At 39.1% G+C, this 134403-nt stretch overlaps 1 protein-coding gene across 1 annotated transcript; it reads right to left on the bottom strand.

The window, feature by feature from the left end:
- Positions 1–14533: 14533 nt before the first annotated feature.
- Positions 14534–102972, bottom strand: SMTNL2 (smoothelin like 2). The gene is made up of 9 exons (XM_075196667.1): positions 102127–102972; positions 55951–56038; positions 55475–55696; positions 53389–53448; positions 52668–52734; positions 46166–46333; positions 40698–40815; positions 38077–38228; positions 14534–19679 (listed from the first exon to the last, which is right to left on the bottom strand). Exons 1-9 carry the CDS (start codon positions 102451–102453, stop codon positions 19553–19555), a joined length of 1329 nt encoding a protein of 442 aa, XP_075052768.1. The 5' UTR covers positions 102454–102972; the 3' UTR covers positions 14534–19552.
- Between the last annotated feature and the right edge of the window lie 31431 nt (positions 102973–134403).

Here is a 134403-nt window from a genome sequence, read left to right on the forward strand (position 1 = left end):
GCCTCCCTGAAATTCCGGGAGACTTGGAAAGTATGTTATTATTTATATTATTAATGCACACATTAAAATAGTACAGTTCAATAATACAAAAACTACATTATCATAGTTACGAATGTAATAGGGTCTTCTCATGAAGACACCCATATTATCCTAAATTTAATGTATGAACTAAATTTGCTGAAACTGAACACAGAATCAGGAAAGCTATTCTAAGTGTTTAATAATTTTTCTTAGTATGTCTGTCACCTACACACAGTGGAGGCAGCGATTTTGTGGTTTGAACCAAAATTTAAATGAATGAAGTGCATCAGTTCACTAGAAACTAGTGACATCATTTGATCTTCAGTGGTGTCACTGGTTCCTATTGAATTGATAATATCTATTTGGGTTCAGTCCAAAATATTGCTGATTCCACTGTGTAGGCAACAGGTAAAATTTAACATTTTGCTGTCAGAACCTCAGATTCCTCTACCCAGTGCAACATGTTCCGGAGACCAGGAATGCAGTTATACATTGTGTTCTTGCATGTGTCAAATATGTTACCACAGATTTTAAAACTGGGTGTTAAATAAATTGTGTAAAACTGATATTTCAGTACCGCAAAGCTTTCAATTCCCTTGTTAACAGTACTAAGATAGTATGACATGTCACATGTACAAATTTCAATATTTGTGTACACTGCATAAAACTACAGATTCGAAGGATATTAGAATAAATGTAGTAGTTTTAGTTTCTGTTTTTAAAATTTTAGAACCTAAAGCAATATCTGTATAATCCATGAAGCATTAATGGAGCCTATGTTTATAATGGTCACGTCAGAGGTTGTGGGTTCTTATTGTCCCCAGCAATAAATAAAAATATTTATTGTGAAGGAAAACATAATTGTTTGGGGAGAAGAGAGTAAATAGTGCTAATCATTTCTCCATAAAATGACAATTTGCCAAAATGAATCACAATTCTTTGTTCATTGTAAAGGCCACTAGGTGGCAGTCTCTTCCCAAATACACACTTCATGTTCACTACTAGAAGCATAATCAAGCCACATTATTAGTATTATTATTATTACAGTTTATATAGTGCTGCTATATTACACAGAATATTTAATCATTCACATCCTGTCCCATTGAAGCTCGCAGTGTAAGTTCTCCATGACACGAATGCTATGGTCCATTTTGTTAGCAGCCAATTTACCCACCAGTATGTTTTTAGAGTGTGGGGGGGGGGGGGGGGAACCGGAGCAACCGGAGAAATCCCACACAAACATGGAGGGAACATACAACATCCACGCTGGCTTATAGCTATCCCCAGCGTCTTTGTACAGGAGGCTATGCTGGCATTTGGTTAGTCCAGCTGTATACCGTTAATGCCTACCAGTGGTTTATCAGCATTACCATGTATGGTAAGTTTACTATGTAGTGCACATTATGGTAAGAATGTGAACACTATAAATTGCATTTGAAATACAATTTGTCTTATTTAAAATAGATACTATTAAGAGCCACAAATTTACATGTAAAAAGTTTCTATACCATCTGTGCCATAATTTGATATATTTACCATTGTGTTTACATTTGCTAAGTGCAGGCTATTATTTCCAGCTACCAGCAATATTCTGATAACGCTAAAAGTGTATGGATGCAAAAAAAAGTTACAGGAAGTCCTCTATGTGTAGGAAAATATCTACAGTCACAAACTTATATGCAATATATCTAGTTCTAAAAAAAAAATATTTAAGTGAATATATTAAACGCCAAATGGCTGATACCCCCACACTGCCCACCTTCAAGTACCTTAAGATATGATTTACATACAAAACCTGAAAAAATTACATGGACACGTGAGTGAATTTGGCGAGCTAAGGTCACAGTTTATTCATTGATACAACTGATGGCAACGAAAGCGGAGACAGACAAGGTACCAGTCAATACCAAATTACCTCATCAAAATACAGCCGGTTGTCAGAGAGACTCCGCCCCCTCTGGCCTCACGAGGACGCTTCCGAAAAGTATACCCAGGGCACCTGCACAGGTGACCCCCTAAAGGAGCAGGATCGACGGAAGACTCCTGCGGCCAACATCAGCACTGGCGCCCTGTATTAGCTGCTGCCTGCACTGGTTTCCCACCAACTGCGCCCAGTGCCGTAACTAGACATTTCGGTGCCCTGGGCGAGACAGGGCACCGGCGCCCCCCTTTGAAGTGGGAGTGACATTTGCCAAGTGGGTGTGGCCAACCTAATGTGGGGGTGTGGCTAGAACTTTACTGAAAGAATTCTGTTACACATATTTGCAAATGCATGATATATATATCTATCAGAGCCAGATTTACACCTCATGGGGCCCTAGGGAAGATATTGGTTTGGGCCTCCCCCTTCACACACACAGTGGCCCCTCACATACACATAATACACACACGCATACAGAGCTGGATTAAGGCTTTGGGGGGCCCGGGGCACTTAAGGCAGGGGGGCTTCTATGATGTAACATGGTTATCATTTTACACAAATAAACAGGCAATACTGTGTGCACTACTGTTAGTTGCACACAGCTCTGCCTGCACAAGCAGTACGTGGTGAAGCGGGACATACCTCCCAACTGTCATTGCAGTCGAACCAAATCCTGACTAAGCGAGACAACCACCCAAATTCAGGGCCGTCCCATCAGATTCAGGACAGTTGTCAGACTGTCCTGCTCTCTCCTACCTGTCTTGGTCACTTTCATCACTTGTAGCAGCTGGTTTCTTTAGCTCAGTTCCTTCTTGTCTTAAACCTGTGATGTTGGATCCCTATTTTGAAAAAAATGGGTACATGAGATTTAGAAAACTCCAACCAGCCCCGTTGTTAAATCAATAGCACTCACGCTTTATAATTAGGCCTCCCCCCATTCCCAACAATAATATTCACATTTAATAAGTAGACCTATTTCCCTCCAACCAGCCCCAACATTAAATTAACAGTATACCCATTTACTCAAAACTTATTTCCCTCCCTCCAAACAGTCCCAGCAATAAATAGCATTTACATTTAATAAATATAACCATTTTCCACAACCATCCCCGGCAATGAATAATTCATATTCACATTTAATAAATAGCCCTCCTCCCCAAAATCAGCCCCATGTTCAATTAATAGCCCCAAACCACCCCAGCATTAAATTAAATATTCTGTCACCTCACCTTAAATAATTAGCCCCCACCTTCACTCCACCATTAAATAGCCCACCTTTCACACTATATTAAGATCCTCCTTTCCCTCACACACCTAATTAAAATACTGCAGCCACACACACTATATTAACAAACTTTCACTCCCCCCCCCCCAGCAGCCATGGTCACTCACTCAGCCCCCCCCCCAGCCGCCATGTTCACTCACTCAGCCCCCCCCCCAGCCGCCATGTTCACTCACTCAGCCCCCTCCCCCCCAGCAGCCATGTTCACTCACTCAGCCCCCCCAGCAGGCAGCCATCTTCACTCACTCAGCCCCCCCCCCCAGCCGCCATGTTCACTCACTCAGCTCCCCCCCAGCAGCCATGTTCACTCACTCAGCCCCCTCCCCCCCAGCAGCCATGTTCACTCACTCAGCCCCCCCCAGCAGGCAGCCATCTTCACTCACTCAGCCCCCCCCAGCAGCCATGTTCACTCACTCAGCACCCCCCCCCCCACAGCCATGTTCACTCACTCAGCCCCCCCCACAGCCATGTTCACTCACTCAGCCCCCCCCATGTTCACTCACTCAGCCCCTCCCCCCACAGCAGCCATGTTCACTCACAAATGTCTTGCTATTGCCTTGATGAAGTAAAATAACTCTGCATCCATTTTATTTTTTTGCCATGCAATACAATACAAAGTTGATCTCTGGATAGGTTTGTGCCCATTGCAGAGAGCCCAGAGGTTGGAGATAACTAAAAGAAGCTACACACACCCCCCCTCCCCTGTACACATGTTCACTTATTCCCCGCGGTGAAGTCTTCTTTACTTAATCCTCCCCCTCCAGTACCTGTCCCTATCCCCCGAACGGAATAAAGACTCTAAGAATAAAGACAATCAAAAACACTCACCTCATCAGCCTGCAGGAATTCACTCTGCGCCGTACTCAACACATTGCGAGTGCACGTCAGCCAGCCACCACACTAGCCCCTCCCCCCTATCGCGGGGAAGGTAGCGGGCGGCTGCTGCGCCCCCCTCGGGCTTGCGCCCTGGGCAACGGCACCGCCCGCACCACCCTAGTTACGGCTCTGACTGCGCCTCTTCTGAATGTGGAATAAAAATTGGTTAGTGAGCAAAAAACCCATCACAAACATTCATGCAGCAAATCACAATCTCAGGGAGGGAGGATGAGGGTCCCAAAGAAAATGGAGGACAGTTAACTGTCACATCAGCTTATCAGTGCTATTAAACCCTGCCCCCTGGACTCCTATTGTCTAGCAGAATTCAAGTTTAGCCCCTCAAAATAACAGTGTAGCTGCAACAACCCAGCGTTTAAATCCCCTCATCCCTATATAGGCCTTTGTTTTCCATCATAAACGTTTTCACAGCTATATATATATATATATATATATATATATATATATATATACGCTCACTATATATGGACAAAAGTATTAAGTATTTGGCCGCACCTGTTAATTATGGAATTGAGGTGTATCAATCAGACCTGTTGCCAGGTGTCTATAAAATCACCTAGCCATGATTTGTAAACATTGGAAATGGGTCATTCTGAAGAGCTAAATGATTTCAAGCGTGGTACTGTGACAGGATGCCACCTTTGCAATAAGACGGTTTGGAAATTTTCATCCTTGCTGGATATTCAACGGCCCACCGTAAGTGATATTATTAGAAAGTGGAAGCGTTTAGGAACAACAGCAACTCAGCCACAAAGTGGAAGAGCACGCAAAATCACAGAGTGGGGTCAACGACTGCTAAGGCACATGGTGTATAAAAGTCGCCAATGCTCTGCTGATTTTATAGCTGAAGAGTTCCTGACTTCCACTGGCATTAATGTAAGCACAAAAACTGTGTGGCGGGAGGTTAATGGAATGGCCGAGCAGCTGCATGGAAGCCTTACATCACCAAGACCAATGCCAATGATAGAGTGGTGTAAAGCACACCGACACTGGACTGTGGAGTAGTGGAAACGTGTTATGTGGAGGGACAAATCACGCTTCTCTGGCAGTCAGATAGGCAAGTCTGGGTTTGGCGGATGCCGGGAGAACGTTACCTGCCTGACTGCATTATGCCAACTGTGAAGTTTGGTGGAGAAGGGATAATGGTATGGGCCTGTTTTTCAGAGTTTGGGCTAGGCCCCTTATCTCTAGTGAAGGGCAATCATAATGCTTCAGCATACCAAGTCATTTTGGACAATGCTATGCTTACAACTTTGTGGAAACAGTGTGGGGAAGGCCCTTTTCTATTCCAACATGACTGTGCCCCAGTGCACAAAGCAAGGTCTACAAAGACATGGTTTGATGAGTTCGGTGTGGAAGAACTTGACTGGCCTGCAAAGAGTCCTGACCTCAACCCTATCGAACACCTTTGGGATAAACTGGAATGGAGATTGCGAGCCAGGCCTTCTCGTCCATCATCAGTGCCTGACCTCATAAATGCTCTACAGAATGAATGGGCACAAATTCCCACAGAAACACTCCAACATTTTGTGGAAAGCCTTCCAAGAAGAATGGAAGCTGTTATCAATGCAAAAGGAGGGACCAACTTCATATTAAAATATATGTGTTTGAGTACAATGTCACTACAGTCCCTATTGTTGTAATGGTCAAGTGTCCGAATACTTTTGTCCATATAGTGTATAAGTAGCATTGTTATATAACCGACTAGTATTTTATTTTTAGTGGCTCCACTAGTTTTTATTGTGCTAATGTTTACACAAATAATGAAACAATATTGCTGACAGGAAAAGTGACTAGATAGAAATAGAAGGGAAACTGCTTACTTTGATAATACTCATAACTACAATAATACCTGTTGGCTTACTATTGTTAAAGAATTAGCACAGGCACAATTTGCATATAATGAGTCGTCATAACGTATGACCTTTCACAGTTAGAAGATGCTGTTCCTGCATAGATGAGTGAAAACTTAATCCTCACAGATGATTTGTGTTTTGCGGTTGTGTTATTTGACCTGAGCTAATTGTTTAACACCATTTCTGTGCAGTGAGTTACAGTCGCAACTGTTTGTTTACTTAACCACAGTGATTACTGATCACTGGTGACTAAACCCTCTCACACAACATTACCCTTTATAAACCTAGAATATGAAACTTTAGTTTCTTGGCTGTACATCACTTTCATGACAACACATGGTTTGGTTTAACAAAAAAACGTTGTATGCGGTGTACAAGGGTTTTAGAAAAGGCAGAGAAGCTAGAATGTTTTAAAGGATAACTCCAACCTCCTGGATTTTTTTTTTTTGGGGGGGCGGTTAAAGGTGAAAATATAACCTATGTCTTACATCTAACAGTTTGCCAGGTAAGTGCTTGATACACTTTCTAGCAGAGTGTATCTAGCACTTGCCTTTCCTGCAGTTTCTCCATCTTTGGTGAGTCAGACATGCTGAATTCTGTGCACTCCTGTCCCCCAATGCTGCGCCACAAACCCAACGTCATTGCATTTGATCTGAGTAGCGAGAATAGCTTTGCACATTACTCATGTTGAACAGATTATCATAAGATGATGCAGCGGTGTGGGCCCATGTGCTTAGAGGACTTCATACGACTGGCCCACCAAAGATGGAGAAGCAACAGGAAAAGTTAGTCCTAGAGTGTTCCTAGCAAACAATTAGACCAAAGGTAGAGGTTATATTTGGAAAACAGATCCATCAGGGTCACATTTAACCAAGGCTGTGGAGTCGAACGCAATAGAAATGTACCGACTCCAGCTAAAAATAAAAACGTATAATATTACATATCAATGATGTCATTAATGCATATACAGACATCTATGACTTATTTTTCTCAGGCACCCCTCCAGGTCAGTCTTTGAACACATGAGCCTGATCATTATCTTGCAGAAACGATGAATGGCAGTTAGAAGGAAACCAATAACATTTGTTGAAACCAAGAAAGAAATAACAATGACCAGCACAGCAGAGGTTGTTCTCTAGTTGGAGAACAATAAAGTTATGTTCAAAAAAAGAGGAGAAAAACTGTAACCACATGGTGAAGCGGGATTGAAGTGTCCATTGTCCAGAGAGTGATCTGTGAGTCTAAGTAACATATAATATGATACTGTCGGTAGTGGCACAGTGGATACTGTAATAAGTTGGTACAGCAGGCAGGGCTGGGGCAAGGTTTCTCTGCACCCTAGGAGTAGCTTTAACCTACTGCCCCTCCTACCCCCAATATCCACTTCCAGCCCTCTCACACGCTTGACTTACTCTTACCCCCCTCTTGGTTGGCTGATTGGAAAGGCTGCAGCCCAGATGCACTGATGTCTGATGCAGAACACTGTCCAGTCTCCACTGTTGCCAAGGGGCAAATGCAGAATTTCTAGGTGGAGTTATCAAGATTAGATTTTGGAACAAAGAAAAAAATATATATATTGTGACAACAAGCCAGCAACAGACACTTTTTTAATGATTTTTTTGTTACCTTGTCATTATGACACCACCATATCCAAACATGCCACCAGTGTACCTGCATATGCCCTTCACTATGTCATGCCCCCCACCCACATGCCATCTACTGTACCAGTCCCCCCACTTACATTTCACTGTACCAGGTGTCCCCACATGCCACCAGGTGTCCCAGAAAATGTTCCCTACGGCTCCACAACCCACCCATGTAGCTTTATAATGCCCCCACATTTTTCCATAATCCCCCATAAATCTATGCCCCAATATAGTTCTATAATAACCCCTATGACTGAAATAGCTGTATAATGTACATAATGCAGTTATATTTTACCCTAATAAACGAACAAATAGATGGACTGTGTTCAATCGGTGGAAATAATAAATGAATTAGAAGAAAAGTACCATATCTGTAGTTAATCAAAATTCTCTATTTATTAAACATTAAAAATCACACTCTTAAAATAAGTTAAACTGCAAGAATAAAATATTATATGACCGCATATGACAATGCCAGTATATTCATTTTTCCAGGGCTTAAATCAGGTTGGACCTTCTGTTTTATTTTATATACATTCTGTAACAAGAGAAACAGCGATGCCCCTTGCTCAATATCTAGAATAATTAAAACTAATCCAACGGGGTGGGTAATTATCCACACCTACCCATAATTTAAATATATATAATATTGTACCCTGGTGCAGAAGATGTTATTTATGTAATATAATTCTCTACAAGTGAGCTATGTGGTTTGTTTAATGTCAATATCAGTGGAACAAAAAGTTATCAGTCTAAACACAATTGAATGTTTCCTGCTTTCTAACATAAAAGTAAAGATAAATAAATAAATAGAGGTATTTACCAAGACTAGGTCAATCTATTAACCCTATTAACCCTAGCATTAATCTGTACTAGTTTACCTATGCACGCTAATGGACATGATTCATGTCTGCATTTGCGATCAGATTCATTTGTCATATACTTGCCACTATTTATAGATTTTATTTTAGTCTCTGATCAACTAGGTTTATTTGAATATTTTTCTTTCCCTTTAGTGAATTATTGATTTTAGGCTTCTATGGGCAACTACACACAATTAATCTCAGACTTTGACACTGACTGTTAGTGATCTATTTGCAGGATTCCACAATAGTTATCTCATAGATAAATGACTCCATTGGACCTTAGATGGCATTTGCTGAAGTTCCTGTTAGTTTCAAATAATGATTAAGTACTATCAATTTTTCTATGTTTATTTTGTGCATGTTCCATTATAATTGCTCAGATCATTTGTTGGATATTGGTTCATGCCAATTCATATGCTGTACATTAGCATTTACAGCAAAATGTTTATTTTCATTTGGGTTTGCTGTAATTGTTTAAGGGTCAGTATACAATAGACAATACATTATCACGATAAGGTTGAGGATTTTGTGTACTTAGAGCTATTTGGTTTATTTAGCTTGTTTACTTTGTTCATTTAAGATTTTTATAATACAATTGTTTTATTTTAGTTTATCTTTTATCTGTATAGAAATTTGAGCATTATTGGGGCATTTTTGGATGTTATTGACTTTAAATATCAACTATGGAAGTCTTCTCTCTCCCCCTATAAAGACACTTCGGTATTGAAATACGTTGGTAATTTGGGGGTATTAGGCAGATACCTCCCAGCTGGATATTTCCCTGCACACAATCATTGTGGACACCAATGGCGGAACTCCCCTTGGTGCAGCAGGTGCGGTGCACCAGGGCCCATGGAGATAAAGGGGCCCGCTACATGGTGAACTAGTGAGCCGAGGTCACCGGTTCCTTCCTCCCCACTTCCCTGCACCGGGACTGATGGAGAGAAAGGGGCCTGCTACACAGTGAACTAGCGAGCGGAGGGCCCGGGTTCTCTCCTCCCCACTTCCCTGCACTGGGGCTGATGTAGACAAAGGGGCCTGCTGCATGGCGAACTAGCTAGCTGAGGGCCACGATTCCCTCCTCCCCACTTCCCTGCACCGGGGCCGGTGACCTCAGTCTTCTGCGTTTTATCCAATACTAGGACTCAATAGCCAAAAAGACATGCCATATCCATTCATGACAATAAAATGCCCTTGAGAAAGTCATTGAGGACGAAAACGCGTCAAGGGAGTACTGACTGTTTGGCTGGTGATCGTGAAGGAGGTTCTATTTCCAGAGGAGCTAAGGAACTAATTACTTGTGGTAATCTCCTGTCCTGGTGGAAGGAACTGACATCACCTGTGGGCCTTTAGGATCTCTGGATGAGTCCTGGTTACAGATAAGCTTGACTTATTTTTATATAATGTACGGGCAATTTATTGTCATGAATGGATATGGCATGTCTTTTGATTAAAAATCTTTTATAGAAGGATACTTTTTGTATGTTATGAACACACTACACTATTATTTGCTATTTCCTATTGAGTCCTAGTATTGGATAAAACACAGAAGACTGAGGTCACTTGAGAAGAATCTTGTGGAAAATCTAAGGGATATTATTATCCAGATAAGCGATTTTATCTTCTGTTTTTGGTACGAGACCAATTTGGAATATATGGTCACTGTGTTGTTAATTGACGTTATCACACTATGTTTGGCGCTCCTTTTTTTGTATTTATTTATATAACTATACCTCTATTCTTCCTGGCTGGAGTTTTGAAGTCACTTCTTAATGTTTATTTGTCATCCAGGTTGATTTCAGTATTAGTTCACTGTTCATATGTATTTCGAAGTATAAGTTAATTGTCTCACTTATACATCTTTTAAACTTGAATTACCCAGAACCTCATAACTCCTTTTTCAATATTTATAAGGTTTTTTTTAAAATATTTTTTTAGATGATTAGACTACCTCATTTTAAGAGGTTTGTACTCATTATATAGATTATATATATATATATATATATATATATATATATATATATAGTTAATATTGTTAATATGTCTTCACTGCTGTTACCTCAGTAATTTGTATCTTATTGTGTCCTTGTGCTATGCTTGTGCAATGAGTCTCTCCTTTCTTTTGTTTGCATTTGGTTACTAGTCTTGAAACATTGCCATGTTCCATCCACACCTTGACAAACACATATTGATTTATTTTATAAACAATAACATATTTCTGTCTGTCCTGAACCAAGAATGTTTCCAAAACTATGCCCTGAAAAGCATTCAGTTGTGTTCCTGGATGTTCCAGAATATCTCCTTTAACTGCTGCTTCAAATCATATGTATTATTGGAATAATGAGCTAATATTTACTGATATCACAAAGCGAAGAGTATACATGTTGCCTCTTTGATTGTGCTGTGCACCTACATCCTGGGACTTCAGAAGCCTGGACTGTGATGTGCCATAGGAGGCTGTACCAGGTGTAGTGTTTGGCAACGTCTTCCCTGAAGATACTTGTTTTACAGCAAGATGAAGTTTCTTTACTAGACAAATGATGGCTTAGATTAATCCAAATTGGCATTTTCCTGTTGCTGCCAAAAGAGATAAGAGACTTTAATCTGAAAAACAACTTATGTTTAAACCACAAGGGTGCCAAAATATTTCAGTTAATTGCTTAGAAAAAGGGAAGCATTATACTATAGTTTATGATTATGTAGCTATTATTTGTAGTAGGTGGTCAGGATCCATGATTTAGGTGTAGAAGAGGAATCTTGTCCTGTAATCATCAATTCATATTTGAGATATAGGAGGGATTGTTGTACACAGCCAGGCCTTGTCGAGAGGGGTAGTGACAGTTGTGGATTATAAGGGGGGTGTTTCACGCAGTAGCCTGGGACAAGGCTATAAGGAGTCACATTACTTTCCTTTACAAATTAGTGCTGCAGGTATGCCCTTGATAAATATTAAGGGGTATATTTACTAAACTGCGGCTTTGAAAAAGTGGAGAGATGTTGCCTATAGAAACCAATCAGATTCTAGCTGTCATTTTGTAGAATACACTAAAAAAATGACAGCTATAATCTGATTGGTTGCTATAGGCAACATCTGTACTTTTTTCAAACCCGCAACTAAGTATATCTAGCCCTAAGTGTGTTTGGGGGGAAAGTAAAATGATCTTGGTGTGGTGATGTTGCAGTTTGGGTTGCTGGGTATATGAACAGAATTGGGACTTGCTGTGTGTTCTAATGAAAATTAAACTCAAAAATCTCAGTGGGGAGCATTTAAATATGGTTAATAGGTACAGAAATATAGAATAAGGGACCAATGGTTTGCCACCTCCCAGGGTTCATGTGAGTTTTATTCTACACAGAGTAATACTCTTTAATCCAAACAATGAATATCTTTGTTGTGGCTAGTGTCCTGGGGTTACTTACCAGGAACAGACATAAATACTAAGTTGCCTAGTCAGATAATGTGAACTTCATATCACTCAAATAGAGAACCAGATACCCTTCTGGATGAGGTTGTTGCAAACATATTGCAGATATTATAATTAAATGAGAAGCAAAAGGATACATTAAACAGTGACAGCACCGGATTGGTAGGGTCCACCAGTAAACACAGTTATGAAGGACCACTATAGAGTTGAAAATAGGGGACATTTATGAAAAATGGGCCAAAAGTAATTGTGAAAACAGCTGCTGTAACCCAATGCAACCATTTTTCTAATGAAGTTGTGGGTTATAGCACCTTTCTCAGTTAAAACATTTTTTATATAGCAGACATATCTTGTATCATAAATACCCGATGTACAGTACGAACACATATTACTGTATTTGCAAGGTCAAGAAGCTATAAAAGCACATATCCCTGGTATGAGATATTCTGTAAAAGGCCCTCTGGCCACTTTAATAGCTTCTGACCATTGGAACTGACAATTAAACAAAATGAAAAAACCAAAAGCTGCCCATTGGATATGTGAAAGCTCTACTTTAGATACCCATATCTAGGTAGAGAAAAGTCATTTCTAAAATATGACTCATGCAAAAAGAACCTGTTCCTATGTAAGCAAGTCTGTATTTATCTAAGACAGACGCTTGCTGCTTAGTGGCAATACAGCACAAAGTTCATGTTTTTTCTTTTAGAGGTGATGTCATATACTGTACCCGGCTGTTGGATGCAGTGAAAGAATAAACCAGGGATTATATAGAGACATAATTTAGCTGCCTTAATACAAGATATTAAACTCCTCTTTAATGTGACTAATAAACATTTTTTGTAAATTATTGATAGTACCTCACTGGAGTGGGAAGATGTATCACAGATCATACGAACAGAATAATAAATGGGGTAGTTTGGGATGTTGCTCCCCTGGGGACACCGTTTATGCCATGACCCCCTCTCTATAACATGTGGTACTGCAGCGGAGAAGACTCATCTTATACACCCCAACAATCACTTCCTGTACTAGCTTTAGAGATCTATACAAATTCAACCTTAGATTTAAAATCTTGAAATGTAACAAAACAATATATTTATATTATATGTGGCAAATGTGCCCCTAGTGAGCAGGATTGTCAGGAGAAGCGAACAGCCCATATGAATGGAAAACAGCAACAACATTAAATAGTAAGAGGAATAGCAGAAAGCATTCAGCTAAAATACATGATGGTGGTGGTGTGAAGAGGGATCACGTAAAATATACATCTAACATCTTCACACATCCAAAGAACATAACAGATTCATGTGCGGTAATATAATAGTGATATTTATAAGGAACTATAACCCTACTTTTTATTTGTTTAATTTAAATATTAAGGTGATGAATGTATAAAATATTCTTGTTACCGGACTTTACTTACTTTCTACAATGATGCTATTAGTGGTCATTCTTTGTCTTCTCTCCCCTTTATCCAGAACATTCCAGTCAATATTATGGAGGTGTGAAAATTCCAAACAATACAATAGCTTGGGATGGTGTGTAGGGTTGTCCAGCATCAAGGCATGTGTGCGAGTGGGGTAGGACATAAATGTGGTTATTGTCAAGACCGAAAATATGAGCGTAGCAAAGCAGTAGGAGACAAATTCCCCAACTTTGTTCACAGTCCGCACAGAGCGATAACAACACTATGTACTAACATGAACATTTTCAGGCTACAGACCATTTAAATCCGCATTAGGGAGCTGTGAATGCTCAGCAGTAAAGCCATCTTATCACACAAATATACTGTTATATACATTTGCAAATCCTGCACAAATTCTGACTGCAGACTTTTTTTGTTTAAGAAACTTTAATACTGCTGTACAAGCAGGTCTACACATCTAGAAAATCTCAGTATAACAGCAGACATTTTAAAGTGTAACAAATTACATAAAACAATAATATTGACAATTAGTTGAATACATTTCTTGCAATGCACTGTGGGTTACATCTCGGTATTAACACTCTACTAGCTGTAGAGAAATCCATTACAGTTGCTTTCTACTGGCGTCTTTGGTCTTAAGTCCTCTGATACAAGACTGTACCTTATCACCACCAGGGAGTCCCACCGTGCACTGCGAAACGCATAAGGCACCAATTTAAAAAGTAAGTATATTTGTGTTTCTTTCCCAAAATCTATTTGTGTAGCAGAAATCTCAGCCATGGCCTTTGAAACGTGTAGTGTTCAAAAGAATTTAACTTACTGACATTTTAGAATTCACTATTTATTTATTTTTATATTTTTAACTCTGTAAGACCAACCTTACAGTGGTGGCATTTATAATGGGGTATGCTGCTTGGGAGGACAAATGAACTGTAAACTGCAACTGAAATAAACATATTTCTACATCTACTGGCATGGGCTAAGGACAAGTATCAGAGCTCTTTTAGATACGTGTTACTCCAGAAAACTCCACGGAAAGGCAAGAAGCTCACAGACACATTTATATTTTCAATAAAGAATTATTACAATTGTTACTGTACTGCTTACAATTGAAAATATTTTCACGACAGATATTTCACAAATTTATGTTACTGTGAATAGTTCAAAAAAAAGTTATACGTTTTATTTTCAAAAAAAAATAAAATAAATCACTCTGCTTAGGTATCTCTAGCAAAAGGCAACATGTGAGATAAATAAAGAACCAACGTGGGACCTAATATATTACTAAACAAGCTCTTCTTTTAGTGGCGGAACATTTAAAGTGGTTCAGTGTACTCTTAAAACTTAATGCTTAGACATATATTTATAATGTTACATTACAAGTCACAAATTGGATTTGATGCCCCGGCAGATAAAATAAAATAATACATGGTGTGTTATCACATATAATATTTTTTATTAACAATGAACATTAAAAATGAAAGAAAAAAATAAAACCTTATAGCCAAGTCCAGTAAACCTTGTGTGATGATTGCCGTGTACATGTACATACATGAAATGCTTACATTCACCTGCTCAGAAGAAAATTATTTTAAAAGTATTGGCAACTATGAATATGTTGAACAAAACCTTGCCTGACACTCTGCCTGAAATACGATTACTGCAACTGCTGTGTGCGCTCTCAACCACAGGAAGTACGATGTATCACGGGTAGACTAGTTCTTTTGTATAGTCTGATACACCACAGCTATTCTGTATTGTGCAGAGTTCAATGCAAACTTCAATAAAGACAGCAGTATTGCCACTGCCATGCTTAGAGAGTACAAGTGATTTCCTTATGATATTCCACTGCTGATTACTGTATCGCCGCCATAGGCAATGAACATGTGTACAATACTGCAATGATGTAAATAGTACTTAATAAACACAACTACCACAAGATGGCTCCAGAACTCAGCTATTACTCTCATTGAAAATCCAATTTTCTAGTACAAGTATTGAAGTGTACAACTGAGATCACACTCCCTTCCATGTAGATGTATAATGGAGTACACACTCCCTTTCATGTAAATGTATTATGGAGTACACACTCCCTTTTCTGTGGGCGCTCACCCCAGAGCTTCATCACCCTTTTCTGCTCCGTGTAAATTCACATTTCATATGAAAAAAAAAAGGTAAAAAATACAAAATGATATTGAACTTAAGAGCAGATAATAAAATCAAGTAGGTTTGTTCCTCAGCAATAATCAACATCTATTTGATTGTTGTTTCCCATTCACAGTTACATGTTATGTTACACTAACCCAAACAATGGTTGTGGACTCCAATTACATATTAGAAACTTGCTTCTTTCAGGTTTGGCATGATATAATTACCTTATTATATATCTCTAAAAGCTACAGTGGTAGCAGCCATTATTCTTTTGAAACTACCAGAATAGTTTTGCAATTTCCTCCTCAAGATATTCCATATTTTCAGGATTCCCTTAAGCAGGCAGAGGTGAATTATTCACTTAGGGGGAATAAGTGAATTATGTTTAAAGAGAAGGTAATAAAGTAGTATAATGCCTGATATATCTTACTTTGCACAGTATTACAGAGATGTTAATAAAAAGTGGTTCTGTGTTAGCTGTAAGATGTGAGGATAAAGCGCTTTTAGAATTGAAAAAAAACAAAACAAAAAAAATAGTGAAGAAAAGGCGTTACCTTTATAGCGGACTGTAGAGGCAATTATTGCAAGCTTCCAAGGCACTTAGTTAGCTGCTTCTGGCAGATTAAAGGTACTCTATATTTTATTCACTTTTTGTTTTTTTGTTTTGTGTTTTACGCTCTCACACATGATACAGAGAATAAAACCGAGACCACTAAATGTTTAAGAACCACAAATCTAAGATACTTTTGTTTTTTTCTGAAGCACTAGTGACTGTTTGTTCATAGGGACAGGTACGCCTGTAATTGAATAAAGCAGGACTAGATCATTATCTTGCTGGTAACCTGGGTTTATGATATGAGCAGATCCCACCAACCAGAGCAACAAGACTCCTAAGAAACAAACAGGAGGCTGCTTCTAGTCACTTGACTCCCCACAATCACAGCCGCTGACAGATGTATATCTAAGCCATTCTATTAATATCCACCAAACTCTTGGTGTCCTGTTTCCAAGGGATTGCCTTTCTCTCTAGAATTTAGCAAGTTAAAAGCTACAGGGACCATTTAACCCATTACAGGATAGGTCTTAATTTACGGACTAGCCCAAGGCCACATCCCCTGAGGGTGCCTGCAGTGCTGTGTTACAGTGATATTTACATAGCAAAGGTGACAGGGACTGTCAATTATCTGAAGAGCCTTCAAAGTCACAGCCTAACACTTCTCCTTTTGGTGGTAATCTATTAATAACCAGGATTTGGTACTTAGAAGATACAAGGGATAACATCAACATTTGACAAGTCAGCAATCTTGCTACTAGCATACTATGTGTCTGCAGGGCTTGGTGCTGAATGGTTCATCTGCAGCTGTAAACTATTTTAGAGCTTTACGTATATGGTTTGTAGGAAAATATAACTATTAATGGATTTTCTTGTTAATGGATTTTCTTGGATATTCATTTTAGTATTTTAAGTAAGAAAACAAAAGAAAGAAAAGATGTAGTGTTTCAGAGACCGAGTCCATATGCTAAATAAGGTGATTCTTTACAAATGTTTGCGTGGGTTTCCTCCGGGTGCTCCAGTTTCCTCCCACACTCCAAAAACATACTGGTAGGTTAATTGGCTTCTATCAAAATTGACCGTAGTCTGTCTTTCTCTGTCTGTGTGTATGTTATTTAATTTAGAATGTAAGCTCCAATGGGGCAGGGACTGATGTGAGTGAGTTCTCTGTACAGCGCTGCAGAATCAGTGGTGCTATATAAATAAATGATGATACATCTGTTTATCTTAGACATTACAGTGCTTGCTGCGCTATAGTTACATTGTGTACAGTCTGCATAGCTAATAGCAGTAGGATTATTTTGCAAGTGATTGCAAATTTGTCATTTATTAGGAATACTTCCCATAATGAGAAAAACAGGCCAATGTGCGAAATATAACCACATAACCAATAACTCATTGCACTTTATAATGGGGGGTGTTCTTTTTTGGGAGATTCATGGTATCTTTACCACTGAACACCCCACCCCTGCTCTAGGTACATATTTACTGCATGACATGTACACCTGGTCATATACTCCTGATAATTGCACACAATTACTCTTCTGGTTTTCATAACCACAAAAGCATCTGACTGCCAAGGTTTTGTTTTTTTTATTAGCCGCCAAATAAAAACTAGCTGTCTCCATCTCTTTACCACTAGCGCATCACAGCAAATGTTACCAGACACTGTTCACTAAACAAACTTTTCCTAACCTACATTGTTGCTTGCCAAAACAGTAATAAAATATATAGCACATTAAAAACAATACATGTACAACTCCAAGAGCGTGACTTCATCGCTGATGTATTAACTTGGGAGTAGGTAAATATATAAGTAATACCTAATCTGTAATTAATATTTGTAATTACAGATCCATATCAGCAAAGCCAAGCTCACCCACAGCCATAATATCACTGCGAAGACTTACATGAGTTAGACAGATTGGAGAAGTGGATATAATTACTTTCAGGATGGAAGGGCGGTCATTTTTAAAATAAAAAAAAATAAAAATAAAAAGGAACATTTATTACTTAAACCTGGAAGGACATAACTGTATTCTAAAATAATTGTCTATAATGTGTACCTATGACCTTTCTTAAGCTGGGTACACACTACAGAAATTTCGACCAACTTTTTATGCCAAGCGATTTTACATGCGATCGATGGTCCGATCGCTCGGTCCATGGACTGCATACACACTAGCCTTGTTTAGGACGATAAAGGGAAGAGCAGACGTACTTTTAGCGACTTTTTACAGCCATGTTGTCGTGAGCAATGACTGTAATTTCGTACTCACTGTTGTGGATCGGTCGGAAGTTTATACACACTGCACAGCGGAAATGAGATTGGACCGAAAATATTAAACGGTACGACCAACCAAATGAGGCGACAATCGTCCATTTGGGCAGACTTTCGACCATCGTGTCACTGCACACACTGACCCGACTTTTGAACGAGCGGTCGTATGTCGGCTGTTTGAGCCGATTATTGTACGAAAATAGTGTAGTGTGTACCCAGCTTAACATTGCAGGACAGAACAATAATATAGGAGTGTGATTAAAGTGTAAAGCTTTACATAATTTAGTTAAGGCTCCCATATGACAGTCATGTGACAACACATTTGCTCAGATCAGTAAAGCCACCATTTATTTCCTTCTGGGTGACAAGTGGACAGATCTTTAAAGAAATGTTCTTATTAACCCTTTTATTTTAGGATTCGGAGTTGTAGATTCCAAGTGGCAGAAACCAGGAGCCCTATACTCTTATCACCAATAACAATTTAGAACATTTTGGTTTTCTTTGGATGTTGTTTGAGACATATTTTATCCTAGAGTGTATCCTCTACTGTACAGACTAAAGGCGAATAACTAAAAGGTCAAAGACAGACATTATTTCCTTTGCAAGAACCAAAATGAACAAGTCTTTAGTGACCCAACTGGGAAGAGGCATGTACAGTCCATACTCCCAGGGCAGAATGTAAAAGAACAAAAAAAACAGCACTAAGACCTATTAAGCTAAAACTTCAGTATGTATGTAATAAAATAAAAAATACAGCCGCAGTGCATTAACTTTCACAAGGACAAGTGGCCATGTCTGTTAGCACCATAATGACCATCACACCAATGTCTCTCTTGTTTTGTACTTCTACATTTCCTTGTCCGCTCCCTGCGGCTCTGGCTCCTTGTCTTTCAGATGGCCAGACAATGAGCCACCAGTGTATCACTGCAAACGGTGTCAAAACAATTCCGGAGGTGATAAAACCAACACACCCACCTCCTTTGCTGTGAAGCATTAACTGTAAAATGGTTTTGTAAAAATAGAGCGTCCCAAGCACCTTGTGGACATTCCTGTGTTATCTGTCTCTCAGTTGTCATGCTGCCTGAGGCAGGCCACAGTGTCAACAGGGAGAGATGGACGGGAACACATGTGAGTCTTCTGCTGCTGTGATAAGGAGGGGCTGGCTGTGCGAGCAGTCACCATACTGCTGATGGGGAAGCTGGACAAGAGCAAGTAGTGTTAGCGGGGAGATCACTCAAAACGTCGCAGGTGGTTGTAGAGAGACTGCACATAGGTGAACACACACATGGGGTCCGGCTTCCTGCCCATCATCAGCATGTCCTCCACTTCAATCAGTCGGTCACAGTGGGCCATTTTCCTGAAATATAGAGTAACAAAAAAAACTCATAAATAACTCACGCAATTCTGTATAGTAACGTCAGAGAAAAGCTAATATAAGAGCTGAAAATCAAACGTCAGAAATCAGCCTCAGCCAATTGTGTCATTATATATAAGAATGAAGTCATTTTAGTTATCAGGAAAATTGAAATGCTCTTTGTTAACACAGCTGTTAAATAAAAATAAAAAAAATGACTCCTTTCAAAAAAATACAAGATATACAATAATATAGTGATAAAAAAGAAAAGCCTAGTAAACGTGTAGAACTTATAAACAGTGTCATGCTGCAGATGTCCTGTTACTCTTTCATTATAATAGCACAGTATACTGCTCATTGGATGTCATTTTGTTGGCATATATAGGTACAGCATATGCCTTTCTGTACTTCACTAGGGCACCTTTTCATATATACATATTTGTTGACTTGCATCTCCTTGTGTTTGGATTGGTGTGACCGGAGCATGCAAAGCACAGCAGAGTATATTAAGGTTATGATCATGTCTAATTGTGACACAACCACACATCTGCATATAAGCTTTGTAGAAGGTGTGTATTACATGTGCTGAAGAGCTGGTGCAACAGTACACAATGACTATCAGCAGCACTAGCTAGTCGCTTCTGATTGGCCGATTACATTTTAACCCCTCCTACTGACACTACTTAAATCATTAGCATCAAGGCTGTGTCATATGAAGTCGCACCTGTCTATTTTACATTACTTAATTGAAAATTGGACGACTACAGGAAAGAAAATTTCCATTTGATTTGTAAAGGGGAAAGCAAAAGAGGTTTGCAGTTGATTTAATGTTTGTATTTAATAAATTTTATATTGATAATGTGACTTTTACCTTTATTAATTACTGCCAAGACAATATTTTCTCTTGTGTATGACAGTTTGTTATACTATATGGTACATAAGTAGGGTAATGCGACTTTAGCATTTACTGCTAACATTGTCATGTCACATCTCTACGTTATCGTGGGGTGCAAGTATAGAGACTTGTACACAAATGAATGCTTTGGTTTTGCCAAAACCGCCCTTGTTTTTGCTTTGGATCCCTTTATTTTTTTCTAAAATTCCTATTTTTTTTTTGCTAAAATCACATAATTTGACTCTTTTTTTGTTTCTACATTATTATTAACCTCAATAACATTAATTTCCAGTCATTTCCAGTCTATTTTTGTCAAGTGACAAGAACACTGCTACCCCTGTTTCTGTGTGAGCAATGGAGCTGGATCTCCTGGGGAGGGAGGTACTTATGGAATCCAAAACTCGCGAGATTTGACAACGCAACAATGATGTTTTGCCTCGATTCAGATCTAAGGACGCGCAAAAGTACTGAGCCTGCTTGCGAGCCTACTCGGATCGCCTAAGTTCGGGTGGGTTCGGTTTTCAGAAAACCAAACCCGAGCATCTCTAATCTATACACACTGCAAGATGTTGGGAGTGGTATGGTCACAATAATTAGAACATAAGTGAATAAAAAAAGTCGCCTCATTCTTGACCATTACTTAACCCTGTCACGATCGTTCATCCTCAGTCTGAAGTAAAACTTTGTTACTGCCAAGTTATGGAAACAAATGCAGATAATATATGCATAAAACACATTCTCTGTGGGATAACTTTACCATAACTGCCTACATAACATTCTCATTATTAGACAATTAGCATGAGTTAGGAAACAGGGTCCCTCTGTACTGAGGACTTTTTATTCCACTTCTCACAGCTTAGTGTACTTTTTAATCCTTGGCCCAGTCTAAGTATATACACCAGAGCATCGGTGTATGATGTGTATTGTTATTTCATGTTATCAGGTACATTTTACGCTTGCTATTACCTGCAATATTGTATGTATTAGAAATATAAAGAATATTGCCATTTGTCTAAAATGCCCATTGTTATGAGGTGTGGCTCAGATCTGTTTTGTAATCAGAACAATGTCTGAGTGACTGTTAACATAGCTAGCTGGCAGCCCACAGATAATTTGGTAGGTCAACAGGTAATCTGACAGGTAATTACTGTATATACTCGAGTATAAGCCGACCCAAATATAAGCCAAGGCACCTAATTTTAAAAAAAAAAAAAAAAACTGGGAAAACTTATTGACTCAATTATAAGCCTAGGGTGGGAAATGCAGCAGCTATTTCCATGTGCTGAACAGGTATTGTACTATAAATAATAGGCTGTCTGCAGTAAGTGTCTTTCAGCTGTCACTTTGTGTTTGCAGGATTTTATGGAGTTCATTGTGAAATTGTTCTCCCCTGTTACTTGAGAGGTTGTCATGTGAAATGATAGAAGGGAGATTAAGCTGATAAAATACATTGTGTCCTTGTCAATACCATACATTATAAAGGTATTCACCTGGTTATTAAAGGAGCGTTTCATTTAATGTGTTATCTTTCTTAACCTCCATTATTAAACTAGATTATTTTAATAGGAGATATTAGCTATACTGTGTTCCAGCGCTGACCACTGCCACTAAATGCTTTGCTCCTCAGTACAGCCTTTGATGGAGTCCCAAGTTCCGCTTACCTGCGACACCCTGCCAGCTAGAACTGATTAGAACGAGCTGGAACCTTGTATGTAGTACAGCTCTATTTAGATAATAAGCTCTAAAAGTTAGGTGAGCATAGGGAATCCCCGAGAGGCATAACAGCTAACAGCTCTCCGGAGTAGCCCAAGACTTACATTGGCAGCAATCACAGTTGTACGGCGGCTTTCTCAGACCGAAAATCATTTTTTAAAGGGGCGGGACAACCCTCACTTGAGTATAAGCCGAGGGGGGCCTTTTCAGCATAAAAAATATGCTGAAAAAGTCGGCTTATACACGAGTATATACGATAGGTTAGAACTACTAGATGGTATACAATGTGCCTTCACAGTAATATACTGGCAGAAATAGAATTGGGAAATGTATCAATATAAATGTAATTGTATCAAAATGTATCACAGACTCAGATTGTGTAATGCTGCAGATACAATTTGTCAAATGCCTTAATGTTTCACACAAGCGTGAAGTGTCATTCCCTAATGTAATATTGTAACCCTTTCTTTAGTGTACACAGCCAAATAGCTAATTCAGTGTAGAAAAAGAATAATTGTGATCTCCCCAGCACTCTACAATTTAGTGCAGCTTAAATGATCCTCCCACAAACATACACCAATTGAAAAAATCTGAAAAACAAATAATGAGGTGATTCAAGCACTCTAAATATTCCCCATATAAGGGGCATATTCAATTGTTGGCGGTTTCTGCTGCGGAAAAACTATTACCGTTATTACGGTAATGCTAGCCAGATTTCAACTCGCAGCTCCCTGAACCGCGAGCTGAAATCCAGCGTGAAAAGTACCGTAATAACGGTATTGACGCGCACTATTACCGTAATGACGGCAATAGTGCACGGGGCGCGTTAATTTTGGCTGCAACGCCAACAAATGAATATGCCCATAAGAATGTTATTGACACACATAAATTGAGTAAACATAATACTTAAATTCAATGTATACTTCTAAGTTTCTTCTTATGTTGATAGTGAACATCCAATACAGATCATATAAACTTAAATAAGTAATATAGTGTAATAACATCAAAATAACAGTAATTAAAAAATACAATGTGAATATTAAATTATTTCAATGCTGCTCTTCAATTTTTTCGGGGTAATAGGTGCAAAATTCCCAATGGTATTGCACTCACAAAAAAAAGGAAGAAATTGTGCCTCAAACATATATCTTGAACTCCTCTCTTATGTGGACCTTGAAGATGAATAGTGTTTATCCCCTCATTAATCGATCATAATAGATAGGAAAAGAAGAAAAAATGGGGGAAAGAGCCTCGTGTGATATTGTATGACAAATTGAATTTTAATAAAAATACATATAAAACACACCTAAGAGGCATAATATAGAACATAATATAATATCCTGAAATAAATGTGCAGAATACTCGTACCGAAAACTAGGATTTATTCAAGCGGAAAAAGATCTTCTGTCCTTCCCGAGATAGGACCAATGGCAAGGAAAAGTCCCAGTAGGCGATAGTATGTTTTTCAAATAGCTAATTCAGTCAGACCATTCCATTGTATAATCAAGGTATCAGAGAGAGTTTGTCTAATGGTTAAATAATTTAAGTGTCCACTAACAGGCCCCTGCTGAAAGGGGGAGGATTGAGACATTTGACCCTACTCCCTGTGTATACAGCCAGGAGTATAAGGAGAGCAGAATGCAAATAGAGGCTATTCTAGCTTGGAGGATCCTGGTGTACAAGACATGAAACAGGACTCTGTGCCAGGCATCACAGTGTCACTGGAGGAAACTCTACCAGGAGAGGGTCTGTGCAAGCCAGTAGCCCAGGCTGGGGGATACAGGACTGTCTAGGGAAACAGTAGTAGTAATACTGCGGGAGGGTACGATTCGGAAAGAGATTATTACTTTGGAGTGCTGACTGCAAGAGGCTGCTGGAGGATACACTCTACCATTTACCCTGTACTTTATGAACATCTTATGGAGTTGTTCTATCGTAATAAAGCCTTATTTTGGATATATTCTGGTCTACCCCAGTGAGTTGAATCCAACGGAGGGTAACTAGTGTCCCAGCTAAGGGTGGTTTCCTCACAGCTTGCAATTGAATTTCAGTGTCATTTGAATAATAAGTTGTCACTTTATAAATCAAATACTGTAATGGCCAAAGCTATAATATGTCAGTATGCGCCACTGCAGCACATGCGGATCTCAGCACATAGTGACCCAGTATGATCTGAAAGCAGTGGAAACTCATTGAATGAGCTAACCTACTTTTTAACAGTCGGCTGATGACCACGTACAAATACAGATGGGATCTGTCAGCCCTTTTGCTTTTCCATCCTGCGTGGTCAAATCCAATCCAATTTAGTCTGATCAGTTTTTTTTGTCTAGGATGGGATCAGACACTAGACCACACTGACTCACCATTGTACAAAATGGTCACCCACAATTTTTATTGTGTGTGTCTATAATATGACAACTGGAGCAGTAAACTGAGGAAAAAAGTTTTACTCAGCCGGAATTAGTCATATTTACCTTTTTGGTAGATTTAATAATTACGAAATGGTACAATATTTTTGCTTTAAAGTACACACAACATTCAAAAGTTTAGGATTTTGTAAGTGGAATAAAATTTCAGGTGCCGAATGGTCAGGCATACCCCTGTGTAGACTTAGGTTCATCTTCCACAAAATAAATGATTATTATATTTATTTATATATCGCCACTAATTCCGCAGCGCTTTACAGAAAACTCTGTACCGCTACCGTGGAAATCCAGCCCAGTCCCAAACCTCAGTCTACAACCCCGAAAAAAAAAAAAATGTAAACCACTTGGCAGTCTCCATGATCTGTTCTTATTTTCTTATTACCTGGTTGCCTGTTTAGATTACTAGACATTTTGTGCGTTTTAGTTATCTTCTTATGCTTCAGCCATTCTGTCCTTGTCTGCTGCCATCTGGCTATTTATATAACTTGCACAGATTTTGCCAGGACTAAATCATCATAATATATATATATAATAAGGCAGTGATGGGCAAACTACGGCCCGTGGGCCAGATCCGGCCCACTTAGAGGTTCTATCCGGCCCGCCAATATTTTAAAAAAAAGTCATTAAAATATGCATAAAATTATTAGGGCCGACCCTGTGTGTCAGAACCTTCATTTTTATGCCTTCCAAGCTATTTCCTCCATTACACTTCATCCTTCTTCTTAAAAGGACACTTCGTATGTCAATCACGCAAACACCTGCCCGTCCCCTAATGGCTGAAAGTCATGTGAGAAGAGATGGGCCATATACTAAGGCGGATTTCGATTGGCTGCTGTGTTGTCAGTTAATGGCTCACCAGAAAGACGGATCTGCAACAACCTGCTGAAATAAGTTCTGTCTGTACGATCGCTGCTCTTATAGAGGTAACACTGCTTATAACACCCTCCCGTCCCATTCAAAAAATTTGTATTATATTTTTAGATATTTGAGTTTTTTAATAAATTATATTTGTATTATATATTTAAATATTTGAGTTTTTCTTTTTTATTTGGCCCGCTCCTGAAAAAGTTTGCCCATCACTGGAATAAGGTATAGGTATATGCATTTATATATACTTAGATATTTAGTATATTCATGAATATAGCCAAATGTACCAAAAACATATAATACTGTGTCACCATTGTATCTTGCTTGTTTTATCAGTTTTATAAACATCTTACAATATATTGCATCATGAATGTCTTATTTTTAAATATGAATCAAAGCATTCAATGACAGAATAAAAGGCAGTAAGATTACGCGTATAGCTGGCCTAATGATGCACAAAATCTAAAACAAACATATAGCAGAAAATAAAGCTCATTCCAGGATATATTTTTTATTAAATCAATAGTTGTATATTCTTCTACATAGGGATACAGTGGGTGTACTGATACCGATTGTGAACCATCATTCTGATTTACTTAATGTAGCCAAAGTAATCGCCACGGGGCCAATAGGTAAAGAGCTGTACAGCTATGCACTTTCCTATAGTTAGAATGACACCGATTAATTCAATTAACCCACTTTATCTTTATGCATTCTGCTTTCCTTTTAATGCCAGCTTTGATAAAGATCTTGTTCACCTGATTCCTTAATGTAACTGCAGTTAATCAAATCATGGGATTTTTGTTCTTTCTGGGAAGAAGACATTGTTGATGACTTTGGATCGCGTTGAGAGCACAGTCCATCACTAAGCAGATGACCTGCGGTATTAGTGCCAATGCACTTTGGGGATTGTTTTATCCTGTGCCACATTCTTCAAACTTCATTAAAAGCACAGTGACATAAGTGCACTCCTGACTTGAGCTGCGGATTAGCATTCAAAACCACAGGATTTCTGACACAGGGTTCACCCAAATCTCTGATTACACGCAAAGGATTAATATGGGGTTTGATGAAGCGTTGGTAACAATGCAGCCTGCATCCACCTGCTCTTCATGTGCTTGGATTTAGGCAGTGCGGACATGGCTCAAACCAAATGATATTATAATACACCCACTAAATCTTTTTACCATCTATATGCAAGTAACTTCAGATCAAAATGTAACTCTCCTCTACATCATTCATATTACATTAGCTGAAACAGGTATAATACGTCAATAAAGAAAACAGCTAATTTGGTTATAATATAATGAATAATCAAGTAGCACAGAATAAATTTGTTAAAAACATCACCTATTACTTTTCTGCTATTTCCCACCCTGTATAAAAATCTTTGGGACTCTGCTACTCCCCTTTCCCTACTAACCCATACTGTTGGTAATTGCAAGCTATTATAGTGATAGTGATAAGGAACAATGACCAGGGGCCGGGCAGTAGTCACACTGGGACTAAACTGCAGACACCTACTATAATAAGTAATGCAGTCCATATTCATGTACATGAAGGCACAAATAATGGTTCTCAGCCTAATTATGTGACAGAGGGAGTTATCATTTATTATGGTGTGTGTCCATCGGTGCTATGGTAGACAGAATTACAGTAACGGGGCCCAGAAGCAGAACACTCTGTGGCTGTGGCCTGTGGGTAGTTTATTAAAAGTAGTAGTGGGAAGATGATTGGGTTCCCAAATCAGCCCACTAATTCTCTCAAACATCATTGCAAGCCTGGGCCATTAGGGCAGAATGCTCTGGGAATGCATAATTATTCATTACCTGTCCAGCTACACAACTCACATGGAGCTACTCATTATTTGAACATGGTTTGCCCTTTAAAAAATACAGAAGTTGCTTAAGTTAGCATGTTGCTTTTACACCATTCCATGAAGAACTCCACCTAAAACTTGAAATCTAGCATTGGGTGCAGTTCACCAATTAAATTACTAACCCCTCGTGCGGTTCTTTGCTGTCTCCCACTGTGCAGGTTATGTGACAGCATCCTACACTCTGATTGGTGGATAGTTCCAGTCATTCGCCAATCTGAAAGTGGAGAACTCCTACTACCCTAATTGGTGAAAGGCCAGTGTCTGGCTGCTGAGAAGCAAGCAGTGGATGCTGCTGCCTGCTATGACTGTATTTAAACACAATAAGAGCGGTTGGACAGCATCACTGCCTGCCTCTCGAATGCCAGGCATATCTATATAAAATATATGGCAGCAGTCAGTCAGCCCAAACATATGCACCTCTGATGTGCCATACTTAGACTGCACCAAGTCCTCTGAAGCCTACAACTATCCTGTAACTCAATAAATGAAGGGGAGCAAAAGCAGCTTGGAGAGCGTAGTGTGAAACGGGAGACATATGAAGGGGAGCAAGAGCAGTATGGAGGGCACAGTGTCAAGCATCGGGAAGAAAACATTAAACTTAATTTTTTCTTAATAATAAACCTTTCAAAATTGCATATGAGAGTTTTTCTTTTTCTTGCGGCCGACATAATCTTAGACTTTGATTATTTGGCTCAATTGGGGTTTTGAGTTTGACATGTCTGCTGTAACTGATCCACTGGGGTTTCCACTGCATCAAGAATTAATGTTGACCTTATGAAACCACCCAATACTAAATTTTAAGTTTTGGGTGAAGTACTTCTTTACAGCATATCTATAATCTATATATATGGTGGAGGCATCCGTTTTATGGGCTGAACTAGTGTGCGGCCTATATGCTAGGAATTATTGACATTACTGAGACGCTGCCTGGCTGATATTCATGGTTCCTAGTAAATTCAGCTATTCATCTTACATTCTATTGAATATTAGTTCAACTTACTAAAGAGATACCACCGCTCTTTGCAGGGAACACGTCCACTTTAAGGTTTAGTTTAGTTTCCAATTAACGTTTGTCCGTTAACATTGTTCACTACATAACTTGCATTTTGAGATAATAGCCATATTGTATCATGAGAGCTACTGTAAAATGTAATGCAGGTAGAGTGTGTGTCCTTAAGGTACAAATACTCTGTCTGTTCCTCTGGCTAACACAGCACCAATGACTTACAATAGAACAGTGCTTTCCCTTGTGAATGAGGGTTTGTGACAGGTGCTTTTACTCAGACAGTTTGTGTCCTAATGCACAAGCATAAAACACCTTGATTTTCTCAGTTCTACGTATGACTAGCTTTAGAAGTGCAGGCAGAATTAAGATAATTAAGGAGGTGTGGGGCTTGCGTACAACTTAGACACATTAGATACTTTCAGAAAACTCAGACCGCTAACCCTGTCTGTGTAGAAGCAATGCACCAAATGTGTTCTATCCAACTGTCACAAACCTTTTATACATTACGGACAGCCTTGTTCTGCATATCACTCAGAGACCAGGCAGAACCTTAAACTTAACTGTTTGTATGATAAATGTCGGTAGATATATGTACATTTTCTATAGAGCAAGTCCATTACTTCTGGAAAAGGCCTCATCACCTGATATATTTTAGCCTATGTCTTGCTAATGAAGCCAGTGCCGTCTGGTTACATTGACACTTTGGGCTAGATTTACTAAGCTACGGGTTTGAAAAAGTGGGGATGTTGCCTATAGCAACCAATCAGATCTAGCTGTCATTTTGCAGAAAGTACTAACTAAATGAAAGCTAGAATCTGATTGGTTGCTATAGGCAACATCCCCACTTTTTCAAACCCGCAGCTTAGTAAATCTAGCCCCTTGTGTCTTTTGGCTCTAGAATCAAATAGTGGTAAATGAAAATACCATGTGATACAGTTTTAATTAGCTATTTCAAAATTGATAATACCGTCTACAAAGGAGATAACTTGATCACACAAATAGAAGCCAAAAACTATTTCTCCCCATGAACACTCATTTCCTCAAATTATTGTTGCATTAAGGTTGTAATCAGAATCAGAATCTCCAGCAATTACAACGGAATCTTGTGATTTATCTCACACATTTTCTAATGTGTTATAAATCTCTAAATTTGCACTTGAACATTCACAATAGAAGAATAATCCATGTGAATGGCTTTCCCAGGCTGGCTGAAAAACCACTGAAATGTATTGTATACTAAAGGTGTTGTGTCTTTGTGTCTTCAGTATTTATTTAAAAGAATCTGTGTGATCTTCTGCAAAGAACATTTTACTTCACTTTGTGCAGCAAGTAATATGTAGCTGTAAATATAACAAGTGATTTATAGCATCTACCTTAAGGCTGATGTCAGATGAGTACTTTGAATGCCAGGCGCTATTCTAGCTAGACAATCCTTAGCATTAACAACACTTGTTTTACACCACCCTTACAGATTAAGGGCCTATTTATTAAGCCATCAATCATGTAGTAACAGCTTTTTCCGCATGGTTTAGGCATTTTACAGCAATACATCTACCTAACAAAAGCCTACTGCAGGAGATAGGAAAGATATCTCCTGCATTAGACCACAGTCCCCATAATTTTCAATAGGGACTGCGGTCCAGGACAATTTAACAGGCTCCAAAAAGCCTAGCTTTTAGGAGCTTGACCTCGCCCTATGGGGAGAGCATCACGGGAGATGGATCTTCAGATCCCTCTGCGGCAGCCTTCCTGCTCCCCTCCTCCTCCTCGTTAAGTAACGAAAAATGACTCTGCGCATCCTAAGGTTGCACATACGCAGTAAAGACTCCCGGGTCGGTAATGGAGGAAGGTCTTTGGACCACAAGGTGCAAGAAAATGTTATTAAAGGGAATATTGCCAGTCCTGCAGATTGGTAACTTCATAGTAGCCAACACATGATTACAATTTTCAGTGACACAACTGGGTAGGTACATCTATACAAGTGAAATACGGCATGAGTATGTAAGGGCCACTGTGGATGTGGTTTACATTTACAGAGAAGTATGGGGGATTTGGTCTATTGCACCGACTGATGCTCAGATTGTAGCCCAGTACAAGAGCCACATGTTCCAACAACGTAAGCTGCAGATTAATGCGTGACTGACTGGAAATGCTGGTCAAACAGTGAGAAGACAGCACCATCTTGCTAATTAACAGGCTGCATGGCAGCTAGATATAAAACGTGCGTTGCACTCCGTAGCAGGAAATCCCTATCTTGCACTCTAAGGTTGAAAACTATATATAAGTCATATGTTCTAAATTTGCCAGGCAAGACATTGGGAAGTTACAAGTTTCTTATATTCCACAAAGAAATGACATTGGATATTACAGGAGACCCAGTACCGTATACAGTACATGTGCTGCTTAAATGTGACTGTATTTGTAACCCTGTTACCAAGAAATGGTTAATTGCTAAGACAGGATGAAGTCATTCTGAAAACATTCCTGAAACACAAACACAATAATGTGCCTGGGGGCGTGTGTACAAAGAGCAAGAGTGAATTACATATGCCAGGCAAGGTTTACAGTGAAACTGCCTGATGCTGGAGCCCCCACAGTGTGAAATCAGTACAGAGAACTTCGTGCTTTGTGGTGAAATGCATATGCTCAATTGACAGTGGACCACAAACAGCCCAAGGCGGATTACCTGATGGCATTAAGGAAACGCCAGGGACACACCTGCGCTCAGTTAATGCAATTAAATACATATCGCACCTCTCTGCTCTTGACTGTTAGCACATAACCATTGGCATACTTATTTTAGCTTTTCTACAATTACAAAACGCTAGTACAAGCATGCGCTGTAACTCCCCTGTATAGCAGACCTTAGGCAATAATACCAGCATTTCCTGTGTTGTATAGTTTACTTATTATTACTTATAAAATACTTAATGGGACAGGAAGGAAACAAAAGTAGATTTTATATATATATATATATATATATATATATATATATATATATATATATATATATATATATATATATATATATATATCTATCTATCTATCTAGAATATAAATGTCTAGTGGCGTGTGTTAGTCTGTCTGTGTGTGGAAAAAATAAAACCAAGCTGCAGCGCCGCCTGCTGGGCGGAGTTATACACTGACCTACTAAATTCTTAGTGTGTGTGGAAAAAAAAAAATCAGAAAGGGCTGACATTTGGTATACTAAGATGTTTTTAATTTGTTAATTTAATTTGTTAATTGTTAAAAGTGTTTATAAAGATTTTAAAAAAATACATATATATTTCTTGAAGGAGAAGTGATAGTTGGGAGTGGTTGGTGGTTGCCGGGGGTGACAGTGGGGAGTGATTGGTGGTTGAGGCCTGGGCTATGGCCCAAATGCATGACAAGAACCTTTTTAACACCTTAAGTAGCTTGATTTGACTAGAATGCATGAGTATCATGCACGGGTTTACATGTGTATATATATATATATATATATATATATATATATATATATATATATATATATATATATATATATATATATATATATATATATATATATATACACACACATACATATATATACATATATATATATATACATACATACACATACCCACATAAACAAGCGATCTTTAGCATTAATTTACTATGGTAAACCTGTTTGAAGGAGGTAAAACATGTGCAAACTTTCATCCTAACTTGGGTCTCAAATTATTCCTTGTATAACTTATGCTGGTCAAACACACAATGTCATAATCAACACAATAGCCCACAACCAACCACAATGCTAGGTATTGATTCCATTGAAATAAATAGGATCAGTAAGCAATCAGAAGATCACAGTTATTGGCCTATTATGGGTTTTTTTACATTAACAGGTCCCAGTGATTGTGAAGTGATACAGCTACTTGGCCCATGCACCAACAGTAGTATCTCACTTAACTTGACAAGTTAGGTGCTGACACGTGGGCCTCTCTTAGGTGGTGTGGTGTCACTATGGAGGCAGAGTCAAACCCCATGGGACAAAAACATCCAGTACCGCTTGTTAGGAGGATCAGTCTATAAAAGATTTGGGTTTCCCGCGGCAGAAGGGAGGATGTGACAGCTGTGGACCTGAGACAGTGGGGAGAAGGTCCCAGGAAAGAACCCACAGAGAACAAGATCCCAAGTCCTGATGGTGCAAACATAAAGGGGGATCCCCAAAGGAGAAGCCTCAGACTTCATATTAAAAGAGAGGGGAAAGAGGTCCAAGAGGGGGTTGCTGCCCAAAGCAGCGCAGCTGCATTGAATAAGGGAAAAGATCCCATTTAGGGTGAACCCCAAGGTAGAGAGGGAGATCACGGCATGTAGCAGTGTTCCTGCATTATAGAAGTCTGTCCTGAGTGAGGATTCATCTAAGAGACCGTATAGAGAGGGAAGCAGTGCTGCAGTGAAGCAATGTGATGTAAACCAGAGGAGCAGACAGGACACCAGAGAGGGTGTTATAGCCCAAGGTGTGAGTAAGGAAGCTGCAAGAGAACACAGTGTGTGTGGAAGAAGCTGTTCCCAGATGTGGGAAATGTTTAACGGCCAGCGGTGAAGTAGTGGTTAAGGAAGTAACAAGACATGACTGCTAAAGGAGTGCAGGGTGGGCTGACAAGTAAACTGCCAACTGATAAGAGATTTAGAGGAGATGTGAACTGTCTTACAACATCCTGAGACATGTTTAAGCGTTGTGCAGGAGGCGTTAATGTGAAAAAATAAATATACTTGCAACCAAGTATATATATAGCATACCCTTCCTCCGCCTAACCCTGCCCTCCGCCATCCCTCTTCTCTATCTTTCTATACCTCGCCCCCTCCTACTTATTCCTCTGCTTCTCCCCCCTCAGTGTTCTCAGCCCCCATCCCCTCTCTCTGACTCCTGTCAGTCTCCCCCTCACCTTTAGATTGTAAGCTCCTTTGAGCAGGTCCCTCCTCCTCCTGTTTACCTCTGCCTTTAGCCCTCTACTTCTTCTCTCCATCTTTCCTCTTCTCAATCTCTGCCCTGATCCTGTGAGCGATGCCCACTCTACTGGTCACAGGGCAGAGGCGCAAACGCTTATTCACTCCCCACCTACTTACCTTCCTATTTGTACACTGGAATTCACTTTTACCCTTTGCCCTGTGCACCTTTCTCTGCTAAGTTGGTATTTGTTTATACCTATTGCACTTTGTTTATACCTACTGCACTTTGTTTATACAGATTGCACTTTGTTTATACAGATTGCACTTTGTTTATACAGATTGCACTTCGCTTTTACTGCACTTTGTTTTTGTACTACCCTGTGTGCCATGTATTGTTACCCTGTACTGTTATCCCATGCTCTATGTACGGCTCTGCAGACCCTTTGTGGCGCCTCATAAATAAAAGATAATAATAGTAATAATAATAATAATAATAATAATCGTATTGTTCATGAAGGAATTGTGCTGGAGTGAGAAGGCAGATGGGATAAAGAGTTTATTTTCATAGAGATGGTCTGACACCCAAATCATTGAGACATCTGATTGCACTGAACCCTAAGTTACCTGCATGTGTGGGGACCTTCTGGTCCTCTACATCCAGGACCAGGAGCTAGCCAGGGCTAGAGAAGGAGATACACTGGCTCACCTGTGCACCTTACTATCACACACAGTGACAGATGCAACTACATTTATTGTTTAATTATGATACTCCGCATGTGCAATAGCATTTAGCCAGTATATTTTAGGTGCATTTATTCACATACATGCATTGGCTCCTATAACACTTCCCAGTAGGCATAGCACCATTATACTCTATATACTTTTCACATCTATTTTCTGTGTTATGTCACTGTTCCTAAATAACATGCAGGTACCAGGTTTGTAGAACTCAACATAATCCTAATGATGGGAGTCCTGTGGTGCGTTTTGCTAACCTATTCATTAATCACCAAGTTGTGCTCAGCATTAGTATATTCTACACTCAGCGATACTGTGAGCTAGTAAAAAGTAAAAGTCAGTAAGCAACTGCAAACTGAGTTATGTCGACCATCTTGATCTGTGAACTACGATAGACCGTTAGATAAAACTTCTCTGCTAGATGAAGACCTTGGCCATGCAGACGGAAGAGTCATTCTTGACAGCTCATTGGTAAATGGATACCACTGAGGATATTCTAGTAGGTGACAAAATGATATGCACGGAGGTCATGTTAACAGAAATTATATACAGTAAATATTCACGGAAATTTCTATAAACGAGGACACCATATGTTGTCCATTATTTCCTCTGCTAAAACAAATCACATATGGACTGCATCAAGACTTGTTTAACCTGACCTTTTTAGCAAAAGGTGATGACAAGTTTCAAAAATAATGTACAGAACCAGGACCTTTCTGTATTATGTCAGGTCTGGATACAGAGGCCTAGGCCTATGGCGGTAACATTGTAGGGGTTGCACCTAGTTGTGTACTTTGTATTGCTATTTTTCTGCGGCACAACGGAGTGGTAAGGTGTGGGATAGAAGCATACTTGGCCTGAATTTATTCCATTTGTTAAAGTGTTGCTTAGGCTGTAAGAATAAGAGCGGATATAATGGAAAAAGGAGCACACGTTTAGCACAACTATATAGTGAGCATTACCAACATAACTACTTTATAATCGTACATTTTATTAGGATTTTCTAATATATATGATATGGGGGTTTAAAAAAAATTCCTCATCTTTGTAAAAGACTATTGTGTATCCAAGTTAGCAAGGTGAGGTTTGGGGCAACGGAGTATAGCACTTGTATAGAGGAGACAGGCATATGGGGGGGGGGGGGGGGGGTGGATATTATTTCTTTTTTAAGCAGTGGCCTGGGTTAATGTTGAATGAGCTCATTGAACAGTCAGACCATTTTATTATTAATTACCGTAATATTACACGGTAACACTTAAGGGTCTGATTACGAAACTTTTTCTTGTAATCATCTCCACAAACTGGGGCTTTATTATTAAACAATTAATTTGTGTAATGACCCATTGCAACCAGACACTTGCCTGCATTGTCTAACCTATGAGGTAGCAGTAAATAACCCTCACTGACAAATGACATGTTGAACTGCATATAGATGGGGAGGCCAAGTATCCTTCCATGTCGAACTGCATATAGATGTGGAGGCCAAGTATCCTTCCTCTGCACTATTTAAAGTGTACCCATCACCTGCACATTTTGTGGGTTGGACCATTATTTACAAGACTGTGTGAACATCAGTCTCCCCTCATGTTCTCAGTCACCAGGAATAGAAAGACAAAAGGCTCCATGGTTACTTCTGCAAGGAACTGAAAATCTTATTGGTATTTTTGAAAGTAACAAAGTGCTCTTTTAGTTTAAGAAACCTTCACAATTGCCGTAGAACCCTTCATCTGTGACGTCTGTCTATGTCAACTCCACTAAAGCGCAACAGAGACATAATAAATATTCACATTCAAGGTAATTGTGTAAACTGAAGAGAAATTGTGGCAATTACCTCTATTCCTTACACATGTGACCGCCTGCTTTGAAATACTTAGGTCGTCTAACAATTTTCTAATAAGAAGCAGACTGGGTTGAAAGTAGAATTTTAGGCTGCTCGAACAACAGTCTCAAATAACTGCTCATAACAGCAGATTCAATTGAGGTCCCCTTAATGATAAAATAGATTAGTTTGTCTTGTTCAAACAGAAATACTTTACTACAAAGTATCATTAAAATGAAATTTGGTTAGTACGACCATGTAAAACTTTGACATTATTTAGGCATTATTTTGTTGATTTATTTCTTGCTGCTTGTTCTGCTGTACAGATGTCCTTCACTATGGCCCCATTACGGCAAAATGGACTCTTTTTCCAGGTTCCCAAATAGTTCTGGTCATCCTGCCCTATGTTTCCATGGCTCTAACTTCACTGCTTTGGCCCATAAAACAGGTCTTATAAGCCGAGTGATCCAATATCACTCTATGTGTAGCCCCAAAATGAGAGCAATTCACGATAATAATCTGATAGGATTATTATCAAGAAAATTTGTAAATCCAGTCAAAAGATGTTCTCCTTTGGCCCGTGTGTGGAGTTATCTCTCAGCTGTATTAATAGACCATGCGGTCAATAAAGAATCCAGCTGCTCGGCCCGGGCGCCGAACTCCCAGATCCCGTCCAATTTGCCAACCACATAAGTGGCCAAATTGTAAAGTGATCTGGGATACTGTGGAGCGTGGGTCAAGCAGCAGGAATGTGTGTGTGCAGTACTTCAGGACATGACTGACAGACCACACGTAAATGGATAACGATAAAAGGGACAGACACCACTCACTAACTAGTGTTGTAAATACACACATGAACTAAACATGCTGCAATATGTAATACCTATGCAGGCCTGTAAAGCTGCAATGAAGCCATGCGGCCACGTATGTGTGTGACTAAACTGACATGGCAGATTCCATTCTACAGTAGATGAGGTGGAAAATACGTGGCCTATACTTCACGATAATATGGTTCTTGTAGCATGCTATTCTTAATAAATAAATCAGGTGCTCTATTATGAAATAAATTCCTGGAAAATAGTTTATTTATTGTAATGAACGAGAGAAGAAGGGAAATTAAATAAAATAATTTACCTTTAAAGATATTTTTTAGAGCTTGTTCCACAAATAAATCATTTTAGCAGGTCCTAAAAACTCTCTAATATATGCAGTCTGAGAAGCGACTGGTAATTGCACACACAGACTGTCACAGATATGGCTGAGTGTAATGAGCAACATCTGAATAATTACTTAAACCAAGGGGTATCCAGTCATTTACAGAAAGGCAACGTAGAACAAATGTCCTTCCTTCCATTTGACTTAAGGAGCCTGTGGCTCTACAATATAAGTTCCAACAGTTGGGACTTGAAGTGTCAGAACAGCTGGCTAGCTTGACTGTCAGCGAAACATTACTTTTCGGGGGTACTTAGGAAATATTTGCTGAAACATCAACCATGGAAACACTTCAAATTAAAGTCTGAAACACCTTTTTATGATTAGTCTGTATTCTGATTATCCACTGTTTTCCTTTGACCTTAAGTTATGGAAAATAACTATGAAGGTCGTGTGAGATCATTTATTATAAAATAAAAAAAAGAACACAGACCGTGAAGAAGTTTTTGAGATGACAACATTTTTACATAAGTAGGACATGTCCTCATTTCTGTGCTTCCTGTTTTTGCTATTAGCTTGCAAAACAAAAAAACAAAAACATATATTCAAGTGTGACATTGTGAACAAAGTTGCTTTGCTTCTATAAATTTGTTGCCTATGTCTTTTACAACTACTATCCAAAAGGTACATTTTTCATTCATAAGTATCTGTCACGTAATGTATGGCATTTTTGCCATACTGACACTTTCCAAAGGCACCGCTTGTTACAAACAATTCTCATTATGTGCAGACACTTGAGTAATAAAATAAAACAAAAAAATCAAGTACACCTCCAGCTAGCCACCCAAGACCACACAGGAGTTACACTGGAAAATCCCTTTATTTCTGCCTACAGTTTAGTTAACACTAAACCACAGTCTTCTGAATGCTGTCCTTCCAGGTGAGGATACAGCGGACACCTAACCTGAGATAGAGAACTTGTACTCACTCAGCTGTGGAGAATGCTTGTTCAAAGTTCTGTTTGTGATCTGAAGGCACCAGAGCATCATAGTCAAAAGCTTCAGGGAAGAAGGAGTGGACGAGAGCACAGAAAGCCATCCCATCACTCCAGCTGGATGAAAAGTTCTGGAGATCAATGTTCTAAAATTACCAAAAAACAAAGAAAAGATTAACTTTCAGACCTAAAATAAATTCATGCTCTAAACAGTTTCAGGGACTATCTGTTTCCATCCTGTTTTATTTTGTACATATTAAAATGCTGGTACAATACATGGCAAATGTGTCTACTAGTAAAAACCCCATTTCACAAATTAAGCATGGCCACTAACCATCAGTAAAATCTAGGAGTCCTAACTTGCATTAGTGAACATACCACCATGTTCCTTTAAAAGGACATCAAATCTCTATCACAATTGCAGGATAAGCTGTGCAGGGTGGCATAAAGCCATGCTTGTTTTACCTGTATACATTGGGACAGTGAGAACACTTCTGGACAGCTCTACATATAATATAACTTATTCCCAGACACAGCCTAAAATAGCCTCAGTCCCTCTGCATTTTAGAGATGTCGCTGTCCCTTACCCCTTCTGCAAGTATAAACACTTATGTGTACTTATACTAGTTAGCTACAGATTTTAATTACAAGTACTCCTGCATATCCTACAGCCCTGCAGTTGTGGTCTCTACATTCCTGTTGTAGAGTTATTAATAGCACTGTGTTTGCTCTCAAATTCTACAAACAAACCTGATATGTAAACAACTATTATAAATTTTATAAACTACAAAATTACCTAGGATAAAATAAATATACCAGGTCTGCTCACATTCAGCAAAATTATTATAGTTGTGATATGGAAATTCAAACATGCAACTACACACTACACCTGCTGCTGTTCCCTACAATCAGACCTAATATTTCTGAGCACCAGAATATACATACAACATGTAAATATACACACAAATTATATAATATATATATATATATATATATATATATATATATATATATATATATATATATATATATATATATATATATATATATATATACACACACATATACACACACACACACAGTGGTTAAAGTGAAGGTGTTAAGGGTGATATGCATAACACCACTTTGTCTATATATACACACACCGATGAGCCACAACATTAATACTATCTGCCTAATATTTTGTAGTTTCCCTCGTGCCGCCAAAACAGCTCTCATCCATCGAGGCATGGACTCCACAAGACCTCTGGAGGTGTCCTCTGGTATTTGGCACAAGACGTTAGCAGCAGATCCTTTATGTTGCCTCCATGGCTTCCACTTGTTTTTCCTTCACATCCCACAGATGCTCAGTTGGATTGCGATCTGGGGATTCTGGAGGCCAAGTCAACACCTTCAACTCTTTGTCATGTTCCTCAAACCATTCCTGAACAATTTTTGCAGTGTGGCAGAGCGCATTATCCTGCTGAAAGAGGCCACTGCCATCACGGAATACCGTTGCCACGAAGGTGTGTACTTAGTCTGCAACAATGTTTTGGTAGGTGGTACGTGTCAAAGTAACATCCACATGAATACCAGGACCCAGTGTACAGAGCATCACACTGCCTTCTCCCCATAGTGCATTCTGGTGCCATCTCTTCCCCAGGTAAACGACGCACACGCATCTGGCAGTCCACATGATGTAAAAGAAAAACTTAATTCATCAGATCAGGCCACCTTCTTCTATTGCCCCATGGTCCAGTTCTGGTGCTCACATGGCCATTGTAGGCTCATCCGGCAATGGACAAGGGTTACTATGGGCTCGCTTTCTGCGCACATCCATAAGCCTTGAGCGCTCATGACCCCGTCGCCTGTTCACCGGGTGTCCTTCCTTGAACCACTTTTGGTAGGTACTAACCACTGCACAATGGGAACACCCCACAAGACCTGCCATTTTGGAGATGCTCTGACCCAGTGGTTTAGCCATCGCAATTTGGCCCTTGGCAAACTCACTCAGACACTTACCCATTTTTCCTGCTTCCAACACATCAACTTCAAACACTGACTGTTCATTGGCTGCCTAATATATCCCACCCCTTGATAAGTGCCATTGTAACAAGACAATCAATGTTATTCACTTCACGGTGGTTTTAATGTTGTGGCTGATCGATAGATATGTGTATGTATGTATGTATGTATGTATGTATGTATGTATGTATGTATGTATGTATGTATATATATATATATATATATATATATATATATATATATCAGTAGATTTCTACTACACTAACATTACAATAAGTGAAAATATACTATTTACTCTTCACAACTTATAACAGCTTAAACATGAGAGTTTTTCTAGTATTTAATACCTATTACATCAGTTTCACTGAATTTTTATTATTGTTCACTGTGATACTTTATGTGTGTTTATATCTATATATTACACGCAATATACGTCACCAGTACATTTTTTATGAGACTTATTCATTTTGACCTTTTAGATACAAACAGAATATGACGTAAAATGCGGTAGTAATATAAATAAAGTCCACTATGTAAAACCACAGAAGTAAGAAACAAATATTTAGGTCTGGTTTCCTTCTGAACAATTTGCAAAGGAGAATAAGTCTTACCTTATAGCCAATGGTTTTGGACCGGCACCATTCCAGAAGGATCTGCTTAATGCTGCTGGCGCTGGAAACGCCAAAACTCTGAGACCTTTTCAGCTTCACCTTGGATTCCCCTTTGCCTCTGTAAATAACATGACAAAAGAAATGTAATAATCAGAGAACTTGCTTACAAAGCACAGGAGGGCTTGGATGTTCCTCCTCTATACAAAAGGATATTGAAAAGGATAAGAGAAAGCAATTAAGCAGAGAAATAAATACAATGCGCCCGATTCATTAAGGAAAGTAAAGCAAAGGAATGGAGTAAGTTTGCTCCTGGACAAACCATGTTACAATGCAATGGGTGCACATTAGTTTATTATTATGCAATTAAGGAAAATACTGGCTGCTTTTCATGTAGCACACAAATACTTCATAGCTAAATTTAAAGTTGATCTAGAACATGCCCTTCCCCAACTATAAACCTGTCCCACAATTTAAATTTACCTACCCCTCTAATGCAACATTGTTTTCCCAAGGTGCAAACTTACTCCTTTTTTTGCTTTGATTTTCTTAATTAATCAGGCTCACAAACTTCAATTATATGACTAAGCACATCATGAAATGCAGTACAACTGAAAAGAACAATAAATTCTGTAACAAAAGATTCACCTTTCCAGAGAAAGATATGAAGTCTGACAACATAAATTATTTAATGAAATGGACTACCAAGAACAGTATGTAATATAATAAAACAGTTTATAGGCAATTTAATAACATTGTAGAAGTAGTACAAATTATCTATAATCCACAGCTTTGATCAGTCTAGGGATGTAGGCCATTGGGTTTTGCACCATGTTAAACCTTCCACCTTCCATTGTGAAAGATATCCCTTTGACAGGCCATGAAATTCACATCATACATCTTGCTGGAAGAAATATGCAATTACATGCTGACCGCACACTCAACAATATTGCCTGCTCTAAAGAAAAGTGGGCTGAAATTATCCTATCAAAATTGACCCGATTATTTTTGAACGTACTTTTCCGTCTTATGGGCAGACATCCGCTGTTAGTATGTGTGCACTGACTGTACTAAGAAGCCCCAAAGTGATCTGGCTATTCAGTGCTCTGGTGAGCCAAGGGACCTGTCCAATTTGGCACCTATAGGTGTGACCAAGCTGGAAATGGATCCTGTGATTAAGCACTCTGTCCAAGTGACATGATAAGCCTGCGTATAGACAGCTAAAATTATATATTAACCTATATATATATATATATATATATATATATATATATATATATATATATATTAACATATATATATATATATATTAACATATATATATATATATTAACATATATATATATATATATATATATTCAATTTGTAGCCCATAGAATCCAATCAGTGAATTTCTTTGGTAGGTAAGAAATATTAGAGCTAGCATCTGCTTATTAGCTACAGGTAACAGTATGGTTTGTTTTTGTTTACTTGCAATTAAACAAGAAATTCAGTTAAAAATATTGTATATTTGAATCCCCTTCTCCTAAGCAAAAAAAGCAGTGGGGTCCCATGTTTGTACCTCCGTAGTTGCAGTATAACTCATACTTACCAGTTGTGATCTATCCATTCTCCAAAGTCTGACACCTCAGAGGGGATTTAATGAATTAAGCGCATAGTCAGTGCATTGATTTCATAATACGGAGTGGATGACTCAGAGATATCAACACACTGCACTAAGCTCGGTATTCATTTAAACATCTCCAGGGTGTAGTGACCTGGGGAATGGAGTGTTATCGGTACCAGCAGGGTTGAGGTACCTTAGAACATAGAACTCCCAAGTTCTGTCACTTGGGGGAAGGAGTTCTTCTTTGTATGTGTTACATTAAGCCCTAAAATTTGAACAGAACTGAATGTTTATACCTATATATGTTGTTTATACCTATATATGTATACACACTTTGCCAATTCTCTAAACCAAACAGGACTATCTGGTCTATCTTTCAGAGTATAGTGTAGTTGAACACAAACTGCACTTATCTAGGTTTGTAAAGTCTGCCAAATAAGTAAATGAATAGGGATCAATGCTAACTGGGGGGCAGGCTTAATAACTATGTGTACATTCACATGACTGGACTAAGACTAATGCCCTATTACAGAAATCAAGAACCGAATGTTCTCTTAGAAAAAAAAAAAAATGAACAGGGTCAACAAGCTGCTGTCCTAAAAATAGTTTCACGTTGCACTGCTGATAAACTTCTTCATAGTCAAGAAAAATTAAATTGACAGGTTGAGCAGGATTAGTAGAGATTACAATAATTGTGTATGTAAGTGAACCAGAAGAGATACACTGCACAATAGCAGCAACACACACAATGTGAATGGTGCATGACTCTACTAGTCTGGGAGCTATGAATGAACATGTCACTAAATGTGCTGTCATCACTCAGTAATTAATCAAACTAAAGGTTAATGAGGCCATACCAAAACCATACCCTATTCAATTAAATTTTTTTTTTATTACAATTCATTTTAAATACTTATGGTAATCACGTACAAATGAATGTGCCAGCTTTAAATGCACTAGTACACAACTACCAGCAATGCATAACTCGCTCTACTGTCTTCATTGCACTATAACACATTGCATTCCATAATAAAGAGCAAATTTTAGTGAGCCCTTTCTAGTTTACATTTAACTTACTTTCTACATTTCTAAACACAATATAGCTGCTTAAATGTAATACAAACATATGTGAGAATTTATAGAATTTATAATCCTCATGAAAGAAAGGAAGGAAAAAAAATAGGCCACCCACGGGCCTGAAACTACAGATGGTTCACATACATTTATAATATCTGTAGTTGTATAAGACAAAAAACAAACACAGCAGAAGGAGCACGGGCAATACCCAAAGGTGAGGGGCAGATATGCATTATATATGTGTTTGACACTACCCTGTATGCAGGCAGCAATGTACAAGGGAACACACCTGTAGAATTTTTCCTGCAAGGTAGCTGCACAACCTGTAATTAAATAGACTAAATCTTGCATAAATAAAGTCTTTAAAAAGACCCCTAGGAAATAAACTGTTTGCTTTCTTGACAATGCCCCCAAGGTGTAGCATTGTTCACTTCAATAATACAGATGGAATTCAGGGGACGTGGCTGTACATAGATGGGGTTGCTTGACAATGGATGTACAATTGGCGGAGTGAGGGTCTTCAGTGGGTGTTAGTAACCTTATGCCTGATTCTCAGCTGGGACAGTAAACATCTGCTAGACTAATACACTGAATTTGTAAGGCCAATATGTAATAAAAATATGAGGGGAAATTACTATACCAAACTGGCGTCTTCATTTTTAAGCCTGGTCTGGTATAGAGGTGTAGACAAGCAGAGATCCCTCTAAGTAAATGGTGATTGCGATGAGCCATAGGAATAATACAGGTAGCCAACAGTCAGGCTTGGCTTTGCAATAGCAGTATAGCTCATGTCAAGTTACAAAGCTGTATATGCCCCTGCAGCTCATAACCTTCCCCTGGAATCAGATGTATTCACACTGCAGGTGTCTACATAACAGTGCAAGCTTATTATATTTCAAGAGATCAGAGTATGCCACCATGAATGACTGTCATTTTTAGAAAAACACAAATGACAGCTGTTAAAAAAATAAATAAATCAAATGCAAGTAGCTGAAATATTCTAAGCATGCAGACACAAGAATAATACTCTCTACATATGTAAAGAGATAATCATAATTGACTACTCCTGTACCTATGTCTGAATATACAGACATCTCATGCTTTGCACTTTTAAGTTATCGGTGTGTATATACTAGTTAAAAGCAAGCCTACCTCCCTTTATCACTTTGACTTTTTCAGTCAATTTGCATGTTAGCTGTGTGTAGCTATAAATGCAAGTATAGAAGAAACAGCACACAGTAACAAATACCTAGCTGCATAGAAAACAAATGTAATTTTTTTTATACTTTACTGGTCTATTTTATTGATACTTTTATGTGAATAGTCACATGATTACAGTTTAGGGATAACATATTCGGCCTCCAATACCACCTCTACGCTTATGACACTCAAATCTATATCTCTTCTCCTGACCTGTCCCCTTCTGTACTATCTCGTGTAACCAACTGTCTTTTTGCTATCTCCATATGGATGTCCCAATGCTATCTTAAGCTCAACACGTCCAAAACAGAGCTTATTATCTTCCCTCCTGCCAGAATCGCCACCACCCCTCAAATCTGCCTCACTGTCAATAACACCACAATTTCCTCAGGCTCTGAAGCCTGCTGAATTGGTGTCACACTTGACTCCACCCTCTGCTTTATTACTCACATCCAGACTCCCTCCCAGTCCTGTCGACTCCACCTTAAAAACATTGCCAGAATACGCCCTTGTCTTACTCAACCTGCTACCAAAACTCTTATCCATTCTCTCATCATCTCCCGTCACGACTAATGCAACATCCTGCTATTCCTGACACCTATACATCCAAACTTCAATCCATCCAAAATGTTGCAGCAAGACTGATCCTACTCTCTCACCTCTCCACATCTGCTGCATTACTTTGCAAATCTCTACACTGGCTCCCTGTTTCCTCCAGAATCCAATTCAAATTACTCACCCTTACCTACAAAGCCCTCAACACCACCACCCCTTCATTAATCTAAAATCATAATACCCTCCCTCCCACCCTCTTAGATCTACACCTTTTTTAATCTTTGGTAACCACTTCTCACTCCCGCCTACAAGACATCTCCCGTGCTGCTCCCCACTTATGAAATTTCCTACCACGCTCAATCGAACTTTCTCACAACCTTCAAATCTTTAGATGCTCTTTGAAAACCCATCTCTTTTTTATAGGTGACCTTATAACACTATTCACACTAATTCACCCTCACAACTGTCCCAATCTCCACTCTAAGCCACACTCGCTCCTCTTGCTTCAGCTGTGCCCTCTTCCCTTTAGAATGTAAGCTCTCTAATGAGCAGGGTCTTCCATACCCTTTGTTTTCATGTCTGTGTTTTATGTATGTCCTGTTTTCCCTACTGTACAGCGCTGCAGAGCACTGTGGTGCCTTACAAACCTATGATAATAATATCTCTATGCTTATATTAACAAGTTTGTCAGGTGGCTTTGACATGATAATCTTCCTGCATCAGTTTTACAGGACCCTCACATTACTATTGAGCGCTGAAATTGGCTAAATGCATGGACACACAAGCAAAACTGAAATACTTTGTGCTGCTGTAAACATTTTACAGTATAATCTAGCCCTGCTCACCTCAAAATGTGTTACACATAGATGTGCAGGAGATGAAGAATGAACGATACGTGTGTGTACTGAGTAGGGCATATTAGCCACACTTGTGAACAAGACCTAAATGATCTTTCTTCTTGCTATATGATAAAAGATTAGTTGACACTCATCTCAAGCTATTTAGGACATTTACAGTGATATGGGGCTCTTACTTGCCACTGTCCTGTTCAAATTTCTCAAAGAAAGCTTTCCGAACTTGGGTGCCAGAAGATCTCGGAAGAGTCTGAGATCTTACTAACTCGCGTTTCTTCTCAGCTTGGCGACTCAGAGCAGGTGGCGGGGACTGGGATTTGGGAGTAACGTCAAAATATCTGTCCGTGCTGAAAAACACAAAAAACAATACTGCTTACGCACTGTACTTGGAATTACAACATAAAAGATAATATAGAAGGAATATTTAAAAGATGTACATGTCCCCTATACACAGTGGAGGGAGCATTGTTGCTAGGCTAATAATGAGAATGCATTCCATGAATTTGCTAGGAACTAGTAACATGTCATAGTTCCACGAAAGGATATGCTGATTATTAGGTGGGCCCACAAATTGTCTACCTCCACTTTAATCACACTTACAAGGTAACATTTTTTCAAATGGTTTTACCAAATGCCTATCTAAACTGTGAAAATACTTCCAATAGACATCTATAATTAAGCCCATATTGTGCAATTTACACCATGCAGGAACAAAACCACCCCAAATTAAGTTGTTCATAAAGGAAAACTATAGAACTTTGCTTCTGATCACTCGTCACATTTGTTTCTTTACATGTATAAAATTCAATAGCAAAAATCTTGAGAGCTACAGATCACTAACATCTGTAACACTACACGATGATTAAGCCCGACATTATAATTTTTAATTAAAATAGTTTCTTCTCAGAGCGCTTTCTTTTGGTTACAGTGGAATTTACACTGTTCATTTTCAATGAGTGTTTTGATCCCATTTCACAGTGTGTTTAGTTTAGGAAATAGCAGTGTGATAATTACAATGGTGAGCAGGTAAAAGTGACAGACTAAGAGCTTTTCTTTCCTATTTGAAATAACAGAGAGAGGAAAATTAAACACACAGAGTAAACCAAATAATGGAAAAAGAGACCTCAGCCCTTAGAAGTAGCTGCTTCACTCAAGGGTCTTGAAACAATGTCACTCAAAAACTTTCCACATGATTAATTGCATACATTGCAGTGGGGCAGGAGATGTAGACACATGTATCACAGACCTCACTGTAATTATAAGATGTATTATACTTAGGCCTTACAAGGAAAGATGGGATTAAGTGGGCAGTCCAGCATTCAACCACATGAGCTAATCAACGTAGTCTACCTGTCAGTAACACTTTAATACAACTTCCATGGCTAAATTACCACTCGCCCAGTGTAGGCACATTACACGCAAGGCTGAACTAGTCAAACATGGTATCACCAATAAACATGGTCATAATTATATATAATATAAATTATAATATATTGTGAATACTCATCTTCTATAAATGTTAACAAAATAAGAAAAGATACTGAGATTGGCATCCAGTACATAGGAGAAGGGAAGTGATTATTGTTCACTCGGGGCCTGATTCATTAAGGATCTTAACTTGAGAAACTTATTATTTCAGTCTCCTGGACAAAACCATGTTACAATGCAAGGGGTGCAAATTAGTATTCTGTTTTGCACATAGGTTAAATACTGACTGTTTTTTCATGTAGCACACAAATATCAACTTTAAATTTCAGTGTTCAAATAAGCTATCAAGTATTTGTGTGCTACATGAAAAAACAATCAGTATTTAACTTATGTGCAAAACAGAATACTAATTTGCACCCCTTGCATTGTAACATTGTTTTGTCCAGGAGACTGAAATAATAAGTTTCTCAAGTTAAGATCCTTAATGAACCAGGCCCTTGGTCAATATTAGTTAGTGGTAAACACTTCCAGGACCAAAGAAATTTTTTCCTGCAACTTATGGACTGCTGGTTTCTACATATAGAGAAATATTTACAAAGTGTCTCAATCCCAATCATTATGGAGATCATATGATCCAATGAGCAGCTACTATGTGTTCGCTAATTTTTTTATTTTACATTCTTTATAGATCTCAAAACTATTTTTATGTACAGTATCTTCAAAATGAAGATGTGCATATTTCAATGTGACTTGTACGCACGCCTTGTCCTGGGCTCTAATTACTGTCACAGTGATGTAAGATTTATTGCATGTGCAAACATTTCCACCAAGCCATTGTAAAGACATTCATTTCTTTTGAGCGCCACGATGTGTCCTTATCTCCAGGCCAAGCCATTAATCAGTCCTTGTTGTCATTTTCTGCACTGCGTATGAGTGGCAGGCTGGGGCTTGGAGCCATATTGATACCTGGAATATCCAGAAGAGCTGGTTTGAGGGTGGGTACCGTCTTTTATTTTTATGTTTTTGTTTAAAGTTTAATGAAAGTTATTCATTAGGATTTGTTTGTGATTGCTATCTTCACAGTCGAAGAGAGATGGAAGAAGCACTTCCTTTGTGACAGGAATCTAGACCGGCGGGGTGCGGAGAATTTGTCACACACTTGTGGTAACAGGTCAGGGGATTACAGATGTTATTTTTTCTTCTCACAGTTTTTATTGCTTTTAGTTTATAGGGTGGGATCATTCAAGAACAAATTTACAGCTTAGAAAGGAGAAATGATCATCTCCAACCTCTCAATGACCAATTTTCCTATAGAATGGTACACAAAGGCATACTTAAAAGCACAGTGTTACAAATATAAATGTGCTGTAACCCAAAGCGATTAACTGATTATTTACTCTAAAGCCAACCACACACACACACACACACACACACACACACACACACACACACACACACACACAGATCTGTCAATTTAACCAGTTCTCCAGACACGTACTGGGGCATAAGTAAAAAATAAATTGTGCTATTTGCATAAATTAGCTGTAACCAATAGCAACCAATCATAACATAGCTGTTATTTGTCCAGTGCAGTTTAGTAAATAAAAGAAGAATTCTGATTGGTTGCTGTGGGTTACAATCCTGATTGGATAATTGTGGTGCCACACACAGTGCAGTGGATGGAAAATATGGTGGAAAAATGTAGCCTCATTTGTGTGGCCACCGTTTCTATTGAAAGCGAATATGTGATTTCCATCAGTTGCAGCATATTTGTGTTATTGCCACCATATTCCTAGTCATTAAAATTTTAGAAACTCACAAAGCAAAGAAAAAATATAAATTGCATAAAATAAAAGGCTTCATTACATATTTTTTCCTTTCTTTTCAAAACACATTAACATTTGTGTTATTTGTCATATAGTTTTAATTTAATAATGCTGTTGGGTGTAATAATGAAGCTGCCAGGTGTATATAAATGTAGTCTTCTTGGGAAATATAGATCTTTCAGAGACGACAGTTACAGTATAGAAGGTTTAGTAGTCTGGCATATAAAAAGGAAAATGGGATTTTTGGTGACCTGACATAAAACCCATGAAAATTAGCCTTGGCAAGTTTAACTATATTATGAAGTGCCTGTAAGATATGCAAGTGAAATGGAATACATTTCTGAAAATTACTTCACAGATAACTGTGTAGAAAAGTAGCATCTATAGCAACCAGGTGCTGTCATTTCTCTAGTAGTTTAAAAAAATTAGGCAAACATCTGATTGGTTGCTATGGGCAATACCACCTTTTCTACAGTTACATAGTTTTCAGAACGGTCCCCCCTCTGTGATTTGGGCCAGAGTTGCGCATTAAAGCAGGATGCTGCATAAAGTTCCACGAATGCCTTAGCAACAGAGGTATCAGCAGAGCTGAAGGGTAGGTGGGGTCCCCCACTTCTGGCACCCCCAAGTCACCAACCTGGGGGCAAATAATACCATGGGCACCACGGCAGACTGTCCATGATCAGAGGTCGTTGCTGATCCTTCCAAGGGCAGTAGTACTTTTCAGTAAGTCTTTCCAGATCTCTGCTACAAAATAACATTACTTTAGTGCAAAATGTGGAACAATGGCCTCTAAGGTGAAAGACTTGTTTTAGGATGAGGTGGGTTAAAAGGAACTGAAAACCCTCCACTGTAAGTAAAGTAGAGTATTAACCTTCTTAAAAGCGAAGATATATAACATAACATAATTTGGCACTCCAAACTGAAATGAATTGTGGACAGGAAAATGAAAATCATTCCTTGTATGTTACAGTAGGCCAACTATGCATCCAGAACCACCTGTTTATAGGACAGATATAGCCAAATATAGAGTGTCATATATTCAAATTGCATCAGGTATTTCAAGCTTATTAGCCCTCATTAGCGCAAGACATGGAACAATGGCTTCTATTGTGTAAATCCCTTCTGTTTTAAAATAGGCTACTGCTGTAATTTATAACCTTTGTGGTTATTTTACATAGTATGTCTTTCAAAACACCTTATTATGTTTCCTTTAAAACTCCCTGTAGACATTTAGTTAATATTTTATTTTTCTAGACTACGGCTGAGTAAGTCTTACTGGTCCATGAAACCATTTGCATTTATTAATTCAAGAGGTTTACAATAAAGGTTGGATGACACTAATGTTGGTTACAAACTACATACAAACTGCAATGACGATTTTTCACATCGCTACATTATTTTATGAATAAAACAATTTGATGTTTATCATTTTGCTCCTTGTTAATGTCCTCACAAATTCCTGCTAAGGGTTTATGTATCAAGGCAAATATGGAGGGAAAAGGCGCAGCCCGATTCTTTGCTCTATCTTTGCCTTTGCTGGCTGCTTCGCGTGGCCGTAAATTGGGGTGCGTGACCGGAGGAGGTAGAGGGAGGACATTGAGTGATGCAATGATAATGAAAGTAATCCTTACCATGCAGAATGCTGCCCTGCTCCCATCCATCCTCTCTGTGCTGAAATCATCCGTCACCTCTGAGATCGCGGAGGATACAGAGCGGAGTTCTTGAGCATAGCTGCATTATATGCAATACCTATATATTACATGTGGCACCACTCTGCATGAAAAACAGAGCACTGGTACTGTGTCAGTGGAGAAACTAACATGGGAGCAGGTGGTGCGGCCGATAAGGGGCCTGGAGGTAAGGGAAGAGGTTCCTAAACTTTATGATGTTGTGACACACCTGACATTTGGACATTTATTTATTTATTTTTTAACTCACCAATGTAAAATATTGTAATAAATATCACCTGATTGAGAGTATATCTCTTAGCTGCACTGTTTACCTATTATACCCTTCATCATCATCATCGGCTATTTATATAGCGCCATTAATTCCGCAGCGCTGTACAGAGAACTCACTCAAATCAGTCCCTGCCCCATTGGAGCTTACAGTCTAAATTCCCTAACACACACATACACACACTAAGGTCAATTTGAGAGCAGCCATTTAACCTACCAGTATGTTTTTGAAATGTGTGGGAGGAAACCAGAGTACTCAGAAGAAACCCACGCAAACACAGGGAGAACATACAAACTCCACACAGATAAGACCATGGTCAGGAATCAAACTCATGACTCCAGTGCTGTGAGGCAGAGGTGCTAATCACTAAGCCACCGTGCTGCCCATAGTTTATATTTAACCTCTCAATATTTTCCCTTTGTTGACTCTAAATGTACAATGACGCATTCAGCCCATTATTACGGCATTAATTTGTATCTTGGCACACTGGCTGAGAATGATTTCTGGAATTTAATCCTTTCATGCGCCATTGAAATATGTACCTTGAAAGTTCATTGCAGGTTGGAACTTCTGGTGTTTTGTTTTTTAAACCAATTGTGTAGGAATAAGATTATTTTAAGTCTTCAAAAGACAGCAGCAGATCTGCAGGACCCATATGGAGGTTCATCTATAGAGCATCATTTTCAGCCTCCGGGCACTTCTTTATTCACTCAACCACTATTTCCATGATTCAATTTGATCCAATTTCTATTCTCACTTTTATTTTCTCTTATTTCACAGTATGCCGCAATCTCTTCACAACACAATGCCTTACTGCTTCCAAACCATCTGTGCCCTGCAGTCTGTCATGTGTCCATTCCATTAGGTTGCAGAACATGGCACACTTCTTTTATGTTGGTGATATTGTCTGAATAGCAGCTTCTATTTAGATCATGGATTCTCAATAAAGGTCATCAAACAAATGTTAATATCACTACACTAAACTGGAAATGTCACACAAATTGTGGGAAGGTTTTGGAAGACGGTGTTAAGAGAATGTAAAACTAATAAGATTTAAGTAGAAAACAAAATATATTCTTCATAGACTTCTTTAGAAATCTGCTGTCATCATTTACATTTTACTTATGACTTTATTTCAGCTTTGGTGTGTTTCCTATAGTGCTATGGAAAACAATGGTATTTATTTATACACACATATAAGCATTTACACAAACTTTGCTCCTACAATGGAAAAACTGGACTTGCATCGTAAAGAATTACTATGGGGTTTATTGACTAGCAGTGGAAAGGTTTTACACCAATGGGCACCTGAATACTGGGACAGCTAGCACTTTAAATCCTTATATGATGGCAGCCACAGAACGTTTTCATACATGAGCCATATATGAATCTCTAGAGCCATGATGCTCTTGTTGTACGGTGATAGAGAGAACATGTACTTAAGCAGTTGAGTAATAAGATTTACCTTTCACTGATTACGGAGGAATTTGTAACACTGTAACTCTGAGCTGTTTTCGTAGCAGTGGTTTTCTCTGAAAAGAAATGTAAAAACAAATCATTAAATCTGCCCAACACCTAGAAATAATTCCTTGCATGATACAATCTATTGTTTATTATTAATTCCATAATAGACATTAAAATTATACATATTGTATACGTATGTAGAATGAATGAGAATAGTTTAATGTTTGTTGCCAAAACCTCTTTTTGCATTGCAAACACTCTTTGCGGAATGGTTATATAGAGATGCCATTTTTTTTTAATGGACATGACGCAAGTAAGTGTTTTATCACTGATTTGTATTACTTGCAGACTGATTTACTAGAAAGTGAAATCTTGGTTCTCAGTGAAAGATAAATATATAAGTATATTTTCTTAGCCTCATGGCTGTCAGTGATATTTTCTGGAATGTGTTATCAATAATACACTACGTTGCTATTACACATTGTTAGGGCAGAGGTTTACACTGAAAGAGAAGGTTACTGAATGACAAGTATATACAAATTTCACTTTCCTGGGATTATGTGTTGGAAATATCATTCCTGTAGTGCATTAAAGTCATAGGTATCAACTGTGATACCAATAGTTTACATTTAAATATATATTCACATGTCATCGGATAATCCTCTGCCTTATGGCGCTAAGTGGTATAAAGAGTTTGAGAAGAAACACGAGAGTATTCTCACCAGAGCTTGCTGTTACACCCATTGTCCTGACGACGCTAGCATTCCATGTCCTGACAGCACCTAGCAGTTATACAAAACAGAGAGATACAATAAAAGTGTTTAGATACGAACACTTCATCTATACATTAACCAGGTCATAAGCATGTATTCAGAATGATGTCATCCATACAACACCTGCTTCGACAGAACATTAAAACGTACAAGACTGTACCAGAGGAGAGCGGGGGCAGATCATGGAATTCTCAGGTCTGAACATTCTTTACTGAAAGCCGGATGAAACAACCACTATAACAAAACACTGCAGCTTTAACTAAAGCAGAAGGGTAAGTTTGATTGGATAAATGCTGTCTACGCCAGTAGATCATGGTGTAAATGAATAGATACACTTCCAAAATTGATCAAACAACTCACATACAATTGTATAAATAAATATACAAGAGAATATGAAATCTGCACTTTCCTTAAAATTTGTACAATGTAATGTTAATTAGGCCAACCAGAAACTTCTGGGTTTATTTCTTAACTCCAGTACTGTTTGTATTTAGCGATAATACATAAATAGTGCAGATGTTCAGTTATAAGAAGGGCATCATTACGTGGCCCCATTTAAAACCATAGTCCAGGAAGAGTTTAAAAGGAGTGGTCTACTTTAGGATAAATGGCCCTCTTTATTAGGTGTCCATCCAAGTGATTCGGTGGGAGTCCCTCCCCAACCTTCAATTCACAATTGCTCCCTGCTGTTAGAGCAAAGAGGAAGTCCCCAGCATTTATTGTGTTGTCGATGGCAGATGTCCAGTCAAGAGATACAGTCCCAAAAATACTTTGTGGCAGGTTTAATATATATCCCTCTTTCAGAGCTTCGGTTATGAAAGTCCTCTTCATGGAGGAGAGCTGTGTTAAATGCATTGAAACATTAAGGGCCTCAGAGGATGGACCCTTTAGAAATCGCTACATCATACTTGCCAACTATCCTGGACTGTCCAGGAGACTCCCGAAATCCGGGTCGGTCTCCCGGACTACCTGGAGAGCAGGCAACTCTCTGGCATCCAGCAAATGCCTGGCCATAATGCGATTTCGCAGTGAATCTCGTCATTTTGGCTCCACCCCCGCATCAAAACATCAGGCCAAAATGACGCGATTGACCGCGTCCTGCCCCCTCCCGCCCTCTAGTTACGCTCCCTGTCTGGGATCTCCCGGACTTCAGTGTGTAAAAGTAGGCAAGTATGCGCTACATGTGTAGGGCACCTATTAATGATGAAGGGTGTTCTAGTGGTCAACTTCTTAAATAATAAGTTGGACAAAAAGAAGCATTGTATTTAGCTGTAGGTAGGCTACTCTTTCAGCTGGTGCTGCACTGTACTAGACTGTAGTCTACAGTACTCTTGAATGATGGAAAGAGTAGCAGCACTGAACTACTATACAGATATGTTACTTTTTTATACTACTCTTCAATTTTCAACTAATTATCAGTTACAGAGGTGTGATAATGCTATTTTGTTGCCTGAAAAGAACAAGATTGATAGCTTGAGCAGTCATGTAAGATTTACCTAACACTGTTTAACTAGCTTATAACGAAACAAAAGATGTAACAAAAGGGGAGAGTAAAATAACAGAACTAGTTATACAGGAACTGGCATTATGTGTTTGGAATGGAAAGAGAGCGATAGATTTTCGCTCTTATCTGCACATTAAATAGGTCGTTGTTCAAAAAAATGGCTAATGAATACGAAATCAGGGCTTGTATGACAATAATATTAAATTATAATTAATAATTAGCTTATCTGCCTGTAGAATGCTGCAGGTTTGTAAAATAGTGTATAAGAACATGCATCCTATACAGTATGGTATCTCGGAATTTGGAACGTGACCCATAGATTAAGGTTTCCTGCTTTGTAAAAAATAAATACAACTAATAACACGTAAGTTAAGCATATAACCACAAAAAAAAAATGTAAAATATCAACTCAATAAATGTTAGTAATGCCAGATTAGACCAGATATGCAAGTAATGTAGCCGAGGTTCTGATTCCACAGTGTGTTAGCAGCATTGTCTGTTGATTTGGGAGGTATTAATGAATGTCCTCACCTTGTGTTCCGCTTTGCTTTGGTGATATTTCCACAGGACTCTTGGGCTCTGGTGCTTGGAGACGGATGTTGCCATTGGATGTGCTGGAGTGAGCCTCTCCACATACTTTGGTTACTGCGGTGACGGGCATGTGTGGCATTCTGACAGACATTGCTGGCGTGTGCTCCTGTGATGGAGGGGTGGGTGCAACAGGGACGACTTCTGGTGCCACTTTAACCTGGTCTGTTGAATATGCCCAGGAAAGGTATTAGGTTGAAAGTAATGCTTGAAGTGCCAAAATCTCTCAAACTAAGCACATTGGTGGCAAAATATAGACTGAAGCCAGTAAAGTTTCTACAACGATATGGCTTCAGGTCCAAACAGAAAAATCTATGCCAGTTTTGATTAAGTGTGTCTAAAAGGATATTACTATCCTTCATGAGAAAAATTTACATCCAAATAGTATGTTATGTTCCTGCCGTTTTTTAGATACATACCAGACAGAGGTTGGTGTCCATTTTCAACAACTGAATTGTTGGTTGGTTTTGTAGCATCAATGTCGTTGTGTGCCTCTGGCATGACGCTCTGCCAAGGAAATCAAGCAAAGATAACGTGAATCTGCCACCTTGTTTAAGATTAGCAATCACATTTAAGGCATAAGCATACAGATTATGTCAACGTGAATAACAGTAGGATTCTACAGGCTTAGAAGTAAACAAAACATTTTCACACTGGATGGCTAGCCAGGGCTTTAGGAGATATTACTATGCAAAGTGGAGGGATTAAATTAAAACTACACTGAGTCAGTCAAAGCTTACCACTAATTACATCAATGTCAAGTTGTAAGAAAACGCGAGAGTGACACTAATAACTTTAAGTGTGTGTGTGTGTGTGTGTGTGTGTTATTGCTATTCCAGTAACCAAACGAACATTCAAAGAAGAAAAAAAACCCCACAAAAAAACCACAACAGACCCCAAGAACTTACGATCTACAGCTCCCAAACAATGCTGCAATATTCACAAGGTATTTTCTACGTGACCTGGTCTCTATTTTATTAACCAAAACAACCACCTAGTCCTTCAACTTTACTTTTTAAAAACAATTATCTAGGAATGTTTATAAGATATCACCCCTGGCTCACCCTTACCAATGTTTGGAACAATTTCAAATGGTGCAGGATCACAGCAGAGATCAACAGCAAGAAATTAGTAGTTTATACCTTTAATAGTTAACTATTTCCATAGATATTGACAGCGTTTCAGACATCAAGACCCCTTGTCTGCATCATGTGTGAAATCACTTAGCCATTAAAAGGTATCATTTAATTTGCAGACCCACATGAAATCACACAGGCGGGCGCTCATTCTATGCCCATCACAGCGAGTCATACAGGTAAGTAGGGTATGCAATATAATTTCTTCATTCTGTTTTACTGAAATAAAACATGCAACAACATGGATGTCGATTATATCTGTAAAGCAATTTGTTGATTTAATAATTACATTCGTGTTTATGTCATAGATGTATAAATGCTTTCTCCGTACATTACCATCAAAAGCTAGCACTGTAATTATGTTTAAGTAAACCAAAAATCTTGAAATGCAGAAACAGGATCTATATTGGGAAATGTCAATGTTTTGAAACTAGGCAACACTAGTTAGTTTATATACAGTATATTTCAAATAAAAGAAGGTGGGAGCTTTTGAATCATCTTTTCCCTTACAGTAATGCAGGACTGTATATAAAAGGCTGGTAACAAGTACCTACTAGCACCACCACACAGGGGAGGCCAGAGAAACAGGATGTTATCACGTACATGCACTGTAAAATGTATTTCAGGAGGCAAATTCTCAAAGAATGTAGTGGGTGTTCATGTTCATAGTGATGTCCTTGAGAAGTTCTGCAGTTTCTATTTTTTAAAAAGATTATTAAGTACACAGGTTACAGCGATACTGTACAAAAGTCACGTGTACATACAAGTATATGTTAAGAAAGGTTATCAAAATGAACATAAAAACACTAATCTGTTACATCAGGAATTCCTGGCAAACTAGTTAGTTCAGCCAGGATTCACTATAATCATGATAACTGTTCCAACAACATGTGATGAAAATTTTGATAGACTTTTATATTCTAATTCCGATGGGTTGTACAGGGAAAATACTGTGAATTGTCATCTTATCCCCTGGAATCCGTGATAATGCCAGTGTATAGAGTTAGACTATATTAGAAAGTAACAGGGTACAAATAGCCGCTAGGGTCTGCACAGCCTCATCCGGGTAAAGTGAATCCTTTAACCTCTAAATCACTGTGATTTCATAGCTACAGAACTTCAGTGGAGGTGAGGTGAGAATATTCAAGTACAATCAGGATCCCACCACCACACTGCACACTCCACTTGTGATTAAGCGTACCAGAAATATAAAAAGACAGACTTATCTGCGTCTCTTATTACTTGTTCTTCATTCATGTCCTTCTCCCAATGGCAAAAGTCTTTTTGCTTACCTTCCTCATTTTGATCGACCCAGAATTATGAAAAGATTTAACTCTATGGAGGGTTTTCAATTACAAGAGAGGACGTGCATTTCCACTTGTTCTTAATGCTTTAACGCCGAAAATTGTACATTACACCATTCAATTTACCTTCTCTACCATGTAGGTGACCAATTTAATTGCACATTGCTACTTTTATTAAGAGAAAAACATAACTCACCTGTTGTTTAAACTACACCATACAAGTGCATATCCTTAACCAATGCTTTCATCATCTCTGATATATGCAGTAAACAAACAAAAATGTGTAAATCAGGGGTAAGAATTATTTATTTCTAGGTTTGAAACACAGTGCTGGTCTATATGGAATAATGGGTCTAGTGTTTGAAGTCTTGAATCATCTGGTTTCTGGAGTTCTCACTATAAGGTTATTTCCAAGTACCAAACCGTTTTTGTGTATTTTGTGTTTTGGGGGGCGTGGCGTGGCCTCGCCCCAATGCGACAAGGTCACGCCCCCTGTTCTGCTGCCGGAGACAGACATATTGGTAGGTATGCCCATGTAAGGCTCCATTTTAACTAGAGATTAATAATCCCAAATCTTGGCTGCTGTAGTGCTGCATTCACGGCTGAGGGAGCACAGTGTTGAAAATAGCAGCCATGTGCCTGAGGCCTAAGCCCAGCAGATAGCATTTAGGCCTAGTTGTGAAATTTAAAACCCCTTTCAATGAACTGACTGGAGAACTTTTCTTTTCTTAATCTTTTCCAACAATCCTAGAATTGTGTATATGTAACATTTTTTTTTCTAGAAAGCATTATAGCATTTGCAGAGTGTACAGTTCTGCAAACCCTATCTCGTGTGTATGCTTCTGGAGGCCTCCTCTCCAATAATACATTAATAAAAGAAGAAAAAAAATAAATCAGAGAAGGGTTAATAAAATGGTGCATGGGTTGCAGAACAGGAAAGACTTCAAGAGCTGCACATGTACAGCTCAGAGAGAAGGGACAGGGGTCACATGATATAATCATTAAAATATATAACCACTGTTAATAGAATTCTGGAGGGCAGTATAAAATCTAGAATCTAGAATATGAGGCAGACTTTGAAATTGGAGACAGAAAGACACAGAAGTAAATAAAGAACAAAAGGGTGATATATCCTCCCAGCAGTTGTGGTGGGGACTCATACTGTAAAATAATTCCAGAATGGGATAAAAACATATTGGTTTTATTAAGTCGTAGATCTGAAATTCAAATAGCAATAAAAAAAGACTAGTGTTTATTTTTTTTATTTGCAAGATACTGAAAAATAAAATAATTAAAAATAAAACAGAAAACCATATTCTGGTTTTGTTTGGTGGTCATATCCTTCTTGCAGTGCTTTAAAAAAATCAACTTCCCCAGACAGAAACGTTTCCCTTGATATGAATGAATTTTATGTATGGTCATAACAAAGGATTTATGTGCTTGTGGATTTTTAACGGAAGTAGCAAAACCCTGTACAAACAATTAAAGTGATACGCTTATTAGCTAACTAAACAGACTTAACTTGCAAGCCTTCGAGGTTACATAGTCCCCATCATCAAGCATAGTATCTTACTGAACATATGAAGCAAACTACAGGTCCTGAGTCTGGAATTACCACCTGCGGCATCTTAATTGTTCTACAAGTCCATCCCTCCCAACTGTCCCGATTTTAGGGCTCTGTGTTTGTCTCGCAGTTGGGAATGTTGGAGGCGAGGGAGGTATGTCATGGGCAGAAGCGATAGGTAGCCCCTTTGGGGCGTGATCAAGTGCCCATTGTGACATAAGCACACCCCCTTTGAGACGTGCCCACGCCCCCTACCCTACTGCTGGGGACAGATATGTTGGGAGTTATGCAAGCACATCCTCACAAAGATTTGAATAACAATTTTCAAATACAAAGATGCCCGAGATCCTGGCTATAAAAACCATGCTGCAGTACTTCTTTAAACAGTGGAGCAGGTACAAAGTACAGAGCTCAGTCCTACCTGTGCAGTGGGAGGAGCCACCAACTTAGTCACACCCCCTTTGGTGGCTATGGAAGGGGCCCCAAGAAGATGCTGTACCGGGGACCGAAATTCCCTTTTGGTGGCTCTGCTCCTAAATGTATTCTAAAAATATGAAAAAATCCCCCACCGAGTAGGCTGCATAGCTGAGCAATGGAAGAATGCCGCACCATTCAGTAAATTATACACAGAGCTTCAGGCATTATGCAATATTAAACCCACACACAACCAGTATAATTGTTTCCTTTGTCCCAGCACCATAACATGAATAGCTATATTGATTATTATCACTAGGTGGTTTTATTATCCTACAAACTAAGTAGAGGGGAGATCTGCAAATGAGCTAGCTCTTTAATGAGTAAACTGTGTATTCTGTATAGAATATGAACCTCAGTGCTTTGCAGAATGGGCAGCTTTCACTATCACATTAGCATTCAGCCTGCAGCATTGTGAGAGGTTTCACTTTCCATGTCAGTCCTTTGTGGCTTTGTCACGGTATCTCAAGCACTGAAACCTAACGCCCCCGAATAAACGCAACTAAAACCACTGGGACACGGACTGCAAAGAAAAAGTAAAAAAAAAAAAAAATGCTACAAATATTTTATTACAATGTGATGTATGGGATGTCATCTATGTCAGTAAAGCGGTTTACAAACATCATACAAAGCATTATATTCAATTTCTTGGAAATGTAGGGAAATTCTATATATTACGCACACACAGGTCTGGGATGACATGTTCAATGGACAGCAGAAAAATGAATTACTTACTATTTTCTTTCCCCCGCCATCTATTGATTTTTTGAAAGAGTATTTCCAAAAGAAAACAGTGATCCCACCTGATTAAAGAAAAATCCCTGTCCCACATTTGTATCACATGATTTTCAGACAGGGATCCATGATGGAGAACAGTCAGACCCTAGTACAAGCAACACTGTGCCAAGAGCCCTTTATAAAAACATTGCAGAACAAACTACTAGAATGGCCCAAATGCAACACAAATTTGACATAAGTTGGATAAAAGGTTACACATTTCATTTCTAATTTGGTGTCTTGATTGGACTGAAGGACGGCTCCAGAATAATAATGCATCTTGTTACATTCACAATATAATATGTAGACATTCCCATATTCTAACGTAACTTGATTTCTGATTTTGCATTTCTATTTTCCATGCAACTAGCTGCAAGTTACTGTTGTCTGTCTGCAGCCATTTTAGATCTAGAAGGGCTCATTTATTAACAGTACATTAAAGTGCACAATTTGAACTGAGCCATAGTAGGCTCGGGGCAGGTAAAGACACTTGGACTTTCCCTTTAAAGTGCACTCAACCTAAACCATAAGTTGTCTAATAAAAGTTAAAAGTTAATAAAAACATTCACTGATACATATGCATAAGTTCCCACACCTTGATAGACCTTGAGATAGGTCAGCCTGGGCATAGGATAGCTGTGGGGCAGCAATGGGAATATTGGACAGGAAGTCTGCTTTGTGTAGGAAAATAACTCCCTGCACATTCACTTTATCTCTAATCTATTCAATTCTGATTACCTCCTAAAACATTCACATGTATTTGTGAACAGTATTAGTAGCGCCTTTGTATAAGCCAACTGTAAGGTACACTACTTCCAATGGCTAATTTGGTCATTGTACACCAAAATGTCTGGAAACTACTGTATGTGTGTGCCAAAAACGACAGCTAATCACAGCCACAACGGAAAAGGATCAATCAGACATTGATCTGTGACAGTGAATGAAGTCAGAGGATGACCAGAAACCGACCATTTGTGCATTCATTGTCTGACTGCACTAACTGGATCTGCCTTATATGGCCACACACATGTAGCTAAATCTTACTTAGATACAGGCAATAAGAATGCTGTGCTTAAGAAAAGTAATTCCTCCACCGGAGCACAGCTGCAATAGTAGCTCTTTTTACAAATAACAATTTTTTATTTTAGGTTTAGCATTCTAAGTACTTTTAGACAGAATTTGTAGTGATGGAGTGAAAGGATGAAAAAAAATGAAAGTGCTAATGTAACATCATCATCATCATCATTTATTTATATAGCGCCACTGATTCCGCAGCGCTGTACAGAGAACTCACTCACATCAGTCCCTGCCCCATAGGAGCTCACAGTCTAAATTCCCTAACATACATACACAGACAGAGACTAGGGTCAATTTTGATAGCAGCCAATTAACCTACCAGTATGTTTTTGGAGTGTTGCCCCACGGGATTGTTCCACAAATGCTTCTGGAAAAATGTGCCTGAAAATTCACCTTATCAACTTTAAACTATTATACTTATAGGCTGTTTATTGAAATGTCTAATAACTGAATTAAAAACGGTGAAATGGAAAGAGCATAATGAATTAAAAACAAATGTGATACTATGTTTCCTCCCTACAAGTCTAAGTTGCACCTATCTGTGTTCACAAGATATGAGCAAACAGATCTAGTATCTCACCAATAAACAAGAGTCTTGCAGAGTTGATCTCTATCAGAAGATGTTCAGCCAGGAACATTCTGTACTAGTTCACATCAGTTTATTCAGCTAGTGTGACTTACACAGTGCCCAGTTATGCCTTAGTCCTCCTGCACAAGTTCTACCACCATCAAACCTATTCTAAGAGGCTCCTATACCAATGTACAGAATAATAGTTATATAGAATTATATTCTACTAACACATCTGAGTGTTCCTTCCAACTCTAAGCTCTATTAAAAGTTGAAATCTTAGGCCTGATTACAAGCTAAAGCCTATTTAATGTGGTTTGATGCCCACAGGACGAAAAATATTCTAAGTGAATGGACTTGTACACAGAGTTTCTGCCAAGCGTTCACTTTTGCCCGAAGCAGTAAGAGTAATCTTCTCTCTTTGCCACATCAGTCTCTGTGGATATGCTCCAAGAGTAATACGCTCTGGAACTGAAAGCCCAGGCTTGGAGTTTTAGTTGTACACATAAAAAATAAATTGTAAAAAAAATCTTCTTGAAAAGTGTTTTGTTTTTTTTCAATCATGTGCATTTGTTATTGACATCCTGAGATGGCAATAATTATATAATATAGTAATAGTAAATTGTTAAACAGGCATCAGTAATTGTTAGATAGGCTTCCCCATGCCTTTGCACTTTGGTGTACCAGGTGAAAACACGCAATTTGACTAATAATAGGGCTTTTGGCCCTTGATAAATATGCCCCATATCACACCACCCTGCAGGGAAGCTTTGGGATGTATCAATTAATGTGATTTAAAAGTTCTCTAAAGATCAAGGGCAACATACAAGGTTTTGTACATATTTTAACTAGTGTGGTTTGTTTGTTTTTACACTGGAGGATTTCATTTCAAGGATAAAAATATACACTACATGGCCAAAAGTATGTGAACACCTGAACATTACATCCAGATGTGCTTGTTGAATATCTAATTTCAAATCCCGTGCCCATGGAGCTGGGCCCACTTTGTGCTATATCAGCCGCCACTCTCCTGGGAGGGCTTAATACTAGAATTTGTAACATGACTTTGGGGATTTACATCCATTCAGCCACAAGAGCATTCGTGAGGTCAGGCACTGATGTTGGGCCATAAGGCCTGACATGCAGTCTGCATTCTAAATCATCCCAAAGGTGTTCGATGGGGTTGAGGTCAGGGCTCTGTGCGAGCAAGTCAAGTTCTTCCACACCGAACATGGAAAACCATTTTTTTTATAGATCTTGCTTCATGCTGAAACAGGAAAGGGTCTTCCTCAAATGTTTGTGACAGTTGGAAGCACACAATTCAATACAAAAGACATTGTATGCTATAGCTTTAAGATTTTCCTTCACAGGACTAACAGGCCCAACAAAACCATGAAAAACAGTGCCAGACCATTATTCCATCTCTGCCAAAGTTTTCAGTTGGCAGTACACATTTGGATAGGAAGCGTTCTCCTGGCATCCACCAAACCCAGATTCATTGGTCAGACTGTCAAATGGTGAAGCATGATTCGTTACTCCAGAGAAAGCATTGCTATGGCTCCAGAGTCCAATACTTTACACCAGTCCAGTCGACATTTGGCATTGCGCATGGTGATCTGAGATTTGCATGCGGCTGCACGGCCATGGAAACCCAATCCATGAAGCTCCCGACGAGCAGTTCTTGCAGTACTTCCAAAGGCAGTTTGGAACTTGGTAGTGTTGCAGCTGAGTACAGTTCTTAGTTCAGTAGTTCGAACAGTCTTGTGAGCTTGTGGGACCTATCACTTGGCAGCAGTCCTGTGGTTGCACCTAGACTATTCAACGTTACAATAACAGGACTTACAGTTGACAGTGGCAGATTTACAGGGCAGAAATTTAACAAACTAACTTGTTGGAAAGGTGGCATCCTAGGTCAGTGCCACGTACATGAACTCATCTCATACTTTGATATATTAAAATAACTTCCAGGGATATTTCGCTGCTGAGCAGGCGAATCTAAGCTCATCCCGCCTGGTTCTTTCCATGATGCACTACAATGCCCATCTTGAATCTTTACTTTATTATAATGCATTTTTAACCACTTCTCTTCAATAAATATTAACAAATAAGCCTAGAAAATAATAATCAATTGTGACATGAAGATGAAATAACACTAATTCAACATGACTTTGCATGAAATTCTATACATAAATCCAACTTGTTAAGATTTAGTTGTCCTTCAAAAAGTATTTTTCTCTCTGTAGATATCTTTTTCTCAAATTAAATATACTACACCCATAGTATCTTCTTTTTGCAACCACATTAAAATGATCTCATTGGTAAGATACACTCTTCAGCAAAGTGTATGGAATGATACCTGAAAATGCAGAAATTGAACAGTCTTCTCTCTTCAGCGGCATTGTATGCAGACATACATACATATCATACACACATACATATGCTTGCTGCCACCACCAATTCATCATCCTAAGGTCTGATGAGAATAGATTTTTAATTTCAGAATTACTGATGCCTGCTAGAGAGGTATCTAATCGATGATGCAAGTTAGGCATAGACTTGTAATTGCAAAAGTGGACATATCTTTTTAACCCTGACCTAAACAGTATGACCCTATTATTTTGGGAATAGAGACACAAACATCTACATTCACCTTGCAATCGTCAGTGAAAGAAATGATTACAACCATGCTGACACGAATGAAAGAGGGGAAGACACCTGGGGGTAAATGTATCAAGCTGAGAGTTTTCCGGCGGGTTCGAAAAAGAGGAGATGTTGCCTATAGCAACCAATCAGATTCTAGCTATTATTTTATAGAATGTACTAAATAAATGATAGCTAGAATCTGATTGGTTTTTCAAACCCGCTGGAAAACTCTCAGCTTGATACATTTACCCCCAGATCTATGTTTATGCATCTAGGGGCCATAATAACTGGTTTATAAAACACAGATCTGGTTAGATTAACTCATGAAGAATGAACCCCACAGCTGGTTCACTTCACATCATCAACCTCCCACTCCAATGCAGGACTGGGGGGCATGCTGTAAAAATGATTACAATACAGAGCAATAATCTGCCATCTATTATCCTGTGGTGGTCTGAATGATCTCACAGTTATGATCTCTTCAGTATAAACTATACAAGAAAATGTACATCTACAATATATAACAAGATAATCAAACGCACATGGCAATGTATAAATGTAATCATTTTTAATAAAATAAATAGGGCAAAATATGCTGCACTTTAAAGTATATTATTATTAATTTTATATGTTCATTTACAAAACATTTTAGCTCATCTATTTCTAAATGCTAAAGCTGTTCAGTGACACCATGTACAAGTAAATAAGTTAAAGTCACCTAAAGACATCTAGCAATACCTGAAACAAAACCTGCCACTGTACTGGTTGCTTTGAGGGGTGGGTGCTGTACATGGATTCACCGCAGAGTCATTGCGCTAATGTGAATACATTTGAATTGTACTGTTCAAACTTTCACAAATTATGGACATTTATTATTTTATTTATTAACATTTATTTATAAGGCATTATCTGTGTGGAGTTTGTATGATCTACCCGTGTTTGCGTGGGTTTCCTCTGGGGGCTCCCACACTCCAAAAACATATTAGTAGGTTAATTGGCTGCTATAAAAAATTGATCTTAGTCTCTCTCGGTATGTGTCTATATGTTAGGGAATTTAGACTGTAAGCTCCAACAGGGCAGGGACTGATGTGAGAGAGTTCTCTGTACAGCGCTGCGGAATTATTATTATTATTCATTTTTATTTATAGGGCAACCACAAAGTATCCGTAGCGCCGTACAAGGACAAACAATGGCACAGTACAAGGTGAAACAGCACAGTACAAGTAACAGTAAGCACTATAACTCTGGGGGCTCAGGCACAGCATGAAAGAGAGGGAGGGAGGGGAAAAGTGAGTATAGGCAGGTAACTATGGCCCAAGAGGGTGGGCACGGATGACAGGTTGAGAGTCACTAAGGGGAGCGGAGAGAAGCGAGAGGAGATAGAGGGCAGAGGGACTGAGAGGAGGTGAGCTGAGTAGCTGGAGAGCGCAGTTAAAAGTGATGGAAACAGAAGGTAGGAGAGCCCTGCTCAAAGGAGCGAACAATCTAAAGGGAGGGGAAGACAGACAGACACATGGATGAGACGGAGAGACGGGAGAAACGGAGACGGAGTCGAGGAAGGGGGAGAAGGGAAGAAGGGAGGAGAAAGAGAGGTAGCCGACCGGTGGGAGTTTAGGCATGAGACTGGAATTAGTGTCGCTATATAAATAAATGATGATGATGGTAGTGCCAACATATTACATAGTGCTTTACAGTTGGGGACAGGTTGGGGTTTTCCTTTGTAAAAAGAACAAGTTGCACAAAAATAAAAATATGTCTATGCATGATTTGCCAATATGTCTGTATAACTTGTTTTGATACTTCATTAGTGCTATATAAAATTTGACCACAATACTTCTAGCGTCAGGTTTTGGCAATATGTGACCTCCCAGAGATTGTGAAACTTAGGTCTCTCAATATACCCAGCCAGCTTTGTAGTTTCACAACCACTTCTGAGCTGCCTACCACTGAAGTATACAATGAAATAGAAGAGCGTTTGTATGTGGACTATTTGTATCATTATCTGTGTTATTTCCTTAGAATTACTTTTAATCATTTAGTACAGTTTTTAACATATCGGACAAAGATTTCACTATGTCTTGTTTTGCATGCACGATATAAACAGAACTGCTCTTAAGCTCAGTAAGCTTCATTAGCATATAGTTCCATGCACATTTTCTAAGTTTACTCTATGCACACACAGCATGAACATCTTGGCATTATTTATCCCCTGCTTTCTAAACCTGGCCTCAAGCGGTTTGCGTGACAGGTTCATTTTAAGTGAGCAAAGTTCACGAAATGGACAGGGAGATATATATTTTAGTTGGTAAGTGGTTCCAGGATAACCTTTGAACATTCATGTAAAAATACTCCTCTGATTAGGCTTCAGACTCCATCACACTGTGTCCTGTATCCAACAAATAAATGCATCTCTGTGGGTGTTATCTGGACAATGCATACCATAGAGATCCATCCTCCCATTGACACTTCTGTTTGGGAAAACTGTCCAGCATCTGGAGCCAGACTCCTCTGTCTATGTGATTACACCAGCCTCCCTGTCATCACTCACAAACAAACCCAAACCCACATGGCCCTATATTAATGTATACAACAATATGTACATATGTATGTGTTTATTGGCACAAAAGAAACCATTTTATAAAATAAAAAAATAGAAATAGAAATAAGATTGGAAATAAGTTAAAGGCACTTTAAGTAAAAGTAATATAAAGACCCAAAATGTTTACAACAGATGGGTGTGTTTGTAAGGACATGAAAAATCAAATTTCCCCTACCTTAAAGCAACAATCACAGAAAAAAAAAATGGTTTGTTTCTTCAGACTCATATCAATGATTTATATGTATCCACAGTGTCATTTGTGACCATGGCAACCACAGTCATATGGCACATATCTCATTAAACGAAAACAAAAAACAAAAAAACAATAACACAAGCACACATTAAAAAAAAAGTCCATTTATGTCCATATAAAAACTGAAAATTATGATTACATTTCACCGAAACAAACAAAGGAAGGCCAACCCGGCAATTTAAAAGTATAAATACAACGTGACAATATAATTATTTATTCAATAATCAAAATGATGAACTGACACTTTAGCTGTCTACAACGCCTTTTTTTCAAAAAGAAAGACTTTGAACAAAATCTACGGGGAGTGGAAAGGATAGAAATCCATAGGAGAAGGTTTGGGTTTCAACATATCCCAAATCAAGGGAGATCTCTGAAGTTTCTCCAATGCTGCTGTCAAATTGATAAATCCACCCATGCCCTCTCCAAACACTGAACCTTTCTAACCGCATGCAAGATATCACCACTTCACAGGGGAGGATCTTCTGCCTAATGGAGACCTGACACCGTACCATCCATGTGAAGTACCTAACCACTACACTAACTAAATAAAAGGTGCTCAACTCAAAGTCCTCAAACCTCTTGAATGCCCCAAATGTCCACTCGGGGTAACTGAGAACCTAAAGACAAAGGATACCCTTATGTTAAAGGCACATTTAAGCAAGAAATGGTCCATCGTCTCCACCTCACCTAAACACTCCTTTAGTGGACAGCCATGATCATCGGCACTTATGTGCTTTAAATGTCCCTTCACATAAAGCCCCTCATGAAAGGAGAGCCAGGCAATGTCTATGTACTTCAGGGATATCCTCTGGGAGTTCACCAGAGCTATACCTGTCCTTCAGACACTGCCTGGGCAATCCCTCATTTACAGCAGCTCATTGAAGTGGTAGGGCAGCACGGTGGCTTAGTGGTTAGCAATTCTGCCTTACAGCACTGGGGTCATGAGTTCAATTCCCAACCTTGGCCTTATCTGTGAGGAGTTTGTATTTTTTCTCCGTGTGTGTGTGGGTTTCCTCTGGGTGCTCCGGTTTCCTCCCACACTCCCAACATCATACTGGTAGGTTAATTGGCTGCTTACAAATTGACTCTAGTCTGTCTGTCTGTCTGTCTGTGTGTTTGTGTTAGGGAAGTTAGACTGTAAGCCCCAATGGGGACTGATGTGAGTGAGTTCTCTGTACAGCGCTGCGGCATTAGTGGCGATATATAAATAAATGGTGATGATGAGTGAAAGATTCTCCTCTCCAACTATCTTCTAGAAGAGCTCTTGACCCCCTCCACTTCAATTCGCCATCACCTTGTCACCTTCAAACCAAGACATACATAAGTCAGGAGATACACATGGGGAACTCGGAAACTTTTCACCTCACCTCCCCCTATCCATGCACTGAGAAAAGGAAACGCCCAAACCCTGAAACTATCTATCCACCCGGGATGCGTTTCCAAAAAGAAACCTCTGAAATTCAGCTTAATAAAGGTAGTCAAAAAGTTTACCATATCCAGGCCTCCTTGGATTATAGGTCACAGTGTGCTTGATGAGGTTTAGCTTAATCTCCCAGAGCATCTCAAAGAAAATTATGTGTGCAGTTTGCCAGAACTTTTATGGGCAAGAGTTGGCTATCATACAAAAGGATTGGGATCAGGTCAGGGACCAGATCAACTCTCTCAGAGACATTTCCCATCTCTTTCAAGACTCCAGTTTGGCAGCTTGTCCCAAGTCTATGCTCCTAATTTCGGGTGGCATAATCGCCTGGCCAAATTGGATGATAACATTTTTTACCTCTCGACTAGCCTTGGGGAGACCGTCCGGAAGGTCAAACTGTTGACTGTCCTCACCCAACCCAAGAACTATGCTCTTATCTTGGTTGCATCTAGAGCTTGAGGCCTCATATTACTATTGTATTATAGATGTCACTACAGCAGCCTCTGCCACATCAGACAGAACAATGGTGACATCATCTGCATAACCACCACCTTCAGAGGTGCCTCCGGGCTCAGCTGCATCCCTCTTACCATGCCGCCTGCTACCCTTCTGATAAAAGGGTCAACTGCAAACACATATAAGACGGGGCTCATGGGGCACCCCTGCCTGATTCCCGAATTCACCCTAAAGGCAGGGCCCAACGAACAACTGACAAGAGCAAAGCTCTTAGTTAGACTTTAAAGAGTAGAAAGCCAATTAACCACCCTTGCTGGAAGACCATACCACCCAAGCAGAGTCCAGAGGTACTCTTGATTTATCTGATCAAAAGCCTTAGGATTGATCCCATTAGCAGGTACTTTCCCCATTTCTCAGACTTGCACCGTTCCAGAGCCTCCCGGATGCCAAGGACCAAGTAATATCCAAACATTATGTACTATTCTAAACCTTTACATTTTCTCACCTGGTGGTTCACCCACCCCCACACTCTTATAGCAGCTGGCAGCTTACAAGTTTCATACAGAGCAGCGTAAGGCCTAAAAAGAAGTCTTTAATCAAAAAACCATGGATCCAAACAAAGCCATCTGGAAACCTTGTCAGCTGTGTTGTACTTCTACGGTGATGCAGATTACAGTGATGGTTTTCCTTACCAATAGTTTTGCCAGTTACTGAAATTACACATTGGGAATGTTGACGTTTCAAGAATAACCAAACATGTATCAGGGTAAAGTGATGTAAGTAACATATTGTCATGCTATGCCTACACTTATAAATTATTTGTGACAAGTTTACTTAAACATACATTACATTAATGAACAACAGCTGAAATGATCAATGTTTTACTATTGCTAATATATCACCGCACCCATTGCACAAATATACCAGCAGTGACATGTGCGATGTGTCCATATAGATTAAGGATCAGTCTTTGTAGGAGCAGACACAAAAAAAAAAAAAGTTTACAAAGCAATAAACTTCATTCCCTTGTGTTTGTGATCTCTCATCAATGATTAACTGTACAGTCCCCCTGCGTGCAGGGCCGGCATCACACTCAGCTATATTATTTGGAAACAAGTAATTTATAGACTGGCTCCAATGTTGGCGTTTATGCCAAAGTGTTGTGTTGAAACTGTAAGTCTTCCGGGCAGGGAAACAAGTATTGTATTACTATTACTCTTCTAAAGCCTTACAAAACTGCTTAAACCCTCAAGTATAAATACACTCAAGACAAATGCATCACATACTGGCGAAGGGAATCATTGCAGCATACAACAGATGCGGACACTTCTCAATTTAGTCAACTGGATGGGACTACAGTTTGGAAAAGGCCACTAGGATTACATGGGATCCAATTATTCTTATCTTTGTCTTACATACAAATTCAGAAAACGAAAAGTACATTTTGTTTGAACAAAAATAATTTATTTTTTAAATGTACTTATTTTACTTAATGAAGCGTTTAATTTTCTATGGTACTTTCCAGTTCTCATTTCAATGATCATTAGGTCTCAATGGCAAATTAATGTCTGCAAATATAACAATATTATTTATATATCGCTTTTCTCCCAAGACTCAAAGCGCTTTACAGAAGAGAAAGCAAAGCCTTAATGAAATGCTTGAGTAAAGAGGTAAGTCTTTAATCTGTTTTTGAAGATTTCTAGAGTTGGGGCCTCGTGGACTATACAGGGCATTGACCCAAAGATTAGAAGCTACAAAGATAAAAGTTTGGGAGCGATATGAGAGATTGGAGATTCAAGGCACTGTTAGTAGTTTATCTGTGAATCAAAGCAAGTTAGTGAGAGCATAGGGAATCAGAAGCTGCTTCAAGTACCCAGGACCCTTTTGGTTTGGTAGGGGGTTTGGAGGGGGGGGGAGGGTGAGGGGTGGTCTTCATCGTGATATCTTAAGTTATAAGGGAATTACATTATGAAGGAGGATCGCTGTTAAGTAGTGGGATAAAACACTGTAGAATTGTAAGTATCGGGTATAGTGGTAGGTAAGTGAGAATTGCCTAGACTTCTCATAGCATTTTTTCTTTTAATAAACACTGCATTAACAGCATGCAAAGTGAAGAACAAATATGAATCCTACGCAGAGGATAAATAAATAGTACAATAAGTTACAGTACTGCATTCACAGGGTTTTACTAATGTACAATAAACAAATGTGAGAAGTGAAAACGTTTGATGTGTGTTTTCTTGCAATAGAGGAATGGGAGAAAGTAAAAGTGAGGAAGAACGGGATAGGAAGAGGGGTAACCTCTCGCGCAGTGCTACGTCGATCTAGTGTTAGGGGTCAGAGCGAGTTCCATCACAGATTGGTCAGGGATTAGAATTGAGGAGCAGTAAGAAAACAAAAGTTTCTCAAAATACTCCATCAACACTCCATCTTGCAAATGCACCAGATTTTTTTTCCATGGGACAACTATAGTAGGTGGATACTGATTTTTCAGGAGGTAGCTATTAGGCAAGTGGCCACACTTAAAATGTGTCTGGAAAGCTTATTAAGGTGTTAAGGTAGATCCAGAAAAGGCTGTGGAAGTAATCTGTGTTTAGGTTTGAAGGGGACATCTGTAGCTGTTAGGGATACAATAACCTTAGTCCAGAATTCCTGTATGACCGGACAGGACCACCATATATGTAGGAAAGAACCGGACTCTTGACAGTCTCTCCAACAGAGGGGAGAGATATTATAGTACATTTTATGGAGTGTGTTTTGAACCAGATACCAGCGGTCTTTTTCTTTAACATGAACACTAATGGATGATTTGGTAAACTTTTATGTACATCAAAATACTCGCCAATCTCTCTTTCCCAGTCTCATGCGGAAATTTCCGAGATTCGTTAGAGGTTAACATAGAAAGATACAAAGAGAATACGAGGCCTTGGATGAGTGACCGTTCAAGCAGTGATGTTCAAAGTGTCTGATTTATAGGTATAGATGTAAAGCGCTACAGAATTTGCTGGCGCTATATAAATAAATGTTGATGACGATGTTGATGATGGTAGGTGAAAGATACAGGTAAGGAGGCTAGAAGATTCTTGAAACTGTTCAAACATGGGGAATAACCCCATTCTAGTAAGTTCATGGATGAATCTAGTACCTGCCATTAACGGATAGGAGAAAACACTAAAGTCCAGGGGCTGGATTATGCCAAAAGCGGTATGAGGTGAGAAGGCGCAGGATGTAGCGTGTAGACTCTATTGCATTGTGTCCAATTTGCAAGAGACAGACCAATCACTGGGTGAGAGCGGGCCTTAGTGGGTCAGTTAGGACGTGGGGCCAAAGTATTATTGATGTAGTTGAGGAAGAGAGCCGACTATGTCCACCCTGACCCAAGACTAGGGGAGAGTACCACTGGCATTTTTAACGCCAATACAACATATGTTACCAATAATGAAAATGGAAGCCATTGTTTTCAATGACCCCATACTACTTGTGATGTTACTCTTGATCAGGAGTGTTTTGGTAGTGTTTTTTTTTTTTCTTTATAATGTTCCCTGCTCTACTGACTTGAGGTAAACACATTGGGGAAGCGCAGAAGGCTTTCAATGATGCCTCAAACACTAGTAAATATTTTATTTTTAATCATAAAACAAGAATAAATAAATAAAAACAGAAATCAGATTTATTTCAAGGTTACCGAAACCTCAGCATATGAATGACAGTATTAACCCTCCTTAAAGCATCTTGCATTTAAGGTTTAGGGGTCGTGTGCAAGAAATTACTATTTCTGTACATCTTATTCATTATCTTAAAATACCTATCAGCAAGTCTTTTTAGGAGCTCACGCTCATGGCCACACCTATGCGCACTTTCAGACCTTATGGTCTGTTCTGCCTAAGCTACTCCCAACCACCTTGTGAGTGCAGCCTAACTGGCACATCAAAAAGGTATTATTAAATACTAAGAAAAATGTGCTGGGAGTACAGAGGAGCATTCAGAGTGAACGATGGAGAAGCCATGAACTCACGTCAGGGTGCATTGCAGCCATGTCTGTCCAGCATTTCTTTCGGATATTTGGGTGCACTGGAACCACATAGCTCAGACAGAATGTGCCAAAGTGCTAACAATGTGTGCGTACAAAACCCTAGACAAATATGAGCAAACAAACAAGCACCAAGAGTGTGTATTGGAGCATAGGAGCATATAGCAGGAACAAATCATTTACCTGTTCAGAATCGCTGTGTTAAAGCTGGGTACACACTTCAGATGTAATTTATGTAACGATTTTACCAACGACCCAAAGTCCCGATGAACACGCTGATTTACACTTACATGATTTACCATCAGATCGGAGATCTGCATCTCTCATAACAAAGGATCGTTACCCAATACACACTCTACAGATATACAGAGGAACTATCGGCAAAAATATTGGACAGACGGCCCTGAATGAGTACACACCTACAAGTTTGTCTTGTAATCAACAATCATTCTATTGTTGATCGTGATTTTTAAGAAGTTTATAAAACACAACGATGCAATGTATTTTGGTGCGATAAATGATCATGGGAGTGTACACACTCTTGCAATATTGGACCAAGTGGTCGTTTATTGTGTGATCTGCCCGATAATTGTATAGGTGTGCACCCAGCTTTAGCTTCGTAGGAACAGAATGGTTTGCAAGCATACTAAATGCACAATAAAAGTTTCCTAAAAAAAAAAACTTATTACACAGAACATAAATTCTGGACATCTATATTTTGATTTCTTTGCATGTGTGGATTGCAAGGGCTGTTGCCGACATTTGGTGTAAATTTCATAACAATAGCCACATTAAATATATATTTACTGAGATAAATGTTGGTGTGTTCAATACTTATTTCCCCCACTGTATTACATCTTAATGTAAAAGTTTCAAAAAATGTCACCGCTTTCCAAAGTATGTTCTTAGGTGTGCGATTGAATCCAGATGAGAAAATTGAAAGTAGGCTAGACAAAGATTATTAAACCACTACTTCTGGCACGGAGGACATGCAAATGTGGTTGCTGTTCTGTCTGTTCTGGTGTGGGCATCCTGCTTCTTTCCTGAGCATTTTAATAAAATTCCTCCTTCCATGTGAATTTACAAGCCAGTCTGAAACAAAGCCTGGGGCAGAGACAGGTGCAAATTCAGAGGCCCTGAAACATAACATTGAAGGTCCTCTGAAAACACAAAAGTTATTGAAAAGGATTTCTACTGCAAAGCAAATGTAACCTTTCCCATAAAGACAGGATTAACTCATCACCTACCGGCAAGTCCCAAACCTCTATACTCATTATTTAAGTATTTTAGTAGTCATAACTGCTGCACATCACTAGAAACTGGAATGCACTCAAATTACCACAGTTCATGAACCGTAAAATAAATGTGGTGAAAACATTATCCTTCTGGTGACTACTGAAGGTTATAGAAGGGGCAAGCAGCACATGTAACCCAGGACAGCAGTCTGGGTATTCTAGAACTGTGTGGTGTAGTTTGACCTTGTCATTACGTTTCTGTGATATTCCAGGCCAAGCTGCTTTATTTTTACTTTTCAACAACTTAAGGTCACTTCTGCATTTGCAATTACCCGCTAATTACCTAGATCAACATTTTTTATTACAGTTAAAAGCATTATTGGAAGCCTATGTTGTTCCACCTTGGCCAGTGCATGATAGCATAGATTTATAAAAGGTACGTCCCCTACAACAGACTTAGGAGAAAGATAAATGCTGCTCTGTTAGCAACGTCAGTGTATGCTACATAATTTGTACAACTGTCGCTTGTATCAATATCTCCTTCTAACACTGCGATTCAAAATGGACCCGTTGCTTTAATATATTGGATGCATTAATCTCCATGTCAGATGCACATATTTATGCAAATGGGAACAATGATATTACTTGTTGATGGAAGGGGATTTGATAGAAACATTTTAGGGAGACTTCTCCTTTAAAATAACCGACACCAAACAATGTTTGGGAAACAATTTTAGCAACCCTCACTTAATCTGTAACTCTTGTTACTGTTGTCTATGTAGTGTTCCCATATTGTTCTGCTTATAAATAGGATGTACATTTCCTGTAAGGGCTAAAGTATCAGCTGTCTGTCTCTATCTCCCATGCAGTAACAGACACAACTGTAAGAGTCAGTTATGCACTTTGCAGTATAGAAGTCTGCAGGGAACTTTCTATTTTTTTTTTTATTTACAATAAAACCCGTTTATACACCTTCAGTTTCTATTGTGTGCTTTTAACAACAAATGGTTTGACCTTTGTTATTCAGCATACATATGTTTACTATTCTCTGTGAAACATATGTAGAAAACAAAATATTTCATATGAATTTGTTGGATTTATCAATCAGATACGTTCTGATTTAGAACTTCAGTGTAATTTTAAGGCAGAGCTAGAAAATGTCGAAGTTAAGTGAAAACACAATAATGGCACAATTTTATAATTTGACAGATGAATTCACCACTGACCCTCAATGACAGCCTGACTGACATTCATTTTTACTGCTTATTAGATTGTCAGCTCTTTAGCCAAGATCCCTCACAGTTATGGTTACTTTCAGATTTATTCAATCCATAATCACACTGAAAGCGTTATACAAAAATAACAAAAACAAAACAATAACAATCAAAATTGCTAAAAAATTTCAGTACACTCTTAACATTGCAACACACATTTTAGGCGCCTATACTACAGCCATAACATCTTCACCATGCCCCCCCACAGCACAATAAAGGTCAGCCTAATAACTTGGGACTAAACAAGGGGGATTAAGTGCTCTCACTGTCTATTAAGAAAGTATAAGCCATTAATCACATGAGCTGATCCAGAGGAGATATCGCCTCCCATGCTGGAAGCAGTTACAGCTGTAAGCTTTGCCCCAGGGGAGATGACCAGAGCCAGCTGTGGCGAAGTGATGTCATCAGGACCCAATCAGCACGTCTCCAGCCAACAGCTGTCTGGCCCAGCAGACTTATTGCATGATAGAGTTTACATTTAAACCAATTTTCCTAGAACCAGACTTTGTATATCACAAGTGATTTTAAAAAAAATAATATTGTTCCTGCATTTGGCTTTTGCACATAAAATATTTAACCCCTCTTTTCACCATAGCAGTGCTGAATAAGTAGTAGATGGGTTATTGAGCATTACCATATGAGGACATGTTGTGTAGAGAGGTACATATCACTTTATTGTGCCCGCTTATCTTGTTTTACTTCGCATCTTGATTAATGGAGTGTTATTTCAGTAATATTTTTCTTGTGCAAGATGCCAACCTATCAATTTCAGATATTTTACCTGTGACAAATCCTGTAGTAAGAAAATTGCAGTAACTATTAAGTATCTTGTTCTCTAGGGGAATGTGTAGCTTGCATTAATCTTACTGAAAGGAAAAATCTAACAAGTCTAAAAGTGGATCTCTAACGTGACCCTCCAAGGATCTTCCTCAAACCTTTCAGTGTATTCAAATTAGTGGGAAATACCCCAAAGCCCAGAAACAAAGCTACGTGAAACAGATAACTTAGAAGCTACATATACATAGCTTTAATGAGCATGGGGATCATGCTAAATGTCAGAGCGTCATAAATCTCACAAAGCGTAAACACAATAAAAACTCTGCACCAGAAGACGGTTTAACTTGTCTGCACATTCCATAAATAAAATAAAACAAAAACAATAACAACTCTGCAACAAACTGTTGTACTTTCTCCACACTGCCAATTTTATTTTGGCAGGAGAGATAGAGTTTAAATTCAGAACCTTCTCCTAGGAGTGATTAATATCTGAAGTGGTTGTATAAACAAAAAGAGCTAAAGTGACAGAACTAAACAAATACGCCACTCAGACAGAGTTTGGCTCCAAAGCTCTGTTACACTCCACACGGAACTGTATCAGCACCAAAAATCCAGGAAGCTTTATTTATTTTCCCTCCCTTGTTGCGATTTAGGCATATGTGGCTCTTGTCATGAAAAAGATGCTGTCTGCAGATGATCCTTTTGTCCAACATCCATGGGAAAAGACCTATGGGTGTTTGTCTGGGGAACTCCAGCAATAATGAAATGACGAGTGGTGTCAATAAATGCAGTTCTCAGTTGCAGTAAAAGTATCAAAACAGTTGGAGCCTGTACACATGAGCATTATTTTATATGAATAAATGTACTGAAAAAAAGTGGATAATCATTTCCTATAGTGAAAGCTGTAACAACGCACAATGATTGTTTCCTTGATTTCTAACTCCATCTTTTATCCCTCCTTTTTTTTTAAAATGAACATTGAGTTATAAGGACAGATCTTAAAACAAATAATATGCATTTTCATTCCATTTTAACACAGGGGTAACACGGTTTATATTGTCAAAGTCAGATAATTGGATATGGTCATTTCAATTAATATCTAACAACTTGGCTGTCTTTTGTCTGAAGTTATGTGAATAGCACGCTACGGCGTGGAGTACCGTAACTAACCGCAATATGTGACAAACACTTATACACGCACAAATACACTTTTAATTAGCTCACATGTAAAAGTAGTTGCAACACATTGTCATTTAGGTAGAAAGTAGCAGAGTTTATGGTTAAATATTATAATATTATATACATGTTAGTGAGATGTAAGGTTTAGGTCACTGGAAACATATCATGTCTGGTATCATTCTAATCCCCTATTTATTCGCAGACGTCCGGTTCAATCGCCAAACTGATCGCACCTTGCCTATGCTAGATATGAATTGTAGGGAATAAATGGTTAAGAATGATATTGTCTGTGTAATGCAATTAGACCAATTTTGGATGTGATCTTTTGAACTGGCCAATGATCTGCATTGCACTGGACCCACCTGAAGCCTGAACCAATGGAAGCAAGCCAACTCATCTGTATTGTTTTCACTGTACCACTAACTGTATATAAGCAGGGGTCCTGGGACCAGTGTTCAGTCTCTTTGACCACAGACTTCTGGATTGAATGTTGTATACTGGATCCAGGGCGCCTGCTATGTAATGGCTGTACTTATTTTATTCTGACTTGTTATTCTGTTACTTTTGGCTATTAAATCACATTGTGCATTGGAACCACATCACTGGAAGTGGACACTCGTTATTCGATAGCAACTAGACGGTCATAAAAATATATTAAAAACAAAAAATGTACAAAAAACTGCATAATCAAAAAGCATTAAAAATGCAGCACTGTTTTCTAAACTTTATTAAAAAAATAAAAAAAAACTACAAAAAAACATGCGTTTTATTTTATTTTATTGCTTGGGTAAAAAAACTGCATGTGTGCACATACCTTAAGGAAAGTTACACTTCTTACGGATAATTTGCAGATAAGCCTCTCGCCTAAGGGATCTTCTGGGTAATGCACAGGACTAAAAAGGAGCAGTCTGGGGTTTCAGCGCATGAGCTATCCTGCTCTATGAATAACACATAAGGTCGAAACAGGAGGTCTGTAAGTAGATGTTCCGTGTCATTCACCAAAAACCCAGTGGGGTGAGACGCAGACTGTAGGGATTGCCATGTAAATGCCATTATGCAAAGGTCCCTTTTCCTTCTAGAGTTGCTTATTTTCAGATACAATAAACGAACATCTTCCTATCTATCTTGTACTGTCAGCATGATCATTGACAGCACAATGGGAGATTTCAGTCCCTACTTAGCTTTTACAAAGAGAAGTCAGGTACAACCTAACTAGCCCTTGCTTGGAAACTTAACCTGCCCTAAAAATATAGGAAATATTTTTTAAGAAATAATTATTTAAATACACTTACATCCTCTCAAAAGCCCAATTCACCTGCTAGAACAATATTCTATGTGGACACAGCTATTTTGTACTTTGCCAGGTTAAATGCCACCATCCGTCTGTTCACCAATCTCTGGAGACTCCACGTTAAGCACCAATTACAAAAAACATGTGTTATCTTAAGATCATGACTGTAATGAATTTTTCAACTACTCTGGATGTTTGTTCCTTGGGAGGACAAACGTTTACAGAACCTATGCCTAGCACAAAACAGAGATCCTGTTGTATTTGTACAAAGGATCCTGTAATATTCACAAATGTAACAGGTTTATTCAGTGGCGACAGACATCAAGGACTGTGTATACTTGTGTACATGTGTTTATGGTGATATGTCTGCCATGGATATACACTAGGACTGTAGAAAATATGGCAAGTAAAAAATCTGTAACAGCCCATCTTTCTGCAGATGAAATTAGTATATAGAATAGTTTATGTAGTCATATCACACAATAATATATACATGAAGGAGTATATTTATAGTGCCGTAACTATAGATCAACTGGGAGCATTCAGACAGCTGGGACACAGCTTACAAGAAACATCTGGTTACATCTATTTTTGTATATTATGTAAAGAAAACATTTTTTTGTTTCTCCCTCTTGAATAATTAAAATAACTTTTTTTATGTGCTGTTATTAGTAAAAAAAAAAATGTCCTTGGGTTTGTTCCATGTGTATATTTTAATTGAATAGTGAGGTTTTGATTTAAGAAAATCCATTTTAAGGGGATGTAAAAAATAAAAGATTTGTTCCTTCCTGCAGTGCTGAAATGGACAGACGTCAGACCCCATTACTTGGTAAGCTTATTTTTACATTTGTGCTTATTTTAAGTTTTAATAAAAAACATTTGATTGATTCCCATTAGGCCTGAGATCCTTCTGCTGTGGGGACCGGAAAATCTGTTTGCTACCCGGTGACCTGATCTTTGGTGAGAGTGCACAGACTGGGAAGAAATAAGATGCCCACTTACAGTGCGATATCAGTGATCAGTTTGACCAAATTGATCAACCATTGTTCCTTATTTGGGATCTATAATCTATACATGATTACAATCAGACTTTGTTCCTGAACAACCCGATCAGTACAATTTGGACATTCACAAGTGTGGTCAAATAGCTCAATGATTCAGTACTATCTCCTCAATGGACAGGCAATTGTGGGGTTTAGAAACTTATCTCTGACATACTGATCAAAGCAGAAACACATTTTACCATTTCAGCCTTGGTACGCACACTAGCAGCAGCCCGCAGATATTATATGGATAATGGTTACGTAACATTGACAGTGCTGTTGCTACAGTAGTAGGAGATGGTAGAGAATTTCTATTGTGTCCCCAGCAATGCATCCAGGCATCTAGGTTACCCCTGGTTTTATATTCATGGAAGAAAAGTTACCATAGCAACGTCTCAAACATGCTTTAATCAGCAGGGCTATAATACTTTTTATTGCATCTACACCACAGAAACCAGTTTGTTACAAAATGCAAATTCATTTGGAATTGACATCACTTCACCTGCAATATAATAGGATGGAAAAATTGACTTATTCTTTCAGAACCTGCAATATAATGAAGCCCCCGATATGAACATTATGGGTGTGATCAGAATGCATGCTGACTTAGCTTGATACATTTAACCCTTGGTATGAGTGCTGAGAGTTTTTCGGCAGGTTTGAAAATTGGAGATGTTGCCTATAGCAACCAATCACATTCTAGCTATCATTTTGTAGAATGTACTAAATAAATGATAGCTAGAATCCAATTGGTTTTTCAAACCCACTGGAAAACTTTTAGCTTAATACATTTACCCCCAGGTCTAATTTCAGTGTTCCTCCCTGTGTGTGAACCAGATATAGAAAGAAACGTGATTTAAAAACAAATATTATTCAAAATGACTTTTAAAAAAAAAATAATATAATAATACAATGATACTGAGACCATTGACCGAAGCAGCTAACTATTTTCAAGAAAGACAAGACACAGGGTACAATTCAATTTGTACCCTGTGTGTCAGGCATTAATATGTGCTAAGCTGAGAAAATCGTGTACATCACAGTGTAAATCTAAATGGACATTCACTGCACTTTTAGAAACATTACACACTCTCAGTGTCCCAGAAGTGGCTGAAACAGTGAAACTAAAAATAGACGCCACTCCCTCAGCCCTGCCCCTCTCCTCTACACTATGGCCCTACACCAGGAACAGACACACTGTAACTATCTGGCTTTCAGACTACTACACAAAGACACTAAATATAACAAACATAATCGGTGTAGAACCTATCACTCAACAAATGAACATCAAGAAAGAGCAGCTAAACAAATAACTTATTTAGTCAATGTTCATTTCCAATGATATCACCCTTATATCATAGCTATTGAAATGTGATGGATTAATATGATAGCGCTCAAATCCCTAACAGAGACAATACAGTCTACTTGATATAGATGTGTTCACACCTGACTTTTGATACACAACTTCTGTCTATGAGTGATGCTAAAAATGTTATAGATACATCAGATTTTCTAGGTAATAGATCATGAATCCAAAGTGCAGGAAAAAGCACTTAAAACATGTTTGCAAACATCTCCACATCTCCAAAAACAGGTAGACTACTTGTTCAGCTTTACCAAGCAATTACTTATTAATAAAGTGTCATTTACTTATGGGAGATTCTATGTATTAAATGTATATTGTTTTCTAATTATTATTCTAGAATAATGTCCATTTGAAACCATCATTTTAATTTCTTTATATTTTCTCTTAGCCCTTGCATCAGTAAGATAAGATCTACACCAGAAGTAGTTCCTGGACAGCTGGAGAGCAGCAGGATGCTAAAGAAACAACTAAGCTTTGAAATAAACCTGTTTTAGTCACATTACACAGCTGAGTGTCAATAACAGGCCTGGCCAACCTGTGGTCTATAACCTCTGTGTTACATGTCTTAATTATATTTTAAGCATAGAAAAGATACACGAAGGTCATGACATCCGAGTCTATGATGATGGGTTCATTTTATGCTGGACGTATCTATATGCTACATTTAACGTTTCATGTAGCATAAAACTAAAATTTAAGACTATTTATCCAAAAGATATGAGCCAGCAATTTTGGAATTTATAAATTGGGAGCCATGAAAAAATGACTATGGCTGGAGCTACACACATTGGCAGGTGACATTTGGTAAAAAAGCATTTGCTGGCCATTGTAAGACATGATACTATGGTAAGCAGCCCAAATGTCCATTATATTATACACATGGCTGGCCAACACATAACCAGTCACTGCCACACAGATGATTTATTACAGCCCCCCTCCCCCTTCCAAAACTACTACATGCCATGCTGTGCCTCCACTAAGTGATTACACCTGCCTATGCCCCCAGAAAAGTGCACCAGTCTGTGTCCCACAACAAAAAAGGATGCTGGCCTGTATCCTCTCTGCCCTGGCAGGAACACAGCAGATGGACTGTCATCCACATGTGTATCCCCTGGATGGACTGTCATCCACATGTGTATCCCCTGGATGGACTGTCATCCACATGTGTATCCCCTGGATGGACTGTCATCCACATGTGTATCCCCTGGATGGACTGTCATCCACATGTGTATCCCCTGGATGGACTGTCATCCACATGTGTATCCCCTGGATGGACTGTCATCCACATGTGTATCCCCTGGATGGACTGTCATCCACATGTGTATCCCCTGGATGGACTGTCATCCACATGTGTATCCCCTGGATGGACTGTCATCCACATGTGTATCCCCTGGATGGACTGTCATCCACATGTGTATCCCCTGGATGGACTGTTATCCATATCTGTAGCTCCTGGATGGACTGTCATCCACATGTGTATCCCCTGGATGGACTGTCATCCACGTGTGTATCCCCTGGATGGACTGTCATCCACTGCCCATCTCCGGTGCCGGAGAAAGGTAGAACACAATGACCCGGAGAAAGAACCTCAGTCACTGGCGACAGTGAGCATTTGTTTGTCACCATGGCCATAATGTAAGCCAACCAGGCTACTAATTGAATACAAATAAATGCACCATGAGGAAACAGATTTCTCACAATAAAAATTATTCATATATTCCAAACAATAGGAAACAAAATACAAATGCTCAGGGGATTTCCAAGAGTGAAAACAGAGGTCTGGTGTTTTATTTTTAGCACTATGAGAAGTTGTTCTGCAAATGACAAGATTCACTGGAGCCTTGAAAGAGTCACTAAAAATAGTTCGGATAACTTACAAACATAATTCTTCCAGTGTCTAATAAGATACAAAGTTGTGTATTTAAAGCAACAGAATACTGAAATATTACTCATCACGTTATATTAAAAAAAAAGGGACATTTAGTAATACAGGTGCACAATAAAACAACCTAGCAAATGTTTGTTAAGCTGTACTGGAATATACACTGACAGGTTGCTATGAGTAACGGCACTATTTCTGCACAGTTACCCGAGCACCGATATTCACATTCCCGTTTTGTAGCATTCAAACAATCCTTGCAAAACAAAATAATTCTTCCGCTTGTAAAATAAAGAGAACTGAACATTATTTAAATATGGAAAGATTTCCCTTTTGAATGGAAAGTACATACTGTAATATAGAATTATGTATGCTGTAAAGGGTGAACAGATGACAATTCAAAGTAAGTCAACATATTAGCTGGTTATCCAGCATGACAGCAATAGCTATCTCTAGTAATAGTCAAGTTAGTAGTTTATGTTTATGTGGTTACATAATGTGAAGCTGCAGCACCAAGGGACGTAACATGCACTGTGCTGGAGAGTGAAACATATCATCATCATCATTTATTTATATAGCGCCACTAATTCCTGCAGCACTGGAGCTTACAGTCTAAATTCCCTAATATAGACACACACACACACACAGACACAGACAGACAGAGAGGGAGAGACTAGGGTCAATTTTGAAAGCAGCCAATTAACCTACCAGTATGTTTTAAATATTTATTGGAAACTCCATTATACTGTACAGAGCATTAATGCTCATGAACTGCACGGAATACGCATACAATATTTTTTTGGACGCTCTGACTTTAGAGAAAGTTTACAAGGTTTTATTGACGCATTTTAAACATGCTTGATTTTAACGCCATGTGTATAAGGCCTTAATCACTCAATGACAAGTACATTTTTATTTACAATAAGAGAATGTCAAGTGTATCTTTGACATGCTGGAAAAATAGAAGGTACTATTTATAGCCGACTCTCAACAGAATTGTTTAAAGCAAAAAAAAAAAAAAAAAATCCTGAATATTTGTGTTGGATCCATAAAGGTTCAACACAAAGTGGAGCTGTAGCAGCAAGTGGTTGGTGCAGAAAGTTAATGGTGGAAATTTTAAATAGTTACAGAGCAAACTACCAAACATAAGGTGGCAACTCCACATGCTTACATTATTCTCCACCTTAATAAACATAAGGCTATTGGAAAAAAAGAGGAAACACTTTAAATGTGAATACCTTATGAACTGGTTTTAAATTAATATTTATTTATATGTACTTGTGTAAACCTACAAAATTTATTTCCTACACCATTAAAAAACTTGAAAATATTAGAATTTGTGAAACACATGGAAAATACAAATACTTACATACGGGACATATAAAAAGTAAGAAGTATTGGGCAACAAATGATAATATAAAGTGTGGCCCAATAAGATCACATGACAAAGGAATTATTTACTATATCTTACTGCCAGCTAACGTTGTAGCGGGCTGCATTCACGCCACCTGCACATAAGGGGCAATCAATGATTGGATTAGTCAGTCATATTAATCTGCTGTTTGGGCTGAATGGAACAAGTTCTGTTTGTGCTCTGATATTATTTATGTAAGGTATACAATTACAATGGGGAATATGCAATTTGCTACTTTAAAACAAACATAATGGAATCGGGGTCACATTGTTGTGCCATGAAGTAATTTGATGATCACAGCACTGTCTTCTCCCTCTTTGTTAAAAAAAAGTGTTGCTTTTTCTTATGAATTTATTTGCATCAGTTGTCTATTTAGAAGACCACCCCATGACATCTAAGTGGGGTAGGGGTGGATAAACTGCACCTCATCAATCTATATCCCATAGATTGTAAGCTTGCGAGCAGGGCCTTCTTACCTCTCTGTATTACCCAGTATTGTTTTATTACTGTTTGTTGTACTGTAATTGTAAAGCACTACAGAGTTTGCTGGCAATATATATATATATATATATATATATATATATATATATATATATATATATATATATATATTTATTAATAGATGAAGATGATATCTCCATCAAAGAAGAGTTTATCATATCTATAATATCATGGACATGTATTTGTTCTTAGACAGAGAACTTCATGTCAGCTATTAATTGCCAAAGGCTGAGACTGAGAGTTGATTAATTACATATAGACTATTTATCACGTCTATGGTCAAGATGAGTTGTCAGTTTGCCTATCAATGCTATGGTGGATTTTATGGACTTATTTTCCCGCTGGTCATGTTTAGCCACTGTAAAATAACCTAATTATATTATAAACCCAGTATCTCTGGAAACTGACTTGTTGTCAACCTGGAACACTATAAAAAACAAGCAACTAGTACACTACACAGCTCAGCAGTGAGCAGCTGAACAGGGTTCTCCATCTGTACCAATCACAGTGTCATCAGGATAAGCTGTCTGTTTATTTCATGTCTAGCCATAATACAACATGTCCTAGTGTTCCACCGCAAACATGACTAGCAATGAACTAAAGCTGGAGTTTTGCAAATTTCACAATGTAAATATAACTTCAAAACTACACGTATATACAGCACAGTCAACAGAGGATAAGTCAAACTGATTGAGTGATGCTGACAAGAAAAATCACAAGCACATTGCACAAGAGCTTAAACACAATGACTAATAGTCTAGTAATATTTATAGGTGTCTGTATGTCCTTACTCAGTCTCCCCTCATACATCAATAATATTCTCACAGATTGATGTAGCGATAACCAGAGCCGGATTTAGACCTCATAGGGCCCTAGGCAGGATACTGTTTTTGGGCCCCCTCCCTGAAACAATCCATAGCACTATATTTTTGCAGCCTACCATATACCCCTATAGTTACGTAGATATGAAAGCATGCGCCGCACGCCGCCAAAGGAGGTGAGGGCGTGGCTTGCATCTTTGGGGGCGTACCTAACATGTGAAAAGAGCAAGGCCACCCTGCTGCAGAAAAAGGCACCCCTAAATAATTACCAAGCAGTCCCGTTTTTTTAAGTAGTTGGGTCAAAACAACATAATAAATATTGAAGTCAGGGCAGAAATACTTACTTAAGTTGTTTGCAAAAATAATACGCATACATCCAAGTATGTGCTCTTGTCACTTTTGTCCCTCTATCATCACACTGTGCCCCTTCATTGTCACTTTTGCCCCTTCACAATATCACATGTGCCCTTTCCCCCTCACCTCTGTGCCCATCACCATCCCCACCTCTGTGCCCATTACCACCTCTGTGCCCTTCACCATCACCACTTCTGTGCCCCTTCACCACCTCTGTGCCCCTTCACCACCTCTGTGCCTCTTCACCATCACCACCTCTGTGCCCTTCACCATCACCACTTCTGTGCCAATCACCATCACCACCTCTGTGCCCTTCACCATCACCACCTCTGTGCCCATCACCACCTCTGTGCCTCTTCACCATCACCACCTCTGTGCCCATCACCACTTCTGTGCCAATCACCATCACCACTTCTGTGCCAATCACCATCACCACTTCTGTGCCAATCACCATCACCACTTCTGTGCCAATCACCATCTCTGTGCCCTTCACCATCACCACTTCTGTGCCAATCACCATTACCACCTCTGTGCCCTTCACCATCACCACCTCTGTGCCCATCACCACCTCTGTGCCTCTTCACCATCACCACCTCTGTGCCCATCACCACTTCTGTGCCAATCACCATCACCACTTCTGTGCCCCTTCACCATCACCACTTCTGTGTTTTACTTACCTTTCTATTGCGCGCTGCTCCTCCTCCGTCAGTCCAGATGTAAAGAAAAAAAAAAAAAGAAAGAAAGAGTCACGTGATCGCTCGTCGGGTCCCGGCAGCCTCTCCTCCTCTCTCTATCACTGAGAGGAGAAGAGGCTGCCGGACCCGATTCGCGGCACCCCCCGCGAGTCGGGGGAGGGGGCCGAATTTTTTTTTTTTTTTCATTTTTTTAAAAATTACTCCTGTCCCCCCCAGCTGTGCCCCCCGAGAGCCACTAGGCCCTAGGCAGGTGCCTAGGTTGCCTAGCGGTAAATCCGGCCCTGGCGATAACGCTACATATTCAATTCTGGTCAGTCTTTCTTAGAAGACTTGCATTTACCAAAACGGAGGTATCACTTTCATTTGGACACATCATCTGACAAATGGGCAGCCTTTATCTGCAAATTACATTGCCCGTCCCCAAGTGTGCAATTTTAAAAGGACACCTTATTTGAATTGATACAATTTCAATGTATGATGAAGAATACCATTTTGTTTAAAAGATAATGAAGTAAGCCTGGAGATGTCTAATCCCAACTGTCTTCTACCACCTGTCCACTACCCGGTTTTCCACTGGAAAAAGTAGAATAATGGAACAAATTTAAATTCACTGCAACCTGACAAATTTGATACATTTCATATTTAACTCTGAATTATTTTTCCAAACCTCTGGACCAGCAAAGAGCATAAAAGCGGGCAAAGGTCAAAGAGGGCAAAGGTCAAAGCACTACACTGGCAAAGAGGGCAAAGGTCAAAGCACTACACCGGCAAAGATCAAAGCACTACACCGGCAAAGAGGCAAAGCACTGCACGGGCAAAGAGCATAAAGGGCAAAGCACTGCACGGGCAAAGAGCATAAAGGGCAAAGCACTGCACGGGCAAAGAGCGTAAAGGGAAAAACACTACACCGGCAAAGAGCGTAAAGCACTGCACGGCAAAGAGCGTAAAGGGAAAAGCACTGCACCGGCAAAGAGCGTAAAGCACTGCACCGGCAAAGAGTGTAAAGGGCAAAGCACTGCACCTGCAAAAAGCGGAACGGCAAATCACTGCACCACTTATATTACTCTGAACCCCATCATCTTGTTAATCCCCATTACATACATTATAGTATACACAAAACATTTCTGCACTATAAGCTATGTGACCAGCATCATCATAATAAACATTTCAAAATGATTATTCACTAGTTGGACTATGTTCGAAAATGTGCGTGCGTGTGACTCATGGAAATTACATTGGAAACACTTCTGGGCCATGACTGGAAATAATGCATCTTCTGTACAGTGCTGCTAAATATGTATGAATTGTATCTAAACAGAGCAAAAGATATCTTATTATGAGTAATGGCCAAGGGCACCAGTGAAAGAGAGTCCAAAAGTCATCAACCCCTTTAACTAAGTCAAGGTTACTTCAGTTGGTAAATAAATGGGAAAATGAAAGCTTATAACACTTTAGAAAGGAATCATGGTGGGAAAAATGTGGCCTGGGAGTAAAAGTCTGTCAAATTTATGTGCCAGCATCGGACTGGACCACCAGGATATCAGGGAAATCCCTGGGGCCCAAACTACCTATGGACTCCGCTCCATACAGAGCAGAGCTGAAGGCCTTCCCCCTCCGCTGCGCACTCTCACATGCAGGGATCTTTACTTGTTCAGTTCCACGGATTTTCTCCATTGACAAAATCAGTGGCAGTAGAATGAATACACAGGCCTTTGAAAAAGCTCAGTGTAGTGAAACGCGCGTCGGCGTCACACGCGCTGTCTCTCTCCTCTATTATGTGCTATACAATTATATAGGGTATAACAGATTACCAATTACAGGGGGAAATAGAAGGGGTGCTAGGATTGCTATCCAATGTGCCTATATACAGAAGGCTCACGGAGTAAGCTCACCAGATCTATATCCTGCCTCAATACAAGTCAATGATTCAGCTCGTAGCGTTACAACTATGCCTAAGTAGCATTGCCTACCAGCTCTACCTTACTCTATAAAGTAGGGTATACTGTCTCTGTATATCTTAGTAATTACGGCACTACGGTATACCGCAACAAGAGCTACAGCCACCCTATATAAAGACAGTACCCTAAACATGTACACCAAGAAATAGAGTGCTAATACAGCGGGCAATGTTGATTGACACTTACGAGCTGAATATAGATATAGTGTTACCATATCGAACAACAGACTAAGTCTGCTAGGTACTCTAGATAGACTAGCTGATCCAACTGGGCATACTGTCTATCAATTACTACATATGCCGACAACGGCAGTAATATCTGGTTAACTTGTAGCAACTGTACTGATCGAGTCCTTCTATCACAAAGAGGGAAATGAAGTATCACAAACACTATTGACTATAAGTTGTACTAGCAAGATATTCGTTCCCTATTTCACCCCTTCTACCCCTGATCTTTATATCAGATAAGCTTATGATTCCTTTTACTTATTATGCTCCGATCTATATAGGAATTGAGAGGACAGCGCGTACTAGCGGTTATTGCTAGTCTTAAGCGTATAGCTAGATTATTGTCTGGTTTACATATCCATTCACATCTTTTAATATTTCACTGTTCTACTTAGTTTTACTATCATTATTTTTAATGTATATTAATAAAGTTTGAATACGTTTTATATTCTATATATCCTATGAGTGCCCCAAGTAAAACACACCAACTCTTGTCAATTCCAATATTAGAACATTGATTTATATGTGTAATAGTAGCAAACAGTTTGAGGTACTATTTTGTGATTATGAGACAAAGAAGTATTAATTTCTTAGGAAGGGCCTTATTTATGCACTAATGGTAACACTGAAGAAAAGATTAACTATACAGGATTTCTTTCTATTTAAAGGACTGGTCCACCAAACCCCATTGGAGCGCTAGTCTCATCCTGTAAGGACTCCACTCGCCCCTTTTACTGCCTAGCCACACCATCTCCCGAGGCATACCAGTGCATGGTATAACGTGAGCCCCTGTCATTGGTTTCCCTGGTGGGCCCTTGATGACTACTGGGGAAACCAATACTTGTCAATGTGATATTTTTTTTTAGAACTGCCCCCCCTCCCCCCACACACTAGTTTGCTAACTGAATTAATCTGCATTGAATTTAATAACTCAAATAAAAGTTTTGTGTTTCTTTTTAAAATCAGTTTCTTTATTTGGTCCAGTTAAAAAACAGGAATAATGCAATGTGTGCAAGGGGAAACAGGTCATATTGGTGGGTATGGTATCAGCTTACATACACCAAGTTGTTTAATTTTAGTACACAGCTACCAGTGTACAGCCCTGATGAACGCCTCACAGTGCATGTTCTCATGATCTGTGAACACTACAGCAGGTGGTTTTACCATCAGAAGAGAGTGGCTACAATGACACGTCCAATGACTGATCCACCTGTTTTTACATGATAAGATCTGACAACCTGCAGGGCTGAACAGGGGGAAGGGGGACATCATGTTGTCCACAAAACCGCAGTCTCAATAAAGGCACGTTCACATTAATTACAATTTCAGCTGCAACAAACGTAGGAAGCACAGCAGGTGCCTTGCAGGAAAGGGACAGTCCAAGGGTTAAACAAAGTCACCTCTAGGTATGTCACAAGAACACAAATGACAATAGGCGCTGTATGGAAATAAAGCAGTGCTAGAACATGTTTGTACTATATAACAATGGTGACTGACATTAGTCTCGGGAAGGGTTCTATTTACAACAGACTGATCTTAAAACTCCACGACCAGCATTGTCAGAAAGTGATATAAAAAGATTCAGGGCTAGATTTACTAAGCTGCGGGTTTGAAAAAGTGGGGATGTTGCCTATAGCAACCTATCAGATTATAGTTGTCATTTATTTAGTACCTTCTACAAAATGATAGCTAGAATCTGATTGGTTGCTATAGGCAACATCCCCACTTTTTCAAACCCGCAGCTTAGTAAATCTAGCCCTCAGTGTTGCTTCAATAGACACAACATGAAACAATAAAGTATGCTAAAAAGGATGTGTGAGAATACAGGACAGGAGTGCATGCATTATCTAACAGCAGTACAATCTACATCATGTTTCAGCATGATAATGTCCATAAAGACATATGCCTCTGTTTCACTGTTGTACATCTCTATGTTTCCAATATCTCCAGCAAACATACAGGCAAAGTAAATCTTTATACCTACTGTACCCAATAAAACATTAAGTAAGACAGGCATCATGATAGGGGCTCTGGTTCCTTCCTCAGAAATTCATTGAAATCTTGTATCGACTGTAATCTCAACAATACTCATTAATTCTAATAATATAGCAATCAGTAGTGGCATTCTCTTGTTTTAAAAAAACATATAAAGGTCAAATTCTCCAAAACAAAACGAATTGAGCTAGGCCAAGATGCTTTCTTAATCCAGCGTGATTTATCATACAAATATGGTAAACACATGCTGTAGTAATTGTAATTATTTTTACATGTTATAAAGAAGTAATAACATTAAAATTAAGAAAACAAATAAAAATCTGAAAGAATGTGCAGGATTAAGATTGTGCTTTCGTTAGTCATTTATCAGCAGTATCATAATGAGGTACTGCTACATCTTAAAACAATATTGACCATCTGAAAGATAAATGACTAGAAATCTCCATTAATTCCTCACTGAAGGTAACATTTGAGTAAAGAGACAATCCTAAAACTATGTGTCCCCAGCAGAGCTGAGCAGAAAACACTTACCTGAAACACACAGGACATGATGAGGATAGAAAGCTTCTGCCTAGGATCTCTGCAGGACACTCTGACCAGACAAGGGGGGTTCTTAAAGTGGTCAGCTATTTTTAACAATGGCATGAAAGGGGGAGGAAGGAAGGAATTCCACACCAAATGTCCAGCAGTGAAAGACACAAGAGGGGAGTTCTAGATATAACCTCCTGATTACTTCACATTGCCCTGCAACACTCATAATACTTTAAAGAGGCACAGTGTATCCAGGGAAATTTTCGTTCAGCCCTGGACTGTTTGTTTTGCTTACTGTGTACAATCAGCTATAACTTTGACCAATTTTACCATACTGTAAAAATGTCAACATTTGCATTAAAAAATAAAAACTTCAAAATGAATCTGCCTTTATTGCATTGAACAAGATTCCGACCCACGTGCTTTTATTTTGAACAATTCCATAATCTCTTATTATATTTATAAATGATTACATGCTGATTATTAGTGTTGACTACTTATCATCATCACCATTTATTTATATAGTGCCACTGATTCCGCAGCGCTGTACAGAGAACTCATTCACATCAGTCCCTGCCCCATTGGAGCTTACAGTCTAAATTCCCTAACATACACACAGACAGACAGACAGACATAGAGAGAGACAGAGCCTAGGGTCAATTTTGATAGCAGCCAATTAGCCTACTAGTATGTTTTTGGTGTGTGGGAGGAAACCAGAGCACCCAGAGGAAACCCACACAAACACGGGGAGAACATACAAACTCCTCACAGATAAGGCCATGGTCAGGAATTGAACTCATAACCCCAGTGCTGTAAGGCAGAAGTGCTAACCACTTAGCCACTGTGCTGCCCGTGCTTTCTTTCACTTAGGATGGCAATTTGGTATTGGAATATAATCTAGTGTGTGCCATTGTATAGGTTTATTGTTTGCAAACTAATTTAAAATTAAACCTGACAAGTTCTCCTTAGCAATGTGATCTTTTAAGTTTCATAAGAAAAAAAAAACAACACAAAGATTCTACAATGATGTAAAAATGTATTTTCCTTAACGCTCCTACAATTCTAACATTCGTGACAAAGCTTTTCTGGCAAACACAACTCCATTGTACTTAGATTCTAATATGGAGTCCATCATGTCCATGACTATTTGAAGAAAAATAAATATTTATCTTTTAAGTCTGTATTTAAAAAAAACACTCAACAAAGACATATGATACATTCTATTTAATATATTCCATTTAATAATAGGAAAAAAGCAATAACACAAGAGAAGTAATGATCAACAGAGAATCTGCAGCATATGGAAAGGATTTAGAATATCTATGTAATTTATCATTGCCTGCTTTGCGAGTCAACATTTACATTCACACACTGAAATATAAATGAATGCAATGCATCTTTCTTATTTTAAAGACGAACTGTCCTCGTTCAGCGAGTGTTTGTTCTATGTGCAATACAGTATTAGGACATACTTTTATGATTGCATTTTCCTCACAAACATGTTATTTAAACTTATGTGCAATCATCCCTTTGGAAATATTGGATCACAGTGTTCTAAAGTTCTAAAAGGGCTTTTTAAATGTAGCGGTCAAGATTTCCTGTACCCTTACATGAATAGGATATCAGTAAGGTTTAGGACTGAGTTTCTGGTAAAAGCACCGCCCCCCATTTGGAACACAATGTCTAAAATATTATAAAAGTGCACTTTAAAATGACCTCCATCGTTCCCCATATTGAGCTTGTGGGGACAGTGATTGCAGGACGGTACGCTTGTGGATTATACACGGCATTACTGGTCAACAGCAGTTTTTGTCTTTTTCAATTTCTGCTTTTGTTTTTTCTGGATAACAGGATTTACTATAATAGATCCCATAACAGAATATCAATTCATGAAGAAATCTATGCTCTAGGACAGTTATTCTTAAGTCAGTTACCAGAAGCGCAACACAATTCACAAAGATATGATTTTAAAAACTAGGTCAAATTTGGCATGCTTTTCAGTTCACCAAGGTTACCGAACAATTTAATATTAGCATTATCCAATGGCATAAATTATATTGAAAATCTGATGAGAATATGATTGGTGTAAAGGCTGGACAGACTATGAGTGTCAGACTCTGGTTTGCCAGCCCAAGAGATATTATGGAATTGTATCATGATGGCAGTCATTATATATACACAAGTATAAACATTTAGTACCTGTCAGAGGCTTTATGTCTGTCACCTAAACATCAGCCATTTTGTGGGCTTGACCAATATTAAGAAGAATGTAGGAACAAATGAACTGCTTCCTGCCTCAGTGATATCACAGCGATGTAAACAGATGCCCTAAATATTGGTTTAGTCAACAAAATGGCTCTCTGGAGGTGACAACAAAACATAAAATGCCTGAAATGTCTATAGACTTTTTTTTTTTTTTTTTATATTTTTTATTTTCAGTGGTCAATCAAGAAAATACAGACAGCAAAACGATAACACTGTGTAGCATACACAGTAAAATCACAACAGTTATTGTGGTGTATCGCATATTAGGAAACCTTTAGACAAAAATGACCGGTTTTTACATTTTTAAAGAGTAATATCATCATCATCATTTATTTATATAGCGCCACTAATTCCGCAGCGCTGTACAGAGAACTCACTCACATCAGTCCCTGCCCCATTGGAGCTTACAGTCTATAGTCTTATAGACACACACTCACACACATAGACATATACATACAGACAGAGAGGTAGAGACTAGGGTCAATTTTTGATAGCAGCCAATTAACCTACCAGTATGTTTTTGGAGTGTGGGAGGAAACCGGAGCACCCGGAGGAAACCCACGCAAACACAGGGAGAACATACAAACTCCGCACAGATAAGGCCATGGTCGGGAATTGAACTCATGACCCCAGTGCTGCGAAGCACAAGTGCTAACCACTAGGCCACTGTGCTGCCAAAATGGGTGTAGGAACAAAAGGGATTGTGGGGGAGGGGTGAGGGGGGTAGGACCACAAAGATAAGCACTGTAAGTATTTAGAGGATAACTAGGGTGTGTTGAGCCTATAGCAGAGGGGGAGATATGTATCGGGAAGAGTTAGGGTCATCGCACATGGGTCAGGTCGGAGGACGCGGAGCGTTGAGGGGGGAAGGTTAGTTCCACGGCTAGCCATGGAGCCCAGACTTGACTGAAGATGTGGCCTCTATCGTGGAGGTAGTACGTAATCTCCTCCATATCGGCCACGTGCCAAACCTGCCTCTTGAGAGACAAAAGGGATGGAGGTGAGGTCTTTTTCCAATTAAGGGCTATGAGTGATTTGACTGCTGTCAGGATGTGGGCAGTTAATTTCTTGGAGAATTTGTCCAGGTCTTGGGGAGGGTAACATAAAAGAAATATACAGGGATCTTTTGGGATGGGGGCTTCAAAAAGGGTATTTAGTAAACTATGGACTGAATCCCAGAAGGTGGTGATAATCGGGCAAGACCACCAAATATGAAACATCGTACCCCTTTGGCCACAGTCCCGCCAACAGCAGGGCGAGGAAGAGGGAAACATTCTATGGAGTCTTGTGGGAGTGTAATACCAACGGTAATACATTTTGTAAGAGGTTTCCTTGAGTTTACTTGATATAGAGCATTTAGCTATCCCCAGTCTCATGTCCTCCCAAGCCTCTTCATCCGGGGGAGGACCAAGGTCCTTTTCCCACTCGTCTTCATGAGGGTTTGGAGAGGGAAGGGCAGAAGTGAGAAGAATGCTATATATTTGAGAAATCATGCCCTTGTCCAAGGGATGTTTTCTACAAAGAGATTCAAATGGAGTAAGGTCCCTAAGAACATAGGTTGGTGGCAGGGATCGCAAGAAATGATTAATTTGGAAGAATTGAAAGGGGCTGAGGATTTGGGACAGGGATTGGGGTTGGAGATCCGCTAGCGAAAGCCAGCGGCCCTGTTTGGAAAAATCTACTGGAAATTTAAGCCCTGCACAAGACCAGTTACGGTGGATCGTAGAGGCAGATCCGGGAGGGAACACCGGGTTATGCCAGATGGGAGTTAAAGGAGATATTGCAGTTGAAAGTTTTAGTTTGAAGGAGTTGGAGTCCCAGAGCATAGCATCAAATTTGATAGAAGGCAGTGCTCTAACAGCAGGGGGGCGACGGGTGGGAGATACGCCCCAGAGAAAGGAGAGATCGGGCAGGGTTAGATGGGCCGATTCTATATCAAGCCATGCAGTGGAGCCAGAGGGAGCGTAGGCGGCAACGATTTGCGAAAGGTGGGATGCCAAATAGTATAATTTGATGTCGGGAAGGCCTCTTTCTCCTCCAGGGATTGGTCGTTTTAAGATATTGGATGAGACTCTAGGAGGTCTATGGTTCCAAATAAAGCGAGTGAGTGCCTCCTGGATGTTGGCAAGGAAAGAGGCAGGGAGAGCTACCGTCTATAGACTTTTTTAACATCTTAGTGAGGGTTAATGTATTGTTGTTAAAAAAAATATATATATACTTTGTGCAATTTTTTTTTTATAAAAAATATTCTTATGGTGTGGAGAAAACAAAAAAATTGATTAAATTAACTCATTTATATCCAGATATAATTTCGGGGGAAGGAGGGTTTGCAAATGACGCATTTTATTGCTATTTATGAAAAGTTGTGGTAGGGAATATTTAAACAGGCTTAATAATGGACAGATTAAGACAGTTCTATTTGATAAACTCCTCAGAATAGACCACTCTTCCCTCCAGAGGAGCAGCAAACAGCTCTGTTCCTGTATAGTAATATAGCAGTGCTCTGGTGTCTTGTAATGGCTCGCCAGTTCCTGTATAGTGATATAGCAGTGCACTGCAGTCTTGTAATGGCTCGCCAGTTCCTGTATAGTGATATATTAGTGCTCTGCAGTCTTGGAATGGCTTGCCAGTTCCTGTATAGTGATATAGCAGTGCTCTGCAGTCTTGTAATGGCTCGCCAGTTCCTGTATAGTTATATAGCAGTGCTCTGCAGTCTTGGAATGGCTCGCCAGTTTCTGTATAGTGATATATTAGTGCTCTGCAGTCTTGGAATGGCTCGCCAGTTCCTGTATAGTGATATAGTAGTGCTCTGCAGTCTTGTAATGGCTCGCCAGTTCCTGTATAGTTATATAGCAGTGCTCTGCAGTCTTGGAATGGCTCGCCAGTTCCTGTATAGTGATATAGCAGTGCTCTGCAGTCTTGGAATGGCTCGCCAGTTCCTGTATAGTGATATAGCAGTGCACTGCAGTCTTGTAATGGCTCGCCAGTTCCTGTATAGTGATATAGTAGTGCTCTGCAGTCTAGTAATGGCTCGCCAGTTCCTGTATAGTGATATAGTAGTGCTCTGCAGTCTAGTAATGGCTCGCCAGTTCCTGTATAGTGATATAGCAGTGCTCTGCAGTCTAGTAATGGCTCGCCAGTTCCTGTATAGTGATATAGTAGCGCTCTGCAGTCTAGTAATGGCTCGCCAGTTCCTGTATAGTGATATAGCAGTGCTCTGCAGTCTAGTAATGGCTCGCCAGTTCCTGTATAGTGATATAGTAGTGCTCTGCAGTCTAGTAATGGCTCGCCAGTTCCTGTATAGTGATATAGCAGTGCTCTGCAGTCTAGTAATGGCTCGCCAGTTCCTGTATAGTGATATAGTAGTGCTCTGCAGTCTAGTAATGGCTCGCCAGTTCCTGTATAGTGATATAGCAGTGCTCTGCAGTCTAGTAATGGCTCGCCAGTTCCTGTATAGTGATATAGCAGTGCTCTGCAGTCTAGTAATGGCTCGCCAGTTCCTGTATAGTGATATAGTAGTGCTCTGCAGTCTAGTAATGGCTCGCCAGTTCCTGTATAGTGATATAGCAGTGCTCTGCAGTCTAGTAATGGCTCGCCAGTTCCTGTATAGTGATATAGCAGTGCTCTGCAGTCTAGTAATGGCTCGCCAGTTCCTGTATAGTGATATAGTAGTGCTCTGCAGTCTAGTAATGGCTCGCCAGTTCCTGTATAGTAATATAGCAGTGCTCTGCAGTCTAGTAATGGCTCGCCAGTTCCTGTATAGTAATATAGCAGTGCTCTGCAGTCTAGTAATGGCTCGCCAGTTCCTGTATAGTGATATAGCAGTGCTCTGCAGTCTAGTAATGGCTCGCCAGTTCCTGTATAGTGATATAGTAGTGCTCTGCAGTCTAGTAATGGCTCGCCAGTTCCTGTATAGTAATATAGCAGTGCTCTGCAGTCTAGTAATGGCTCGCCAGTTCCTGTATAGTGATATAGTAGTGCTCTGCAGTCTAGTAATGGCTCGCCAGTTCCTGTATAGTGATATAGAAGTGCTCTGCAGTCTAGTAATGGCTAGCCAGCTGACATATACACTGTAATATTCCACAGGCCTCTGACCTCTACAAGTCACTTCTGAATGTTTCCCGACAGGCACCTGGGACATATCAGATCCATCACATGGAATTCCTACTTGGAAACAGTGTGAGATTTTTCCAGCTACATCTGCTGAGTCTTTAAGAAAACATAACATACATGTTTTTCTAATTGAACAATGTTGCATATGTATGCATGTGTGAAAAGTGCAGATTTTCGTTTGTTTCTCTTTTACACAAGCATTGCATTACCTATAATTGCTAATTTTGTGAAGACGAGACCCTTTTTTGAATAGAAATGTTTTAAAATTTTGCAAAAGGAAAGCAATGAGTAAATCAATAGCTAGAAAAGGTCACACAATTTTTTTAATTTTTTTAAGCAGATGGAGTGTGTTTTTCAAATCTGTTCATCCAATGCTGATGACTATATGTTTTTTTTTTGTTTTTTTTAAGACTTCAAATACAGATTGGTAATTTTATGTAAATTGCAACACTAACATTTAATTACAATTTATTTTGCATATTTTTCACAGCTTCTTAAATGATAAATCCACCCATAGGTTTTGGTTGGAATATCCATAAGTAAATTCCAATCCAAGGGTCCAGCTTTTGGGATATCTAGACAGTCCCCAGCACCTTGTATGCGCCAGAGCTTTGTTCCTGCAATCAGTATGTTGATGGTGGACATTATGCTCCCATACCGCAAAAAATACCGTGTTGGGAGGATGATGACAGTCCAGCAATACCTGACCAAGACTTCCCTGCTGCTGCTGATCCAAGTTCTTTTGCATACAGGCAGCATGTTGTCCAACACCAACACGTTGCTGGCAGGCGCGAAAGGAGCAGTGAAGTACGGACAGGACATCAAGGGACTTGCAGGATATCCTGAACGAAAAGCCCAAGTTAAGTACACCATGCGGACTGGGGTTTACTCACTTTTGGGTGGAATTATCCTTTAAGAATTTTATTAAGTTGTGTACGATCTTTAAATGTTAGTGACTCTCATTGAATGTGCCTAGGGCACTACACCTCTGGGTTATAGCCTAAAATTTGGAGGAGGCATGTAGTGTTTTTTCCCCGTTAGTTTTGTCTGGTAAGGTGAGGTTATTGTATTTAGGCACCTAAGGATTTATATGCACTGGCAGTTTGCAGTGCCTGTGCACTGTATTCACTGGAAAGTGAATGCAGTGCAGAGACATGCAAATATCAAACCACTATGATGAATGGTTCTTACTTACTGCACACTGGATGGACCCTGAATGCAGCAGGTTTTATTTTTGGACCATGTAGCGTGCGGGGAGGATATGTAGTTTACATGTGGTGAAAACTGATAACCTATAGTTTTGCATTTACAGCATCATACCTATTCAAAGTGCATGTAAATACTTTCAATGTGTTATAGAAAATGCATCAAAACTCATAAGGGTCAAAGATAATCATCATCAGCTATTTTATATCGCGCCACTAATTCCGCAGTGCTGGATTCCCTAACATACATACACAGAGGGGCATATTCAATAGTTTTCCCACACAGCGGAAAAAACAACTACAGTTAATACGGTAATTTGTAGCTGGATTTCAGCTCGTGGCTCAGGGAGCAGCGAGCTGCAATCCAGCGAGTAAATTATCGTATTAACGTTTTTTCCGCGTAATCGTCCGCGGACCATGGGATTTTCGGCGATCCCGCCGACAATTGAATATGCCCCTAAGCGTCTAAGGTCAATTTAATAACAGCCAATTAATCTACTAGTATGTTTTTGGAGTGTGGGAGGAAAGCGGAGCACCAGGAAGTAACTCATGCAAACAAGGGGAGAACATACAAACTCTACACAGATAAGGCCATGGTCAGGAATCAAACTCATGACCCCAGTGCTGTGAGGCAGAAGTGCTAACCACTGAGCCACCGTGCTCTGTACCTTGCTCATGGTTGGGATGCTAAACATGTGTAACAATAATGCAGTGCAACTCCAGAAGTAACACTATTTTTTAAATGTAGCTTATTCATCTAATTATATTTTACAAGCCCAAGCTATACATGCCCTATATTACAGCACTTGAGGAAGATTCAATTCCCCACGCACTGTTACTGTTTTGCTGTGAGCAGAGAGCAAAAATCTGTGTTAAAAATGACTGTAGTAACGGTAATAATGCGTGCCCCTGGGTTGTTCTAAAGAACAACACAAGGAATTTAATCTACCTCTTTGAGATAGTATTTGCACCATGAAAAAATTAAATGTTCTGTGTTGCCACAAGTGTCTATGGAAATCAATGCTTATGTACAGTAGCTGAAAGTAGAAAAAACATTATGAGCAAAACTCAATAAAAAATAAAAGTATGTTCTCTGGTGTTTCTTTTAAGGTCTGGAGAAAACATTAATAAATAAAAGTCCATTGTTTTGATTCAACATACATGATGCTATGAGCTCTGACACTTGACATTTCTTCAAAAGTAGTAAAAGCCGATTAATTACAGTTGTGAGAAGACGCTATTAAATACCACCAGGTGGACGATACACATCTAACATGATGTGCTTGGCAGGTTGTCTTTGCTTTTAGATCGCCATTCATATACATGGATAGCAAGCTGGAAAGCCACAAGTTGATCAATTCTAAATTATGGCTGGCCGATTGTTATATTTATTACTGTAATTCTGATCCCTTTCTATGCTATTTTTACATTATTCAAATTGTAATATATATATATATATATATATATATATATATATATATATATATATATATATTTTCATACACTGAAAAGTTACAGGAGCTCTAAAGTTTCGCCACAGTCTGCCTCTTTATAATGTATACATATGGTTGGACCATAGTTGCCAAAATTTTAAACACTCTCCAGGGACACATGCATTTAAGCCAGTTCATCAAAGTGTATTATCACGTATACAGTCTAATTAGACCTTGGTGCACCAACATTCTCACCATGACTATGTTTCTTGAACCTGGTTATATAATGTACCCTTCTGCCTTTTAAATACTCCACACCAATCAGTTCTAATGTGGAAAGCCAAGAGAATAAGAATAGTGAGAAGTGAACATAAAAATATGTAGAATAAAAGGAATAGGAATGTACAGTTAGTTGATAGAAAAAACAGGGACATTTCCAGAAACATTTTTTAAAATGCTGGGACTGTGCCTGGAAATTAGCCACAGCTGACAACTAAGCTTTCCAGGGACTAAGTGACAATATTACTGTACTGAAGTGTTAGTAGATGACATTTTAGTTCCCTTCCCTTGTACAATAATATGAGTTATTAGTCTGTGCCTTGGCAGCTGTACACCCAGTGTGAAGGGGATACTGATATATATATATATATATATATATATATATATATATATATATATATATATATATATATATATATATATATATATATATAGGGGCATGCAGTGTACGTGACTAACCTGTGCCTTCCCGGACACTGATAGCAGAGCATGGCTGGAGTACCTGGTCTGTCCCTCCCCGCTTAGCCCTGCAGCCCGGCTCAGCACTTCCACCTGGCGGCTGAGCTTCTCCACCTGCTCCCGGAGCCGCCGGTTCTCGCACTGCAGGTCGGTGACAGACCGGGAGAGTGGCCCCGCCAGTCTGAGCACGTCTTCCAGCTGCCTCTCCACCCCGCGCCTGAACTCTTCCATCTCGGCTTGCAGTCCCTGCACGGTTCTCTTGTCCTCCTCCGGGAGGCTCCTGCAGCTAACGGCCGGCCACATCGATACCTCCACTCCTGGATCCATGCTGCCCGGGAGGGTGCACCGGGAGACCGGGGAGGCGCTCACAGCGTGGACTCAACGTGTGCTTGAGTAGCTGTCACAGAATGCGAGCACACTGTGCAGGGCACATGCCCGGGACATATGAATGACACTGGACCCTGGTAGGTTATATTACTTGTCCAGCACAGGTCACTTCCGTTGTACAAGGTGTGCAGTGACACTGCTCTCTAGTCAGTGCAGACGGGTGATGCCCGGGGCAGAAATGACATCAAGTGGCGAAGTCTGCAGTGACCACTGCTCTGAGCTCAGTATAATCCGCTCCACTCATCTCATGCAAATGAACCATTTAGCGTAAAAGTCAGTTAAATAGACCCTTATGTGCTGAGTCTTTACCTGTGTGATTGCAGAGCCCTGACCTGTAAATGCTGCAATACACATCCAGCACTTATACTATGTGTCTGCACCGGGATGGTTACTACGGGGAGTGGAGTACCTCCTGCTCTTCTCTACACTCAGGCAGCTGTAAGGAGATGCTCAGGCGAGGGAGGGACAAAGTAGTCGGAATGGGGGGGGGAGAGCCCCGTCCTTTATTTCTCCTGTGTTACCATGCTGTGCCAAATTAAACAGGCTCCTTATCTATCTATAGGAGGAGGGGTGAGGTGACAGTGGTTGAGTAGAGAGTTTAGAACTGGCTATAACTTCTCCTGTTTTCCTCCTTTACTCATTGTCAAGGGAGCCATAATATTCAGAAATATACAGGCACAAGCTATAAATATTTTTGTGACTACCAGTAGACGCAATAAAACAGTATATTATACCGCTGAATGCTTATACAGACCAGTACCATAGACATGTGTAGTTTAGTCATAATTAATTTCAGTGGGAGATCCCTGCCTTTGTCATAGAGACTGTAATAGTATCACAGAGAGGACTTTATTAAGTACTGATAACTTGGAGAAATGTTATTACAGTAAGCTGGTGTTTGTTTCAATCCGCTGTCTATTTAAAATGTATGCTCTGGGGTGCAATCATCACTCCCTATTAAACTTAATAATAACAAATATCATACAGACTGCTCTGGACCCCTTTCTTTGTATAACATTTTGGACTATTTTGGTGCAACATGAATGACAGACTAATAATAATCATAATATAGAATATTTTCATTCTCCCTTGAATGTTTTCCCTAAACATTTTAATAGAAATTATTATTTAATTGGTCTTTCCCTGAAAGGAGTGTTTTTATCATGTACTTGTGTCTTTCACTGGAAAGCTGTGTTAGTTAACATAATTCACCGTGCTATATAAGACGTGGAAATGTTCTTCTTTCGAAACCTTGTGATTTATAACCCATCTGCTAATAACATCTGACAAATCCAATAGGTTCCATATATATAATAAGGCTAAATTTATAATACAAATGTACATTTTTTAACTATAATTCAGTTGCAAATAATCCAATTATTGCAAACTATTGTAAAACTTTAAAAAAAAATTGCCTTCCTTCATCTAATTCAAACAGCAATCCCACCACTACGTTGTAGTGTAGCTCATCATGCAGTATTATGTAAGGAAGAACCAATGAGGTTTCATCTACTCTTGAATTTCCACATGTTTTGCTCTACTATATGACAACCTCAGCTTGCTGGACAGTTCACCTGGATCCTTATATAGATTTAAACTAGCCTTTCTAATCAAGAGGATGTTAGTTCCCTATGCATGCAAGTGGTAATGTAGAACCCATTTCTGTATATGCAACACATTACTATGAAACTAGTTTAAATTATTCTATGTATTTATTTAATTAATACCAGCATTGTGATTTCATGATTACAGCATTGATATGATTGCCATGGTACACTGTTGCTCTGCATGAGCCACTAGTCTGGACCCACATATTCTCACTGTGGCCCAGTCTCACTCCCAGCAGTGACAGCAACAGGATCATGGAATGTTGTCTCACCGTTTCCTGAATAAAGATTCTACAAAGGGAATTTCACAGAAGACATAAACAGTGCACATTCCTCGATCCTGTTGCTGCAATCGATGATTGATCTAGGAGGGGATCAGATCTTGGAATCGCACCAGATACGAATATATAAATGTCTGTTTCTGCAGTATATTGGAATGCACCATGATTTCAATAATATATCATGAGTCACACCCAACATAACTGTAGAACCCTTTTCTATGAGTAAAAAGGTCATCCATTATTAACTATTTGATAGCCAGAGGATAATCACTCCTTTATGAAAAGACCACATTTCACATTATGGCATGCATCAGTTTAATTTGAAATTACTTATTATTATTTTCTAGTCTACCTAACTGAGTTCTTGTTTTCTGTCAGGATAGATAGGATTTTCTTTTGATAGCAAATCGCAAACAAATATCTTTATTTTATAAGCATTATCTAGGAAGAAACAGTCAAAATAGGAGCAATACACCTTTAAATAATTTTCCCTACAGTTACTTTCATGTAATTGGTGCAGCCTCAGAAATGTACACCAATTTAATGGGTTAGTTCTGCTGAATAAGGCAGCTCCTAATATGTATGCTTTATATGCCTAAGAAAAGAGTCATTCAACTGATAGAGTTGATCTATGATTATCATCATCAGCTATTTATATAATGCCACTAATTCCGCAGCGCTGTACAGAGAACTCACTCACATCAGTCCCTGCCCCATTGGAGCTTACAGTCTACATTCCCTAACACACACACAGACATGGACTGAGAGAGGCTAAGGTCAATTTAATAGCAGCCAAATAACCTACAAGTATGTTTTTAGAGTGTGGGAAGAAACCGAAGCACCTGGAAGAAACACACGGAAACAGAGGTACTTAAAAAGAGTATTTTATCAAGATGACAAATTAACAACCTATGAAACATGTATAATACTGAATAAAGTATATCTTGAACCATTTGACTGTATGTGTAAAAAGAGAGGGAACTGAACATAGGAGGGGTCAATAGAGACAAGAGAGGGAACAGAGTGGTAGGAGTGCACCACTTCATTACCTAGTGCAGACTTTCCTAGAGCTTATTTTAAGATGAGTATCACTCAGTCTATTGTCAAGTAGATCTTTAAAGATAATGCTTTGAACATATATTACTTAAAACCACTGTTATAGAGGTGTTCCCTGAGATATATCTAAACCATGATCCCCAAATCTGATTCAGTTTGTCTCATTTTTTTCTTTTTAGATAATAAATAATAGTTTCCATTGAGACTATAAACCAAACAGAGCTCTCACATTAGTTCTGAAAATCTGAACCGTGAGTCCTAAATTTGAAGGTTGGGGGGCAACACATCCTGCTCTCTTGTGTCTGGAAGAGTAGCTGAGTGCCACTCTCTCAGCCAATAACTGACATTGAGGTGCAGCCCACAACTTTACAGGTAAGAAGTTGTTGGCTGCTTCTCCTCTGTGTCAGCAGCTGGCACTCAGTGGTTGGGCGCCACAGGGGCATTTAAAACACTGGATGAGTGACCATATGCCGCTCATTCAGTGTTTTGCCCACCCCCTCACCAATTTAAAAAAAACGCACTCCTGCAAACTTTATTATACTTTAAATATTCTTTCAGCTGTAAATACAGCAAGCAGGTCCTTCGTAAACCTTGTTACTGTATATTCATTTATTGTTATAATGGTCTGTTTACTTCTTAAAACATAATAAGCACAAATGATGCAATTATGAAGTGGTAATTAGGCACTGTCTTATAAATACACTCACCCCCTTTATTTGGAATATGACCACTGGAGCTTCAGATGGTTCAGAGAAAGGGAGAAGTGTGCTGTAGATTTATGGTGCCCCAAGGCACAGAGATGGTAAATCTTTAGTCCAGGAGAATTTGCTGCAAACCAACACATAGTGCAAACTCAAGTCCCACAGCAAGAAAACTCAGTAGAAACTAATCAGCAAGGCAATAATAGTGTATAGTTCTGTACCTGCAGCAATGTTTTGCAGATACAGTAAGTAGTGTGCAGTGTTTACTTGGGCTTCTGATGCCACATAGGGGTCTATTTATTATCATAAAACTGATCACAGAGAGAAGTCCTGTTGTGTTATTGCAGCAACAAAACATAATGTGTCATCGGTATTTATGAAAAAATATTGCACGTGGCAGTTGAGTATCTAGTCTGTGCTTTGGGCTTTCAGTTCCACTAATGTGGGGAAAAAATAAAGTTTAAAAAAAATTACATTTATTTAAAAATGATTTCAAGTTAACATTAATTAAATACTTGCATTACTGTAGTAATACATCTTTCTTTGAATGTTTTTGGTCTATTGCCATCCTGAGATGGTCAGGGGCAAACACAGTATTTGTAGAGGGGGGTACCCCCCCATTCCACCAGTGGGCGTGGCCAGCATGCATGGGGGCGTAGCTATAATTTTATACAGTGCTTGGCTGCTCTTCAACTCTTCCTATCCCCATAATTTATATGGGCAATGCTGCGTGCAGTACTGTTAGGTGGTGTTAGAGCTGTGTCAAATGGGAGCAGGGTCCAGCCATCTCAATTATACAGTGCCCCAGGCTTGGAAGGGGTTTCCAGGCACTAGAAAAAACCCCCTCGGTTTGCCTATGATGGTGGTAAGATAAGCCTGGCCAACATGGGGTTCTCCAGGTGTTGTGTAGCGCAGCATACCTTACCAGCTAATGGCTAGCTCTCCACTGGCAAAGCATGCTGGGGACTGTAGTTTCAGAACACCTGGAGAGCCACAGGTTGGCCGAGCATGTGATAAGACAACAAGTGTAGTGGGGGTATAAGTTCTGCCACAATGCTTGTTAACTAAGCACTGGGAAGCCTTCACTAGCCAAAGCCTGCAAATCTTTGTGGTTTTCAAAAAACTTCCCCATAGTTCTGAATTGCTTCTGAATCCTAATGAGAAGGACATAGGAAACAGAATGAGGGCTTATAGGGGATTTATCTCTTACAAATTTGGGAAGGGCCTGACCTGTGCCTGTAAAGATGATTAATCCACCAGTGGTGCCATCTGAAGGATAATGGAAAATATACATTTGTAACAGGTCAGAATAAAAGTTGTATAAACACACTTCAAGAAAGGTAAAGTAAAAATAACTTCACAGATAGCCAAGTAGGACACTAAAATTCACTTATTTCATGGTCAATTTATAATACATTTGCTAGTGTTTGTTTTCATTAGATATTAAAGAATTTGCTGTAATTTTGTAACTTCTAAACTCTCAGCTAAAACCAGACTCCTTTCACTATCACACAAATTCTCACTCCATCGCAAATGTCCCTATTTTATCATGCATTTTAGAAATATTGACTTAACCTGCATAACGGACCACAGGCACATAGAAAGCCATCATATATGCACGGTTTACAGAAAAATGCGTGCGGTTTCTAAAAAAAAAATACCGCACGAGAAAACAGGTATTTCCCACCTGTCCTACTGAAACGGCATGCGATGTGAGCACTCTCACCCATCACACCCATGTCTAAAAAACCTGCCATTTTTATGGTAGTTTGATGTGTAATTTTGTAAACCACAGCTTAGTAAATTGCATATAATTGCCATTTGAAAAAGGTTGAAATGGCAGTTTCAAGTCACATGGTTTTAAAGCACACGACTTTAAGTGTGGTCTGGTGTTCAGTAAATATCACGTGTTCCAAAGCGCACGTAAAATCGCAAAATAACACTTTAATATATTTCCCTCTTGGTCTGTGTGTAGCATCTCTACTGCTCTATCCACTGCCTCCCTGGAAGGACCAATCGTCTTTGTGTTATTCTTTGAAAGTTTAGCAAATGAACAAAGTAAATTATCTATCAGAGAGGAAACATCTGTTTAAAAAAAAAAGAACCTTTTTTTGTAACTGTATCTGTTACGATGATGAATTCAATAATTGTTTACAACATTATTTACAAGAACACTTAGGAGTAAGAAGACGTTTATTACTCTACAAGAACCGAACTTGAACATGATGATGTAATTGAACTGAAGCAGGAAGCATGGATTGCTCTGATGTAGTAAAATAGTTGTGTTTGACCAGAGAACAGTTTATTATAAACCCCTGGAATACCATGCTGCGTGACTAGCATGTCTACAACACATACACATTTTAAAGCCAAAATGATATCACCTCATGCATAAAAAGTACACATATTGTAATATTTGTTACTGTTGGTATAGTAAAATTAAAGGATCTATTGCCTTTTTTACGTCTAGTTTCCTTTTGAGACTTCATCTACCACACCTCATTCCTTGTGACAGACTAGCACTGTGAGACACACAAAGGTACCAGACACTTTGGTTGGGAATCATTACACCTGACATGCAGGTAATTATTATAGGCACAAAAAAAATACAAAAGAGTATAAACATTGCTCTAGACAAAGGACTTTTATTTGATGACTCACACAAATGTTTATGTCAGCAGTCTGCAGAGCTCAGAAAGGTCTTTACTATCACACATTACACAGACAAGTCACTGATTAGCACACCTCTTGTTTTACATTTAGACATATTTCCTTCCATGGCTTCACAAATGCTCAAACCTTTAACTACCAGGATTTGGCAACATCTATCTCCTACAGGAGATACGTGAGTTCAACAGAGGATGAGAATAGGCACAAGCTCATGAAGATCAACCACTCATTTGTGTTCGGTTCTTGTGAACTTGAATACCTTTGTACATTAAAGGAGATATTAGTCTGTACTAATGATGTAATTGTAAATATAATCTTCCACCCAACTGGCAGAATGCTATTAGTCATCTCATCAGTTGTCATTGGTTACGAAATTCAGAATTAGAACATATCATTGCAAAGACAACCAGGGGTAAGTATCTGCTGATTATTAGAGGTTAGCTAGCTGTCTGCTAGTTGGATGAAGGGGGTACAGTTAAATCTTTAGTGCTTAGTTGTATATTTAAAAGGAGGATTGAGCCAAAATTTCTTGGAGTATGCTGTACTTTGGGGGGGTCTTTTATGAACCAGAAAGAATGGTTTAATTTTGCACAAATACACTTAAATCCCTCTGCTCCAATATTTTCATTTTAATATGTGAAAATAGTAAAACCATCCTGCCTACTTTTATTTTATTTTTTAATCCTAAAATACTGTTTGAGCATCAAATATTTCTTATTTAACTCATGAAAGTAAGGGGGACATTGGGACAGTATTTATTATACATGTCTTTATTACATTTGTCACAGCTCTACATTTTACTGTACAATGTTGACATGGTAGATATGTACATTTATATGCACCTTCCTATATAAATACACCCATAAGGTGCAAATGGCCTCCCCCTGAAAGCATAGGCTGAGACTTGATAATCTATGCAATGCTGGTGTCATTAAACACTACAAGACTCTGTTAGATAAGTCCTGAGTAAGTTATGGACACAATGCCGGCCTGGGTTGTGTGTACTCACAGCAAGGAATATTCTATAGTAATGGAAGTGGATTGTCCTGTCTAATTATAAAAGGTGTAATATGTAAACATGCGTGTAGTTTGCTGTAGCATGCATAGTTATTAACAAGGCAATTCATTGGTCTATGTCAGTGAATTGGGATGTACATGGCCATTCATAGAGATATGGCAATGTGCTATGCGTACAGGGCCGGATTAACCATAGGGCTAACTGGGCTACAGCCCAGGGGCCTATGGCATCCAGGGGGCCCTTGAAAGTGCTCAGCAGCAGTAGTATTGATCGGTCGGGGGCGGGGGCGCCCCCGGCGCGATCAGTGCTGCTGAGCACTTTCCCTGCAGTCCTTCTCCGGCGCGCTGTAGTCTCCTTACTGAGGAGATCTCGTGAGTCTCACTCTAACAAGATCTCGTCAGTAAAGAGAGTACAGCGCGCCGGAGAAGGAGGTAAGTGCCAGGGGGAGGGGGGGCGCGGGCAGCTCTGATCACGGGGGGGCAGCTCTGATCACGGGGGGGGGGGGGGGCCTCACGGGGAAATGGAGGCCCCCTTAGCCCAGGGGCCTCCATCCCCTTAATTTCGGCCCTGTATGCGTAATATCTAAATGTATCTAAATGTTGTTCTGTCATTCAAGTAAAAAAAAAAAAAATACAGATCCACATCTATTTAACATATTAAAATTTTTGGGATTATTTTTGCTAATGCAGTGAAGACAAAGGACTTTACAATTTCATACTTTTACATACTTGCATCAGTAAGAGAATGTGATGCTGTGGGTACTGTAAAAATACATATGATGGTGGCTATCAGGAGCCTGTATTTATAGCTGTATACTTATCTGCCCCCTTGTGTATCTATATATGTGTGGCTAAACCTGTGTATCAATGAGCATAAAGTCCAACATTTCATAATAGTTTACTGAGACATTTTAGTGCTAGCTGGTGCATCTAAACATCATGAGCGGTACTTGTTAGACCTCGGAGCACTACACACTGCATTACGTCATGGTACCTTAATTTGATTATAACATACATTTTACATTTTAAATACTCCTCTCTGATAAATATCAATTTATAGAGCCTAACAAATAAGAGTGGATGATAAGAATTGCATGTAAAAGGCAGGAAAAGAAGAATTTTATTTTGCAGCTGGTCAATGTTGGGGAAATTTCAGGGACAAACATTTAAAGTGACAATTTCTAGAACCTGGGACTCCCCCTAGACAACTTTGCATATAACTGTGCACCCCTGTGCATCTACGTGTGTGACAACACATGTGTATACATTGTGCCACTCTGAGAGCTGTTGCTCTTCTGATCACCTCCTTAAAGCTAACAACTTAATTTAGGCAGGGGGGCCCAATGCAAAATAAGGGCAAGGCCCAGCAATGTAGGGACTGGCGTTCCTGGACCCCCTCACTTTTTCATCCCATAGCAGCTGCACCCCTCTACAGTGGCCGGGAGCAGCAAGAGGATGAGGGAAGACCATTGTGGGGTCTGTAAACAGGCAGGGAAAGATCATTGCAGATAGCAGAGGGGGGCAAGGGGGGAGAGGATAGTAGGGGGAAATGATTGCAGAGTGAGGTGTGGGAGGGGAACATATACAGACTCTGGTATATACAGTTTCAATAATCAATAATATTAATTATAAAGACATTTCAAGGCTTCTTTATTGAATTAAAGGTCCACTTTAGAAATCAAATGTTGATACTTGGCATTCTATGAAAATATGTTCTACTTTTGGAGTGGATATAATGACAATAATCAAGCCTTTAGATTTTAAAGTATTGAAAAGAATAACCAGTTCTACACTGAAGATGCCAAAAACCCTAACATGGTTTGGCAAATATTCTACCTACAGCACTCTCTATAGTTAGCAACACAGACACAGTGACAGGTTCCTACTCTCTCTGGGCAGACAGTTGTGTCAGTGCATACACGCTACAGCATTGGAAGGCGGTTCAAGACAGATTTTTAAACAGGACGAGCAATAAAATGAAACGACGATCCGTACTTCGGAACGACTCTCGTTCATCGGGTAAGTATACACAAATGCGATATCTGGCTGAACAGTCATTTATCGGGTGTTTGGCCCGATAATTGGCTGAAAATCCTGTAGTGTGTGCTTAGCCTTACTCTGAAGAGGCCATGTAAGGTCATAACAGATTGTAAGTGAATATGCTATACCAGCACAAGTCCATCTTGTGCACTAATATCCCATTGGATTTATTTATAAACCATTAAAAAATTTAACTGTACAGTACATTTTGTTGAAATCTATCCAACTCACACATACATAGGTGCACACCCACATGTTGTTTTTTGGGATGGCCCCCAGGATAACACTGCACCTATTTGTTGTGGATGTGGATCCAGCTGGTATTGTGTATGATGGAAAGAAAAAAATACTTAATTTCAATGTCCATCCTACTACTACCGCTCGTCATCAGCTTTTTAATTATTATTATTTTCTCCTAAAATAATGCTCATTGCAGCATCTTAAATCAATTATGACAGCAAGGAAACATCTGGGCTGTATTAATTTGTCACTATTGTTCCAGTGTTATTACATTGTTCCAAATGTGCTTAAAATGCGCTTATAGGTATTAAGTGTGCCTGGAAAATTAAAACAAAGGTAATCACATTGAAATAATAGGATAAAGCTGATCTCTGCTTTGCTCTTCACCCCTTAAATCTAATTTTAAATATCTTTTTCTACAAAGTAAAATCTCATTTTTGCATGTGATGCCTTAACAGGCAAGTGAGTGGTATTTAGCAATGCACTCCCTAATCCGGCCAGCATTCATCTTGTCCATGCATTTTCCTGTAAGAAATCTATATTTTCTCAAAGAGAAGCACATGATCATTTGGGGAAAAATAAATTGCATTACATTTCATTTAGATTAAATGTACACTGGAATGATATCACTTTGCTGTGAGACAATATGTATTAAGTTGGTATGTATTTTGTTTAACTCGTTACATTTCGCACAGCTGCCATCCCTGATATTTTGTTGTTTTTTTTAAAGCACAATATAATCTACAGACAACAAAGCAAACACAATAGAAGCAAGTTAATTAGATAAAATGTCAATACATTAATTAAAATACAAAAAAGCTAAAATCAACCCGAGTTTCCTTTTTTGTTTAAGTAACATTCCTCTGTATAATGAAACAGACTGGATGCTTCGCTAATTAGTTGCCTGCATACCACCCAAGTGCTTTGAATTCTTCCTTTTAATCTGTGCAGGAGGACATTGGGATAAGTAGCAGCCCTCAAGGGATCTTAATTAACAACACTATTCATCTGCAAGGTGCTCAAACATCATGGATTGCAGCACTTGGCATGAAACATAATGAGGTATATGGATCACATGATCACTTTACAAACAGGTGACATCTGTTTTAGTAGTGGAACAATGTGCATAATGAGATTTTCTCTGTTTCTTTTAGGAAGATATGTAAAATTATTTTGCAACAAAATGTTGCACAGATGCAACAATCTTCAGTATTCTGATTTTAATCCCCAACACACCAGTGAGGCCACCGGATACAACATGAGGAGTAATGCAACAAACACCTCCATGAGTTAGCTGAAACTCAGAGACAAAAAAAACCATATGAGCAGAAAACAAAAAAAAGCAATTACATGCATGTTATTAGTTGCTACATATAACATAACACTGCAAGGGTGATGCAAAATAATAGGAGAGCTACAGCCTCTGATGGCAGACAATGAGACTGAAAGAAAGATTTCCTGAATTTCCTCTGATCCTAAATTCAGACAACCTGCAAGTCTCTATCAAAAATGAATACGTAGTCAACTTCTCTTGGCCGTGACAAATTGGGCGTGACCTAGCAATGTCTATGCTCACTGATTGCTACATGTGTGCAAGACTTGCCAGGCACTTATTACAGAAAAGTAAGTGTATTACACAATAAAAGTAATTAACAAACTTGCAAAGCCCTCAAATTCTCTTTAGCAGAGCATTCAATATTTAGTTTCCTCAAAGCAGCTCATTTTCTTCCTTTGAAGGGACTCCCCTCTGCTTCTATGCTAGCAGACCCCTTTATTAAGGAGATTTATCGTTTGCTTGGCTGTCCTCAAGAAATCATTTCTGACCATGGAGTACAATTCATATCTAAATTCTCGAGAAATCTTTGCAATAGTTATAGTTTCAGCGTCAAGCTTCACTTTTCTCTGCGTCACAATCTAATTGGCAGACCAAGAGGGTAATTCAAGATCTCGAGAACTTTCTGATAAGTTACATTACAAACAACCTATGACTGGGTAGAGCTGCTGCCCTGGGCTGAGTTTGCCCATACTAACCATACCCATGTGGCCACCACAATGTCCTCCTTCTTTCAATTTGGCTTCTATCCTCTTCTACCTGTGCTCTCATTCATTCCTACAGAGAGTCAACTCTCTTCTATGAAAGATTTCTGGCATTTGGATCAAGGTCAAAGAGAATTTAACAAAAACCTCCCTTTGTTACAAGGCTGATAAAAATAGGAGTGTGGTTCCTAAATTGGTTTTAGGTGCAAAATATGGGGATCCACTAGAAAATTGCGATCCAAACATGAAATTTATTCCCCATTATACCGGACCTTTTAAAATTATTTAAAAAATTAGTCTGGTTGCCTTCAAGCTAGACTTTCCAACCTCTTTAGATAACCTAAACACATTTCATATTTTCTTAGTGATCAACCGCTTCTCTTGTAGCTCTCCTCCATCCCACGTTGCAGGATGACAGCAGGAGGTATATGAAGCTTATTAAATTCCCGACTCCTGTATTTCCAGGTGTGATACGCAGTTCCTTGTGGATTTTTCGTAAACCAATTCCCAATAAGCCTTTTATAGTTCACACGTAAGGGGGAGGGGGATGCTGTCATGCGCCGGACCCTTTCAATCTATCTTTCACACATAGTGCCAATAGAGGATCAATTGTGTATTAAATTTGCTCCAGTAGAACTAAATGCATGCACACTTTAAGGAGACTGATATAAATAGTGGCTATTTAAAATATTGGCTTAAAAAGTGTCCCCAAAAGACAAATCTTATGGATAAAGAAAAACTGTACAAATAATGTAGATGTAACAATCCAAGTTCTTAAACCAATGCTTTGAATAAAAGGGGCATACCTTGGGCTTCATTCATTTAGGAACGTAATGTTGATACGTGTCATGTTTTGCGTAAAATCGCACTGCTCATGCCCAGAAAAGGACTGAGCACCACTGAATGTAGGAAAATACAATTAATTTTCGAACGCTTCTGACAGTCTATGATTTCATGAGTGGAATGGGCAGAGGGTGTATACACGTAGTCAATGTCCAGTAAGGGAGTGCCAAGCTCGAGCGCAGGCAGCAGCAACTGATTCAAGCTTGGGGCGTCTCTCAGTTACATGATTTTCAGTTGTTTCACTTGCACCAGCTACAGGTGAGGTGTAACTGCTGAGTGATAGTGATGACAGTCGCGTATGCATGTCTTTGCAATCAGGAACAACTGTAAAAAATGCATTTTATGTACAGTAGACATTAATAACACCCTGATAAATGTATTTTTTAAAATGATTTTTCATCAATGACTATATCATTTACAGGTGACAATAATTGAAAACTTTTTTTTCTGTGCATTCTGATGTAACTTTATATTGAACATCTGTATTGTACATATCCAGCAGTGTGTTGTGTCTGTCTTAATAAGGCAAGTGCCGTATGGGCAGAGAGATCCTAGGCCCAGGTTCAACAACAGATGTTTCTTTACAATTGGGAGCAAACACAGTAATAAAACAATATGAGTAATACATATAAACAGAGAGGTAAGAAGGCCCTGCTCGCAGACTTATAATCTAGTGGAATATAAATGTCTGTATGCCCAATTTACGTACGTCTATGTTATTATAATACATTCATTTTGCGTTCCTTGGTGAATCAGACCCCTATGTTCAGAGCTTCGAATCAAAACTGAAGTTGAAGGACTGGAACTCTATTCTAAAGAAAGAGGAAAAGATGTAAAAAGGATATCAATTCCCTTATAGCTTTATATCTGGTTTCAATAAGGAAGCTAGGATTATGTAAAAAGCTGTCATAGCTATTGTACAAGAAATAATATGCGAGTATCAGAGGCATATTAAATTGAAAGCCAACACTCGCTTCATATAGACTCTTTACTGAACATCATAGCTCAGTTAGTAAACGCCATGTAGTAGAGACAATTATCATTGACTATAGGGAAGGTAATAGACAAGCTTTGCTAAAGAAGAGGGAAACCTTTTGGAATTCCCTACTAAACACATATTTTAATGCTGATCCACTGTCACGATCTGCCTGCAGCATACTGCTTTGCCTGGCAGCTCCTAACCTGGACTATCAGACTTTACTATTTGTGTTCATTTTGTGTGTTGCAGCAGTACCTCTGATCACCAGAGGTGCTGCTATTGTGCCTGTTCCTAGTTCCTTAGGAGTTAACACTGCCTCACTCATTATCCCATGCACCTGGGTGTGTTCCATATATACCTGTCACTCCCAGCACACATTGCTGGTTATTGTTGTCATATCCTGTTGTTACACCCTGTGGATTCTTCCTCCTGCTTTGCTCCTGTTATTATGCTGCATTGTGATCTCAACATTCATTCATTCTGCTGACCTGTTTTCATCTGTGAACCTGGTACTTCCCTGTGCATCTCCCTGTACTGCTGCCTGGAATCTTTCCACACCTCCTGTTTACCTGCAACTGTGTATACCTGGTAATTTCTACAAGACCATACTACATCATCTGTTCAGTCTCTTCAGCAATAAACTTGTATGTTTTTCACCATTATTCATGGCTCCTTAGCTGTATTTCTACATTGATCCGTGATATCCACATTACATTATAATTTGTAATTCTTTACATGGCTGTATAAAATAAATTAACTATGAAGAATATTGATTATTAATGTACTTCGATAGCTCAGTTGGAATACAAAGTCTTATTTATCAACTCCATCATAGTAAATTGACACGAAGGTACACAAAGGTACTCTAAGACAGTGACAACAAAGCACATGGAGAGTAATATAGGCTTATAGTGCAGTCTAAATCTGCTCTGTTCTTTCCACCGTCCTTTATCTTTTTTCTCCCATCTAAAACTAGAAACTTAACACTGTATTTGTGCAGATCCAATCATATTGAACTTTATACCATAACACAAAATGCCCAACTGTCCACCTTAAAATGTGTAACATGGAAAATACATGACACATTGCTTCTCAATTCAAATTAAGCATATACAAAGAATCAGCATATTCTTAAAACAAACTGGAACATTTTCTTCAACACATAAGTTTTCAATAGTTATTCAGAGTGTGTTTCTACAAATCTCATTAGGAGAGGGATCCCACCCTTTTGCAATAAGACATCACGGGCCTGATTCATTAAGGGTCGTAAACGACAATTTTGTGCGTATAATCCGCCCAATTACTCTGAGCATTTCTAGAACCAGACTGTACACCACAGAGCGCAGCAACGTTCAATTAATCTTCAAGCACAAAGGACGCTTTTGACAGCCTATGATGGTGCGCGTGCACGTAGTCAATGTACAATAAGGGCGTGCCAAGCTTCAGCACACGCAGAAACGTCTGATTCAAGCTCTGGGCATTCCTCAGATACTTGTTTTTCAGCCGTATATCTTGCTCCAGACACAGGTCTAGTCTAAGTGCTATGTATAGTAGACATAATATTCTAATAAATGTATTTCATGGAATAAAAATGTATAAATAAAAAACACTTACAAAAATGTTAAAATATGACATTAATTTAATAGATTGTTTTTCCTGTGTGTTCTTTTGTGAGTTTATATACCAGATAGGTATTGGACATATTCTGCAGTGTCCTGTCTAGTAGAGCAGAGCAGAGCTACAACCGTATACATCACCACACATATCTTCAGATCCGCTCCTTGTTGAATACAGACGTGCGCATACCTGATTTAAGTGCGTTTTTAAAAGAAATGCGTATTACGTTCAGTATGTGTCCCTTAATGAATCAGGCTCTGCATGTGCTGCTAACTTGATGATAGCTGCACTGTTAATGGGGCAGCACAATCAGCATTGCATTGCAGATTAACCCCTCAGTAGCCTTCCAGTATCTCTAAAGAAACTGAATGCATCATAATAACACCATATATCTGATTAATCCGAATAAAAAAACATACTGGATATTTTAATTCAGACCTATCCAATTACCAATCATATCCAATTAGCCAATTACTACAATTTCACATAACAATCAGTCTATTTTACTGCTGTCATTATGTTTAATGAGTGAGTTAATTTGAGCCCTTTATTTAAAATAGTGATTATCGGCTTTTAATTCCCAGCAGCTGTGTAACTATGCCCTTATTGGAATTTGGTGAAATAATATAATTGTATCCTTATTTCACTTTGCTGAGATACAATCTATATTGGCTTGTGCTTATGAGTATATTTATCGATTTAAAAACAAAAATGGGTAATTTCAGCAGAACTGTGCATATGTCCTAGATTTTGCATGAACACTTATTCCAAGTCCACAGCTGGATACAAGTTATGCACAGACTAGCAAGACCCACACTAGCAAGCAAAGGGTTAACTCTTCAAAGGGTTAACACCTCCAGACTGTTACACAAATGTAAATGCAAGCACGCACAGCTTGTTAATCAAATGTATCAACAAATCACACACTGGCGTTCAAAGGGTTAACTTGGCCGAGCTATTTCTTCTTAACAGATAATGGATTCGTTAGAGTATCAAGGACGCAACATATTAAATTATAGATTTAATAAACAAAAGTACAGGACATACAGATATAAAAAATAACTCATAAACAATTACTTGACAGAGATAACATACACAAGCAAAACAGTTTAAAATAAAAAGGATTAGATTCAGAGTGTAACTTACATGAATGGCCTACTCTGTGCCATGGGAAATTGGTAAGGAAGATGGACAGCTTATGAATGTGAATTGATTTCCCAAAAAGTCTGACAATTTGTTATACCTGGTCTCAGCCTTTTAAAGACACTTCCACACCTCTTTCTACTGCCAGGGGGTTGTGGCCTGTGACACTTTTTTCAATCACCATTTGCATGTTGCCTGATTTACTAACCAATTCTACTATGTGATCAAACTTTTCTGTAGAGCGTCACATCAATCCAATTTTATCATTAATAAATTCCCTATAACTCTGTCCATCTTTTGATACCAAATAAAATTTTGACAATGTGACATACGTTTTCCAAAGATATGTGATTTTAGCTGTTCCCGAATATCACCCGTACCTATCATTCACAACCCTGGTGTGATTTCTGCTCCTCAGTATGGAGTGCCACCCGTATTTCCCGAAATATGAATTATGAAGACATTTTCCTTTGAAGCTCATATTTCTATATACCTGTATAGGCCTTCAAAATGCTGCCTTGGGCTGCAAGGATGTCCAGCTGTGACCGGCCCCACAAAGTCTATTCAGCAGTCCAAAAACTAACTTGTGTCAGCATATATCTCACAGCAAGAGCTCTTTGAAGCTGTCACAGGTGACACTGCTATCTTCTCACACTGAAATGTGCAAAGCCCTCCAATACATTTACATCAGACTTTCTGTCCTCACATTTTGCACTTTTTAGTAGCAAACTTATCAGTGGATTCAATTGATATAACATATTTACACTGCAGTTATGATTTATCCCTTATAAATAACTGTAAGTTCTCTGTGTTCACGACAGTGTGTATTATGTATGTGGATAGGAAATGGCAGTTGAGGCCAGAGTCGGGACCTTCGGCATCCCCATACTTATGTGGGGTAATAGAAGCTCTTGTATGAAATTAGAGGCTACATTAAACTTTTGCTGGTATATGATTAACTGCGAAACCAAATACTTCACTATGGTTATTGAGTTAAGGAGCTGCCTATTTTGATGACTAAGTATTATTTTTTGATTACTTCATGATTTTATCACTTGATATTATTTTACCTAGCACCATATTCTTTTTGTTATTTCACCAATAAATATAAGCTTTATTTTAGTGATAATTTTTATTCCTGTGAGTGGTGTGTAGGTACGGGCCCCAGTGAACAGCTTTGGCAGGGAGCCTATAATGCTGTTAAGATGTCCCTATATTAGAGAGAGAGCAAAGAGTGAATATGGGAACATTTGACTTGGGTTTGAATTGTAAATGATAGTTGTGTAGAATATCTGTTTGCCCCACTCAGGGGAGATTGAAAGGATATGAAATATTTTTATGGTTATAATATTGGCAATTTTTTTAAACATTTGATGATATGAATAAAATGAAATATCAACCTTAGTTAAGAAAAGATAAGCTAACAATAGGCCTAATTTAGATTTGATTATAAAGAAGCCCCATATCTATATTTTGAGTTGCAAAACACAAAACATGCATTCGATTTATGTTGGCAAAAATGTTGTGTCTTACAGCTAATGATTTCCATGATCCATATTACTCAAAATAATATGCCCTACATACCAATACCTGAACTGCACTAATATATTAACACCCCTGATCCACTTCTCGAAGTGCAATGGTCTGCAATTTTGGACTAAGTCATGTTTTGGCATGTGTGCAACACTAAATCAAGCCATGATGTTAGAATAATTGCTTGTCACTGCAAGTAAAAGTTGTTTAAATCATGTCTCAAACATAAAAGTAACCGCGATCAATCAGACACCACAGATTGTTCTGTGCATGTCCTTTAAATGGGAATTTGAATGACTTTTATATATCATCCAGCCTGAAGCAAACAGAATAACATTCACAAGATGCAATAGGCAAAATTGCAACTGCACATTGTTTGCCAGAATTATTTTTGTTGTTTTATAAATAAGGTTATTATGTAGTGTTTAAGTGTTTCATTGAGTGTGTGTTACTTGTGCTTGTCTTGTCTATCTCTGTAGGTGTAAGGGGCCGCAAGTGCAGGCTACTTAAAACTTCAAATCTGTCTGCATTTTACAGTGTTGCAAAGTGATTTTTTGCGGGCTGTTGTTGGACTTACTCCACATCTAAATCAGGTCCATAGTGTGTGGAGATACTTACTGTGCCCAGTGGTGCCCAGATACAGTGTTCCAAGCTGTGCCCACACCCGTAAACATTATACCCACATATATATTGTTTTCAGTAGTGCCAAGATGCATATAGTGCCATTTAGTGCCATATGACATTGTGGCCACATACACATAGTACCCAGCTACACCTAGCACAGTGGCGCACGCAGGGGGGGTTTCTGGGTTCCCCTCCGCTAACAAAATGCGCCACATAGCGGCACTGTACTATACAGCAGCAGGGGCGCTGTCAAAGAAGCGTCCATGGCGGTGCTGTATTGTACAGCACCGCCGTGGATGCTTCTTTGACAGCTCCGCGGCTGCTTTATAGTGCAGTGCTGCCAAAACGAAGCTGCTGCGTGCGCCCCCGTAGCACCTTACACCTACCTGGGAGGTGCACTGGAGTAAACTTTCAGTGACTGCACTGCTTACTACGTATATGAGTCCACATAAGTGGTATAATTCACATCACCACCTGGCTGATAGTGCCTTCTCCAGCCAGGCCAGACCTGCCTTACCTGCACATAAGAGAATGAATGGTGATACGGCATTGCAGCTGGTACATTTTTGAATACATTCTGTTATTAAGAAAGAGCCAAGGACCCACCTCAGGTTGGGGCTCACTAGAGAATCCTCATTCCTCCTCCGGACCAGTTACATAAATATAACGCTGCCAGCCTTAATACATGACTTCGGATATACACCATTCCTTTTTGTGCATAATGGTATCAAGGCGTGACTTTCCAAAAACTGGGTAAACATACACTATCAATAACCTCCCGCTGTTGTCCTGAATTTAGTTCTTTCAGGCTGCAGGGACCAAATTCTTTAATATCGGTCACATATAAAGGAAAGAGATAAAGGCTTGTCCTTCCTGCTATACTCTGTTAACTATGCTTGGAATTAATATTGTTATGTATAGTATATTTTTTTAGTTCATGTTGTGGGATTTAAAGTATTGCAACTGTTCAGTTGCATTAACTGCCTGTAGGTTAGATTTAATGCATGCAGGTGCTGAAATGAGCTGGCTTATTGCCACAATGACTATTTACAACTTGTAAAGTTGAAAGGTGATAAACCAACAGGCAAATGGCTCATACTAAATGCAGAAGTACATGCATTACTGTCAATATATCCATTAACAGAACCATCTTTACACCTTACCATAAAGCAATTGTATCCTATGAACAATGCTGCTTTCCCATTAAGCCTAGAAGAGACCTTTACTCTCACCAAAGTTCATGTAGCTGAATATCTTGCTAGGCTGATATGTGCGTCTATTAAAAGGCACTGCAGCCTACACACTATGTTAAACACTAATTCAGTAATGTCTCTCATGTCATGATTAGGTGGCCTGTTTAATGTCCACGAATGGACCAAACATATTTGTTATGGAAACTGTTTGTCTCAGTGTTATTATTATTGATTTGTACATAGTACTCAGTAGTGTCAGTCAGTGGAGAAAGCAGGTCATATATAAAACAGTGACATACAGGGTGACATACGTGGGAGAAAGTAACAAAGAAGGAAAAAAGATTCTGATTGGAAACTCGTTAGTGTCTTGACAATTTATTCTATTTTTAAGTTAGTAATCTCCTTTAACTATATATAACAGAATATTTTCACTTATTAGTTTTATATCAAAAGGTTTATGTTTATTGGGTTACTGCTTCTGAAACAAATTCATAATCATAAAATGATCACATAGTTCTTAAAATATTTAGATACAAGGTCTGATAAATTAAGGAATGTAAACGTCAATTTGTGCCGTATTTTGCGCTAAATTGCTCTCATCGGCGGAACGGGGAGGGGAATGGCGTATGCATGTAATCAGTGTACAGTAAGGGGATGTCAGGGTCGAGCGCATGCAGCAGTGCCCGATTTTACCTTTGGGCATCTCTAAGGTATGTGTTTTCTGTTGTATCACTTGCACCAGCTACAGGTCAGGTGTAAGTGCCGATTGATAGTGATGATGGACGCATATGCATTCTTACATGATAGAAAATGTGTTTGCAATCAAGAGCAACTGTAAACATACGTTTTATGAACAATAGACATTAATTACATCCTAATAAATGTATTTTATTAAAAAAAAAATAGGTGACAATATATATATTTTTTTATCTGTGCGTTCTACTGAGACATTATATTCCACATATGTATTGTATATCCTGCAATGTCTAGTCATTTCTTCACATCTGCCTCTAGTTGAATAAAATGAATATGGATGTGCATATACCTGAATAACATATGGTTTAAAAAAAAAAAAAAAGCACAATATGGTCATTTTGCGTGCCTTAATGAATCAGGCCCACAATGTGCCCAATATATAATTCTTATTGGGGAAATATTATGTTAGAGAGCACAGAGCACAAACACTACACCATTTTTTATGTTACAATTTTAGATTTTGCTAACAATTTTCAAAAATAGGTCATAACATGGACGTAAGAATGTCTTTAATGAATTTAATAAATATATGATTTTAATTTTAACTGGTCTGTCAAAAAGAGTGCCCCAATCGGAATGTTTCAGAATCTGTTTTCCTTTTTTGTTGCTTTGCTGATACAATCAATTTTGGGAAGCGCCACCTAGTGGGTAAATAGTAAAAAGTTATAAATCTATGCAATAATCAATAGACATAGGCAGCCTCGGACTGGCCCGCCGGACAGCCGGTCAATCCACCGGTAGGCCCAGCGGGGTTGAAGCTCCGCCCCCTCCGTTGTTAGGGCGGAGCTTGATGTTGAACTTTGTTTAGATGGCGGCGGCGGTCACATCTCCTGTAACCACACTACCGCGCAGATGCAGAGAGCCCAGGCGCGGTAGTGTGTTTTTCAGCAGTTTGAGCAGGGGAGGAGGACGTCCTGATATCAACATACTGATCCAAGGTCAGTTTGGTCATCATAGGTTCATGCAACACTGGACGCAATAGACCACGCCCCCTCTGACGCTGCAGAGTTTCCCCGGGTTATCTGAAGCCCAGCCAGTTTGATCGTGGCTGGGATACAGAAGCTGGATACTGCCGTTTGATCGAGGAAACATATGGACTGAAAGATACCTTTTTAACATACAAAATGTGAGTGTTTTTAACCCCATGTTTTAACTTAATAAATAGAGAACGTAAAACACCATGAGATCTTTCTCTGTTCTCTCCCTGGTCTCCCATATGTGCACTCTGGTGAGGAGAAGAAACAGGTTTAGAGGGGAGTAAAAGTACATCGTGGTGGTGCTTTTTGAAGCAAGAGGACACATTATTCAAATACTGTATGGAATAGAAAAGGTCACATTGATGTAAGTTTACCATCTGGGACATCGGTATAGGTGGAACTAGAAGACCAACATCCTTTAATGACTTTGGGACCGTTTTCCCCTTGACTTATTCATTGACCCAATCCTTGTGTTTCTTTACCCTTCCCCCATTTGCGCCCGTCCTTTGATATTTATATTCTCTTTCATACAACACTGGCAGCATACCAGCATATATGGAATAAATGTGACAGGCTTTGGATGGGCTGTATTCTGTTCATTTTTTTGTTTTTTAAAATTTCCCTTCTCAACAAGCATTCATTGGTGAAGTACGCAACCGTAGTAGCACTGATGCTGTGTGTATGGTCTTTGACGAGTGGCATATTCTGTAAGAGTCCTTAAAAAATAATTATAACAAAGAGTCATTTTAATAATCAGACTGTGTATACAAGATCTGGCAAATGAAGGGTGCTTTTCATGTAGTCTAGTATTCCAATTGCATCCAGTTGAAAATATAATCATTCAGGGTTGTATAATATGTTGGTCTATATTGTATGTTAGTGTAGAAAGGCACATGCATAGGAGAACATAATTATATTTATATATTTTTCCTTTTGCCTATTGTGCATTCTTTTTGATGGTTGTCCTGTTTAGAATTTAGGGGTGATATAGTGAAAGTATTATAGGCATATATCAACCGTATTTAAAATGAAATTAGATGGATTTCACTGAGATTAGTTGAGAATTACAATCACTTGTTTTTTTATGAATTGACTTTTATTCCAGGACATGTCACAGCAACAACAGGTTGGTAACCATTGTACTAAAAAATTAATTGTGCAGTTTATGTCTTCTAATTGATGATGTTATTATTTGGTTTGTGTAGCCCTTGTAATGGCTTTTAATAAGCTCAATACATGATGGGCAATAACAACATATGAGGCGAGGGTTGGAGGTAACCAAATGATGCACTTATCATAAGTAACTGTCTTGGTGCATTAGGAGACGACAGGAGCTGGTACTGGAGTTTCTTCCAAACCACAAGTGTTTTATTAATGGGTCCCATGTAGTTCCCTACCAGTAGAATGGGCAGGGTCTAATGCAAAAGGTGCACATTTAAAATAGTGCTATAAGTTGTCCTCCATAGCCTGACCACACCCCCTTTACTGGCCACACCCACTCCTAAAGTTGGCCACACCCAAATATAGTGGGCCCCTATCACTGAATTCCCCCGGTGGGCCCTTCATGCCCCAGTCCGACACTGGACATAGGCATATAGATATAAATAAATATATGAAACTAGGTGTTACAGAATTTATCTTTAGTAATGACTTATTCTCTTTATGGATAGTATAGGTGGAATTAGGGTAATTCCATAACTGGGTAGCTGCACAGGAGAAGTCTTGTAAGCGGGAATGAGAGGTGGTTATCGGGGACTCAGCGACAAGCAGGTCAGAGGTAAATCAAAGAAGGCTTTAGGAAGAGTATTTTGAGATGACATTTGAGATGTATGCAGGGATGGTGTTGTTGAAGGCTTCGTAGAATATGGAGAGTAATTTGAATTGGATCCTGGCGGACATGGATTTTCAGACTGGTTCAGCAGATATGGAGCAGCAAAAGAGGAAGATCAGATTTGCCATATCACAGCATTTAAGACAGATTGATGCATGAATAGATGGGTGAGGGAATTGACAGAGGTGGTTGCAGTAGTCAAGGTGAGAGATGAGGATAGATTGGATAAGAGTTTTGGTTGCATCTTGGGTAGAAATAAAGGGCATACTCTGTCAATATTTCAAAGTTGGAGGTGACAGGACTAACAAAGAGACTGGATATGAAGAATAAAGCAGAGGGTGGAGTCATGTGTGACACCAAGGCAGCGTACTTTGGAGACTAAAGAAAGGAGTGGCTCAATAGACTCAAAGCGTACTTGGACAGAGATATTAGGGCAATATCAGTTTGCTTCCAACCCATGAACTACATGGAGACAGGTCAGCTTCCTGACTAGCTGAAGCTTAGCAAGGAGTAGATGCCGAGCAGCTTACTGAGGAGCAGAACAGGGGGATGGAGAAGGTGGAGGAACAAGGTCCCCAATTTACCAGCAAGTCATGGCGAAATCATATATAGGTCCACCATGTTGACACCTTGGAGGCTCTGCCCATTCAGCAACCCGCTTATTGGATGAGCTCTGAAGTCCTCAGCACAGTCAAAAAAGAGGTGGATGAGATGCTGGAAATGAGGGTAACTTTACCTTCACACAGCCCGTCAGTGAGCGTAGTCTTGGTTCCCAAGAAGGATTAGACCACCTGTTTCTGCATGTACTACTGCAGGCTTAACAAAGAGACTGTGACGGATGCCTACAGCATGCCCGGTGTAGATGAGCTATTGGACTGACTGGGGCAGTGTGCATGTCCATATATCTTAGTAAAGGATATGGGCAAATCCCCTTACCTGGGAGGCGCAGGAGCGATTTGTTTTCAACACTCCATTTGGATTATTCAAGGTTACCACCATGCCCTTTGGTAGATCTTCTCCTGGAAAGTGTCCAGACTTTGCCCAGAGTTACTTGAATGCCATAATCATCTTTAGAGTGACATGGGAAGATCATCTCGGCACATCGCATTTTGTGATGCTGCACTGCAAGGAGCAATTCTTCATTGTCCATGTGGCTTTTATTTTTTACTCCCAAAGGATTTAAAACTAGAAAACAGAAGAAGACACCCCAATGGAGTGAGGTGAGCAATAAATGGATGAAAGAGGGACTGTGTCAGGGAGTTTTTTCTTGATAAAGGACTTTTTCTGTAAGTGTGTATTTATTTCATTGTATTTTTTAACAGACGCAACAGGTCGCAGCGGATCCTGGATGCCAGGGCATGCTGGTGCTTGTAGTCCTACAAGTATGCCCTGTGGCAGCCATGAGTGCGCTTGCACTGAGGGGGTCAATGGAGAATGATGATGATGGAAGAGGATTAATGATAGATGATGATGGGGTTATGATAAATGGTGGAGGGTTAATGGTGAGGTATGTGGGCTAGTCACACCCCTACCATGGGCTAGCTGTGCCCCCTCTGTGGTCTATCCATGCCCCCTCCAAAATCAAAGATTTGGAAACCACCCACTAGAAATACTGTGTTTACCCCAGTGGGGGAGGTGGTAGGGTAAACTTCCTTGGGTGCACACCCTAATGAATTGTGCTGCACATGCTCAAGGATGTATTGTATTTGAAACATTATACCGTTTTTATTTGATAAGTTATACTGATTATCTGTCAACAGGAACTGTTCTTTTTCACTAAAGAAATGGAGAACATTTAAGAGAACAAACAAACTGTAAATTCAAGTGGGAATGTGTCTTTACAGTTCCCCTTCCCCTGTGTGCTGTAGAGAATGGTGTTCTCTAGTGAAGCATGAAATATTCTATCTGTGAGTATCAGCTGTTTGTGGCTGTGCTCCCAGAATAGAGCTCTTTCCATGCAGCTCGTACAGATCAAGTTACATACAGTTAGAATGTCACGTGCCAGAGTGGAAAATGCACACTAGGTTCATTTCATGGTAACTTTAACTTCTAAGTACTTTTAAAACTAATGGTCCAGGTAGATCAAAATCTAAAAAAAACAACAAACACATATTTAATTTACGGTGCCCAAAGGGCTCAATTTCAAATGCATCCTAATTTTAAGGTATATGTATTTAAATGAGAATCAAGTTTCGATAATTAATGTTTTGATTTTTTTATTACTTTATAGTTGGCTGCAAGTTAAGTATCCGATTTTAGTTAAAATATAACTGTTAGTTATTTTTTCTAGATATAACGATATGATTAACAGATGGGTATAAGGTGGTAGAAAGCAATAGTTTTTCAAAAAGAGGTCATGAGAACCTATTTTGTTTATCTTGATCCACAGGTAAGGAATCCCTGCTTTTAATGGATGTTCAAATGCAAGAGGAACATTTTATTCCTTGCAGAGAACACGCTTAAATGTTTATACAAATAAGTGACAGGTGACAGCATCAGGCTTTCTCATCCACCCTGAGCTAAACTAGCCAAACTGACACTTTGCTGAGTACAGACTGCATATTTTTAAGTTTGCATATGTTGTATGTGTACATAACATTTTTCATTATGTGCATTTTTGTAAAGGTTAGTTATGCATATATATGTTTTTGGTTTCATTATTTATTTTCATTATTTATAATTTATAATAATAAAGTACCGCTGATTAAGTAACACTAAATTAGCCTCTTTTTATCTTATAAAATATATAATGTCCCGAAAAACACCCTTTAAGGCTGGGTCGCAACTTAAGGGCCAGTGCTGTGTGCTTGCACCCAGGCTAAAGTCTGCCAGCCCTCCCCTGCTCCCAGTTCCCGGACAGGACACAGCCTGCAGAGCAAGCTGAGGAGCTCTAAGTCTCACAAGATTTGGTAATCTCGTGAGGGGTGGGGTGGCGTGATGTGGCTGGGAGGGCGTGGTTACTGTAATGTTTTGTTATAATGTATGTATCAATGCCCCATGTTGGCCACACTCACAACATAATGTGATCATGCCCTTTTCGGCACACAGTTTCTTTCCTGCTCCACTATGGAGGGGGCCCCAAAAGTTCACTGTACCCCCGCCCCAAATTTCTCTTGCCAGCCCTATATATACCATTGTCTGATACTGCTGCTCCATATGCTGCAAATATATCTCACAGGACACAGCAGGTAACAGACAGCAAACAGCTGATCCACAGAGGACTATAGTAACATACCCCAACACCCTGTTGCATTCCAACTGCTGTGGAACTAGACATCTCAGTATACCTGCCAGCCTATTGTGGGGCATGCTGGGGCTTGTAGTTCCACGTAAACTGGATAGCCACAGGAGTCGGAAGGAGGCTGATCTTGAAGCATACATCTGCAGCATGTTTTTATAGATTCCTTGATTATGATACAATGATCTTTGCAAAAAGGACTGTAATTCTTATTATTATCTGGAACTGAGGTGGGCCTGTGTGCTTTAAATGCCAGGGCTGATTTTTAGTCCCTGTCTGGCCTTGCCACATGGAGGGGCGCACAAACACTTTTACTCCGCGATTAGACTTCAGTTTTGCACCAGCCCAGACCTGGAGGTCATTGGTTCTCACACTATACGTTAAATGGCATCAATTTTGTGCATCTCTGTTGCAGAGAAACGCACATTTCTAGCTGCACTCCGAGCAATGCAATAAATAAAGACAGTTGTACCATACAATTTGACCTCATTCCAATAATTAATGTAAGCCAACAATGAGGCTAAACCAAGCAGTATTTTAGGTAAAAAATAGACAAAGATTATTTTATTGAAAGAGATGGTACAAAAGTGATAGGAGGTCTTTTGTGTTACATCTTAAGATTTGTACATCTCCACACACCTTGGTATACTTCCAAGTTACAGAGGCGTCTTTTATTATAATTTTTATATATATATATATATATATATATATATATATATATATATATAATTTATTGGTATGTATTAAAATAATGTTTTCACTTTAATCACTGAACCACCAAAATCAGTGAAATATTAGAAGTGTATAATTATGAAATGAATTGAAATTATTAAATGATTGTTAAAATAGCAGTTTAGTGCTGTTAACCATCATGCTGTTTATTATATTTAATATTTAATTAAAAGGGGATTCTTTTTTCTCCTTCAATTGTATCATCTCATTATAACATTCCACTTGTAGTAATATCTCCAATTTGTTCTATTCCATAATAAAAAAAGGTGCCTATAATTTACACTATTCCAGCAAGCTTTGTTTGTTGTTTGTCTCTTATTACTTGTTGAAAACTGTAATCAAATTTGTCTTCTATGAACTGATCTAGTAGTTAGCTGAGATTGTCATTAGTAATTTCTCAGTATGGCCAGTAACGCTATTTACATATTTTCTCTTCTTACTCTGTATTTCACTGCTAAGAGTAACTTCTTAATTCATTTGTAATGGCGTGGTATGTCTTAACACTATCACTCCCATACTATTTTGTATCAGACCTGTAACTCTATTGTTATGTACTTTCAATTTTTTTACATTCACACCACAGTACACAGCCATTTTTAGATACATGATAATTATATCTCTATTCAATTAAAGACTTATAGATAATTTCAATGGAGAGTTTGTAAAACAAAATATAGTTTTTATAGGAGGAAGCATTTCAGCTTGGCTCAACGCTGAGGAGCGTTTTGCTACTGGGATGTTTCAGGGCTTTGTACACTGTGTGAATAGAAAAAAATGAAAATATATAACAATAGAGTTTGTAGTGCCCCATCACCTTCCAAGTCAGGGTAATACGTGCTAGGTAAAATCGAACTTTTCCTTAATTTAAGATTCATCTGCCTTAACCCCCCCCCCCCTCCATGTATATGTTTCTGTGTTTTAGAAACTCAGTTCCACTTGGCTTTTTAAAGTGTCATGGCAATCTACGCTCATGCCAAGAGAGTCCCATATAGACGAAAGCACTTAAACGCATGCATGTGTGTGTGTAACTTTAAACTTACCTTCAAGGAGTTAATGCTTCGTCATCCCAGGCCGGCCTTTTAGAGGGAATAGGGGAGTGCCTGAAGGGTCTATATAGGTCCCTGTATGTCACATGTCCTGCCTCACTCTCTTCAAGAGATCCCACCCACCCACTTCTGTGATAACCAGCCTGCCCTGTGCCTGAAGTGTTTTAACCAAAATTTTTCCCAGCGCCACAGAGCAGGCACAGTTGGTAGGAAGGCACTGAGATTAGCGGGTTGGTCATACGTTTGTTATCACTGATTGGTTGCAGGGCGCTGCCCCCTTCGAGGACCGCAATTCTTGATACTTTATAGGGAGGATCCCCTGGCTTGCCATAAACCTCACGAATGTGAGTCTAGAGGGGGTGTAGACATTGACCAGGCAGTTAAGGAATTGTTCCTGTATTAAGTGGAGTTAGGCCGTTAGCCACCCACGCTTGGTTCAGACTCCAGTTGGTTTAGCTGTCCAGCAGTGCTCTTTCTCCGCCACATTATAATATTAATAAACTGTGACCTTCTTTTGCCACTATGCAAGTCTCTGTGTATTTATTATTAAATAAGTTATGTTAAGTTAAGCTATGCTAAGGGTTGTGACAAGAGAAGGTGTGTTATATAGGTAGAAAGCTTCCAGGCTATGCAGTTTAGTTAGTTTTCACTAAAATCAGAGCTATATAGCAGAATAGAGGAATGAACAAGCAATACAGAGTGTGATGGGGGCGGGGCTGTCACGTCTGCACCTGTCGCTATCCTTATCTCTCCTACTTGCTTATCCTCAGGTGATGGCCACGGATGACTCCTTGTCTTCAGCCTTTACTTTGGGAATCTAAAATACAAATAGAAATAAGTAGGCTCATCAACGGATCCCATCAGGGGCGGACTGGGACGGGGGCAGGGGGGCATCGGGCCCCCGAGCTGCTCAGTCTGACAGCTATTTGGGCCGCCTCCCCCCCCGTTGAATACAATATTTAATGAATATTACAAGCGGCCGCATCACAAGACATGCGATGAGGCCACGTCAGCGCACAGGCGGCCGCATCACATGACGCGTGTCATGTGATGCGGTCGCCTATGCGCCCCCCGGGCTGAACTTTGCCAGCCCGCGCCTGGATCCCATCCAGAAAGGGTCTCACATATACAGTCATGGCCAAAAGTTTTGAGAATGACACAAATATTATTTTTCACAAAGTCTGCTGCCTCAGTTTTTATTATGATAATTTGCATATACCCCAGAATGTCATAAAGTGTGATCAGATAAATTGCAATTAATTTCATAGTCCCTCTTTGCCATGACAATGAACTTTATCCCAAAAACAACATTTCCACTGCATTTCAGCCCTGCCACAAAAGGACCAGCTGATATCAGGTCAGTGATTCTCTCGTTAACACAGGTGAGAGTGTTGATGAGGACAAGACTGGAGATCACTCTGTCATGCTGATTGAGTTAGAATAACAGACTGGAAGATTTAAAAGGAGGGTAGTGTTTGAATTCATTGTTCTTCCTCTGTTAACCATGGTTACCTGCAAGGAAACATGTGAAGTCATCATTGCTTTGTACAAAAAGGGCTGCACAGGCAAGGATATTGCTGCTAGTAAGATTGCACCTAGATCAACCATTTATCGGATCATCAAGAACTTTAAGGAGAGAGGATCAATAGTTGTGAAGAAGGCTTCAGGGCGCCAAAGAACGTCCAGCAAGCGCCGTGTTCTAGAGTTGATTCAGCTGCGGGATCAGGGCACCACCAGTGCAGAGCTTGCTCAGGAATGGCAGCAGACAGGTGTGAGTGCATCTGCACGAACAGTGAGGCAAAGATTTTTGGAGGATAGCCTGGTGTTAAGAAGGCCAGCATAGAAGCCACTTCTCCTCAGGAAAAACATCAGGGACAGACTGATATTCTGCAAAAAGGTACAGTGATTGGACTCCTGAGGACTGGGGTAAAGTCATTTTCTCTGATAAATCCCCTTTCAGATTGTTTGGGGCATATGGGAAAATGCTGGTCCAGAGAAGGAAAGGTGAGCGCTACCATCAGTCCTGTGTCATGCCAACAGTAAAGCATCATGTGTGGGGTTACTTCTCAGTCAAGGGAGTGGGGTCACTTACAATTTTGCCTAAGAACACAGACATGAATAAAGAATGGTACCAAAATATCCTCCAAGAGCAACTTCTCCCAACTATCCAAGAACAGTTTGGTGACGGACAATGCCTTTTCCAGCATGATGGAGCACCTTAACTTAAGGCAAAAGTGATAACTAAGTGGCTTGGTCATCACAACATCAAAATTTTGGGTCCATGGCCAGGAAACTCCTCAGACCTTAATCCCATTGAGAATTTGTGGTCAGTCCTCAAGAGGCGGGCGGACAAACAAAAACTCACAAATTCTGACAAACTCATAGCATTAATTAGGCAAGAATGAGCAGCCATCAGTCAGTATGTGGCCCAGAAGTTAATTGACAGCATGCCAGGGCGAATTGCAGAGGTCTTCAAAAAGAACGGTCAACACTGCAAACATTGACTCTTTGTATAAACTTATTGTAATTATCAATAAAAGCCTTTGACACTTATGAAATGCTTGTAATTTTACTTCAGTATGTATACCATAGCAACATTTGACAAAAAGGTCTAAAAACACTGAAGCAGCAAACATTGTGAAAACCAGTACTGTGTCATTCTCAAAACTTTTGGCCATGACCGTAGTCACAAATACAAAAGATAGATGGAAGACGGTACTATACGGTATGTCCTTATATACCAATAGATGATCACAAAAATGTTTTTCTTTCAATTTCTCACTGTTTTTGCGGTGCGATACATTTCTCAAATGTTCTTTTTCTTATTTGAAGTGTAAATCCTCCACATTCAGATGGTGAATCAGCTTACAATCAAACATCAGATCCCCGCTAGACGCTTATTTCAGGGGGCCAGCTTCTGTGTCTGAGAATGACCACTGACCCTTACGTCCGCTCTCCATCACCAACGCGTTTCAATTAAAAAATCTTTATCTTTACTTTGGGAATAAGTCAAGATTAAAACCTTACTACAGTTCTCTTTCATGTTTTCATTTCACATTGGAGAATAACTGTTCTCTTATATTTTGAATTTCAGTTTCTACCACACCCTTTCACAATTTTGTACTCCCAAATATTTTGCGTGCAAAGCCATTATTGTGCGTATAAGGAACGCTTCGGTACTGTATGATATCCATACCAGGAGAAGGTGTTAATAATTGAAGCAAGGATGCAAACCTGACTCATGCTGATGCCGCTCCCATCACCACCTTAATTGGTTATGTACCGGTAGTAGGGCTAGGTTACAGAAGACATGCTAACAATAAACTTATTTTCTCATGGTCCACTCACCACAGTGATTCCTTGGTGACAAAGGATTATTATTGTTATTATTACCATTTATAATAACTAATTCCGCAGCGCTGAACTCACTCACATCAGTCCCTGCCCCATTGGGGCTTACAGTCTACATTCCCTAATATACATACAGACACACAGACTAGGGTCAATTTACTAGCAGCCAATTAACATACCAGTATGTTTTTGGAGGGTGGGAGGAAACCGGAGCACCCGGAGGAAACCCACGCAAACATCTGAAGAACATACAAACTCCAGACAGATAAGGTCATGGTCGGGAGTTGAACTCATGACCCCAGTGCTGTGAGGCAGAAGTGCTAACCACTAAGCCACCGTGCTGCCTCCAGGATTTCGAGTTTAATCTCTGAAAGATGG

The sequence above is a fragment of the Mixophyes fleayi genome, chromosome 2 (assembly GCF_038048845.1).
Source record: "Mixophyes fleayi isolate aMixFle1 chromosome 2, aMixFle1.hap1, whole genome shotgun sequence".
NCBI classification, from domain to species: Eukaryota; Metazoa; Chordata; class Amphibia; order Anura; family Limnodynastidae; genus Mixophyes; species Mixophyes fleayi.

Bases quoted from the DNA above. Each gene is read 5' to 3' on its own strand.
- SMTNL2 (XM_075196667.1), bottom strand. From the start codon at position 102,453: ATGGATCCAGGAGTGGAGGTATCGATGTGGCCGGCCGTTAGCTGCAGG. The intron at 55,697-55,950 runs GTATGTATCTAA...CATATTCAACAG, and splicing joins TGGACACCAACCTCTGTCTG to ACCAGGTTAAAGTGGCACCA. The intron at 46,334-52,667 runs GTAAATCTTATT...TGTGTTTTTCAG, and splicing joins TCCTCCGTAATCAGTGAAAG to CACGGACAGATATTTTGACG.